The sequence below is a fragment of the Lissotriton vulgaris genome, chromosome 5, assembly GCF_964263255.1.
Source record: "Lissotriton vulgaris chromosome 5, aLisVul1.2, whole genome shotgun sequence".
Classification (NCBI taxonomy): Eukaryota; Metazoa; Chordata; class Amphibia; order Caudata; family Salamandridae; genus Lissotriton; species Lissotriton vulgaris.
The window spans coordinates 1,946,992,999-1,947,137,177 of record NC_141693.1 but is presented as its reverse complement, the minus strand read 5'-3'; the positions used below and the strand labels follow the sequence as shown (position 1 = coordinate 1,947,137,177).

Sequence of the window (144,179 nt, the reverse complement as noted above, 5' to 3'; positions counted from 1 at the left end):
GGTCCCACCCAGAGGAGGGACCTAGTCGTAGTACAGCCCTTTTTAGCTGGATAAAGGTAGGAGCTGGTCCCATTCCAAATTAGATTATCCTGAACAACTTTACAAGAAGAAACTCTGGACTTCGACGTTCTGTTCCACAGAAGACTGAAGAAATCTCCCTTGTGGGCAAAGAGTGTCAACCCTGCACAAGCAGGCACCAGCAGCGTCCAGCGGCTTCCCTTTGTCATCTTCCCTCGAGGATCCAGACTTCAGAGCTCAACGAGACCCAGATTCCCAGACCTCTCCGACCTCTACCTACATCTGCAGCACAGCTGAGATCCGTGGGTGCGACGAGACACATGGGACCGGTCATCTTGAAAGAAGCAGCACTTCGCTCCAGCACGACTTCTGAGGTAACCTCGTCCAAGTGCTTTGGGGATTGAGAAGCCCCGACCCCGAGCAGCTCCTGCACCGAAGACCAGCCCAACAGCACCACGAGATCTGCGTGGGGCCCTTCTGCCTGTTTGCTGCTCGATGCGTTGTCTGGTCACTTGCCGGCTGGCTAGTGACCTCCTAGACGACGAACTGCAAAATCTTCACTGCTGGTCTGGTTGCTCCAGACTGGCCCTTGCTCCCTTCCAAAAGAGGAGCACCCCGGACCCTCCTGGTCCACTCCAAACGCCGTTTCCACTCACCGCGTGGGTTGCCTTTGCCAAGGCCTGTTGACTCCGAATCCGAAGCCGACACCGCCAACAGCGAGAGCCTGCGGGGGACAGCTCGTGCCTCCACCCTGGTCGTCGAAGACACCGCCTGGTCCACGTGGCTGCAGAGACAAGCGCCCACCCTCACCTGATCGCGACAACGACATCTGGTTCCACTCCTGGTTCCACTCCAGTCACTGGCTAGTGACTTTGAACATTGTCCCCTCTGCTTTCAGGTTCTTCTCTTCACTGATCCACCCTTGGATCACAACGGACATCTTTCTCCTGATCGCCTGCAGCATCTTTTCTTCCAGTCTCCATAGACTTCAACGCCGGAACCCGACACGACTTGGCACCTATGCAACCGCAGCCTGTGGGTGAGGTAACACGAGCATTTTGGTGCTCAAGGGTAGCTTGACTCTCCTAGTGTCCAGTTCCACAGTCATTTTAGTTCTACCTAGTCAGGATTGTCTGTACTCACCTTTTTCTTGTACTGTACTGTCCATAGACACTGTTACGCATCTCGCGTGTGAGTTCACACTCTGCACACGCGTTCCGTGGGCCTCCTATTATCTACCTAGAGTTAGTATAGCGTGGTCGCATCGATCCTACAGCCTCTGGACAGCTCCATTCCTTTTATCGACTTTCACATTTCACTTACTTAGTATATGGTTTGTCGTGCCCCTAGGGCACCATTGTAATTTGTGCAACTTAAACGTATTTTTCCTAAGAGATTGTCATGTGCTTAGCCCTCTGATCTCATAAAGAGTTCAGAGGTGTATGTTAGTTAATAAACATCTTGTTTATTTTCATAACAACCAGTGTGGTGTCCCTTCACTTGGTATTCAAGGGGTTATATGTGGTAAAACAGCTGGCTTCACATGCCAAAAGAGTTTAACCTAAGACTGCTTTGTCCATGCTACCATTAGGATAGCTGGTCTATAAGGTTGACTTACAACCAATCACCATAAGGGTTGTTTGGACTGATACAAGGTGATCACTAGAACTAGTGAGCATCATATATCAGGCCAACTTCTCACATTGGTGTGCAGAGGTTGGGATTTGAGCTTGCTGTTGTTTTTACCAAATATAATCTTGAGATATCATTTGAAAGATCACATAAGGTACCATAGGTACATATAACAAGCTTAGAAATACTCTGAGTTCTACTGAACCAGCTGTTGTAGTAGAAAGAGAGTAGCACACCCTGACTACAACTCTTAGCAAGGAATCAGTAGGTAAACCTATAGTGTAGGTAAGTGCACCACTTACACCTCACTAGAAAAGCATGTCTATCACAGGAGAGAACACAGTGGCTCCCCTTGGTGATATTGACCCTCCACAGGTCATGTCAAGATATGCAGCCCTTAGCTTCCAGGAGATAAGACAATTGTGTACCTCCAGGAAACTAAAACAGGGTTCTAACCCTACAATTCCTTTTCTGATAGGTCTCTTAGAGACATTTGATGCCAGAAGGGCTTCTAATACAGGCCCATCTGACCCTACAGAGGGAACCATACCCCCAGTAGAGGAGGACTCTAATCTCTCTGAAACTGATGAAGTGGAGGAAGACGGAGACTCATCTGATGGAGAGGTAAACCATGGTCAGGGAGGAGTCAGCAGACATACCAGGGCCAACTTAAGCATACATGAGAATGGAACTGGGGGAGCCCCAGGCCCATCCTCAGGCAGGCTTAACCTTGGGAATAGACGAGTTAGGTCTCACTCCAGAGGCTCTAACAGATCTATTCACACCCATGTCTCTCAGGCATCTTCTCAGAGAGGAATGACATCCCCTCAGAGAAGGGAGCATGAAGCTAAGATGAGGGAAGTCAATCTGAGGATTGAGAGGGAAGAACTTGCCCTTGCCAAAGAAAGACTTGCCTTTGCCAGAGAGCAGAAATTGAGTGGGGCAGACCCCACTGGTGGCAGCATTATCCCTAGAGATAAAGACAGGAGTTTTGATACTAGACACCTGAGTAAAATAGTGCCCCCTTTAAGCAAGGGGATGACATCCACAAATGGATGACTGCTCTGGAGAGGGCCTGCATTGTCCAGTGCATCCCCCAGAGTCAGTGGGCAGCTATATTGTGGCTCTCCTTTGGAGGTAAAGGTAGAGATAAGCTCCTCACTACTAGAGCTGAGGATGCTAACAATTACCAAGTCCTGAAGAATACACTGATTGATGGGTTTGGCTTAACAACTGAGCAGTACAGGTTGCTGTTCAGAGACACCCAGAAAATTCAGTCTCAGGATTGGGCTGACTTTGTTGATTGTGCCACTAAGGCTTTTGAAGGCTGGTTACTGGGAAGTAAAGTTACTGATTACACAGGATTGTATAATCTAATTATGAGAGAGCAAATCTTAAATAATTGTCAGAATCAGTTGTTGCATCAGCAGCACCTTATTGACTCAGATCTGACATCTCCCCAAGAATTGGGAAAGAAGGCAGACAGATGGGTCAGGACAAGGGTCAAGCAGCAGAACCAGAACCAGGGTGGTGGCCAGAAGAAAGCAGACCAGAAGGGTAATGATAATAAGCAAAATGACCAGAAGTCTTCAACAGGGCCCCAACAATCTAAAGAGGGTGGGTCCCAGAATTCCCAAAAGAAGAAGAATGATGGTCAGAGGAAACCATGGTGCCAATACTGTAAAAGTAAAACTCACTGGTTTAGTGAGTGCACCAAGAAAGGCCCAGCTCCTATCACTACTGCCCCTAAGGCAACTGCACCCCCTAGTACAGTTAGTAGTGGTAGTGCTCCTCCCAAGGCTATAGTGGGGTTAACCCTGGGAACTGAGGTGGGCTCTGACTTAGTCAGAGTACCTACTCAGGCTGTTCTTGTTTGTACTGGGGACATGGATATGACCCCTACAATAAGTCCCAGTACTCTGGGCAAGTGCAGGCAAACACCTTTAATCAATGGAAAAATGTCTCAGGCCTACAGGGACACCTGTGCCTGTGTCACTATAGTGACACCAGCATGTGTGGACCCTAGACAGGTAATACTAGGTACAGACTACCAGGTGACCAATGCTAGCAATGTCACTACCAACTATAGTATGGCACTTGTTAATTTCTCCTGGGGAGGGGTAACTGGCCTCAAAAGGTTTGTGGTTAGTTCAGACCTCCCAGTGGACTGTCTTTTGGGAAATGATTTGGAATCCTCCTTATGGTCAGATGTGGAGTATAGGACTCATGTGGAAATGTTAGGTTTGTCAGCACATGTCCTTGCTGTGACTAGGTCACAGGCCAAAAAATGCCCAGCTGAACCAGTGCTGGATCCTGGAACAATGGACCAGACACTTCCCAAGAGCAAGAGCAGTAGGGTTAAGGCAGTGCCTTCCCCCCCTGCCTCAAGGTGAGGATCAGCCCACTCAGGAGGCTGACCCAAAGACCCCAGAAGGAACTGGCCTAGAAGAGCTTGAACCTGAACAGGTTGAGTTTCTTGGGAAAGGGGGACCTTCCAGGGCAGACTTGAGGCAGGCACAGTTAGACTGTTCTTCTCTTGAACCCCTCAGACAGCAGGCAGCTGCTGAGGCTGCAGGGAATGCCACAGGTACCCACAAGGTGTACTGGGATGATGGACTCCTTTACTCTGAGGCAAGAGACCCCAAGCCTGGTGCTACCAGGAGGCTGGTCATCCCCTTGTCTCTGAGAGGTTTCTTTCTTACCTTGGCCCATGAGATTCCCCTTGCAGGTCACTTAGGCCAGAACAAGACTTGGGACAGGCTTGTCCCTCACTTTCACTGGCCTCATATGTCTGAAGACAAAAAAGAGTTTTGTCGCTCATGTGTCACCTGCCAAGTCAGCTGCAAATCAGGTGGCACCACAAAGGCCCCCCTTATACCACTTCCTGGGGGTACCCTTTGAAAGAGTGGGGATTGACATTGTTGGACCAATGGACCCCCCAACAGCATCTGGGCACAGATTTATACTGGTAGTGGATCATGCCACCAGGTACCCAGCAGCTATTCCCCTTAGGACCACTACAGCTCCTGTTGTGGCCAGGGCCCTACTTGGAGTTTTCTCCAGAGTGGGGTTTCCTAAGGAGGTTGTCTCTGACAGAGGTGCAAACTTTATGTCAGGATACTTGACTGCAATGTGGAAGGAGTGTGGTGTCAATTACAAATTCACCACCCCCTATCACCCACAGTGCAATGGGCTTGTGGAGAGATTCAACAAGACCCTCAAAGGGATGATAAAAGGGTTACCAGAAAAGCTTAGGTAAAGATGGGACATCCTTTTACCCTGCCTTCTGTTTGCTTAATGAGAGGTCCCACAGAAGGGGGTTGGCTACAGCCCTTTTGAGCTTCTATTTGGGCATCCTGTAAGAGGACCCCTGTGTCTTGTGAAGGATGGATGGGAGTTACCTCTCAAAAAGCCTAAGCAAGACATAGTGGACTATGTACTTGGTCTCCGCTCCAGGATGGCAGAGTACATGGAGAAGGCATGTAAAAACCTTGAGGCCAGCCAAGAACTACAAAAAGCTTGGCATGACCAAAAGGCTGTCCTTACTGTTTACCAGCCTGGACAGAAGGTGTGGGTGTTGGAGCCAGTGGCCCCAGCAGCTCTCCAAGACAAATGGTCTGGACCCCATACTATCATTGAACAGAAGGGAGAGGTCACCTATCTGGTAGAACTTGGAACTCCCAGGAGCCCTCACAGAGTACTTCATATGAACAGGCTCAAGGCATTTGTCAACAGGGAAGACATGGGCTTGCTCATGGCTACAGATGAGGGACAGGAGGAAGAGAGTGACCCTCTTCCAGACCTGCTCACTCAGAACCCTGATGATGGGTCAGTAGATGGTGTAGTCTTTTCTGACAGCCTCTCTGAACCTGAACATCAGCAAAAGGATTGTAAACAAGTTCTTCAATCCTTTAGACAAATGTTCTCTCTGACACCCAGTCAGACAAACTGGTGCACCCATGAGGTGGACACTGGTGACAGTCTGCCTATAAAGAGTAAAATCTACAGGCAACCTGACCACGTCAGGGACTGCATAAAACAAGAAGTACAAAAGATGTTGGAATTGGGAGTCATTGAACCCTCAGAGAGCCCTTGGGCTAGTCCTGTAGTTCTAGTACCTAAACCTCACACCCAGGATGGTAAGAGAGAGATGAGGTTTTGTGTAGACTACAGGGGTCTCAATGCTGTCACTAAGACAGATGCCCATCCAATACCAAGAGCAGATGAACTCATAGATAAATTGGCTTCTGCCAAATTCTTGAGTACATATGACCTGACAGCTGGTTATTGGCAAATCAGGTTAGCTGAGGATGCCAAGGCCAAAACAGCATTTTCTACCCCAGGAGGTCATTACCAATTTGTGGTGATGCCCTTTGGTTTGAAAAATGCACCTGCCACTTTTCAAAGGTTGGTGAACCAAGTTCTCACTGGGCTGAATGACTTCTGTGCAGCATATCTAGATGATATTGCTGTCTTTAGCTCCACCTGGGAGGATCACCTGATCCACCTGAGGAATGTTTTGGAGGCCCTGCAAAAGGCAGGCCTCACTATCAAGGCTACTAAGTGCCAGATAGGGCAGAGTCAGGTTGTGTACCTGGGCCACCTTGTAGTTGGGGGTCAGGTTCAACCATTGGAGAGCAAGATACAGGCCATAAAGGACTGGGCTCCTCCAACCACCCATACACAGGTCCGAGCTTTCCTGGGCCTGTCTGGTTACTATAGGAAATTTGTCAGAAATTATGGAACCATTGTGACTCCACTTAATGACCTGACAAGTAAGAAAATGCCAAAGAATTTTCAGTGGACAGTTAGCTGTCAAAAGGCATTTGATGAACTAAAGCAGGCCATGTGCACTGCACCTATTCTCAAGAGTCCAGACTACTTCAAACCTTTCATTGTCCAAACAGATGCTTCTGAGGTGGGTGTGGGAGCTGTTTTATCTCAACTGAATATTGATGGTCATGACCAGCCCATTGCTTTTATAAGTAGAAGGCTGACCCCTAGAGAAACGTTGGTCAGCTATTGAGAGGGAGGCCTTTGCTGTGGTTTGGGCCCTGAAGAAGTTGAGGCCATACTTGTTTGGAACTCACTTCAAGATTCAGACCGACCATAAGCCCCTCTTATGGCTAAATCAATTGAAGGGTGAAAACCCTAAACTTCTTAGGTGGTCCGTTTCCCTACAGGGGATGGATTTTACAGTGGAGCACAGATCAGGGACTAACCATGGCAATGCAGATGGTCTCTCCAGGTACTTCCACTTAGAACAAGAAGACTTACCTGGTCAAGGTTAGTTTAATGTCATTAAGTTTGGGGGGGGGTTATGTAGGAGAGTGGGGTCTGCAATCCTATGGTCACCCCCGATTTTTGCTTTTTGCTTTACTGGTTTACGACTTTCCCTGGCTGTGGGCCTGCTAATCAGACCCACAGCCTAGCTGTCTCTCTCTAAATTGACAACCATGTACCTTAGGTGCATATCTAATTGGATACTGAGTCACCTTATCAGTCCCTGTACAGTGTACCCTAGGTACCCAGGGCATAGGTGCACTCAGGGCCTACCAAGGGCTGCAGCATGTATTATGCCACCCCTGGCTGGCCATCCAAATCTGACACAACTGGCTGATCGATCAGCTGGGGCAAGGTGGTGTAATCACCCTTTGCTTTAGATATAGTATCCCTATATCTAACCCTAAAAAGGACACATATCCTCCTATCAGTCACTCCTATGGCAGGCCTTATCAATCCTGAAGGCAGAGTGCTTGGAATTATGTGAGATGGTGCTCGAGCATGAGCTGAGCCTGTCTGCAGCTTTCGGAACCAAGTCCTTTAGCTGTTTCCATGATATCGCTATACCATATACTCTTAAGTGCATTATAATCCTCGCGGTCATTGCCAACTTTGGTATAGCATTATCAAAACATGTCGAGTAAGGTGTCATACGAATTGGAATACTACCCCCCCGCCAATTCTGGCAACGGGGGTAGCATTCCACCCTTCTAGAGGGACACGACATGTATGTAACTGTGAACCCTGGTTAAAGTTAACTCGAGTCTCAGCATCACAAAATGGATGCTGCAACCACAGACACAAGTCTGACCTCCTGCTGCTGGGAGTCCGTCCAGCGAGGGAGGCTTGGACAAAGGGTTTCCTGCCTTGGGAGGTGCTAGCACCACCCCAGACAGGATTTTGTGTATTAGGTAGGACAGGGCTGAGAGGAATGAGACATGCCTGGGGCACACAAGGTGTCCCTGTGCATACACCGGTCTAAACCAGTTCCTGGGGCACTCCAGCCCCAGAGCTGGCGCAAGACCGGACAAAGGATAGGGGGTGTAACCACCCCCCTTCCTGGTCCCACCCAGAGGAGGGACCTAGTCGTAGTACAGCCCCCTTTAGCTGGATAAAGGTAGGGGCTGGTCCCATTCCAAATTAGATTATCCTGAACATCTTTACAAGAAGAAACTCTGGACTTCGACGTTCTGCTCCACAGAAGACTGAAGAAATCTCCCTTGTGGGCAAGGAGTGTCCACCCTGCACAAGCAGGCACCATCAGCGTCCAGCGGCTTCCCTTTATCGGCTTCCCTCGAGGATCCAGACTTCAGAGCCCGACGAGACCCGGATTCCCAGACCTCTCCGACCTCTACCTACATCTGCAGCACAGCTGAGATCCGTGGGTGCGACGAGACACGTGGGACCGGCCATCTTGAAAGCAGCAGCACTTCGCTTCAGCACGACTTCTGAGGTACCTCGTCCAAGTGCTTTGGGGATTGAGAAGCCCCGACCCCGAGCAGCTCCTGCACCAAAGATCAGCTCTCCAGCATCCACGAGATCTGCGTGGCGCCCTTCTGCCTGTTTGCTGCACGACGCGTTGTCTGGTCACTTGCCGGCTGGCTAGTGACCTCCTAGACGACGAACTGCAAAATCTTCACTGCTGGTCTGGTTGCTCCAGACTGGCCCTTGCTCCCTTCCAAAAGAGGAGCACCCCGGACCCTCCTGGTCCACTCCAGACGCTGTTTCCACTCACCGTGTGGGTTGCCTTTGCCAAGGCCTGTTGACTCCGAATCCGAAGCCGACACCGCCGACAGCGAGAGCTTGCGGGGGACAGCTCGTGCCTCCACCCTGGTCGTCGAAGACACCGCCTGGTCCACGTGGCTGCAGAGACAAGCGTCCGCCCTCACCTGATCGCGACGACGACATCTGGTTCCACTCCTGGTTCCTCTCCAGTCACTGGCTAGTGACTTTGAACATTGTCCCCTCTGCTTTCAGGTTCTTCTCTTTACTGATCCACCCTTGGATCACATCGGACATCTTCCTCCTGATCGCCTGCAGCATCTTTTTCTTCCAGGCTCCATAGACGGAACCCAACACGACTTGGCACCTATGCACCCGCAGCCTGTGGGTGAGGTAACACAAGCATTTCGGTGCTCAAGGGTAGCTTGACTCTCCTAGTGTCCAGTTCCACAGTCGTTTTAGTTCTACTTAGTAAGGATTGTCCGTACTCACCTTTTTCTTGAACTGTACTGTCCATAGACACTGTTACACATCTCGCGTGTGAGTTCACACTCTGCACACGCGTTCCGTGGGCCTCCTATTACCTACCTAGAGTTAGTATAGCGTGGTCCCAGCGATCCTACAGCCTCTGGACAGCTCCATTTCTTTTATCGACTTTCACATTCCACTTACTTAGTATATGGTTTGTCCTGCCCCTAGGGCACCATTGTAATTTGTGCAACTTAAACGTATTTTTCCTAAGAGATTGTCATGTGCTTAGCCCTCTGATCTCATAAAGAGTTCAGAGGTGTATGTTAGTTAATAAATATCTTGTTTATTTTCATAACAACCTGTGTGGTGTCCCTTCACTTGGTATTCAAGGGGTTATATGTGGTAAAACAGCTGGATTCACATGCCAAAAGAGTTTAACCTAAGAGCTTTGTCCATGCTATCATTAGGATAGCTGGGCTATAAGGTTGACTTACAACCAATCACCATAAGGGTTGTTTGGACTGATACAAGGTGATCACTAGAACTAGTGAGCATCATATATCAAGCCAAGTTCTCACAATGATCTCCCCTGATAATCTTGTAAATGTTTCCTTGCCTCTGGTCTAGTTTAAAAATCTGATTGGAGAAAAGGGTATACTTTTTCTAGGTTGAAATTATTGTATAATCTTTAAACTCTTCAATCTCCTTTTGGACTTTTTCCAATAAACCCTTGGTGTCAGTGATCAATTGATTTGTAGAAATTGCCCTTTCTAAAGCCTTAATTTCTTCCAACTGTGATTTGGATAGTCTCTGAGCAGTTTTGATTGTTAATACCATTAGATCACGGCTGCATTTCATCTCTATATAGCTATATCCTTTCTTGTATAGTGGGTCTTCCGTAAAAATCACTGGGACATTTTTAATCTGTAAACCACTTGGAATTGTCCCACCTCTCAGGTGTTGAAGCAAAAAATGACCATGTAGATCAGTGCGAATCTGTTTTTTCTTTAACCTAGTTAGTTTGTCTATTTCATTCTGATTTTGAGCATAGGTACTTAAAGATGCGGAGGTGAATGATGGAGGGGCAGCAAGCAGGTTTTTTATATGTTCCTCGCTATACGCAAATGTTTCGTTATCAGACATGCTCTTACGAACTTCACTTCAATCTTAACACATGGTCACCATACACGCTAAGAAATCACGGGCGCAGAACCTTAATTCCTGCTACAATGGAAGGTATGCAAAGAATCCTTACTCAGCTGTTTGGCTGGGAAAAAGGACCACACTAGCATCAGCCTGCGAATACAACAAATAAACTACCACTGGGTCTGGGCTCCCAACGGCACAGCTTGCCGGCAAGCTGTGCCGTTGGGAGCCCAGACCCAGTGGTGGTTTATTTACAATTAAAATGATGCTAACTCCGATAGTCTTGTATATCCTTTCCAACATTCCATTACCCATTCCGTCTAAATTCTTTCAGAAGGTTAATTCCATTTGACCTCCTTTTTATGGAATGCTAAAAAATCAAGAATTGTGTAACAGAAATTAGTAAGACCAAAATCGGAAGGCGCTGTCAACCTCCGCCATTTCTCCAATTATCACAAAGCCTTTCAGCTGCGATAATTAACAAAGCGGATTACCAACCAAACCGAGGATAAACCTCTCTGGGTAGATCTTGAGACCTCATTTTTAGCTCCCTTTTCATTCCATGAATATCTCTCCTTCACCCGTAAACCACAAAAGCTCTCTACTCCCATAATTAAGCAATTAAGTAAATTATTATCTATTACACCCCATTTAGCTGTACATAATTTAGACACTTTTCTTAACTCTACCATCTGGCAAAATAAACAAGTCCTTCTGAACATGAAAGCGATATATTGGAAGAGCTGGAGGAACAAGGGTTTGCTCTGGGTTCATCCATTTTTGAATCAACACAAATCTTAACACTTGCTGGACATGCTCCCAGGTCGATGCTGATCTTCATCATATGTTATTCACCTCTTCACATGTCTCTATATTTTGGAAACAGGTCTGGCATCAAATCAACACTATTTTTCACACCACACTTCCCCTCTCCCCACAATCATTTTCCTAGGCAGTTTAAGACCGGCCTGGGACAGGGGTCAATCACACTCCCAACTACTACTTATTAATTTATTAAAAGCTGTAGCCTTTCAGCAGATATAAAAAACTGGAAAGATCCTCTAAAGTGTCTTATTTGGCTTGGTGGTATGCTGTATGTCACAAGCATCGCCTTGATAAAGCACTTGTTCATCCTATCTCTCTGGCTACAAAACAATTAAACCTCTGGGGCCCTTTCTCAAAATTTCTAAGGGAAACCAGGAAGAAAATAACTTTACCAGATCTCTCACAACAAGAAGTCTCCAAGCTTCCTTGAATTCCTATTGCTTGTTTACAGTTACGCTTAATTTATAATTTCCTATATTGCCTTTTGAGATTATGTATTTTTGACATGTACTGCTACATACATTTCTTGTGTACTTGCCACCATATTCATATCCTCTTCTATAATACCTTTTTAGGTTTCGGCTACCGTCCCACTGCTAAGCAGTGGGCGGAGCCGAAATCTTTTGTTAGTAGTATAGGGGCCTGAACACGCCCCTCTTCTTCATTGGCTGGCCTCGTAAATGCTGGCCAGCCATTGGAGGAGAGGAGCGTCACTGAGTTCAGGGCCCGCCTTGACGCGATTCGGGGGCGTTTCTGGGTCTTTTTTAAGCCCCGCCCCCTTTTGCCTTGTGTCCCGGGCCGCGCTGTGATTGGCAGCCGGCCCAGGACCTGACTTGTCCTATATTCAATAAATTTGTGCTGCGAAGGCTTGTTATTTCTGTTTGTTTCATCTTTGTAACGCATGTAATCCTAAATCCTTATGTTTTTCAACTGGTTCTTATGTAAAGCGGTTTGACACCATCGGGTAAAGTTCGCGCTATATAAAATCGCATAAATAAATACGTGACAGCTGTGCCCAGGATGCCTGTACCTCTTCCCCGATCCCCACAAACACCTCCACTCCCCACAGTGGCCGGTATGGCATTGCTGCTGCTGACTTTGGCTACCTACAAGGGCATGCATTTTCCACACGTCCCAGGCAGCTTCACCAGCAGTGTTTACATTGAACGCGCACTTCCGCACGCCCCCGAGAGCCCCTCCTATCTATAGTCCCTTGTAGTCTCCGCCCCACATCACCATCCAATAATGTCAGCACACTTTACCATCACTCACAGCCAGGCGCGCGGAGGGTGCCGATGCAATCTCTTTACGTTTATTAAATAAATGCATATTATGGAAGTCGCTATCCCCGTTCCTAGTCCCGCCCTAGTCCGCGAGTCACCTCCCCTTACCCCTCAGCCTCGCACCCTGCCCTCTCCCACCCGATCCTGTCCCTTTCTTTCTTTCCTATTTTCTGCCACTTCTTTCGCACACCGGGGCTCCCCGTCTCTCCTCCCCCCCCCCACGCCCTCACTCCCATAGCTGCCTGCTTTAAGGAGCCTGCATGCATGCCACGGCCGGCCCACGGGGTGTGGCCGACCTGCCCCCGCCTCGGCCCTGGAAGTGCTCTGCAGACTGCGCCCGGGTCAGAGCTCAGCTTTAACTAAAGCTCCCTAAAAGTTTCTTTTTTGTGTGTGCACCCCCAGGCTCGGCGCGGGGGAGGCAGCAACAGGGCAGCCCTGGCTTCCGGCACAGGGCGGAGGGCGCTGCTCGCCCCGTCTGTTGCACGCTGTGTTTAGGGGGGCCCCGTGCCCCGTGCCCCTAGGAGCTCTCCAGGATGTGGTGGATACCACGGCTCAGCAGCCCTGCCTCCCGCATGCTACTGGTAAGGCAGCCTCCGGTACACAGATGCCTCCTCCATGGGCAGTGGGGTGCATGGGGGGGAGGGTACAGCAGCTGCTATAGGCAAACTTGTTTCCCAAGCAATGTTGGCCAGCTGGAACACGTGGCCTTTTAATGTTGTTTGTTGTGCACATTGGGCTCTGTCAATTCCTCCACGTGCCAATGTGTGCGATTCAGTGACAGGACACTTTCCCCTCTTCTTGTCCGTCAGTTTCTCTGCTTGTCTTATCACTTTTCGTTATGCATTTCCAGTTTTCTCTCAGCGTGGAAGTTTTGTTTTCTTTTGGTCTGCGTGCCATTTTTCGCTTTTCTGTTTGCATGCCATTTCCCCTCTCCTGCCTGTCAGTTTCGCCGTGGTTGCTTGTCCATATTTCTCTTAGTATGTCACCTCTTTATTTAATTCTTTTATTTACGCCACAACTTACCTTTTGGTCGCTGGGTGTCCTATTCTGTTTAAGCAAATTGGAGCAATCACAGTAACCTTGAAAGGTCGTTTAACTTTGCATGTTTAGCTATTAGAAATCTGACTCTGCTCTATACTTATCTGGCGGTCTTTTGCACCTCTGTGTGTCTTTATGTTGCCCTTATCTGTGGAGGCCTCAAGTGCCAAGGGTTTGCCTCTGCTGCCCTTATATCTGGGGGACTCTGTTACTTCGGGTGTGTTTGTTTGTTTGATTTATTTATTTTATTTTAAAAGTTTATATAGCGCTAACTTGACCCATAGGTATCAGAGCGCTTTACATACATACAGTAAAAAGACAATTATATTACATAGTAGGCCGGCAGTAAGGAAGGAAACCACAGAGAAACAATATAGCATGGGAAATACATATGCAGTGCAGCGGAGGGGGAGAGAACAATAAAAAGAGAAAGGAGGGAATGACCTATTCCAGTCACCCACTGACCTTGCATGTCCAGAGAGAGAGGAGACAACTCGGATATAGATGACTAGGTAAGTTGACGTTGGTCAGGAAAGTATTTGTTAAGGGCGCTGCTTCCCTGCCTGCGTTCAGTCTGCCCACGGTGCTGCACCAGACGGGGGCTGCTCTCGCTCTGCAGCCCTCCTCCTACCCCGCACTCCTCGCGAGGCGCCAGCGCAGGCAGGCAGGCATGCTGCTGCCTCGCTCCCTTTCTGCTGACAAGGAACCCATAAATAATGCACGGGGTCTCTGTCCCTTTTGTCAGCTCAGGTACTGTGCGCCTCTCCACCTGTCTGCAGGAATCTAGCGCCTCGTCACCTGTCACCTCCGATATTCGGGGTGCCCGCTAGTGGACAGAAATCGATTATGGAACCCCCACCTTTTTAACACTACAGCACGCTTCAAAGAACACTCAAACTCAGCAACAGAAAGAAGTGAATTAAAAGCAGCTGGTCAAGAACAGTGGCGTAACGAAACATGAGGGGGCCCCCCTGCAAACTACATGGAGGGGGCCCCCCTCCCATCCTCCATGCCTGTCTAGAGCTCTCAAGCCAGCGACCCGCCATACTGCAGGGGATGCGGGCGATTGTTACGCCACTGTCACCAATGCAGCCGTTAATAGTAACACTGGATGGTGGAGTTAAAGGTTGGGCTTAGTCTGCCAGCAGGCTGTCATAGGTGGTGGTCCATTCATTACAGGGTCCCTGCCATCAGTAGGCCGGGGAAGTTTGCCCAATTTTAGGTGGGTTTCCTGATGCAGACTCCTGTCATGATATACAACATCGGGCCCACTCATCGTTCAGTTTTGACAAAAGTGCATTCACTGCTCCTTCCCGTTTCCGTTTTAAAACATTGGACAATGCGTCAATGCAGTATTTCAAAAGCAGATATAACTACAAAGAGCACATTTTGATAATACATTTTTATTTTTATTAGACAATAGCAATCTTAAGAGGCATTGCATAGCTTCATACACACTTTGACCCCAATTCCATCACAGTCTCTCTCTCTCTGTCAGTCAGTATCTCTCTTTCAGTCAGTCAGTCTATCTCTCTCTGTCATTCAGTCTCTCTTAGTCAGTCACTCTCAGTCAGTCAGTCTCTCTCTCTCTCTCTCTCTCTCTGTCTCTCTCTGTCAGTCTGTCAGTCAGTCCTTCTCTGTCATTCAGTCTCTCCCAGTCAGTCTCTCTCAGTCAGTCAGTCAGTCTCTCGCTCTCTATCTGTCTGTCAGTCAGTCTCTCTCTGTCAGTCTCTCTCAGTCAGTCTCTCTCAGTCAGTCTCTCTCAGTCAGTCTCTCTTAGTCAGTCTCTCTCTCTGTCAGTCAGTCTCTCTCTCTCTGTCAGTCTCAGTCTCTCTCTCTGTCAGTCAGTCTCTCTCTCTCTGTCAGTCTCAGTTTCTCTCTCTTAGTCAGTCTCTCTGTCAGTCAGTCTCTCTCTCTCTCTCTGTTAGTCAGTCTCTCTTTCTCTGTCAGTCTCTCGTCTCTTTCTCTCTCTGTCAGTCTTTGTCAGTCAGTCTCCCTCTCTGTCAGTCAATCTCTCTCTCAGTCAGCCAGTCTCTCTCTCTCCCAGTCAGTCTCTCTCTCCCAGTCAGTCAGTCTCTCTCAGTCAGTCATTCTCTCTTTACCCCAGTCAGTCAGTCTCTCTCTCGCTCTGTCAGTCAGTCTCTGTCAGTCAGACTCTCTCACTCAGTCAGTCTCTCTCTCAGTCAGTCTCTCTCTCAGTTAGTCTCTCTCCAAGTCAGTCTCTCTCTGTCAGTCTCTCTGTCAGTCAGTCTCTCTCACAGTCAATCAGTCTATCTCTCTGTCAGTCAGTCTCTCTCACTCAGTCAGTCTCTCTCTCAGTCAGTCTCTGCCTCTCTCTCTCAGTCTCTCTTTCTCAGTCAGTTTCTCTCTACCTTAGTCAGTCTCTATCAGTCAGCCAGTCTCACTCTCAATCAGTCATTCTCTCTTTACCCCAGTCAGTCAGTCTCTCTCTCGCTCTGTCAGTCAGTCTCTGCCAGTCAGACTCTCTCACTCAGTCAGTTTCTCAGTCAGTCAGTCTCTACTCTCTCTCCATTCTCTCTCTCAACTCTGTCCACTCTATCTCTACTGTCTCTCTCTCCACGGTCTCTCCTCTGTCTCTCTCTCCACTTTCTCTCTCCACTCTCTCACTATCTCCCTCTCCACTGTCTCCCTCCACTGTCTCCCTCCACTGTCTCCTTCCACTGTCTCCCTCTACTCCCTCTCTCTCCACCCTCTCCCCCTTCTCTCTCTCTACTTTCTCTCCACTCTCTCTCCACTCTCTCTCTCCACTCACTCTCTCCACTCACTCTCTCCACTGTCCGTAGAAATGTTTCCAGGGGGGGCACATTTTTAACTTCATCACCATCCCCCTTGCACCCTTCTCTCCTCTGCCTTGCACCCTTCTTGCCCTCCCTCTTGCACCTTTTCCCCCTCCCCCTTGTATCCTTCTCCCCCTCCCCTTGTACCCTAGTCCACCTCCACCTTGAACCATTTTCTACCTTGCACCATTCTCCCTCTGCCTTGCACCCTTCTCCCCTCTGCCTTTCACCCTTCTCCCCCTCCACCTTGCACCCTTCTCCCCCTCCGCCTTGCACCCTTCTCTACCTTGCATCCTTTTCCTCTCTGCCTTGCACCCTTCTCCCCCTCCGCCTTGCACCCTTCTCCTCTCTGCCTTGCACCCTTCTCCCCTCTGTCTTGCACCCTTCTCCCCTTTGCCTTGCACCCTTCTCCCCTTTGCCTTGCACCCTTCTCCCCTTTGCCTTGCACCCTTCTCCCCTTTGCCTTGCACCCTTCTCCCCTCTGCCTTGCACCCGTCTCCCCTCTGCCTTGCACCCGTCTCCCCCTCCGCCTTGCACCCTTCTCTACCTTGCACCTTTCTCCTCTCTTCCTTGCACCCTTCTCCCCTCTGCCTTGCACCATTCTCCCCTCTGCCATGCACTCTTCTCCCCCTCCGCCTTGCACCCTTCTCTACCTTGCACCCTTCTCCTCTCTTCCTTGCACCCTTCTCCCCTCTGCCTTGCACCCTTCTCCCCTCTGCCATGCACTCTTCTCCCCCTCCGCCTTGCACCCTTCTCTACCTTGCACCCTTCTCCTCTCTTCCTTGCACCCTTCTCCTCTCTGCCTTGCACCCTTCTCCCCTCTGCCTTGCACCCTTCTCCCCCTCCACCTTGCACCCTTCTCCCCCTCCGCCTCTACCTTGCATCCTTTTCCTCTCTGCCTTGCACCCTTCTCCCCCTCCGCCTTGCACCCTTCTCCTCTCTGCCTTGCACCCTTCTCCCCTCTGTCTTGCACCCTTCTCCCCTTTGCCTTGCACCCTTCTCCCCTTTGCCTTGCACCTCTTCCCTCTGCCTTGCACCCTTCTCCCCTTTGCCTTGCACCCTTCTCCCCTCTGCCTTGCACCCTTCTCCCCCTCCGCCTTGCACCCTTCTCTATCTTGCACCCTTCTCCTCTCTTCCTTGCACCCTTCTCCTCTCTGCCTTGCACCCTTCTCCCCTCTGCCTTGCACCCTTCTCCCCTCCGCCTTGCACCCTTCTCTTCTCTGCCTTGCACCCTTCTCCCCTCTACCCTGCACCCTTCTCCCCCTCCGCCTTGCACCCTTCTCTACCTTGCACCCTTCTCCTCTCTTCCTTGCACCCTTCTCCTCTTTGCCTTGCACCCTTCTCTTCTCTGCCTTGCACACTTCACCCCTCTGCCTTGCACCCTTCTCCCCTCCACCTTGCACCCTTCTCCCCTCTGCCTTGCACCCTTCTCCCCTCTGCCTTACACCCTTCTCCCCACCGCCTTGCACCCTTCTCTACCTTGCATCCCTCTCCCCCTCTGCCTTGCACCCTTTTCCCCCTCTGCCTTACACCCTTCTCGGCCCCCCTCCTCCCCTCCTGCGGATGCCCATGGTGTGTTCTAACAAGAGGGCTTACCTGAGGGCACCATTTTGCTGCCTCGTCCCTTCTCATGTGAGCTTTGCCCTGGAGAATGCTCTCTCTAGGGGCCCCCACTCCCACCCTTGTCAGAGTCCAGAGCACTGCTCTGTGCTGTCTCCTGCTCTTGCTCTCTGAGGCCCCCACCCCATCCTTGTCCCTGTCTCTTCTCTTCTCTTGTGGGGTGGGGCCCCCACCCCATCCTTGTCCCTGTCTCTTCTCTTCTCTTGTGGGGTGGGCTATGCTTATGGAGGGGAGAGCGTTGGGGCCGGGCTCTGAGCTGCCTCAGAGGGGAAGTGGAGAGTGCTGTCTCTGGGGCCCCCACCCCACCCCATCCTTGTCCCTGTCTCTTCTCTTCTCTTGTGGGATGGGGCCCCCAGCCCATCCTTGTCCCGGTCTCTTCTCGGGTGGGGCCTGTCCCTGTCTCTTCTCTTGTGGGATGGGGCCCCCACCCAATCCTTGTCCCTGTCTCTTCTCGGTGTGGCCTGTCCCTGTCTCGTCTCTTGTGGGATGGGGCCCCCACCCAATCCTTGTCCCTGTCTCTTCTCGGTGGGGGCCTGTCCTTGTCTCTTCTCTTTTGGGATGGGGCCCCCACCCCATCCTTGTCCCTGTCTCGTCTCTTCTCTTGTGGGATGGGGCCCCCACCCAATCCTTGTCCCTGTCTCTTCTCGGGTGGGGCCTGTCCCTGTCTCTTCTCTTGTGGGTTGGGGCACCCACCCCATCCTTGTCCCTGTCTCTTCTCTTCTCTTGTGGGGTGGGGCCCCCACCCAATCCTTGTCCCTGTCTCTTCTCGGTGGGGGCCTGTCCCTGTCTCTTCTCTTGTGGGATGGGGCCCCCACCCCATCCTTGTCCCTGTCTCTTCTCTTCTCTTGTGGGGTGGGCCGGGCCCCCACCCAATCTCTGTCCTTGTCTCTTCTCTTGTGGGGTGGGGCCCCCACCCCCTCTGTGTCCCTGTCTCTTCTCTTTTCTTGTGGGTGGGCTTTGCTTATCGAGAGGAGAGAGTGGGGGGCTGGGCTCTGTGCTGCCTCAGAGGAGCAGTGGACTGCTGTCTCTGGGGCCCGTCCTTGTCCCGGGCCTGCCTCCGGTGTTCTATAATCCGCTGCTCCCATGATTGAGCGCCCCCCCTGTCATTGTGCGCATGCGCACCAATGGTGCGCATGCGCACATTAATTTTTATGACGTTTCAATACCCCGCCCATCAGGGACTGCACCCCCGGTTTGTGCGCACATGCGCATGCGCACATTAAGGTTTGTGCGCACATGCGCATGCGCACATTCATTTTCTACGTTGCCAGGAGGTGGACGCTCCTCCGTGAATGCGGCAGCCTAGGTAAGGATGGTCTCCCCTCCAGGCCTTGTACTTATGCGGCCCGTTTCCCTAGGCAGTGCCGCGGCCTCTCGTGGGTGGCAGATCCAACAGGCTCGCAGGTCGCGCTCCGTGGGAAGACGCCACAGTGGCGTCACTAGGGTGGTGCGGGGGTGCCTCTCGTGGGTGGCAGATCCGACAGGCTCGCAGGTCGCGCTCCGTGGGAAGACGCCACAGGGCGTCACTAGGGTGGTGCGGGGGTGCGGAGCTAGTTACTTAGATGTCCTACATTTATTTATGCATTTTTACATAGCGCGGACTTTACCCGGAGGCGTCAGAGCGCTTCACATTGGGAACAGAAATGAAACATAATGAGAAACATTACAGAAGAGCAGATTACTAAAACATACGTTACTTACATAAGGTAATAGTGACAATTGTGAGCAAACAAAAAACACGAGGCAACCGAAAAAGCATGCGTTGTAATTGCATTTGTTGTAACGTCATATGTTCCTCTTGGCTGGGCTATTCATGACATTTCCAAGCGCCAGTCAAATTTGTGAACAGATAATATGCCACAGATTTGGGCGTTCAGGTTATTAAGGACGAGCAATCTAAATCCGGCCATTCTGTGGGTGTCGAGTGGCTCTGTGATTTTGTCAGGTCCCGCCACACGCTTACTACTTACTGCTCCTGTTGCTATGATAATCCTGGATGTTCATACACAAAGTATTTCACTTAAATTGATTGAGGCCTGTGTACTTTTTCAGGAGAAAATCATATTTAGGAAAGTTTTGCAGGTGTGCACCTGGAAGTCTCTGACAGCCAGATGTTTTAAGGCATAATCTCGAAAACGTTCGTTAATTTGAAACACCGAAAATCTACACCCAAGTGACGTGGAACCCAGTGGATGAACATTTCTGGATTTTCTGTGAATGAGGTCCTTGAATATCCACATAGATACATTTACATATCAAACAATCTAAATGCAGCTCGCGAACATAGCCTGTGGTTGTTCTCCTGCCCTTGAACACCTTATGTACATTCCTCGGCTCTGACTGAAGAGAAACAATGTTGATACTTTGTTTCTCTTTAGTCAGAGGGAGGGGGTGAGGGGAACGGAGCAGGCTGCACCTGCTTCAGACACAGAGGGAGAGAGGCTTGCTTCAGCGCAGACCTCTCTCACAGCCCTCAGAAGAGCTGAGGGAGCCCGGCCCCCTGGGGGCCCCCTTCATTAACTGTAGAGAGTGAGGCCCCCCGCACTGCGGGGTCTGCGGGGGCGTTTGTTACGCCCCTGGTCAAGAAGTCACAGTGACGGTCTAGAGAAATGTGAGAAATGTGACCGGAGTCGGCTTCCGTTCTTAAACAATCTTAAAAGTACCTCTGTAGCGCTCCGATGCACTCTAGCTGCTGCGAGGCGCCCTGAGTGTGAAATGGCCCTGTCAGAAGGCACGTTGGACCTCTCACGTAGCCAGGCTAACATTATGCTCTGCTAAATTGAAGGATAAATGAGACTTCCATTGATCGGCTAACGAAATAGTTCCTGGAACCAAGACAAGCAACACATATCGAATCCTGCTTGTCCAAAATTGTGTGATCTTGTGCAATTCACTTTACTCCACTGGAAGGGAACTCAGGACGCTAGGAGACAGGTTAACTGTATATAATTGTATGTATGGCCCATTTCGCCCCTAAGTTGTATGAATTTCCATAGCAGGCCCCAATAAGTGGTCAATATGTTGTCATGTCTCACTCCCACTCAGCTGAGAGTTCACCACAGTGGCTCCCTGTGTACAGGAGCAATCGGGCGGAAGTGATCAGCTCCATAAGGACAGAAGTTGCTTCCGCCCTCTGTGCGTCATTTCCTGTCTGACCCTAGTGTACCCCAGCCAGTGGATTCATCTACTAGCGTAACAAAACTTGAGGACCCCCCTGCATACTCCATGGAGGTGCACCCTCCGGACTCCGTCAGGAGCTGTCACACCAGGGAACTGTTTATTTATTTTTATTTCATTTAATGTGATTTTATATAGCGCGAACTTTACCCGAAGGTGTCGGAGCGCTTTACATAAGAACTAGTTGCAAAACATAAGCATTTAGGATTGCATGCGTTACATAAAAGATACAAACAGAAAGAATTGCAAATGCACAAGATGTAAAGTCACACAAGGAAGAGATACAAACAGAAAGAAAAATTGCAAATGTACAAGATGCGAAGTCACACAAGGAAGAGATACAAACAGAAAGAAAAATTGCAAATGTACAAGATGCAGGGCTTTAAGTGGGCCGGGTCTCAAGGGGTCTGAGCACCGGCAGTTTTTTTTAGGGGACCTCGAAACGGGTCTCTGTCGGGCTCTGTTTTGAGCCCTGACACAGGCGGTCCGTTTTTTTCGGACTGCAGTGACACGGTTTGCTGTCACTGCAGTCCGGAATAAAGTGCCAGGGCGCAGCCTGATAGGGACCCGTTTGGAGACAGCAGGCACTTCGATGTGCGCAGCTCACACTGCTCACTTCTCACTACTGGAGAAGTTACATCATGACGTCATGCCAGGTGAGTTGTAGGGTAAGGGAAATCCTTTAAAGAGTCATTTTCTCTCTGGATTTCCCTTCTCTTTTTGAAACTCGGGAGCAGCAACATTGTGGTAGGGTCACCTGGGCTTTAATTGGAAATTTTGTCAATATTATATATAAGCCATAGTTCCAGCTTATTTATCTTCTGCAACTAATACCCATTGACAACGCCAATAGTCCTTACTTGTTGTAGGTATGATGTTACTTGTTGCATCACATATCTGGAAGCAATGACAGAAACAGCAAAAAACAAGTCGGGCGACACACTATGCTAAGCACAGATTTTTAACATAAGTGTTTTAAAAACACGCCCCTAATTACACTGGCCACGCCCCTTTGAGAGACCCCCCAGTTTTTTCATCCCACTTAAAGCCCTGACAAGATGTGAAGTCACACAAGGAAGAGATACAAACAGAAAGAAAAATTGCAAATGTACAAATAGTAAAGTCACTCAAGGAAGAGATACAAATAGATATATTCTAAGAGTCACATAGGAATGGTAGAGAGTACAAAGGTCTACTGCATATACTAGTAATTAGAGTTATCTATATATATATATATATATATATATATATATATATATATATATATATACACATAGTAGATGTTCTCAGGTCAAGATCCAACCCCCCCCCCCCAAAAAAAAACCCAGAAGAGTAGAGTTCCATTAAGTGGGGTCGGAGGCACCAAGGGAGGGTGGGAGGGATACAAGGGTATCGAGAAAAGGCAAATCAGAAAAGGGAAGAAACATTTGAGGATCGTAAAGGGGGAAACAAGGGAAAAGGGTAAAGGACAAGGGAATGGACAAGATGGCGGGTCGGGGTCCAGATAAGAGAGGCCGAGAACAGCAGCAAAATGGCGGCCAGGACAAAAGAAAAAGTAAAGAGGTCCATGAGAGTCTGTGGCGGGACAGGCTGCTCCGATGAAGAGTGTTTTCTGGGAGCCTAGGTTGAGTATGTTCCGGAAGGTTCGGCCAACTAGTTGCCGCTGTCGTCCGGAACCTGGCCGACCTGCTGAGGTGCCCCACGCGCGGTACCTGCTATGTGCTGGGTCCTCTTGCCTTAATTGCCTCATCACTGCCGCAGCCCCAGGGACCTGAACCGAGGAGCACTGGCCGCCAATCACCGCTGCAGCCCCGGTACCTTAAGGAGGCTGCCTCACCACCTTCTCCTCTGCGGCTCTGCCTTTTGCTCCGCCACGGCGCCTTAAACAATCATGCAGATAGTTTGTCAATATCTAAATGGCAGTCCCAATGCATGTGTCCCCTTAACCCCACCCACTGATGTAGACCAGGCCCATTTGCAAATCCTCTCCTGCAGCCTTCACCAGGGGTTCCAGAGGGGTGGCTATTATCATGAGAAAGAACCCTCATTTCAGTTGACATGGAAATGGGAGGATCCGGCGGGCTGCTACGTAGTCGTCCAATGCTCTTGGTGTCGTCAATCTGTATTGATTCTGAATGTCTATGCCCCTCCACCAGATTGCTGCACAAGATACATGAGGCGATAGGCCCCATCTCCTGCAAACTACTGCCACAAGGCACATCATAGCGGAAAACTTCAATGTCATCTTGGATGGGGACCGGGACAGGTCTGTACAACCTCACCCCCAAAACAGCTGCCAGACCGGCCACGGAATTGGCCCAATTCGCCCACGCCCTGAGGTTGATGGACCAGTGGAGACTGAAGCACCCCATAGATAGGCAATACTCTTATTTCACAGGGCCCACAAGTCCTTTTCCCAACTAGATTATGTGTTTGTACCTGCAACCAAAACAAAGGCAGTGCAGGAGGCAGAATACCTAGCCAGGGGAATATCGGATCATTCTCCGCTTAAGCGTACCCTGGGAGGTGGAGGGAGGGGGCGTGGAGGTGGTGGGAGATGGTGAGTTGCTGTACGCAGCATTAGTAGGGGAACTGAGGGCAAAGTCCCAGCTGCATTTTGCAGAGAACTTTGGGGTGGCCACATCCCCAGTTATACTCTGGGTGGCATTTAACACCGTCCTGAGAGACAGGACCCAACGCCGAATAGCCCAAGGAGGGCCCAGAAGGTAGAAGATTTGGAGAAGATTCCAGACAAGGTGGCTTGATATTTAACGACCAGAAGGGAGGAGGATTTGAGGCTCCTAGAATTATGGAAAGAGGAATACAGGGTGGTGACTAAAGAGGCTGCTAGAAATCACTACGTAATGCAGCAGGAAAGACTGTATGAGGTGGGGAATAAGTCGGGCTGCTTATTGGTATGGCTCAACTAGAGATAGCAAGACTCGAGATGGGTAGGTGAAATCTAGACACCAGGGCACCGGGCACGTGCAAATTCAGACACACGTGTTACATATGCGGCCACCCTTCCCACCCAGAAACGACATGCCGGTCAAAGGGTAGCTCTTCAGGTAACAGGGGGAGAAGGAAACCAGAATAGCGGGGAACACCCCCAGGTCGCACACTCCCCCATTGAAGTGTCGGCAATGATTCCTTGGCTCAATAGATACCCAGATCAAACCTCTGCAAGGATGCTGCAAGAGGGTTTCACACACGGTTTCCGGATTCCAGCTGGGGGTTTTACCGGGACACCGCAGTGTAGAAACTAGTTATCAGTCAAACACAATACCGGGGTGGTAGCAAAGAAAATCGAAAAAGAACTGCGCTTAGGTAGAGTAGGGGGTCCTTTCCTTGACATCCCAGTACCATATTTTGTCTGTTCACCTTTGGGGGTGGTTCCAAAGAAAGAGAAAGGCGAATTTAGACTCATACACAATCTGTCAGCACCTAGGGGCTCATCACTGAATGATGCTATTGACGAGAGCATTTGTAGTGTGAAAAATGCGTCAATTGACCAGGCAGTAGAGATGTTGAGAGCACTGGGCCCCTGGGCATTGATGGCGAAATCATGCCCAACTCATAGACTATTCTTCGGAAGAGTAACAAGACTTCAGTTCAGTAAGTCAAAACACATCCCCTTCCCTCACTATGAAACTATGCAGTTTAGATCTATTATACACCCACTATACTACCCTGACCGGGAGACAACCATTACAACGCGGCATTTACACCGCAATAGGTTTACAACGCGGTCATTACAACGCAAGTCGTTACAAAGCAGCGCTGGATGGCGCTATATACCAAGGAATAGTATGATTTACTATTCCAACACCTTCCCTACTGTTACGTAGGCTGGAGTTGGAATAGTAAATCATACTATTCCTAAGTCCAGCGCTTCTAGCACAAGTCGTTGTAATGACTTGCGTTGTAATGACCGCGTTGTAAATGTATCGCGGTGTAAAGACCGCGCTGTAACGTCATACATCCCCTCGACCAGTCACCATTCCGAAAAACTCTTACCACCATTCAGACTTAACAGTACTACGACACAATCCACAAACCAAGCTCCATCCAACTCCTGTTGACCTACTTAAATATACGATCCCTGGTTAAACACCAGACAGAAATATTTTACTTACAATATACTGAAGCACCAGATTTGCGACCTGGCTCACAGATGATCTCATCTGCCTTTTCGTCCGGCTATTACCTCTTACAAACCAACAGAGTAGCAGGGAATGTGGGTGATGGCGTTGCAGCAATAATCAAGAATAAACTGACTTCACTAAATTTAAAGAACTTGGTAATCAACTTGAATCTCCCACCTCGTCCTTGAAATGTGTTCTCTTGTATAGACCTCCTAACTATATGCATAACTTCCCTCACAACCTGGCATAGTCAATCTCACCCTTAATAATCGACCATGCCAATGTGCTGTTAATCAGTGATTTAAACTATTGGGCCAATGAGGAAAAAGGAGGAAAGCGAGCTGCTGACCTTACGGACACCCTCAGATATTTGAACTTAGAACAGCAGGTACACCGACCCATGCATATTAAAGGCCATACTCTCGATCAAATTTGGACTACCAAATTTCCTTTGAAAAATTTAAGGGTTGTTCCCTGTGTATGGTTTGTTCATTTTCTGATCTCATTTTCATTATCAGATCTCTCTTCTCACCAATCCATGACCTGATGTCCTTCTTTAACCATTTGGAAACATCTTTGCCATTACACCAGGTAGATATTGTTGAGTAAGACCGAAGAATATAGTCTTTTCTCTGTGTCCATTGCCAACAACACATAGTCCCATATTTGTGTCCCTCCTTCCTCTTTCTTCCCTGCTTCGCAACCAGTTAAGTCGACTTTTCTCTTCTGACTTGTTTATTTTGACCTCCTCTGACTTGTTTATTTTAGTGAAATTGTACTGTCACCTCTGTTTTAGGGCAAGTGTTAATTGGCAAGTATTTGACTGCTTTTCCCCCGTTGTTTCTGCATTGTTGCTGCCTTCTTTTAGAGATTCCTCGGCCGGCCGCAGGAAGGTTTTCCGCTACTTACGAGTCCTGCACCCTGCTGGTTGCGGTGCTGCTGTCAGCCCGCCAGGGGGACTCGCTCATCTTGTTGGTCTCGCATGCACCGAGGCTCCTCAGAAGAGGAGCTGCGCTGCGAGAGGAGACTTCACTGAGCCTTGTCCCCCACTGCCTTCTCCTTGACGCCCGTGGTAATCTGGTTGTATTCTCCGCATTTTATTCTTTATTAGGTCTCGCACCTGCGACGCATCGCGAAGCGATGTCGCAGCGAGACCTATAGTCGGCGAGTCTGCTTTCAAGGAGACAGGAGATTGGGCACGCGCAGCATGCCGGAATCGGATCAGTTCGCGCGCGCGTTCACCATCTCCTGTTTCCCTAGAAAGTCTCATGCACTTCTCGCATACACACACAGCCACACCCCCCTGCATTCGTTTCGCACACGCACACACACACGAGCACACACACAGAGAGACACACCCACACACACACGAGCGCACACACACACACACGAGCGCACATACACGCATGCACACACACACACAAGCGCACACATACAGAGACACACACCACCCCCCCCCCCGCTGCCGCCACCGCCAGTACAACTAAGCCCCACTCACCGCATCAGCACCACTCTAGACTTCTGCAGCCTCCACAGGGTTCTCCCTCGGGCAAGGGAGCCCTGCGTCACCTCTGCTCCTCTGGGCCAGCCACTCCGTGGGTGCGGGCTTCTCGCAGAAGACGGAAGTCCCGCCCCACGACAGGTTTCGGTAGTGCACGCTCACGTCTTTTTTTCTTCCTTACAGCACCTGCGCACCATTCGCGGGACTTTCTTTCTTTATGTAAGGCGCGTTTCGGATTTTCTCCACGGTGTCGGTTTAGCCCCACCCTTCCCTTTTCATGCCCTGCAGTTCATTTGTATTTATTAAGGCGCCGCAGCGAGTTTGGGCTTGAGGGTGACTGTGTACGTGCTGCTTTAGCCCCACCCTTCCCTTCTCATGTTGTGCAATTCATTAGCATTTACTAACAATGCGAATATTGATTTCTTTATGCAGAGCGCACTTTCATGTTCCTACTAGCTGCTACATGCTCTACGCCTTCCAGCGCTGCTGCTCCCCCGGACTCCTATGACACTCCAAATCTCCATCCCCACTCCTGAGCAGCAGAAGCCAGGAGCAGCGATGCCACCCGGTCTCAAATGTATCTTGCAGGAAGAAAGCAGGCGGCAATGCAAGGTAATTTGCACAAGATCAGCTTTTGTCAGTGTGTCCCCTTGAAGTGGATGTGTGGACATTGCAAGCAGGAGTTACCCTCGGAAGTATGAACGTTTGCAGGTCATTCTGAACATAAACTTGCAAATATTCGCTTCCTTCGAGGCCTTCAATTTCACGGCACTAACCGCGTGTGCCATTATGCCGTCATGAATACATGCCCCGACCAGTTAGGGACGCGAACTTTGGGTCTGTTTTTGTTGGTGAATTAAATATACACTGTATAACAAGATTCTAGGGTAAATGCCTGATGTGAACATTGCATTACAGATGTCAGAAAGTGATGGTGCAATTAGGTCAGCTAGTGGTTTGATTACTGAAGGAGGGCAAGGGCCAGTAGCCGAGCCGGACTTAATGGTGGCAATTAAGTGTGAAATTTGGCCGGGACTAGTGTCCTCAAAAAATGCAAGGGTGGGAGAGTGATTATTGGGGTCCAGCTTGGACGGCTCACCATTCGTATGGGCGTATGAAGAGAAGTTGGTGTAAATATCATTCACTTTTTCAAAAAAATTGTTAGCCAGGGAGTCGCAAAGGGGAAGAGCTTTCTACTACATCGCGGCCAAGACCTGGAACAAGCTCCCGATCAACATCAGACGTGTCCCCTCGCTTAACAACTTCAGAAAGGCCCTCAAGACATGGCTGTTCAACTGAACGTAACTGCTGACCCCCTCCCCAGCGCCTTGAGACCCTCACGGGTGAGTAGTGCGCTAACAATTACCTGATTGATTGATTGTAACTTGGCATTTTGAACACCACAGATATGCCGCCTCTCAGTGGGGTGTTTCAATTTTGTTCTGTGCTAGATGCTGAAAGTCCTGAATTCCTGATTTATACTGGTGTGCAAAACCCCCCAAACTCCTGAAAAAAGTGAGATACAAAATGCTATCCCTATACATAACACTCCGGCAGAATATCTTCTCAAGTCAGGGCATACCCATCATAGATGCTGAAACACAGCTATGTTCTTGTAGTTTCCTGTCTCCGGTTTGCTCAAAGAAGTTATAACTAAGTGGGCAGATTTGAATTTAACGAAGATAGGGGAATTTTTCGTGGGTCCCAATTTCAGGTCTTCAGAGATGTTGTTTTAGGGCAAATTCAGAGTAGGGAGTGGCTACAAGGGATTTCGTTTGTATACTCCTTAAGTTTATTTACTAGCATAAGTCTTCAAAATTAGTTATCGACAATCCAACCCAAATGTATCCGTAGGATAACAAAACAAATTATTGATATTGATCACATTAAATGATAAAATAAGAAGCACACGGTAAAGTGTATTTATATGAAAAAGTTTTGTATTTCGTAAAAAAATAATCAATTCACTGGGATATAATAAACAAATCAATGTAAGCAAAAAAGTCACAAACAGATGTGTGTGCAAATCAGTTCTTAACAGATCATCAACTCCTTTAAATAACAGTGAATAACTAAGTCCATTCATGTACAAAGGTTACTCTTAGAAACATTGATTGCTTTGGAGATGATGACATGGTCGACGTTTCGGTCTTTGTTGCAGATGTCTATAAGACCATCATCGGGACTATTGTATTTTGCAGAGGAAGCCCCTTAGCAACACTGGGGAAGGTGTTAAAGGCAATTGAATGATAGGTGGATGTATTTCACTGCAGAAATCTGTTGGATTTCTTGCAATCGGAAATATTTGATTTAAGTTGGCAATCCAGCAAAAATGGAGGAGAGCTCATGGAGTCACAATACGACTTCTATCAATTCTTCTCGTGTTGAGGCGGCACTTCAACGTAAATCTTGCTGTCATCTGCTCCCAATGAGAGCTATAGCTTCTAAGAGCTCCCTGAGACATTGTTGAGCTAACACTGACTTCTAGGTGTCAGGGTGTCCCGATGATGAAGCATGACACCACTAGGGTGTGTGAGGAAATATAAAACAAAACAAAAGGAGTTGCCTCCTTCCTCACCTACTGGTGATGCACTATTCTGAGCTTAACGTAGTGACATTCCACCAGTGTCAACTCAGGATTTAGTCGTTACAGCTATCCGGCTGTGCCGGTTCAGCAATTAGGGGAGTACTTTTTGTGCAACAGTGTTAATACATGGGAGGGTGCACTCCCCTCTCGAGTTCCTCTCTTTACAAGTGTTAGTAATGTTCCTCCCTCACCAGGAGTAGCTCTCTTGGCTCTGGTGGACTTGCACTTTCGAAAAATCCTGCTCGGTCACTAATTACTACCCATTGGAAGTCCCCTGTTGGGCCCAGTTTTAACACCTTGTGTGCTGCCCCGATTTTCCCCCGGTGCTGGACATTCCATAACTGGATGTGGTCGTGACGGAACCATTCCGTCATCAGCACAGCTCAACCGTGACTGATGACGGAATGGTTCCCTCACAAGCATCGAAGGGGTTAAGGAATGGGTAACAGAAGTGAGGAAAGTCAGTCGACGGGAAGCCTGGTTTCAGGCCAGGATGAATCGATGTGTCACATATTATAGAAACTGGAGAAGTGGACTAGTAAAGTATAAAAGGGAGAGGGCAGGCACAGGCACTTTATTTGTAGAAGGAAATAGGGTATGCACAAGCACTTTTTGCAGGAGTCATGAAGGTGCTTGCCGGGTTAAGGGCCTCCTCTGAGAGGCAGTATGATATTGCTGCACAGTCACTTTAGGGGGGAGGTCAGGAGGAGGGAGGTGGGGTTTTTAAGATCTCGCATAGACTGGGCATGAGATGGGACAAGGGGTGGTTGAAGTAGAAGATTTCTCTGACTGTATTTTACAATCTATGTATGAATGTTTCTTGGAGGGTAATCTAATTGATAAGTGTCTTCTCCGATATTGTCAGAAAGTGTGGTTTATACTGTAATCACCTTTTCTAATAAAAAAGGAAGCTTAACTGAGATCAGTGTACTGTGGTGGCTGCACAGCCAGGCCAGTATTCATTGGATCAAGGTGGACATTGCATATCAGGTCCACTCTCTCTCTGTTTCCCATTAGAAAGAACTTCAGATTTTTGTACTGAAGATCACAAAGAACAAAAGAAGCAATCAGAAACCCCTAGTTGGATGGTGTGACCAAGGTATCTTCCACAGCATGGTATTTTCAATGCTTTGGGGTCTACGGGCTTTCATGCTTTTTTCCAGCTGGTGGCCTCTGCAGCCCAGCCTGTAATGATCATTTGGAACAATGGGGTTGACCCAATAAGTCAAAGGACCTGGGTATTAATTGATATAAAGAAACACAGTGGTCCTGGACATTTCTTAAAGCTCAAATCAATTCACAAATTATTGTTTAACGCTTCAAGGACCAAATCCTGTAAAAGATGGAGATGTAAACAAAATAATACTAAGCCAGATGAAATATCAATAATTCTTGGTACCCAACACACTTTTGTTAAAGAATGAATCTTTACATTGATCACGATACTTCGATTTATTTACAGCATCTCTAAAAATGTATGTACACATATTCAATTTGAAAAAAAAGAAGAGAAGAACTGCCAAGTGCAGTAAGTGTGTGAGAAGAGTGCTCAAGTGATTTTAAAGAAAGAAAAAAGTATGCGAAGAATCCAAAAAGGGAAAAATTCAGGTAATTTAAATTCAACTTAAGTGTAATTCTTCTAGTCGAACTACAAAGAAGCCTACCCCTACAGCATTCAATAACAATTGGTTAGAAATAGATTCTGAGGAGGGATAAATGTTAACCGCTCACTATCCTACTGTCTTCTCCCAGTGCATCTATTTTAGGAGTTATCTTCAGCGCCAGGATACCTGTAAGGTGATAGCTGCGCTATATAAATGTTTTAAATAAATAAATACATAAATAAATAAATAAGGAAAGGAGGGCATAAAAACAAGGTGTAGGCCTCAAAATAACGGGGAAAGGACCGTCGACGGTTCGACCCTAGTGTGTCAATTTAAAGGGGTAAATTGACACCTCTGCTGTGGGTCTTCTTCAGGACTGGATAGTGGGAGGGAGGGACCGGGGTATACCAAAATTGCGGTGTGCAAGAGTGGTCCAAGCAATCAATGATGCCGTGTTGATGCGCCCGTCTTGTCACTAGGAGTCACCCTTGGCCTCCCCCAGTGGACGAACAACAATAAACTTAAGCTTAATGCAGAGAAGACAGAAGTGTTGTTCTTCAGCAAGGGTCTTCGGCCGGCGGTTGATATTTGGTGGCCGGCTGAAATGGGCCTGCCACCCACCACAGCAAATGCGGAAAAAGACTTGGGCGTGAAATGGGAAGTAGATCGCTCTTTCACAGCTCAAATTCGGCAGGTGACAGCCTCATGCTTAAGCAAATTAAGAGCCCTGAGGACATTTTTACATATACTGCCGGAAGACTGTTGCAGAGTCATTGTCCACGCCACAGTGACATCTAGGCTGGACTATGCTAACTGCCTATACCTGGGTCTGTCCGCTTACCTAGTCCGAAGACTGCAGATGGTACAGAATTTGGCTGCGAGATCGATTAGATGTGTACCATTTCGTCATCACATCTCTCCGCATATAAGAAGCTAAAAGGATTTAGTTTAAGGCTTTAATTTCGGATTTTCGGGCAATACTCGGCAAATGTCCAAGTTACCTTAAACACCGGCTGTGCCGCTACCAACAAAACCGTTCACTGAAGTCCAACTCTCAGAACCTGCTATGCACACCTCGCTTTGGTGAAGCTCGCGTAGAGGGCAGATCCTTTACAGTGGTGGTAACTAAGCTTTGTAATTCCCTGCCGAACAATATCCATCAAATCCAATCAGAGCCGATGTTCAGAAAGTCCTTAAAGACCTGGCTCTTCAGCTTAGGTTAGATCTTTTTGGTCTTCTCTTCTCATCTTGCATGCCGCCTACTGCTATAACACTGGGACACATCTGTTTGAGGTAGCTGTTTGCGCTTTATACATTTATGTATTATTATCAACTAGGTAGATTTTTGCCCGCTGATCCCCGATATTTGATAGGATGAATTGTTTGGTTGGCTTGGCCCATATAAACCTGTGTACTGTAGAGTCTTTTTCTGATTTTTCTTTGGCGATAGTCGGAGGTTTTGAATTGAGAGGTGTGATCATCATTTTTGCTAACTCTAATGTTCTTTGGCTTTTTCTTGAATTTTTGAGTCTTGATAAAATATTCTTAAAGATGAACAAGGAAAGAGAAAATCATTGCACTTATTGATACAATGTTGTGTGTGGTGAATGGATAATAACCGATTCAAGGTGACAGGAGGTCATCCGGACTAAAAGAAGAAATATCAAAGAATAAAAAGGTAACCACATTAAATTTATTATTTTTAAACAATTATAACAATTTTGGACAACTTCTATTAACAACCAGCATAAAAATATTACTAATAAATCGTAAGAGCACCAAAAAGTGATGAGATGTCAACTCTGTGCATTGATAGTTCAGGGTAATAAGAAAGTCTATAAAATCAAAATAATTTGCTGTGCAAAAATGTTCACCTTATTTCATGTAGGTGTAGTTCTGTTTTTATGCTCCTTCACCATTCATGGTTGTCCACAGTCTTTGCCCTGCTAGTGAACCGGCATGTGAGTTGATATAGAAAGCTGAACTTCAGTGTGCGGTCCATTAGCCATTCCCAGAGGTGGTGGCTGAGTCAGGCATGTGGGCTAAATCTCCACTGGGAGAACAATAGGTGATTATACCCTCTCCAGTTCGAGTGGTGATCCCAGGCCTCTGGCACTTTCCTGTAGAACCAAAGAAAACTATGCAGCTTTGAAGTAAACATGAAAACAATACAAAGTGATGGGTGGATTGCTTGCTAAAGTATGTCCCATTAACAATCGCTTAGGATGTACTCCAAACCATTTATGTTTTGTCCTATAGCCTTCAAAAAGAAACCGGACATTTGAGGTTCATCAGTGAGCCGAAGATGCAACCCTACGGCATAGTTGGCGCTAAACAATTGCTAGTGAATTACTATTGGAAGCATTCCACCCATCATCTTTTGCTGCTGTTTTTGAAGAAACACACCCCTGATCCAAGTTGACTTGATATGCCTTGTACCTTTTAACATGCACTGACCCACATTGGGGCAATCTTTATTGAGATAGGCTTAAACAGTCAGGAGCTTCTGGGTTCAGGATAGGGTTCCGATGCAGGAGGCTGATGGATTCCTACGGGAGATCTGAGATGACCTTTTTGGGTGGTGGACCAACAGGTTTCTCAGCTTGCTCTCGTGCTTTCTCTTCGTACATGAGGATGCTGAGAAAGGAATAGTAAAGTAAGTGGGAGATTGAGGAAGTAATAGACAGACGGAGAAAGAAATCAACAAGTTCATTTTTCAAAGGACTCTAATACAGAGACAACACCAACTCTCGCACAATAAATCATGTTTCCATACTATGCATAGCTTTATCATGGAAGAATAATGTAACATTCTTGTAGGCACAAATATTATTGTGGTCACAACATACCTTCTTTTGCTCTGCACTAAGAATCAGGAATTCCATCCCAACACAGATATGACGGACACTTTCAATCATCAATGAAGCTCCAAGGTGTTTCCTTAAGGGAACACCTTGTCTAGAACTAACTGGTTCTAATGCATAATCCCACGCGGTTTCAAATGAAGAGAACCCTCCCCTTTACAGGCAAGTCATAATTGCCTTCACTTTGTTTTTCCAACACCCTATTGTACAGCGCTCATGTGCTTTTTGGCTAGGTTTGGGATATAGAAATACTCATGAATACATGCATATAATGGTGTTGGAAATGCAGGGATTTGTTTGAGATGAGGGTTGGTGCCAACAAAAGGTAAGGAAGGGATAATGAGAGTGAAAGTAAGAAAGACAGGAATTCTGTGCAAAAGTTTTATTCAATAGGGGAAAAAGGGAGCAGGAGAATGGGATGCCTTAGCGAGAGGGTTTGAAGAAAAAGAAAGGAACAGAGCACATTGGTTAGACAAAAAGAAAAAAGAGAGAAAAGCTATGACATGATGTTGGGAATTAAAAGGAGAAAAAAGAATAGAGATCGTGAGGAGAGAAGTGTTGCATAGAAATAGAGAGGAATGTCAAAGTACAAAATCACGTCGACATAGGAAGGTGTCAGGGCTACAGTATTCCCTAGTCCACAATGGAACAATGAACTACGAATGTTTACCTCTGAAAGTAAACCTGAAATTCAACACCAGATTCCTAATTTCTGAAATTCATTTTACTTCATGATTTCAGAATACTGGGATAGATAAGCTATTATTACTTCAGGGCGGGAAACAACCGTTACAACACTGTCATTATATCGCACTACTTTTACATAGCGGTCATTACAATGCAGCCATTACAAGGCATGTCACTACAATGAAGGCATTACATTGCAAGCCATTACAACGCATACCATTACAACGCGTAGTACCCTTACACTATCCGACACTTACCCTACTGTTGCACTCATTGGAGTTAGAATAGTAATTTTTGCCCCTACACTATCCAATACTTACCCTACTGTTGCACTGACTGGAGTTAGAATAGTAATGTTTACCCCTACACTATCCAACACTTACCCTACTGTTGCACTCACTGGAAATAGAATAGAGATGATTACCCCTATACTATCCAACACTTAAATGCAATGTAATGGTATGCATTGTAATGGGATGCGTTGTAAAGGTAGTTTCTGAAAATGCAATGTAATGGCATGCTATGTAAAAGAATGCGTTGTAAAGGATGTTGCGATGTAAAAACTGTGTTGTAAAGGCATGCATTGTAAATTTATGCGTTCTAACGTCATACATTCCTTAAGGGCAAAACAGAAACTGTAAGCAGAAATCCAAGTTAGTAATTTGCAGCTCAATTTCTTGTCTGTAAAGAATCTTCCTTTTTTAATGGTTTTAAGCAGCATTGTAGACCTTATAGTCATATGTATAGAGGGAAAATAATACATGTGCACTAGGTGTATATTTTTACAAAGTGAAATAGATAAGAACTATGTACACAAAAGTGTGAAGGCTAGAGGAAAAGTGGATATTCCTTCTCATCATGAAGTATAATGTCTTAAATTAAGGGGCTTTTTAGAAAACCTCTTTCCAGGTATTCTAGAAGCCATCTTGTTTTACCACTGGTATTTTCCCACCATATCACACCATTCTCAGCCTCAACAGCATTATTGAAGAGCTTCATGACATTGAGCGGTCTGGTGAATTTTGATAAATTGGTACGTCAACCCATACTTTTGTCCGCACTCACTTACCCAAATGTTCCACATGGTCTGTAACAGCTTTCCTTTTATCATATTATTTCCTTTTCTCCTGCAACACTAACTCTCTTCAGCCATGCTCCAATGACACATCCACACTAGCCTTCCTGGAACTCGGTTTACATTCTCTGAATTGCTCAAACAGTGTTTTACTTGTGGTTAAATGAGGAGATATTCTAAAAGCTACTCGCCTGTTCTGTATCTTTCTTTTCCAGTCCAACGCATTGAACTTAGCCAACTCAATTGCTTCCTTGATCGTTTAGTTGAATCTTTGAATAATATCTATTTTTTCATGGATGGTACTGGGTATAGTTCTTATAGCTGATACCACATTAACTCATCAACCTCTCCACTACTCTTGAGAAACATTTTACCCGCTATCAGTCAATATCAACCTGGGGTAAACCTCTCTATAGAACAATCTTCGCAAGGATGTAATCACACTCACAAACTTATCCCCCCACACATGAAACGTCTAGCTACCTTGAAAGTAAGTCTACCTAATCAACGAATACAGTGCAATATCCAGTGCTACGTCTTTCCAGGGCCTGCAAGGCAACCTTTAATTGTTTAAATATGTATGTTGAGCACTTTATCGCTAATATGACATTCACTGCATTCCTAATGGCTTTCTTCACCTCCAAGTTATTTTTATCACATCCAAATACCCTCATGAGCCATGCCAATTAATCCCTCTCTAAAAGCAATCAAGGGAAGTAGCTTAATTTGTCTTAAAACAATCCTTATTTCTAACCACCTCTTCTCAAAGTATCCAAAGGTCTTCAGTTCAGTTCACAAACTTTTCTTGTCCAACCACGCTACTGTCAACGGTTTGAAAATTTCAGCAAAAATAATGTTTACACAACATTTCTGTCCTCCATTCTTCCTGTTGTTGTCCCACATGTCAATCCACAAATATGCTCCATAATCCTTTCATGCTCCTTCTCACATTCCACATCTGTCGTCCTAGAAACCTTGTACTGATGAATTTTAGATCATGACTAATTAATTGTTGATGCATTGTTTGTGGTTCACTTCTAAGACCGTCTTTTATCAGGGGAGCATCTGTATTTGCCCATCCTGGGCAGAATTATAATTGCAATGCAAAGGAACGTGAGTTGATTCCACTACAGGCCCATGTGTGGGCAGTATAGCTTTTTATGTCGACAATGAATTACGACATTCAAGTTGGACACGAAATGCGCTAATCCGATGTATTTCAAGATGGCGCATAAGTTCCTTGACTAACTTCCATAATATACAAGGGAGATGTCCTTTGTTTGTTTTTAGAGCAACCTGTATTTAATGACAGCCTGGATGACGCTTCGGTAAACATAGAAGGTTACGACCGAAACGCGTCTGTTTGTTTCCGAATAAATTGATACAAACGGCCCCTGTGAGTGCTTTTTCCTGTGGATGGCTATCTACATGAGGGAAGTGGAGCGGTAATGGATATGCGAGTGCTCCCTCGCATTGTCAGCACCCGCCTGGGAGTGCCTTGCACTGGTGTTTATTGAGGGGCAAATATATATATATATATATAGAGAGAGAGATTATATCTTATATAATTTATTAGTACTTAACATATTGTTCGAGCAAGTTCTCCCCATGAAAACATAGGGCCAGATTTAGAGTTTGACGGATGGTACACCAGTGTTGATCTCTGTACTTTGACAACAACCAATGTCATTGTGGCCCCTGTCAAGGTCCAAAATGTTTAGTGGACAGTCGGCATTGATTTTGATGGGTATCCACCAAACTTTAACAGACGTTTTCAAAAGCAAACCCTCAATCGGAGATTTTTATTGAAAAACAAAAAACGAAGGATGTCTTTTTTTTGGATATCCATCCTAAATAGGGCAGGAGGTGTAATACCCTTCATCCAATGACCCCTGTTCCGTTGATAGAAGCCACTGGCTCGGTCGATGGAAAGCTGATGGTCCTGTCGACCTTAAATAGGGCGGGTGGGCCATTACTTTGCCAGATCGGTAGTCTGTCAGGTTTGCGACGGAGTACCCTGTCTGCCAAACTATTAATAACCCCTGCGGGCCCGTTAGATCCATGTTATGACTGTCTGTTACTACCCACCAAGAGTAGCGAGCAGATATTCTTTGTCTGCATCCAGTGGTGTAGTCATTGTGTTCTGGACCGTAGTGCAAATAAGAAAATCGACACCCTAGCCACTGTTTGAACTATGTCATATAGCATATAGTAATAATCAGGGCACAGAAGGCCCCTCAGGCCTCTGGGCCCTGATGCCATTGCACCTGCTGGAAGCTACACCCCTGCTTGAATCAGGGCTCATGGCAACCTTATTACAGAGATCAGTCTGGCATCTCGCATTTCTGAGCATCTATGCAGAATACTAAATCCTAGAACCGTGGAGTTAACCCCTAAAGAGGATTTTTCACTGCCTTTGCAACCTGCCATGCTAGACTATACTGTATCCTAAGCCCTCAGGATCTCCTAACCTCATCTGCCTCACGGCGTGGTGGAAGTAGCCTGGCAGTGCAGGCATCGACCCTCTGGAATACGTTTCCAGAGCTACTAATTCCAACTGGCCATTTCTTAAACCCGTTGCATTTAAATGTTGCACCCTTTGCCATCCTATTACTCCATAACTAAAGATCTCCTAAATTCCATCTTCAACATGGACTCTGAAATGATCCCTGCGAAAACAAAATGTAAGAGACATACACCCCTGGCATATGCATGCACACATAGGTAATCCTCTACCCATCCCCGAGCTCATTCTCACTTCCCTCCACCAAAGCACGTACATCTTGAATATGGCCGAGCGCTTGCCCAACATCATCCGGACAAAGTCCTGGTACGATATGGTGTCACTGGCTCCGCCGGTGACCTCCGTGATCATCTTCTTCAGCTCCAAGTGTGTCTTGGGGGCACCCAGTTTCTCCAACATCCTCTTCAGCCCCATCATGTCTAAGAGGGAAGATGAGATCAGGGGAGGAGAGAAAAGATGGCAGACTTCACAGATGTGGTCTCGTCAGAGGAAAAGTAACACATTTAGTATCTGATTTGGGCTGACTACATAGAAATCACATGACTACACATTTAGTCATCTCACAATACTAACCATGGGGAAAACACAGTCATACATATTACCCTATATGCGCTGAGTACCAATAGAACACAGAAAGTAGTCAAAAGACTTCTAGGATCTGCAAGTGTACAGGTTTAGCTGAAGCCCTAGGAAAAGGAGTGATTCACCATCATTCACTGATGGAGGATATGAGTGAGGGCGGTGCATTAGGTGTATAGGTCTAGGTGGCAATGATCTGAAAAGGAACAGGCCTCCAAACTGTTGTCCACTCGAAGGCTATCTTGCTAAACAGCTCGCCCCCTGACCAGCAGCAGCAGGGCAAGCTGAAGAGGTGGGCCTCTACAGTGGCACCAATGGCATGAAGTTCACAGCCATATCATTTTCTCACACAGCCTAGTAGCCGGGCCATGTACGTCAGGAGGAGGCGAAGCATGCTGGGGGGAGGAATGCTCCAGACATTTTCAATAATCTCCAACCTACAAAAGAAGAGTGATGCACTCGGTGGAGCAGAGACATGCCCAAGCTCTGTCCCTCCACATATCCATAAGTAGCCACCTCTTTGTTAGTGCCAACGATTGAATGAAGGCTTGTAGAGGTAAAAGGGTTAATATCTCTTGTTTTCAGTGGTATCAATCAGCATTTTCACTTGGTGCAACACTGAGGCAGCGACTGCACAGTGCATGTGGTTTTAAAGACTTTTCAAAGAGGTTGGCACCTTTGTGCCGGTCAAGTGAATAGGCTGCGGCTGTGCTCTTCCAAATACCAATCGTCTAGCAGGTGATGGGTCCTCCTTAATATGTGGATAACCAAAACAGTAACAGAAATAGCATGTCTTTAAGGGGCAGCAACAGGACATTCAGGATGCTGGGTTAGAATGTCACATAAATGAGAATGGTGTTAGGAGCCACATATTGACTCACTCATCCCTCTATACGTTCCTCTCAGTGTCTGTAGCCCACATGCCACTCATAAATTAAGTGTGCATATATTGTGAGCAATGAAAGATTTGTACTAATCTGCCCTGCTGGACCTGGTCTGTTGGGAATTGGAGATTACACTTGAGGCCTTCTGTGAGAGAGGGACGCTTGCTTTGCTATGGTCATGCTGTACTCATTCTGTCAAGAAGCTAAACTTGCACTCCTGCTGCCCAATAAAAGTATAACATTAACTCTGGTAAATTATTAATGTACCTGCTGGAGAGAGATGGAAGTTGGTCTAGTGGCCTTTTTCACTTATCTAAGATGGCCCAGGGGGTTAATATACCTGCTGCAAAGAACGTGTACCATGCGTATCAAAGAACAATATTTTATGTGGATAGATCAGTGGGTTACTGCTTTTGTCACATAGATTCTGTTGTTACTGTGCAGTTCATAAGTTGCATTCGTAATCTAGCACAGTGAGCCATGTACTACCATCTAAGAGCTGCGTTGAAGATGCAGGGTACAGTTTAGAAAGTTATATTTTTTCTTAGTCTTTCTATCCTGATGTTGCTAATTAAGGTTACTTAAGAAATACATTCTTATTAAAGTCAACCCTGAACACTGTGTTATGTTCTGAATCCTGTGTTCGTGCTTCTCCAGACCAAGCACTCTTAAAAAGAGCCTACCAGTATGGATGACATGTGACTCCTACACCTTGTAGTCTTCTTTGCCCTATGTAACATTTTTTATACACTGATTACGTACATATGATTCAATGTCTCTGTATGTGTGTGTGGTAGATTTTGAAAATGTGGAAAGCTCTGATTTAGGAGCAGTGATTAATGGAGTCATTTTTAAATGTAGACTGTAACATGTGAATTTGTAAGTCAAGCATTCATGCCTTTGGGCATTCTGGCTGTTAGATAAGATGTTTGTTGCTGGTAAGGTATGCTAATGTAGAAGTATCTTATTATTGATCAACACAAGTACTGTACCAGGGACAGTGTGCATGTTTTCTGTAGAAGAAATTAATGATAGTAAACCTGGAAAGGTTCAATGGCTCTACAGGTTTAGAAGTATGTATACCATGCAATGGAAAGGAAGGCTGCTCGGAGAACTTGACCTGCATTAAATAGCACTGTTATCTAGGTTCCAAGACTGAGATTTAATGAAACGGTTCTCTTAGGTTTCTAAAACAAATGGTAAAACTTGTTTTGAACATTATAGGCCCATCAATGATAATGGCTGATTTAGACTTGACTAGCATATTTTCCATTGTTACTACCTGAAACAATGTATGTAGCTGCATTTTCAATACGATTTGAAGTATGTCTGTTTATAGGGTGCTTCTTTTATATCTGTAGAGATTTTCCAGCATCTGCGTGATAATGGGGAATGTGTGGGGTTCTTCTTACCTATCTGTACCTATCCTCGGAAGGATTAACTGTTGTTCTGAGGAATGGTTGTTTACACTATTGTATCTCCATTTAATGAAAAAAATAAAGGATATATTGAATGCACTTGCATGACATGCCCAATGGACCAGGAACTATTTCACAGTATTTGAGGTGAGATACAGAGACCTACAGACCTGAGGAAGGTGTACAAACCATGGGGGCAATATTGAAGCTCTGAAACATGAATGAAAAGAGATGCAGGGTCTGCTATGAGCCTCCTGTTTTAATCCTGTGGTAGGGAGACACTGGGCACACAGAATTGTAATATATATTTGACAGTTTAATTAAGGGAGATCATGGATATGAAGTTATATCAATTAGGGAACCCATAACAACGTGACTTTACAGCCAGCCAACATTTGTAGGCTTGGAGGGTTCCCAGTGCTATATGTGGAACCCACTGATGAAGCACATCGTTCTACGTAGGGGAGGGATCAGCATTCTATGCGAGTACCCGAATGAATGGTAATTCCGTAAGAGGTTTGGCTGTTTCGGCCATTAGTGTTGTGCTTTTCTCTGTTTATGCCTTTTAAAGGAGGGTGTACAACAGTCTTTCAACTGCTTTCACTCCCACTTTAGTGTTAGCTGTTGTATCTGTGAGAGCCGTGTGATGTTCCTCTTGTTACTGTCACCCATCTGTCGCCCTTGTTGTACATTTATTGTGTTGTTAAGCTCGGTATAAAACTTTTCACTGCACAAGACATTACAGTTTCAATTGTTAATGTTTGTTTTAATGCATTATACGTGAAAGAAGCAGTTTTTGAAATGGACTAAGCTACTTTAAAAAACTTTTTGAAACATAACTGACCAGTGACTCCATGTCATGTATAACACCTTCGGCCTTTTCTGGAATATTAGCCAAAAACACTTTGCATGCTGGGGATTTGAGCACATAATGACAGGGGTAAAACAAAATTAGAAACTCCACAATGCAACATGCTGTTGGCTGTAAAGCCAGGCATGACATGTTTCAATACCACTTAGATGGCCTGTAATTTAAGACAAAATTTAGTTCCATGACTTTCTGCCTTTTGTATGTAGGCAATGAAGGAATAACAGCCCTGTGGCTGAGAGGGCAGAGAGAGTATTTCAAATGCAGATGCAAACATCTCTAGAGAGTAGTGTTATTTAGATGGTACACCCGCAACACCATTGTGATGCACCCTGCCTTGTATAGGTGCAACACGAGTCGCAAGTGTTGGTGCACGAGGACAACAGAATGTGGAGTTCCGTGCTGGTAGCCCACAGTGCTCACCTACCTCCTTCTTTGAGCTTTGGGCAGCAGAACTGGAGTGCAGGAAGAGCATCCCTTTATTGAGTGGTCGCTGACAGTTAAATTGGTATATTATGTTAAATTAACTTATAATGCGCATGAATCCCACCAAAAGGGGTAACTCAGTGCAGCAGAGACCAACAAGCAGACAGCCATAGTATTAGAATAGTTGCCACCAGTCTCCTACTTTCTGCCCATCTGTAGAAGGTACATAAAAGGCAGAGGCCTGAGTGAATGATAGAGCACCCACCAGACATACCTCATAATGCTTGTCACTCCATGAAAGGATGTAGGGGAGATACCACATAAAGGTAAACGCAGTGAGAAGTTCTTCTGCTGCAGTGCTAGGATTCACTAAAAGATTGGGGGGGAAACCCTATGAGGCGATCCTGGCAATTTATAAAGCCAAGACCATATCAATCGCAAGGTATGGGGCAGCAATATGGGGGTTTACCAAACCCGACCTCATTCAAACAGAAGAAAACAAATGTTTACGGTCCCTTTTAGGCCTCCCACAATCCACAGCTACCCACTCTGTCCATCTTGAGTTGGGGATAGATAGGATATATAACAGATATAATTAAAATAGCCCCTATCCTGCTATGGATCAAAATTTGGTTGAATTCAAACCTTTCCCTAAACCACAAGATTCTAAAGGACTATCAATTTAGATAACATGAAGGAAATCCAGTGGTTGTCCTATATAAAAACGTCAGCTGTGTATATGGGGCGCCCTGAGATTTTTTCAATCCAGAATCTTTATGTAAGGCTGACTTAGCATGGGTAAAAACTAATTTTACTAAGCTAAGTGAGGCAGAGTGGGAAGCAGTAGAATTATGTAAACCATCGGTCAGGGGCCATGTTCTGGTTACTTTGTCATTAGCGATGTCTCCTTATTTGTCCATTGTGACTAACTCTTTTCATAGATGGCTATTGACAAAATTCCGGTTCAACCAAATACATATGGTATTATGGGATTTGCAGGGCTGGAGTAGGCTTCGGGACGCTGCTCCGTGCAAATGTGATGATTTTTCTCCCCAAGACACCTTGCATTTTATGATTTTTTGTCCTTTGTACCATGAGGCTAGGAAAAGGTTTATTCTTCCATTACTGAAAAAGATGAATTTTATTCAGTGTAAACCTGCTTTACTGTTTTTACAACTGTTGGAATCCCCTGAAATCATGTTTTGTGTCGCCGGCTTCCTTGCTGCTTCTGTTAGAAGCAGGAGGGTTAGACAGGAAGCTGCACAAGAAATGTAATCCTCTTAATATAATGTCTATGTATACTGATCACTGGCTTTGATCATGGAATTGATTGTTAACGATTTTTAAATGCCTTTTGTACTGTGTTTTTACCTTGTATAACATATTTTTAAAAATATTTTTAAAGTTTTGTATATGTATAGCATACTTTTATGATTTTAACTAATCAAATAAAGTGGTTTGACTTGACTTGACTTGATACCACATTGTGAGCTTGCTCCGCCCATCCCCAGCTCATGGCATTGTGAGGTGCTCAGGAGGTAGCTGTCATCGACGGAGAGATCTTAGCCTCCACGGTGCCCTTCAATCCAGAGTCAAGTAGAAGAGCAGATCTAGAGGCAAATAAGCTGCAAGGTTGCTCCTCTCCTTGCTTTCCTTCTTGTGGCAGGAAAGTACAGGAGAAGAGAGGAACTGTTTGGTGCTGTTAGGTGGATGTGTCTATGCGTATGAGTGGGACCCTTTCAATCAATGGAAGGATCTAGGCATATCTTACAACTCCCAGCACATGAAGGCAGCTGTTGGAATATGGAATGTGGCTTAGGTACATGGAATATGTTGGTAGCACATGGCATATGACAGATTGACGTGTAAGGGCAGATGAGTCTGCTGTACCTGGGCCTACGATGACAGTAACTGGGCGTGTGAGTCTGCTGTACTTAGGCCTAAGATAACTTAACTTGGCATGATTCTGCTGTACCTGGGGCTACGATAACTGTAACTGGCCGAGGGAGTCAGCTGCACCGGGGCATATGAAGGCTGTGTAAGTAAGTCAGCTGTACTTGAAACATATGATGTCTGTAGGTTGACTGGCAAATCTGATGTATTTGGGAGTCTTATGGCTGTATCTAGCATGCGAGTCTGCTGTACCGGGCCATGTGATGTATGCAGCTTGGCTGGTGAGTCTGCTGTACTTGGTAATATTATGGATGTCTCTGCGCACATGAGACTGGTGTACCAGCACATATGATGTATGTAGCTTGGCTGGTGAGTGGCTGTACTTGGTATTATTATGGCTGTATCTGTGCATGTGAGTTTGCTGTACTGGGGCATATGATGTCTGTAGTAGAGCGAGTCTTCTGTACCTGTGATTATTATTGTTTTATTTGTGCATGTCTGAAGCTGGGGATATTGTGGCCATCTCCACCTAAATATATGATGCCTGATTCACAAAGGTAAAGTTAGACCAAAAGTCTAGCTGAGGCCAAAGGTCTAACTTTACAACTTTTCAGGTATTCACAAAGGTCAAGTTCGACCAAAGGTCAAATTTAGATCTAAAGTCTAACTATTCACAGGGGAAAGTTACTACGAGCAAAGTTAGACTTTTGGTCTAACTTAGCCTTTGAGAATCAGGCCCATGATGCTGTGCTTGAGCGTCGCATGTAGGTATGCAGTTCAGGCTCCACCTGTCAAGGATGAGTTGGCAATGCCTAGGCATCTGGGCTGCACCTAACATATGATCACTGTCCTATTAAAAAACTCTTCGAGTTAAGCACTTGCTGCTGAGATTTCTACATAGTCTTAAATTCACAGCGTAGGCTCCTGGCAGGTCCTACTCTGTCTTCATCTTTCCAATTTCGATACACTTTGAATCATTACGTTCGGTAATGCTAACGAGTGTTATTGACAGAGCTACAAAGTATCACAACGAGTAACTAGCATTATATAAAGACTAGTAATTGTTACTTTAATGCGAGGCCTTCTGGTGTTTGATGGCAGCACCCTATGAATGTGAGACTGTATCCGGCATATGAGCAGAAACTGTTCATATGTAGCTTGGTGCATCAAGTGTAGCTTGGCATATGAGACTGTTCCTGGCAGATAAGAGTATTAAGGATCATATCAGTTTGTGATAAACAGACTCACATGATCCTCCTGCCTAACATGTGATTACAGTTTCCAAATATGTGAGTCTGTACATAGCATTTGGTGTCTGCCCCATGGTATATGATGCTGTAGTTAGCAATCAATGTACCCTGGTGTGTGATGTTTGTATATGTACATAGGAGGCTGTGAATGGCATTTGGTGGCGGTACCCTGGTCTTTAATGCTGTACCGGGACCAAAATCTGGGCACATGACTCTGTACCAGAAATGATGATGCACATTAGGCTCTATCGGAAACGATGATGGCTCTAGCATAGTATTCGAAACTGCAAGTGGCACAAGATTAAGGGCGAGATGCATCAACTGGTTTTGCCCATTCTTTGTCTATGGGAAAATGTGTTCATGCATATGGCCCTAAGTCCCTCCAATCTGGCTTGATAGTTTGAAACACAAGTACAGATGCTTAGTAAATGTTTCCGCACCCCATGAGTCTATCGTAGCAGTGCATAGGCTAAAAGGCTATGCCTCAAGGAGCTAAGTAGACAGATATGTTAAGTCTCTACAAGTAAGTCTGACCTTCTTGCTAACTCAGTGAGGTTTCATCCGATAGGCTACATTTAGCCAGTGTAAGTGTTGAAAAAACAAACCCAGGAGAAAGATGAGACAGGAGCTGTATGTTAAAGTCCGCCTCCTATCCCGTCCCGGAGCATCCCCCGCTTGCTCTGGAGTGCGGTGTGCAGTAGAGCGTTTCATTCTGTAAGTTTGTAAGAGGAGAAGACTGGGTAGACCTGGTTCTTTGACCATTTATGTATGTACCCCACAGAGGTTGACACTCATTCTCCAGTTTACAACTTACCAATGTCGCCATGATCGTTCAAGTCAAAATCCATGAATTTCTCTGGAAAAGAAAAACTAAGATGTGGTTAACAGCCTAAAAACAGGGTTGGGGATGAGGAAGACATGACGAGAGAGAAACTAAAGTGAATGCATGGTCTTTGAAAAATGGAAGGCAAAGATAAGTGACACAGGAGGAAGGATGAGGGTATACAGCAGTGGCATGAAACATTTGAAGATCATGCATGATTCTGGGGTAATTCATAGAATTTAGAATTGTTGCCAAAATTGATGAAAAATCATTTGTGGAAAAACGATTTTTAATCATAAAAGTGGGACATTTATTGTGAAGCAAAACTGATTAAAGTACATCAGTCCATCACTTGTTTTCTGTGAGGTGGAAATAACACAATTGTGATACTTGCCATTTTACTTTTATATATCAAAAGTTGGAAAACATTTAAACCAAACAGACCTGTGGCAAATTAGCTGTGAAATGAAGTGCAGGAATTTTAGGTTGTAAAGAATTGTGACACATTCACGATAAGCTGATTCACAGGCATCACTACAGCAAGATCAGAGAAAGTAGGCAGAATATTGAAACTTACTCACACTTGAGCCTTCTGGCACCCTTGCCTTGCCTACCTCCTTGGTACTCCTTCCCTCCATGCTTTCTGCCTTCATTCTCCACTACCTCATCCTTCTACACATGCTATCCGTCTCCCAATACAAGCCCACCCTCAACACCTACCTCCATTTACATTCCAAGATGCCTAAGAACTTCCCACATCATCAGTGCTGGTGCCCCTGTGCCATCTCCCTCATCTGCTCTTCCCTCTTCCCTCTCTTCTCCATGTGAACCTACAGGGTACATCATTGAATGACGTCCTACCCTTTCTGTCTTCTTTGCAGTGGCAGTAAATCTACTCTGATTTTCTATTGCATGTTTACCATTGAGAGCCTTTTCTTTTTTAAGTGAATCAATTTAGCCTGCAAAGCATTCAATCAAGGAATTTAAGGGATCCAAGATGGTCTTCTGTATCTGAGCCTAGGATGGGCAGATAGGTGGGGTGGCTGGCAATGTGAGAGGCAGGCAGCAGCGACTCATACTTACTTTTGAACAGCTGGAGTTTATCCTCAAGATCCTCATCCGTGTTGTATTTGGGATCATCCATGAACACCTGCAGGGTAGAAGAGGTACCATGTTGGTTGATGTTGGTGCTTGGGAAACAAGCAATGATGGTACAGTACATTAAAGAGTGAGAGGCTCAACATGTCCTTAGAAGATAAACTACTTATGATCACACATATTCGTATACTTGCAGATAGACAGAAAATTGTACACACTATCTTCAGGTCATAACCAAGTGCAGGCAACTTAGCTAGCACATCTCCAGTGTGCTACTCTAATTTTAGCCCTGCATGTCCTGTTAATACTGGGTTAAAAAGCAAGGAACATATGAGGATGCAAAACTCTCACATCTTCTAGTTTTTAAATGCAGACATTGGGGTCGAAGGCCCTTGGCACTGTATCTATGTAGTCCATTTTCTAGTGTTGGAGAACAAGGGGTGGGCGGAATTTGCGTAGTCTCGCTACGCAAAGCTCTGCGAAACTGTAAAAAATCTGTGAGCACGCAAAAGTTCTGCGAACATGCGGAATTGCTTGTTCCACCCGTCCGCAATGCATTTTTCCTGTTCGCGAATGCTGTTTGCGTGATCGGGGAAAAATATCTTGCGAACACGCATTTACAAAGCGCGAACAAGCAAAAAACTCTGCGATGCTGCGGATCGCAGGATTTTGGGCAATTCCGCGTTCTCCGCGGAACGCAAAATTACCCAAATTCCGCGAGAGGAACAGAATTTACCGCCCAGGCCTATTGAAAACCTGTGTCAAGAGTCTCCTGCATGATTATATATTTTGCTAATGTACTAAGTACTATACTCTGTTAGATGATGGTGAGCATTCAAAGTCCACCACCATGAGCAGGCCACAACACTTATAACAGCTAGTGGAAGCTGATTATGGTAGTGGGGTACAGGCCTGTTTTCTACCTAAACCCTGGTGGAGTAATTGTCTACTACCTTTAACTAGTAAAATACTATGCTGTGCCTGAGCTCACCAGATCCCTGATTGCATATTGTGTGCATGGGAGTACTTGGGCACATGAGAGGTGTGATACCCGTGAGGGGAGGCTTTCCTGGAAGTATGTAGCCACTAAAGATGAAGGATGCTACAAAGGGTTGTGACACCACCTCCATGCAAATACCCTTGCACTGATCCTCTGATCATCCAAGAAAAAAGTAGTTGGAGCAATCCTTTGTCGCACTGGGTCTGGAACACACGAGTTCCACCAGGTCAATTGTGCCCTGATAAAAGCAACCCCGAAGAATAACTGATCAGAGAATAGTCCAAGGATGTAGAGAAAATGGAATGAGGCATCTCCCAAGACACTTACCATGTGGTCTGTGCTGCTGGAGAGAAGACTATTAGTATAAGACAACTGTGGTCCCAGACATATCATCAAAAATCAATGATTGTATTATTCTTAATTCATGTTTTGGGAAAATTAATCCATAACAACAAACTTGGAGATATAATTCTTTTCAAAGCCAGAATTCCATAAATTGTGTCGTACCCAACATCTATTAGTCAAAAAGACAAACAATTTTCTTAATCAATCAGTATATTCCAAATTTATTTTCAAAATTTTTATAAAAACAACTCAATAACGAAAAAGAAAGACTGCAGGTTGCAGTGAAGAAAAAATGGGGTGCTCAAGTGAATTGAAAAGGAAAAGGTAATTTCAAAGAACAAGGTTCAAATTCTATGTACAACTAAAATGACAATTATTCTAGTTGAACAAAACACAGAAGCCTACCCACACAGTTTTTCATTACTGGGTTGTACAAGGGAAGGGGGAGGGAGAAAAATTGTAAAGGTCTAGGCCTCAAAACATGGGGGTATGATCGTCAACGTTTCGACCCTGGCGCAATAAGGGGAATTTGGCACCTCTGTTGCGGGTCTTCTTCAGGACTGGACGGGGGGAGGGAAGGGACCAAGGATGATAGAAGGAGGTCGCGTTCCGACAGTAAAGGAGTAAAAGCAACCCGTTAATGGTTTGTTCAGTGTTCGTCCAATAGTTTTCTCATGATGAATATTCCATTTTAAAAGAGGAAAATAATTCCAATGTTACTCCACGCTATTAGCCCAAACTGGAGCAGGAGTCACAAGGACGCGGTGCTGTAATATGAGTCCCAAGGTCCTGTTGAGGGGTTAATGATTCCTAAATCAAAGTAGCGGAACCGCAATTGAATTGACCGGCCCCGGGGAAAGCAGCGTCTTCCAGGAAGTATCGGGCTGGAGAGAAGACGGCACCAACACTTCCTGATAGACCAGTGACTTAACTAAAAGTCGGCACATAAATTAGGAGTGCCATTTCCATTCTGGCTTGTTGCCATGGAATTGTGGTATACCTGAAAAAAAAATTAAATGCCACTTGCCCGGGATTACGCCCCTATTAAAGCTTTCAGCTAACTTTGAGTTTGAAGGGAACACTGGATTTGGGTCAACTGCCCCAGGACCGGGGAAAAGGTAGCCAGTGCAGCACATCCACTACTCACATTCACTTGAAGAAACCTCTGCCGAGCTGTGTTGAGGGCAGGGAGTACCAGGGCATATTCATTAGCTGTCTCCATTTGAGGGATAAGGGCTTGTGGCCATATGCACGAAATGTCTAGTTTGCATTTCCTAACTAGCGAATCCTAAGAAATCCCTATTTAGGAAATGCAAAATAAAATGTACAAAAACTACGATTTTCAAATAGCGGTGCTTACAGAGTCTCACTCACTATTAGGAAATCCCTGTTTAGGACATGCTAAACCATTAGTTCCTATGTAAGTACGCACAGTTACTTTCTAAATTTCAATTTCCTAAACCAAGGGTGCCTATGGGCCTAAGGCCTCCCTTGATGCACCCCCAAAAAACAAGTGGTGCAAATGTAAAGATCACAAAATACCCTAGGGGCGAGTGTGTGCTTTACGGCATTACCAAAACTGCAGTTTTGATGGCCTTTTCCTAATTAGCAGATGGTTACCATCTACTTGTATTCAATGGTAATAGCGTTTCTTAAATGCCCATTTTGCAGTTAGGAAATGCATTGTACATGTGCTTAAAATCGTAAATATTTCGCTTTCCTATCTAGAGAATCGCAAAATACAATTTCTACTGGATCGAACTCGCATTTTGTGACCACGTTTTGTCCTTTGTACACATTTAAAGGCAGTGTTGCATTTCTTAATGGACCGAAATTGCAATATGGTCTGTTAAGTTTCGGGCGTTAAGAAATGCAATTTCCATTTGTACATATGGCCCTATATCTCAAAGTCTGATAAACAGGTCTATTCTGCTACGCACTGCTGAAAAAGGTTGAAGACTGCCTAGAGTACAGAGAACCTGCCTAAGCACCGTCAGAGGCTAGGATCCATTGCGTCCTATACTGCTATCATACTTAACGTCACTAAATCAGACCAAGAGTGGAGAATTAGCATCACTGTCCAGAGGGTGGAAACAGCGAATGAGGAAATGGGTACCACGCAGAAAAAGCAAGAGGCGCTTACACTCACTTGATGTTCAGTCGGGTGGAAAGATTGCTCAGGACAAGACGCTTTACCAGTTCGAAAGCTGAATAGTTAAGAAAAGATATAAGGTGCATCAGGTTTAAGCTATCCTGGTGATGCCCTTAAAAGACAAGGTGGTGAGCAACGTGAGGTCCTCAAGGCTCTCACTTGCCATCGAGAGGGCAGAAAACAGATGGCTAGGATGTGCTGATGAAAATGGAGACTTGGGTGAGTTCTGTCTCAGTTGATTGAATCTCTAGAATCCTAGGTGGAAGAGTTAGAGTAGGTGATCATTCCAGTGGTAGTGGTTGAGTCAGGGGAGCTTTTATCATTTATAATTCTAGACTTTTAAAGGAGGGATAATAAGAGGCAGGTGCAGACATGGTCTTCTGTGGGCTTCTTCAATAGGAGAAATGTAAAGGATGTTTGAAAGCAGTGATTGTAAGTGTGGTTCAGGATTTAATGGCTCATTGATTGATTGCAGCACTGGGTGAGATGAGAGAGCAAGAGACTGAATGATGATCATGGCCAAGTAAGAAGGATCTTGTTTTTAACATTTGCCATGAATGTCTCCTGGGTTATGTACAAGACGCTCCGGACGGATACTGATGCCTCACTGCGATGCAGCTTCTGTTGGCCAAGCGCAGAGTGAGATACACTTGGGGAGAAGGACGGTTCTGACCAAACAGACCTGGTTGGCAGACGTTTCCTACTGCCAGGAGCAACTGACAGCTTACTGGGACCTTGCGCCCCTAACAACCCATCCCAAGGACATTCGGGAACCCTTTGTCACTTACCTTCAACAGGCTATTTCTGACAGGACACACACCCGGACTTCTAACACATCTAGTACATAGTTGCCTTTCTGTGTCAATTCCCAGCAAGATTGGGACATCTCTGCCACCGATGTTGGTGTGTGCTGGGCCCCTGGGCGGCCTGGTGGGTTGATAAAATGCTGGATTACCATTGTCACTGCCTGTGCTTTATGTATGACGCGTACGCTACACATCGTACTCTGTACCATGGTGAATTGAGAAATAGAGGAACTGTACCATGAATGACAGTGTTGAGGACTTTTTCTTGCTTTGTGATTTATCTTTGAAAACTAAATAAAATTAAAATAAAACATTTGCCATAAATGAGACATTGGGAAGATGGGGCCCAGTCAAGATGAAGTACCAGCCTGTAAGAGATCATCTATTCCACAGCTATACCAGAATGTGCTTTCTTTTGGCCCTTGGCTCCACGCTTGGGCCTGACTTGGATACAAAAAAAAGCAGCTTCCTGCAGAAACCTCATTTGAGACTGTGAATATAAAAAAACCCTTTCAAATGTAGTTCATCTTAACTCACAACACGCACCTATCCTCATGCACAGTGGCATTTGCTCTACTTCCTGCCCCTACGGTAGCTATTCATTTAGCGTTCTCCGTCGTGGATGACAGTGATGACCCTGGTTGGCGTAGCTGGGGAGGGGAACATCCTTTACAACGCAACTTTGACCACGCAGAGCCTTTACGACACAACTATTACAACGCATGCCATTACAACGCATTGCGCTGGGGAGCGCTCTAGGATAGGGAATAGATTTAATTTACTATCCATCACCTTCCCTACTGTCCACGGGGACTGGAGTTGGAATAGTAAATTAAACTATTCACTATCCAGCACACCTCAACACTATGAGTTGTAAAAGCATACGTTGTAAAACTTGCGATGTAAAGGCAGGCGTGGTAAAAGCATGCGCTGTAATGTCATACATCCAGCTGGGGACAGTGTTTCACTCTGGCATTCGCCACCTCTCTCTACTTAAGGACTCGCAAATGTACATGGATTTTGAATTCTTACCTGGAAGTTCAGTCACAGCTGTTTCAAGTACTTTTAGGAGTTCACATCAGAGTTTTTGGTAACAGTAGATTTTGACTCTCTTCAGGGAAACTTCCAGCACACATACAGGCCTCAGCCACCAATACATCCAACGAGCGGAGCACTCATAAAGTAATCAAAGGCACAAATCAATTCATGACTGCAATATAACAGCTATTATATCCAACGTCTAAATATATGGTCCTTCCACATTCAGTCAATTGATTCAAAGAGACTGGTATATGATATATTCAACTATATTCTTGCATCTTCAAAAATAATTCCTCAGCCCCAACCAACGCGTTTCGTCCTTACAACAGGACTTCAGCCACCCTTCGGAAGGCTGCTGATTAACTACTCATGGTCTAAAATGGAGGCTTTGGCCCTATGAAGATCAGTGTCTTCTTATACTATCAATGTCAAGGTATCAATACCCCACCATGTGCTTTCATGGGTCTTACCTTCCACCACGGCACCAATGACACCTAGATGTACTCTAATGGTTGTATTCCCCAAACACAGACCACTTACTCTACTGAGGATCCACCACCCTGCCTCCTACTCCACCATCCTAGAGACCTAAGATTGCCTTCCCAGGTCGGTTGCCGGGGATATGGCTTATAGCTTGGATATACAGGGGCGACTGGGTGCGAGATTGATCAGGACATCAGTGGTCGAGGAGTCCTCAGTCGATCCAGCCCAGAAGGCACACTGAAGGGGCCCAACACATTTGTTCTGTAAGCACATACATGACTTGTTGCTGGCTTGAAACAACTGTTTCTCTTCACAATTATTTCAACCCTTATCGCTTTTTTAGCCGATTAATTTGGGAAAGAGTACACAGAAAATTAAGTTGTTGACTTGTTTCTTTCTATTTTCTGGAAAGAGAGTTCCCCCTGTCACTTGCATTAAAGAAATCTCATACAGCGGCTCAGACTTACTCGCTTGAAACAGTATGGGGCAGGCGCCACAACAATTTTCTGGGTTGATTTAGCTGCCAGCCAAGCCCTTGTCTCTAACTGCACTGGTTTTTTGTAAACTAAAAAAACATGAAAATACTGAGCTGTACTGTGGTTCAAGAAGGCATAATGCCCACCTCGTTCCTTTGCAGCACTATCTCCACCAACATTAAGCTCCCAACATATCTCTGTGACCAGCTAATCTCCTTGCCGCCTCACCTATTTCCTTATGTGTGGGCAAGGATGGCAGCCATTTTGTTGTGCAAGCCTGCAGACTCTGGAATGGCCTTCTGAAAAGAAAGCCCCAAAACATCTGTTTTGCCCCTCCTCCCCCCACAAACAACCACCTCTTCAAAGAGTTGCAAGGCTAGATGAATATGCAAGGTGGGGTGGGGGAGATTTAGGGGGAAGATTTTAACATCAAATATTATGACCCTTTTGTGGCCAAGCTACTAGTGCAACTGCACCTTGAAATGATTTGAGTGTGTAGTACAAGGGGTCGAGCAATACTCAAGCAAGATGCCTGCTCAGTTCTTGGGCCCATTGGGCCCTTGAGCCTCAAACGAGCCAAGCTTTCAAATGGCTTCTGCCTGCTGCCTCTAACCTAATGTGCCAAGAATTAAATAAAAAATAATTAACCTCAGATGTAAAACCTGAGAGGGAAAGGTACCATATAGTGGCTGAATGTGAAATCCGAAAACCCTGGATTTTCTCCTGCTTCCCCCCCCCTAACCAAATTGTGTGCTCCTAGGCAAATATTTTATTTCAACATGATTCCTTTTTAGGTCTTGCCTAGGCAGCGCTCGTGCTGTCTCTTCAACCCGCTGTATTTAGGATATGCAACAGCAGTTGCGGCCCGTGGAGGTAGTTCTGTGGGGCGGAAAGGTGGGCGGGGGAGGGTAGTAAACACCAAAATACAGATCATTGGAGGTAAGTAAACAATTAAATAAATAAAACGAATTTCGTAGCGCGTGCGGCATTGCATTTTGCGATGCAGGGCGCACAACAAAATTAATTTTGTTTATTTAATTGTTTACTTACCTCCAATCATCCATATTCTGGTGTTTACTATCCCCCACCCTGCCCCTCCCCAGCCCCGTCTTTCCGCCCCACGGATCTCCCTCCACGGGCCGCAACTCTGCAACAGGGAAAAACGATTCCTGTGGGCTATGTATAAAATATTTGATAGTTATAAAGCTCAATGGCATATACTCATGGGAACAGATTGTCAGAGGGAGAATCAAAATCATACACACAATGGGTTGCAGGGTTTTTTTACTTCATTTTGCACTTTGTGAAGTAAAGTCTAACAAACAATGTGCTCAGTGTCCCAAGTGAACTAGAACCTAAAAAAGGTGACAGTTTTGTGACATACAATAAGGTTCAGTTTGTACAATGACCACAGGCACGTATAAACAAGATATTGACAGCCTTCTAACACAATAGTAGGGGGTGAAATACGTGTCAACGGCGTTTCGACCCCAAGGGCAAATAAGGGGTCTCATCAGACCCTAATAATGCGGGACACCTGAAGCAAAATAACAAGAATAGTAACGTAGGGCCAGATGTAGGTAAATTCAGTTTCGCAAGTCCTTAATAGCGATTTTTACCGCATCGCTATGAAGGACTCGCTAAATTGAATGGTGGTAGGCATCGCAAAAATATTTGTGATTCTTTACTATTCCTTAATTCCGAATCGCAAATTCAGATTTGCAATCAAGTAATACCATCCCATTCATTCCTATAGGCCAGGAGGCCCGTAGGAATGAATAGGATTTGCGCCCGCAATTTGCGAATGACCAAGAGGTACTCGCAAATTGCGGGCGCAATTTCAACGGTGCAAGGGTTCCAAAAGGGCACCCTGTTGCACCCCATAAATGTGCATGTGTGCACATGTGGCGCACATTCATGCCCTAAGGGCAATAAATGTGTACCACATGGCACTGTTAAAAAAGCAAATAAGTGCTTTTTTATAGGAAATTGCTAATTACCACCAACTTGAAGTTGGTGGTAATAAGCATTTCCTTAAGGCTAAAGTGCACTTTCTTTTATGCTACTTACATTGCATTTAAGGAATCGCAATTTGCGATTTCTTAAATGCAATCGCAAAATAGGGAATCGCAATTTTTGCGATTCCTTATTCTGCGAGTAGCTTTAATCTTACCTACATTGCTCAAAGCCAAATTGCGATCGCAAAGGTTGAAATTCTGTGAATTTCGGCGTTTTTCGGTCGCTATTTGGCTTCCTACATCTGGCCTTAAGTCTGCCAAATCATGGAGAAAACTCCGTATTGGGATATACCTGATACATTTAAAATTATAATTGACTGTCAGTGTGAAAAGTGCACACCAGTAAAAATATGGCTCAAGACAAGGTGTAGGATAAAACTGTATACTCACAAGGGACCCAGCCGAGCGCTAACAGCAGAAGAAAAAGGAAATGAAAAATCAGGCTATGATGCCATTTGAATTGTGTCATAAAAAGGCTTATGTAACCATACTGGCTACTCACCCCAATGTGAGAGGAAAGGGGACTGACAGTCTTTTGGCATATGAGTAGCAGCGTCTAAATCGAACCACTTACTCAACCCCTACAATTCTGTTAGAAGGCTATCATTATCTTGTCTAAACGTACTTGTGGTCTTTTGTACAAATTGAAGCCTATAGTATGTCACAAACTGTTATTTTTTTAGGTTCTAGTTCACTTGGGACACTGAGCACATTGTTTGTTCGACTTTATTACACAAAGAGAAGTGTGGCTCAATGGTTAGAGCGGCAAACCCTGATGCAGAGGTCTAGCCCAGGACCAGGGTTCAATTCCCCGCCTCGGCGGGTCTTGGGCTCAAAATTCCACAGACCTGATAATTCTTGCCTCGGTGCCTGTTCCAATCATGGAGTCCCACTCTGCAACTCTGGGCAATAACTTGCTTAATCTCCACAACGGCCCCCACAACGCTAAGGATGCCTGGCCTCCACCTTGGGGGTGCCCAGGAGTGGATGCCTCACAGGGAAAGCCAGGATGGGTTCCACAGCGGCATTCATACAAGCGCCTTGAGACCCGTGCGGGTGAGTAGTGCGCTATACAAGTACATTTAAAGTGCAAAATTAAGTAAAAACCCTGAACCCCATGGTGTGTATGATTTTTGATTCTCCCTCTGACAATCCGTTCCCATGAGTATATGCCATTGAGCTTTATAATTATCAAATATTTTACACATAGCCCACAGGAACCGTTGTTCCCTGTTGCATAATTGATACCCTGGTTCCTTGTGAGTTGGGTGACCCTTGTCCCTTTGTACACGTATTTAGGATATGGGCATAAAGCTCCTCTCACTTTCCGTCCATCTTTTTCATTGGCTCCTGCCCTTTGTAAATGGTGGTTTTTCATTGGTCAATAGGCTTAAGTCTCCCTCCTTAGTACCACCTTGTCTCTTCTTGTAACCTCCCATGAGGACACTCCCTTTGACATGTGTTGTCACTCCTTAGGCCCTAGCCTCAGAGCACTGTTTTCTTAAAGGGCTTCAGGCAGGACATACACTTGTTCCTAAGCAAGTCTGGCAGTGGTTACTCACTTGTGCATCTAACATTTATATGAGACCTATACATTGCCCTTCAACAGCTCCACTCAGAGCACAACCTAATCCAGAATTAATATAGTAATTATTGTGTCACATTTCAAAGCTACTAATTGTATAGATGGACAGTTATTTGAATGTACTCATGGTACTGTCTTGCATGTACTGCATTATGGGTAGGGTGTATTTACCATATCTTCTGCAGGGTGGAGTATCATGGGACCTCTTTTGGCCACATATGGTACTGCACCCTGAAACATGGATAGGTAAAAAACACTGGCATTAAATGCCAATAGCGCCAACTCCAACAAATGCAAGACCAATTGCATTTCCAATGCAATAGCTCTCACATTTGTTTAAGTTAGAGCTGTTGGCATTGAAAATTAAACATTTTTTACTTTTGCTTTTTTATACCATTGGCAATAGTGAAATGCTATTATAATACCTCCACTACTAATAAAAAAACAAAAGTAAAAAACATTGTTATTTTTAACGCCAACAGCTCTAACTTTAATAAATGCGAGACCTATTGCATTGCAAATGCTTGTTCTTTATTGTATTTGAGAGCGCTTTGAAAAACGTGAATTTAAGATGTATGCTTTACAAGCACCTCTCTTGTGTCTGATTTAAACACGCTTTAATGTTGCTTTATGGCAAAATGTAGACGACATATGGGTGGGGTGCACATGACAACTGACTTGCCTCAACCGCGGCGCAAATTCCGCCGCAGTGCGCATGTGCAGAACGGACAGCCCCCGGCCTTCCACGCAGGCGCCCACTCTTGCGTCATCGAAGAGTTAGTTCACTAATGTCATCGTTGTCAAAGGAGTGGGGCCTGAATATTTTCAAGTTCACGTTTTAAAACTGTCACTTCTAATTATCTCTCACAGCAGTGATATAAGCTAATGGTCAAAGGTGAAACGCTTCTGTATGTTGAATAAATATACCTTTTTGTATTTTAGAGAACCTTTTAGATAGCTTTGTTGCCAAACATGTTCAGGGCTCGGTTCTCCCTGGTAATTTGTTGGCTCGCCCAACTCAAGTTTGTTGAATCAAACAGAAGTACTTAAACAGTAAATCCTCTGGTAAGGGAGTTAGACCGACTATCACCAGAGTTAGACCGACTATCACCAGAGTCAGGACCGTGACGTTGAAATTGACAGAAAATGAACCAGACAACGGATGTCCTCAAACAACCAGGAACGCAGCTGGTCTTGCGCGTGTGTTTCACACCGCCCAAGGAAGCGGGCAAGGGATGGATGCTTCGTGAAACTTCTGGGAAGGTTCTGCAGGTCATTCGTGGAGACTTTGTTGTCCAGAGGGAACCTTTTTAAAGTGAAATTCTGTCCACCAACTCTCAGAGCTATGTAACCGGCTTAAATTTGGGTTATATTTTTCCCACAACCAAAGAAAGAGAAAGAAACACATTTTTGAGCTATAGACCTAAACCACTCAAAGAACCGTTCTGTTAGTAGTATAGATTTGCAACGCCAGTCATTCTTCCCAGTGAACCCACTGTGTCTTTCCCCGCCACAACCAAGAACCCTTTCAAGCTGCTGATTCTCCCCACCGCCTGACCACCAAGCAAAGAATCCAATCTGCTGACCAACCTTCTTCTGAAGGGCACCTCACAGGCAGCCCATGGTAAACATAAAAAACAGTCGGACACAGGGGAAGTAGGGCGTTTCATGTTTTAAAGAAGAAGCTCATGCTAAAATATACCACTGGCAAGCTTCTTTCCTGGCTTTCTAAAAATGTGCGCATTTTTGACTTCTCTAAACCTCGCAGAAAGCCGCGTCAGCAGTGTGAGGCACCAAGAGGCTCCCTGCTCAAAATACCAGTCTTGTATCGTTTCAGGAAGTTAACAGCAACGGAAATGTGTGGACTGGAGGGGAGCATATTTTTGGAAATACGGAGAGCAGGAAGTGAAACTAGTCTCTTTGCAGAAAAAAGCAGAACAAGCAATGGCAAAGCCAAACGGTAAGGCGTAAGTGGACCTTTTGGCTTTGCTGATGCTTATTGTCTGTGCTGAATTGAGAAATGACAAAATGCTTGTAGTATGCACATGCAAGACACATTGTGACGCAATAGGCTTGTGGATGGGTGGAGGACCCAACAGAAGAACATAGAGGGGAGCAACATGGAGAATGCATGGGGATATTTAAATGGGAAGAGCTGTACACGTGAGAGAGTACACATGACTCATGCACTCCCATGGGGTGCTGAAAGAAAGAGAAAAATGTAAACTTGGAAAGATACAAGTCATCCAATCAAAAATATGCTCTAGGGGAGGGAGAAACAGAAGCAGAAGAAGAAAAGCAATTGAATAAGACGTAAACGAATGAGACTGGTAATAAAGCCGATCAATCATACGCAATATGCCGAAAAGCCCATTTGATGTATTGGCACAATAGACAATAGGCATGCGACACCGAACAACTAAAAGCTGTCTGTAGGCAACAAAAAGAAAAAAAACCATAAGAAAACCTACACATTTTGTCTCTCGCTTTCAGACCGATTACAAAATTGTGTGACAGGAAGTTATAACACCAACGGTCTCAAACCCCGCACACTGAAAACAGAATGCAACTGATTGCATGGGACTTCCATTTTGTCTTATGTAGCAGGTGAGCTGCATGACCTGAGAAGGGTTGTGCTTGTGTCACCCGAGTGTACGAGTAATTGTGTACCATGCTACAGCCTTCCCTAAACATAGACGGTACCTAACCATGCACACGCCTTTTGTATCTCTGAATTCCGATATATGAGGGACGAGGTGATCATGCTGTCCGCGATTGCCGCAGAAAATTCAGAAACTCCAGATGGCATGTGTGCAGCTAAAAATCCTGGGGGTGACCTTAGACACAGACAATACTATCACACTCTATGCTACCCCTATACGCAAGTGATATGCCCTATAAGATATCTGTTTCCAAAACAGGCATGAGCAATGGTTTCTCACTGTGAATGGGTCACTCTCAGATTGGCCCCGTAAAAGTGAGGGAAGTCTACTAATGTGTTCATTAACATCTGAGGAAGCTGATAATCAATGTTACCAGATCAAACATCACTAAGGAAGAGCATTATGGTACTAATGTTGAGAACTCAATGGGTCGTCAAGAAGGTATAGCACCAATTGATATTTACTACCTAGCAATATATCTTCCAGTCCAAATTTTTTCCCACAACATAATGTAAGTGCGCCATCACTTGATTTTGACTATGACTGGCAATTGTTTCCCTGCTTCAAACTTTTCTTTTCTTATCCAGTTGATTAATGCAGTGGGTTCGGCTTGAATGTAACAACATTACACTTGTGTGTCTCTAGAGAAGAAGCATATACATTATTGTTATTTAGAGCTGACTGCCCATTCCATCGTTAAATTCAAAGATGTGTAAAAGTTGGTCCTTGTGCTTTGATATGTTAAGATTGACCACATTTCAAAAAGAATGCTCCATTCCCTCCTGGTTGCTGAACTTCTCAATTCCATTCAAAACTCTTTATATAGTACCCCATGCCTTCTAAGGGTCTGGCTTCAAATCCCAGATGAACACACATTCTTTTTATGCTCCATCCTCCTCGCTCTCAGTAGCATTTGTGTGTTCTGTTGCAGGTCTTAATACTGGGAAAGAGACGCTAATGCTCAACTGGACAAGATAAGCTTAAGACTTACAACGTCCTTTGCAAAAGATATACGGGAAATCTTTCTTCAAAGGTTACTTCTAAAGCTGACATTTTAGCACCCGAATTGATTGATAAGATTTTATCAATCGTGAAAGTGAACTTACAAGCTCTCCTCCTTTTAAATAGGTGGTGGCATTGCCCATCTTTAGGGAAGAAACCTTCTCAAGAATGACTGTTACGAGATAACAAGCAAGAGTACCTTGAAGATACTCAACGATAAATCACATCATCTAGTGCCAACGATGGGTGTAACTCAAAAGGTATAGTAGCACTGACCATGGATCACTTAGAACATTTTTGAAAGTATAAACTTGTTTAGGGAGAGTAGACCCCACATTCCTCATAAAACGCAAGCCCTCACAGGCTGTACCGATAAGTGGATTTGGACCAAACGTCTGCAAAGTGCGGAGCAGGGCACACAGAGGCCTCTCGTACTCTTAGGCAGCAGAGTGGTTGTTGGAGATGAAGTTGGAACAGTTTATGCTAAAAATGCTATTGTTGACAAATCAAATGATAGAACTCTAGGAACTTGATCTGGCTTGGTGGTGTCTTGAAAGCAAGGATTAGGTGGCGTGTACCTGCTGAGTTTTAAAACAGAATGTTTCTCTGGTCCCTGGAATTGATGCAGGTATGGACACAAAGAAACAGCTTCATCGTATAAAATGTCACCAGCAAAGGTGACTTACAATGATTCAAGTAAGTTCTCTAGATTACACAGAATTGTATAACTTAAAATCAGGGAAACTGAAGAGGGTAGTTAGCTAGCTGCTGAGTCAGCCATTGCATTTTCTAGGCTTTTTCGATTTTATTTTTCCCACCACATCAGAACAAAAGTACAGGTGACTGGTGTAATATATACCAAGAGCTATTATTCACTCTTTTAATTCAGAATGAGAAAATAGCTATCATCTTGCCATTAATGCCAAGCAACACCATATCAATCCATTCTGAAACTGGGAGAGGAAACAGACGAGGCATAAAACTTTCCACTTTTAATTCTAGTTGTTATAAGGTTAACCATGCGTTAACCTTTAATGAACAAAGTGCTAGCACAGTTTAGTAGATTTACATTTTTCTAGTAGATTTTTAGTTTCTCGCTAAATGGCATATATATATATATATATATATATATATATATATATATATATATATATATATATATATATATATATATATATATATATATATATATATATATATATATAAAAATCGCTAGCCTTCTCAGCTAGGCAGAAATTGATCTGATTGTAAATTCAAAACAATAGCTCGCATTGCCTTGGGCAATGCCTTATAATGAGCAGGCGTGCCAGCTTCTCGCCCCTCCCCCCACCATGGATCATCAGGCAGGAGCACCTCTCATTCAAACTACGTACCAGAAGGTGCCCTGTGTCATTACATTTCAAATGATGAATCCACTTCTGTGAGCCAGAATGAAATGCCACTTTAGGGTAAAATGATGCCACTGGCTTATAGATTATTTATTTTCCATACATCGAAAGACAAACAGGATTATTGATTTACAGCATTCAACTGCACCTGGATGTGACTTTCTAGTAGCAATTTTACTCAAGTCCCTAAGGCCTTCATTGGACTAAGGTTTTGTTTTAGCTTTTTAGAAAGTTAACTTTCCAAATTACAGACGGAGACAAAATAGAAATTTGGTAGATCTTTAGGATTTATCATCTAAGGTGGTTGCAAAGATGGGACAGAGAAGGGTAAAGGTCTCTGTTCATAGATGATATTTCGTACGGGTACCTCAAGCTTAAGAAAGTTCACGTGTTGGGCTCAGCAGACGTTCTTTTCACAGGTGTCCAAACTGTGCGGTTCTTTTTCCAGACGAAAGAATTAGGCAAGGACATTATTTTAAACAAATCGCAGAAAGATCAGTGAGGAAAGCGTTAGGTGTTGATGTTAGGTACTCAATGCACTTCAAGCAGGATTTGGTGTTATTGTGCCACTGAATCATCTAAACGCTTTACTGCAGACTCTAAGTTTCTGTATAACAGGGTTACAAGTTTGGGATATTTTCAGCAGGGGTACATATGTTTATAAATTTGCAAAACAAGTAGGTACACCAGATATTTGAATATATTATCAAAACAATAATTCTAGAAGCATATTTCTGGACTTTTTGTAATCTATTTGTATTTTTACTATTTTAGAGAAATAAAGGGTTTAGACTTTTCTTTTTAGCTGCTGAATAAATGTTGATAAAACACTCCATTGAATTATCCCAGATGTTGTTGGACAGATCCCTAGTTGACCCCTTATTCAGTCTAACACCGCCATGACTTACCTTGTTCAAGCCATCAAGCTCTTCCTCCTGTTTGGCCTTCAGCTGCCCAAAGACTTTGCCACCTGAAAAAGAAAGACAGCAGATGATTTGCTGCCACATTGTGAGGGATGACGATCACCACGAAGCACCGACTCATAAATTTACCTGCGATGTGGATGGTTCCACCAGTAGAATGTCACAACCAAACATCCCCAAAGTTAGAAATAACAAGGAGAAACAAAAATGGGTTGCCTTCATCTCCAACTGGAAAGTGTGTCGCCTGACTGCTGTCATTCAAAGGGGACATTGTGACTGGTTCCTTGGTTTCAATAATAAGATCCAAGAATTGCTGCTCTAAAAGTCCAACGTCTTACATGATCTTTGAGAGTACATTTTGCCCTAGGTTTGGAGCCAGAAAACTAATGATAGTGGAAAATGCAGCCCTATAAACACAGCCATCATACACTTGATGAACGTCTGCCTGTAAAGGGAGTGGTTTTTCTGATTTTGTACACTACAAACTCTGAAATCGCAGTGAATGACAACATAAGACTTTCAAATGGGCTTGGAATGCAAAGTCCCAAAGTCACATCTGGCCTGTGACTGCCTTCCCAGCACTAGCCAGTAAAAGCCAGCACACACAAAGGCCAAGGCCATGCCTTCCAGGATGCCAGGCACAATGGTGTCCTGTAGAAAGAGGGATCTTTGAGCTCTAACAAGGACTACCGGGGCAGAACAAAGCATGCATGAGCGTTTGGGCTCTTCAGACAGAGGTGGAAGAAAGATCTGTCTCATGGAGACCAATACAGCCCATAGGGGATATGCATCTTTTACGGTGGAAAACATAGTGGACATCAGCCTAAGAAGGCTGCCTTAGTCAAAGAAATAATGTTGTCCGGCTGTCTGTCTTCGCAAAAGGCTCCATGTCAAAACATCAACTGAAAAAACACACTCAAATGTACACTGGAAGGGTAATGACCTTTTCATAAATACCGGGTATTGCCCTTACATAAATACTCCCTTGAACTGATTTGTGTTCCTAACTCTATTCAAACTCACTTCCACCTTTTGTAGGTCTGGGTCAATTTACAATTCGAACGCCAGGTCTCGGGAGTTTAAGGGCAAGTGCTTGATAGTGGGTTTGGGCGTCTCCCGACACTCTTCTATAAATATCTTTAGTATTCCATGTTTTCAGCATATTGTTTGCAGTGTCTTTTCACATGATACCCACCAAAATGGCAGCCTGGGAGAACATTTCCCTCTGAACTCAATGGACAACTATTGCGTCCACAATGTCAAGTTACCTTGTCATTAAGGGTAGGACTGTAGCCTCCTCTGCACAACACAGTACTCTTGCTGACCCAAGCCGATTAAAATTGGGCTTTCTGAGGTCCAGAGAGGAGCTCAAGACTCAACTGTTTAAAGTGCACAACATCATGATGCAGTAACAGCAGGGACTAAGTAAGTAAACTTTTATTGTTTTGGGTTAATTAAAACCATTACAAAAATACATTAAAAGCACGTATCCTCAGGTAAAAGTTAAAAGAAGAAGTTAAAAACAGAGAGCTTTAGTTATAAAAGTAGTAGTGCATTAAATCAGTGTGCTAGGGCAGGTGAGCGTTGTTCATTGCATCTTATCTTGGCCATAGTTCCTTATTTTATCCTAATTTGTGGCTTATTAGTTTCAGCTCCACTAGTTTCAGGAATTTCACCAACTTCCCATTTAGTTGTGGAAGTCCTGGATCAAAACAAGCGAGAACTGCTTGTCTGCATGTGCGAATTCTTTGTTCATTAAAAACAGTTTTAGCAGGGCTACTCTTTCCTCTTTTAGCCCCGGGCAGGTGCATAGCAGATGTTCAAGATTTTCGTTCCCTGCACCGCACAGCCTACATTTTGACCCACAGTTCCTTCTCAGCCATGGTTGTAGATGTGGTATGGCAGGTTTGATTCCAAGCCTATGTTTTTAAAAGGCTTCTTTGGTTTTCCTGCCGTACCCCAGACCAAAGTAAGCTTGTGATTTATATGTGCACAGTGTCATCGAGGCGTGACTCCTGTGGGAAAAGGTGGCTTTATCTTCCACATGCAAGTGTCTTTTTATGCTCTTGTTTACTACATGCTTAAATTGCGCGTAGGGTAGTGAAGTTTCCCATAATTCTTTCCGACCTTTGACAGTCAGGGACTCCTCTAAGTATACTTTCGCCTGCAATTTGGAAAAGCTTCTCAAGTCTTGCCAAAGCTGATGGTTCAATGTGTTTTCTGGTGAATTCTTTATTTTATGCCAACACTTTAAATATGCCCCTCTTCTTGCAAGCGTTTGGCAGATCAGTCCGAATTCTAGCCGGATCTGGGCTTGTGAGGTGTAGGTTGGCAGGTTAAAGAGAAGTCTGTAGGCCTTTGCAATGATTATGTCCAACAGTTTCGCATCTGTACCTCTTAGAGCCTCACTGCCGTACGCGATAGATGACTCTATTTTGACTTGAGCCACGCGGAGCAGTGGCAGAAGAGTAGGAACATTCAAGTTTGACTTTAGCTGTTTAAGTGTCGTAGCTATCAGCATACCTTTCCTCTTGAAGGCCTCTAGTTGGTTTGAGTAGCGACCTCCTTTGTCGACTAGGATTCCAAGATATTTGTATTCAGAGCAGTTAGCGACAACCTTCGTTCCAAGGACCCTCGTGTGCGGCTTTTTATTCCCAGTTATAGACAAAACTTTGGTCTTGTCGACGTTTACTTCTAGAAGGTTTGCTTTGGCATATCCGTGCAGCGTGTTGATGAGATTCTGGAGACCTACTTCCGTGTGGCTAGCCAGGACCACGTCGTCTGCATAGGATATGCTGGGTAGCGCTTTGCCCCCCAGACAGGGTGCGTGCGCATTGCAAGCCTCTAGAGCAGGTGGCAGGTCGGCTGTAAATAGATAAAAAAGGGTGGGCTCTAAAACCCACCCTTGCTTTAAACCTTTTGTAGTCGGAATACGCCTAGAGAGGTGTGTGCCATTCCCGAGCTTTACCTGGACCCACGTGTTGGTATGCAATTCGATCAAGAGGTTTAGTAGAGGCGCGGGGATCCCCCAAGAGGCCAGTTTGGTCAGTAAGAATGAGGAGGGGAATGAGCTTTGGAATTTCCAACAATCAAGCCGGCATATAATGTTTAAATGTGTTATGCAACAAGCAGGGTGCATTAGAGGGGCTTAAGGCACAGTGGCAAGGGGGAGGAGTGTAGATTGGTAGGAGAACTAAGTGAGAGAGAATTTTGTAAAATAACAAAAAAAATTAGGGGGCCCATTAGGATGGCGGGCGGATTGCCCCCGCCAGGCCAGCGGTGGTCACCGCCAGCCTGGCGGGGGCAATCCACCCGCCATCAGGTCAGGAATGACCCCCCGCCATATTAGTATGGCTGGGGGGGGGGGGGGGGGGCCGCGGTGGACTGAAAGACCATCTGCCGCTTTTCCCGTCCAGGTCGCTTTGCGACCGGGGCGAGAAAGGTTTTATATGGTGGTGGTGTCTATCAGACACTGCCAGCCAAATTAAGATGGGTATTTTACAATGCCTTTCCGTGGCAGCAATGCTGCCACGAAAAAGGCATGCGGAGTCTGCTTTGGGGGCCCGTTGCGGGCCCCCAAGGACTCCAGGGGGGTGGAGGGTGCACATGGGGGGTGCCTATGGTACCCCCCCTGCATTACAAAGGACGACGTGGCAGGCACCGCGCGGTGCCTGTCATGTTGTGTTTTGCAATGCACAATGTATTTTTAGCATTGCTTTCAGCACCGCCCACCGCAATGCTAAAAATACGGGATGCGCCCGCCACTGTGGCAGGCGCATCCTAATACCTACAACGGGACCCCCGCCCTTATGGCAGGCGGTCCCTATCACCGGTAGGATGACGGGCGGACAAAGTCTGCCCGTCATCCTAATGGGGGCCTAGGACTTTCAAAACAGAGAGAGGAAGAGTGTGTGTTCGTTCTTAACTGTGTGTATGTAACAATTCCTGGCGGAATCCGACAGACAGCATACCATACCTGTCTGAAAGCTCCGGCACCCAACTATTTATTTGAAAATACATTTATAACACCCCAAACATCCCTCTGAAATTACAGCCCTGAGTAACAGTCCCTCTCATCACGTTGGATGTCTTTGTACAGTGCTCCGCTGTGATTAGCTAACTTTGTGTTCTATAAAAAACATACACCTCCATACACCCAAATACTAGGTCTGTCAGGTTCATGGGCAGGCAGTTTTTATTTATTTAAAACATTTGTATAGCACAGCTGTCACCTTGCAGGTATCCTGGCGCTGTAAAAAATAACTCCTAAGGTGGAAGGCATTGGGGGCAACCGAGCGAGGTACCAGACTTAAAGTTTGGGGAAAAGCCAGGTTTTGATCCGCTTTCTGAAAGGAAGAAGTTCGGTTGTTTGGCGAATGTCGAGGGGCAGGCTGTTCCACAGTTTTGCGGCTGCAACTCTGAAGGATCTTCCTCCGGTCCTGGCTTTGTTGAATCTTGGTACTGTGACAAGGCGAGCTGTGGATGAACAGAGGGCTCTGGTTGGGAAGTACCAGGTGAACATAGATTGCAGGGAGCTGGGCCCGACTCCGTGCAATGCTTTAAAAACGAGACAGAGTGATTTAAAAGCCACTCGCTGTTTCATAGGGAGCCAGTGCAGCTCGGCCAATGCCGCTGTGGCCGAGGATCTCCTTTTCCAGCTGAGGGCCAGTTTGGCAGCGGCTGTTTGAACTCTCTGGAGACGGTCTAGTAGTACAGCTGGGGCCTCGAGCAGCATCGCATTGCAATTGTCAAGGCGACTGAGAATGGTGCACCTGACTATTAATGTCCGTGCCTGAGAGGGGAGAAGTGGCATGATCTTGCGTAAGGAGCGCAGAAGGGCCGAGCAGGTGGACACTGTTTTCGCGACCTGCGTCTCAATGCTAAGTTTGTTGTCCATCATGACACCGAGGTTGCGGACGGAGGTGACCGGTTGTGGCTTATCCGGGGTTTCCGGGGGCCAAAATTCGTCTGGGAACAGGCGGGGGAATCCGACTTCCGGCACAGAACAAGACCTCGGTTTTGGAGGAGTTAAATTGCAGGGAGTTATCGTGCAGCCAACCCGCTGTATCTCTCAGACAATCGTGAAACGATTCCAGAGGGATCGATTCTTCACCCTCCCACGAGAGGATGAGCTGAGTGTCATCAGCGTAGTTTATGGCTTTTAGCCGATGGGATTTTATTAACGTAATCAAAGGTGTGAGGTAAACGTTAAATAAAATAGGGCTGATGGACGAGCCTTTGGGCACCCCATGGGAAACCGGGGAGAAGGCAGATTGAAACGGGGGAAGGGAGACGGCCTGCCTCCTGTCCCGTAGGAAGGAGTGAAACCAGAGCAGTGCAGTGCCGTCCACCCCCGCCTCCCTTAGTCTCCTCATCAGAATCACGTGATTGACCGTATCGAATGCGGCAGACAGGTCCAGCAGGATCAGGGCTACTGCCTGGCCCCTGTCTGCACGCATACGGAGATCCTCCATGGCAGTGAGAACCGCTGTTTCAGTGCCATGGGCCGGACGAAAACCAAATTGTATTTCGTCCAGGATGTGATTCTGCTCCAGGTGTTTGGAGAGACAGGAGCTCACCCAGCGTTCGGCGATTTTCGCCGGGAAAGGCAACAGGGAGATTGGCCAATAGTTCTGTAGGCACTCGGGGTTCAAGGAGGCTTTCTTCAGTAGTGGGGAAATGAAAGCCTGTTTCCAGGGAGCCGGAACAAGTCCGCAGCGCAGGGATTGATTGCAGATCCTGCAAAGGGTGCAGAAGAGTTCCTCTCCGAAAGCCTTCCATGTTTTTGGGGGTAAAGGGTCGAGAGGGGAACCCGAGGAGATTCCGCGAGCCAAGCTGTCAAAATCCACCTCAGAAATGGGGGGGGAATACCCGCAAGCGATTCATGGGATGGCACCCTGGGCTGACCGTGTCATAGTTGGTAGTATCAGACCTGGGGCCGTTGAGACGGCCCAGTGAGGGGGAGGTGCTCAAGTTTTGGATAATGGCCTCAATTTTGTCCTTAAAAAACTGTGCGAGATTGTCGCAGAGTGCTTGTGTGGGGGGGATAGTTTTTTTGGCACAGTCAGGGTGGGTGAGGTTGTTAAGGATCTGGAAAATACTTCTGGAGCTGTTGGCGGCTGAAACTATAGTAGAGCAGAAGTAGGTGGATTTGCATTTAATAATTGCTGATTTATATTCCAGGAGTTTGTTTTTCCAAATTAGTTTGTTGGTATTGGAGTACCCTTGCCTCCATTTCCTCTCAGCCTGTTTGCAGGCTAGTTTAAGGGCCTTCAGGGAATCGTCATACCAAGGGGCTGATGCTCTACCCTTAGGCTTGCAACTTTTTAAGGGAGCACGGGAGTTCGTAGTTGAGGATATCCTAGTGCAGAGGGCCTCATAGTTGTCCTCTACTGGATTATAGGGAGAGGAGCTGTCCTCCACTTGGAAAACGGCACCAGTAGTTCTCAGTTTATCCAGAGCTTTCCAATCTCTGTACATGAATTCCGAGGGGGTGCTGTGAGCCTGCCTTCTGTCCCCCTTACTAGTGATATAGAATTTAAGAAGGGAGTGATCAGTCCAGCCCATAGGCAGGATATCACTCAGGTGTACTAGCTGAGGGGTAGAGAAGATGAGGTCGAGTCGATGCCCTGCTTTATGAGTGGGTTCCTTGACTAGTTGTTAGAGGCCCACACTCTCACAAGAGAGCAGTAAATTGTTCAGTCCGGTGTCTAGAATGCCATTCGGCCAGAGGTTAAAGTCACCCCCAATAATCAGCTTGTTGTGGGAGGTCGCCATATTGGTGATGGAGGTAAGAAGCGATTGTTGTTGTTGGGAGTTAAAGGTCCCCGGAGGGCGGTAACAGATAATTACCGTGAAGGTAGCTCCAGTGTGACTTTTTATGGAGAGGCCGAGGAGCTCGGTCCCAACGACCGGATCCATGTCTAGGCTGGTGATGAGCCATGAGGCTCTATAGATAATACCTACTCCACCACCGCGGCCTTTGGGTCTAGGGAGATGTAGGATTTTGAAATCCGGTGGACAAGCCCAGTCTAGTTCGATTTCACAATCGGCGTGGGTCCACGTCTCAGTTAGAAAAAGAACATCTAAGTGATGGGTGTCAATCAATAGTTGAATTTCGTCGGCATGCTTTGGTAGTGATCTGACGTTTAGAAGTCCTCCCAAGAGCAGACCCCTAATAGCGAAGTCATGTAGTGGGAATGCGGTTTCAGTGAAAGTGAGAAGACCTTCGTGCGCATACTCTCTCAGGTTGAGCAGGGTCTCACGAGTGTAAAGTGGGGCGGGGGCACAGGGCCTTGTGGGAGCTGGAGCAGAGTGGCCCGCGCCCGTCGCATCCCGGTGGCGGACGGGCTTTCCTTAGGCGCGCAGACGGCGCGCCCGCTGCGCTCGTCCGCTGCGCTTCCGAGTGGGGAGCATTTTTATAGGAAGAGGGGAGGAAGGGGGCGTGGCTTGTAGCGAGGGGCGTGGCCAATCGTCTCGTGGGCGATGGGGGCGCTGCGATGGTAAACACACACAAACGCACAAGTTTTAAAATCACAGGTGATGTCAGCAAGGTGTAAAATATGGCAGCAAAGTGGCTCCCGGCTTCCGCCTCAGGAGAAAGGATGAAGACGCCTGCTCGTGGTTCAGCACGGCGCTTTATAGTGCAAAAGGGGCGTGGCTTGTAGCGAGGGGCGTGGCCAATCGTCTCGTGGGCGATAGCGGCGCTGCGATGGTAAACACACACAAACACACAAGTTTTAAAATCACAGGTGATGTCAGCAAGGTTTAAAATATGGCAGCAAAGTGGCTCCCGGCTTCCGCCTCAGGAGAAATGATAAAGACGCCTGCTCGTGGTTCAGCACGGCGCTTTATAGTGCAAAAGGGGCGTGGCTTGTAGCGAGGGGCGTGGCCAATCGTCTCGTGGGCGATGGCGGCGCTGCGATGGTAAACACACACAAACACACAAGTTTTAACCCGTTAAGCGCGCTGAAAACATTCCGCCCCAGTGCGGACGTTCGATTGCGCTAACGGGATTCGGATGTCCAACTGTCGTGCGCAGCACTAGCGAGGTAGTGCACGCGACGACGGTTGGACGTTCGCAGCACTAACGGGGTTAAAATCACAGGTGATGTCAGCAAGGTTTAAAATATGGCAGCAAAGTGGCTCCCGGCTTCCGCCTCAGGAGAAATGATAAAGACACCTGTTCGTGGTTCAGCACGGCGCTTTATAGTGCAAAAGGGGCGTGGCTTGTAGCGAGGGGCGTGGCCAATCGTCTCGTGGGCGATGGCGGCGCTGCGATGGTAAACACACACAAACACACAAGTTTTAAAATCACAGGTGATGTCTGCAAGGTTTAAAATATGGCAGCAAAGTGGCTCCCGGCTTCCGCCTCAGGTGAAATGATAAATATATTATATATTATATTATAAAAAATATTATCACCACATAGCTATCACCAAGCTTGAGCAGTACTTTTAAGGACTTAACTCAGGTGGTCTGCATTTTTATCAGTGCAGGTCAAGGTCAAGATACAAGTCTACGAATGCAACTTGTAAATGTACGACTGACACACAATGTCTGATAACAAGGAACACTGCAGAAGCAAAGACAGAAAGTTCTTGAATGGTATGATACACTGAGGACCTTTGAAAGATCCCAAAAACGCAAAATAAATGCCGCAGGTGTAGAACTAGTTAACGGTTATTATAGATGACACACACATAATATATATATATAATATATATATATATATATATATATATATATATATATATATATATACACACACACACACACACTAACATACATATGTATTGGTAAGGTTATGTACTTAAAACTGTAATAGTAATTTCGAGTAATAAAAAGTAATTCATTAAAAACAAAAATCACATTCAACTAGATTTATTTAATTTAAAACATTTATGGGTAGTAATGACTTTTTTAGGACTCAGGGGTGGGTAGTGAATGGGGCTGTAGGGGTTTTTATGGCTCAGAGATGGATAGTGTTTAGGGGTAGTGAGGACATTTTATGGTTCTGGGACTGATAGGGGCTGTAAATAATGTAAGGGCTTAGGGATGGTATTGTACAGGCGTATACAAATTTTTTATGGCTAAGGGATGGGTAGTCTGTAGAGGTATTAATGAGTTTTTTGGGCCTAAGTGTCGATAGTGGATAGGGGTACCAAGGAATTTTTAGAGTTCTGGGATGTATTGGGTGTATATGGGTAGTAAAGATCTTTAGGGCTAAAGTATAGGTAGTGTATCGGAGTAGTAAGGAGTTTTATGGTTCAGGGTTGAATAAAATGCTGATTTAGTATAGCACACCTATTAAAAAATATAATAATTCATGAGCCCAAAATCACTTTAAATCTCAGAAATAACTAAGACCTCACTAATGATATGGGAAAAAGTGGCAATAAAACATGGTCTAAGCACAACCGTGGCCATGTCCACTCTAATCCATTGTAGCGTGGCTTTTCCCCAGGGATGGACGCAGCAAGATTTGAGAACGGCAAAGGTGGGACCGCCTAACAATCCGACATGCTTGAGAAGAGACTGATAAAGTCCTTTATGGACTGCCAGAAATCCTTTCAAGGGTCCATACACAGAACCCATCCTTAGGAGTTGTTGAACATGAAAGAAGAGCAGGGTAAGTGGGGAAGGTATACCACCAAATTCTTCCAAAACAACTTACCTGGGGTGGCTACGTGTCTGATCACACTGTATTGGAAGAAACAAGAAACCTCACTGAGGGTCTGCGTGCCCAGAATCTATGTCATACAACTGTGATGGAGAAGTTAACGCATACTCCTAAAATCTGAAAAAGAATCTGATCTAATTTGGTCTCCAGTAGTGGAATACCTAAGACGACTGACTCCCTCGCCAAAAGCTTGTAGTATCTAACATTCCAGCCCTGGATGTGACAGAAATTGAAGTAAACTCTATATCATAGACAATGGACTGTAATCGTACAGGAGGGGATGTAGAGTAACCCTGGAAGGTTTTTAGCGATGTGAGGTGCCGGCGAAGGAAATGGCGAATACGGGGATCTATGACGTTACAACGCAGGCTATTACAACGCCTGCTGTTACAACGCGGTTTTTACATCGCATACCATTACAACGCATAGTGCTTTTAGGCGCTGGATAGTGAATTATTTAATTTACTATTCCAACTCCAGTCCCCGTGGATAGTAGGGAAGGTGTTGGATAGTAAATTAAATATATTCCCTATCCTAGAGCGCCCCCCAGCGCAATGCGTTGTAATGGTTTGCGTTGTAATGGTTGCGATGTAATGGTAGTGCGTTGTAATGCTTGCGTTGTAAGTGATGTTTACCCGAATACGGTTTTGTCATTATGTTCTTTGTGGTTTACTAACCTTAAGTCAGACAGACAGCAATATCCATACACAAACTACTACAGTGAGATTATATACACGATATGGGATTTACAGGAGATGTAGCACAATGATTTGAACGTCTCTGGTCACATGTAGGGCAGTGTGACTGAAATAATCTAGCATGCGTATTTATATGTGATGTCATGGTCACATGACGTATAACTTGCGTTATGAAACTAAATAAAATATGTTATAGAAAAAATATATAATTAAATATAAATTAAAGAATACATCAAGCCCTCGATTTTAAATGGAAGTAAAACTTTACATATTATATAAATGGAAGTAACAAATGACATTCGTGCCAGGGTGAAGAATGTCCCCGAGTCTTCTAGCACCTCTCGGTACCAGGTATTTATGGTGGCTGGCTCAGTCATACACAGTGTTACTAGATGACTCCATGTCGCTAGAACACAACTTTTTCAGTCCTGGAACTTTTGTTGCTTTAGGAAGTAAGCTCCATCCCTAATTGTTCAATTTCCTCACCCAGAATGCACTGATTTGTGAAATGATAGCAAGGAACTGAAAACAAGGAATCGTGTTGATATGGAGCAATCAGGTAACCCTAGGCATACAGTAACCGATAGAAAGCAGCCTATGTAAGGGCTGCTTTCTGTGCTGCTAGTGCAATGCCTTGTCCCCTGCAGTCAATGGACTGAATGCTCCAGCAATGCAAGTGACCTTGCTGATGGCAATTCCAAATTACATGGGCAGCTTAGCAGCATGTGCAGAATCTAGAGGTTCCAGTGGCTGACCCTATCAAGAGATGGGATCCCCTTGGGAAGCCTGTAACATGCGGTAGAAAGGGGGGAGACTGCATTGGCCCACGTTGGAGCTAAGATGGGACACTTAGGAAACGTCTTCTGTACCTTGAGACACTTGTGGTTTTGGGAAGTGTCCATATGGCACATTCTAGTTAGCGGTCTAGTGTAGCTGATGACTCTGCGTGCTAAAGGTTGAGGTTCCGTTCTCCTGTAATGGGGTTCTGGGATTACTAGGACTTGCGGAAAGGTAGATGCAGGGTGGTGCTTTACTCCTACAATTATGTTTCCTTTTGTTCTATTAAAATGATTACTGAATCCCAAGAATGCGGAGCAAGAATCGGTTTCTAGAACTTTTAAACCTCCATTTCCTTGCATCTGGGACAGTTCCTCTTTCCTCCATTCTGTCATTTGCAAATGATTTTCCCATTATTTGTGCATCAGGTATTTTAGGTCTGTGCATAAATTGTATAATTTCCACTCCTTGTAATCTCACGAAAATTCAGCACAATTAGTTGAGGTGAGTAAAAAGCTTTAGGCCGGTATCTCACGTGACTGCTAGATGACAGCATAGAAACAAATATTCAAGATACTAGTGGAAACTAGCGCCTTCCTATTACAACTTCTCCCCCGTGGGCAAAAACTGCATGTGATTATACGCTATGTTTGCAAATTTCGCTTAAGTCAAATCAGAAATTAGGCAAGGCTATGTGTGCGTAATGGAGATTATGCATATGCCTCTTTTTATGCTGAATATCAGCTCTCCAGACCAGCACACTATTTAAAACAATGAGTGTCATTACCCTTTTGAGGGAAAGACCCCTTTTTCTACCACCCGCGTTTCCAGGTATCAGTGAACTGGGGTGGCGAGAACAAAAACGTACTCAGATACTTTGGAAAAGACATGGGTGTAGGTTGAGAACTATGAGAGGTCTTAGTTGCACCACAACATAGTATCTTGAGAGCACTACTTGGTGGGTGTCCCTACTGGGAAAGGGTATGTATGTGAGTTCATGCGGTTGGTTAAGCCTGGGGTTGGACAGATAGATGTACGATGTCACGCTCAACTTGTATCTGCCTGGGCTACATTGATGATTGTGCATCTTGGGTATCTTAAAGTAGTTAACAGGGAGAAGCAGAAGAACTTCAAAAGTTTGGCTGGACAAAGGGTACCAACTCCCAGAAACATTATAAGTACACCCTTTAACTACTGATCAATGATTTAGAGATTAATGTTGGGCAGGATAAGTCCTTCCTTGTCTTTATTTTTGCAGGGAGAGATCCTGGGAAAATCTAGACACAAACCATAGTGGAGGAAACCACACGGTGAGTGTGAGTATTCTGTTGCAGGGCTTCCACCCATGTTGTGGGCACACTCAGGTTGTGTGTTCTCGAGCCCTGGCATGATGCCTATTCACATCTGCCAATGTACCGCCAAAACCCCCAGGTAGTAGGTCTCAAGGGTTTAACCATCGCAAAGCAACAGGACGCACTTTAAAACCTGGTATGTTGGCATAGGATTGGGCTGATGAAATGAGACTGCAGGCTTTGCCAGTGAGTGAACCTCTCTGGGCACACTGGGGGTGATCAGCAGGCTTCCTACAGGAAAGTGAACGTCAAGCTTTTACTGAGGCGTGATGAGTTGAAGTTGAATTTTAAAACCCCAAGCGCCTGGAATGTGGGGTTTTGGTTCAAGTTTTGACATCTCTCCAGCACAACTGCACAGCACTGCAATCACTGGAAGGTACAGTGGACACATGGAGGTCTGTCTGGCCTGCTGTCACAAGCACCCCTAGGAAATCATCTCATGTGCATTGATCACGTGAACAGAGGCGTTTTAGGGCCAACATAGAGCAGGGTGAATTCAACCAAAGCAATCTATCACGAGAACAGCAGGATTTAGATTTCTTGACCAAGGACCTAGAAGATAAGATGACCCAGTTAGCTGAAGGCCAAGCAGGTGCTGTCCTGTCTCCCTGCTGCTTATGCTATGTGCAAATGGAAAATGCAAAGTAAGGAATCAGACTACTCCAGAGTAGGCGAGGATGGATGCTAATCAGGCCCTACTGCTGTCAAAGCTTTTACATTATCCCTTTAGGGTGCTGACAAGTCCAGAAAATGTCTGCCACTTGAAAGAACTATTGATTACCACTTCTAAGATCTACGGTCTTGATCCTACCAGCTGGAATGGAGAAAGGTCCTCTGCGTGGCTCTGGAGAGTGCGGGGAAGACGCAAATGAATCATACTTAGATACCAATTCACGTCATCATGATGCTGTATTGTTCAAATATGACTCTTATGAATCCCTTCATGTACCTTTTGTAAACGTTATCACATAAGATGCAAGGCGCTCAGATACCTTCGGGTCTAGCTAGCGCTATATAAAACTCCAAATAATAATAATGATAGGGCGCTCATCCTGCACACGGCCCTTACAGCCCAATGGGGAGCACCGGACACCTCTCCCCGTCACATGTAGCATCCATCTACGCCAGTGGGGGAAGGGAACAGGATATGGTTTGCTTCCTCTTGTTATGTGGTAGGACCAGCGAATTAAGTCACAAAACTGTGGCACCCTAGTTTTACTTCCCTTCCAGAAATCCAACTCTCTAAATTACCAAACTGATAACGATGACCCCAAAAATATATGAGAAACATGATTAATAAATTGAGAAATAATGCAGCTGTGAGGGTCCAGTCTAAGTTCATAATTTTTGTAAAGCACTTATTTCATAACTATTGCTACTAGATATTTTAAGAACCAGAAGATGTACGTTGAGAAGGTACAGAGTGTATATTTTCATGTGATGGGTGGGTGGAAGTTGGGTGTTCTGGGTATGATTTTTTGTTCACTTCTGGTCCCAGGTGTGACCGAGATTCCGTATTCATTTGCATTGGGTGAGCAATGCTGATTTGCACCCTGTGCCGCTGGTAATGTAGGGTTGGTGCTGCCTTGTTGCCCCCCTATTTAGCCAGTAAATGGGTATCTATTTGTCCTACCGCATGGTAAGGCTTTTTATTTTACCTCTTTGTGCATTTTTCAATTAGCACAAACTGGACCCAAAGATACTGGGGAGCTTTATATGAGCACCTGTTACATTACACAACGTCATATTAATTGTTTATAGACATGGGGAGATTAAATGATTTCTCTCAGAATAACAGGGCGTTTAGCCGACACAGACTTGAACCTGGTTTCTCCGTTTCAAAGTTGGCAGCTCTGGCCACAACGCCACATCTTGGATAGGAGAAGGGTGGGGAGAAGTCACGTGAAAAATTAACTCATCATGGGCTCAAGGTGCAAACAGGACGAAAAGCCGAGCCAGAGCCCGGATATAGGCTCAAGCTTTCAGTGGCTCGCCTACCTCTAGTCATTTATTATTCAAGAAATTGTTTAACTCTGTATCTACCTTAATAATTCTCAGCACCTGAGAGGCCATTCTACCATAGTTCAATCACTGCAAATAAATAATTTACAAAAGAAACACATTTTGAAACCATGCATCAATTTAGCATGTTATACAAGAAAACCTTTAACATGAATATGTCAACTCACCTTCTCTTGTAGGAATCAGGCCTGTACGAAAAACTGTAGTCAAGGTGCCTCCTACCCTTTTCTTGCCTGTATTACCCCTTGTTATCCATGAAAACCCAAGCATCCGTTCTCCAAGTCTTCCTTTCATCTCAACAGCAGTTTGCTCTTTCTGTACATAAAAGCTGAAGTCCCAGCACCTATTTATGTCTAAGTATGCATGTATGTATGTATTTACAGGGTCAAAGCCAAGCATACAGTCAACATGTGACTTACGAGGTAGCTGGGTCAACTGCTAAAGAATTTAGATATATTGTTCTTGAAGAGGTATGCCCTCAACCCTTTCCTAAATTGGAGCGTCGCTGGGCAATGTATTGAAATACTAAACTGAGAATTGCTCCCTGTGGTGATACTAATCGTAAACTCACTTAGAGCTCTGCTGATGAAACCAAGATCTACTCACCGCTCTGTTCCTAAAAGCAAGCGTCACTCACAGCTCTGCCACTAACCCCAAATTAACTTTGAGCTCTGATCATGACACACAAATTCACTCAGAGCTCGGTTCCTGCAGTTCAAGGTTCTGGCAAGAAGCAGGAGCAGGTTCAAGAGCTCTGCTCCTAGGGCGGCCAGTGACCACCCATGTGTAATGTACACAAACTGTCCCTAAATTAGGCATGATGCATTTGTCAGTAATTTTAGCCTTTGTGCTAAAAGACAAAGGAAAATTGCAACAGTTGAGATGGCCAAGCTAAAGTGGAAGGGAGGGAGTCTCCTTAGGTGTCGAGCCGGGGAAGGGGCAGACAGCTAAAATGAAAACAAGCCTTCCTACCAAGGTGCCTGTTGATTGAAAGAAATGTAAATGTGTGCAACGGATTAATCTGCAAATGTAAATGCTGCTTGGAAGCCGCTTGATGATGTACCAGTGTTCCAAGCTGAGCTCTGGAGGTTGCATTTTATGGATCCTCATAAAATGTTTTTGCACAAGCTACAATCTTGTACTGCTAAAATCTATACTTTCAAGCACTTAAAAAAAATCTTAAACCTAATTTATTTGCACATTTCTTGGCAGCCTATCTTACACTGTGTGTAATGCAAGTTTAAAATAATAATAATGTACATATTTCGAGTACTTTCTTTGACAGGCAGGGACCTCCTAGCACTAAAAAACACATATCAGTCTTACATGGTTCATCAAACAAGATTCCATTTTAAGGGCCTCTGGTTTCACATGCAGACAATTGCAGTGATCACATTAACGAACAGACTTTCCACTGACTAGTTTAACTTTATTTATTTTTCATTTAAGGTATGTTTTTTTATATGCCGTTACCTTGTGGTAAAAGGCCAACAAAATAGTTATAGAATATTTTTTTCTATTTAGCCACGCCTTTGATTCCGCCTCTACTGTCACTGACCCCCATCTCTATTGCACTCAGCATCTCAGTATCCACACTTCTTTTATTGCACTTTGACCGCTGTGTTGAATAACTGTGTAAAGCCAGTGATATTAGCATATGGTATCCTGCCTTCCCTTACCTTCACTATGTACCTTTTCTTTTAAGATACTGTGTCAGATGTACCTGTCATCTGTTTTTATTTAACATAGTGTACTATTCATCGAACAGAATTGTACATAACACTGCCCTATGGTGTTAAAGTGGACTCAAAAAAGAAATTAATGTAGTCAGTGGCTTGACTGCACTACATGTGACTAGTAAACCTGGGTTCAAATCCCAGCTTCCACTCGATACATTTTGTAAACTAAGTCAAATCATTTCACTTCATGTGTCTAATTTATTTGATAGTCACATTTGTGAGTACAGTCAAGTAATTCAGCTCAAGATGGATCTTGTGAAAAACCTCACTTGTATATCCTTTAATGGCCTGTAATGTGTAATGTGTAAGAAACAATAGATTCACTTTGTTCACTCATGGCGTTGTCAGGGGGGGCGGTTGATAAATGTTCTAAAGTTAATGTGTAGAAACTTTCAGTTCACATAAATGTCAGTGCAATGTTGTGATCTAATGTACTAAATTGAAAGACTTTCCACCTTTTAAAATCTTTATCATGTTCTTCCATCTTGTTTGTAGTGTTATTGACAGCTCAAATATTTTGAAGATTCTGCATGTTCTTTGACACATGGGGGGGGTGCGCTTGACCACTGGTTCAGCCTTGGCTCGACTGCAGATCTATTCTAAGACATTGTCAAGTGGGCAACTGCACAGGTCCCAACCTTCCAAAGGAACTGACCCATGCCCGCCCTCCACAAGTAGGACCAACAAACCATTGTGTAGTAATGATGACACGCTGATATGTTGTAATGCAAGTAGGTTTATTCACAGGTACTATCAGTAAGTCTTTATCTACAGGTAGGTCATCATTAACAGGTATATAAGTCCTCTAGGGCAGCCTGTAAGCAGATGTCAACAGCCCCACCAGGAGCAGCCTGCTAGCTGCTCAGCCCCATCCACCAACTGTCACGCTTCATCCAGTCACCCAGGCATTCTACTCAAAGTCCACTCACCAACATTCCATACAGAAGACACACACACAGGCTGAGCAGTTAGGACAGGGAAACATAGGGAATAAAACATCATGCAAGAATATTACATATCTCTTCCCTATTGAACAGAAGAATTAACAAAACCAATTGATTAAACTATAAACATAAAAATACAGCAATAATAAATAGTTAACAACCCAAAGATGAAGGAAACAAAGCCGACATCATAAAGTGGAAATGAACTATTTGAAACAGAGTCAAAAGCCTAGATCCAGGGATGACGGGAACACCGCATCACGAGAGGGAATACAATAGCCATCCCCTTCCTCAAATACAGAAAATAAATATACAATAAAATGTAATGAGGACTAGAGGGACTGAAACCCAATATCGTGCCCCCAATCATAACCAAGGGACAACAAATATGGTCACCTATCCAACGGCAGAGTTTGCTAAGGTGGATGGGTGCTGCTTCTAAAGCCACTTGACAGTGCCTCTTCTGTTTCTGGCCTCTCTGCTGAGACTACTCACCAGTTACACAATACTTTGCGATACTCATGGCAGACCCACCTTGTCTCATTTTAGGAATGGTCCCACGTTGTCTTCTCTTCTTTATTTGTCTGTTTTTTTTAGCAAACTATTTTGAGGGAAACAGCCTTTACAACGCGGACTGAGACATGCATGCTGGTTCCCCCCAAGCGTAACCACACTTGCCTGAACCACGCATCTGTCTTAACCACACATATGCGTGGTTAAGGCAGATAGCGGTTTAGTGTTCAGGATAGGCAGGGAGAAGAAGAGGAAGTGCCGGAATATGAAGCTCCAGTCAGCGAAGTATTTGGGGGTTGCTTTTAGGGCGGAAAGGGTCGGGGTACTTTTTGGAAGGGGGGCTGGGTTTTGGGGCTTACGGCGGTGTTGTTTTAAGGGCTGGGGAGATTTTAGTAGTAGTGCGCTTTTAGGGCTCATGGTGGGGCGGGGTTGGGCAGATTTTTTAAATTAGGGGCAGGGTTTTAGATCTCAGAGCAGTGGAAAGGATTGGAGTAGTTGAATGGACATTGCGGGGGTAAGTTTTAGGGCTCGGTGGGCGGCCTAGGGTCAGGGTACTTTATGGTAGGGGTGTAAGGCCTCAGGTCAGGGGGAGGGGAAAGGGTAGTTTTAAGGGTAGAGAGGGTTTTAGGCCTCAGGGTGGGGGCGAGGGATAAGATTTTGGGGCTTAGGATGGGGGCGTCGTGGTAGTGGTAATCTTTACCACGCATATCCCTTTAATAATCATGCCTTTACCACAAAATTGTGTGGTAAAAGCATGAGTGGTAAAGGCATGGTTTAGACGCATTTGTGGTTAGGGGCGAGGAGTAGAAGCAAGCATAATTTAGCCATTTGTGCCTCTGTCATACAACCACATTTTAAATCAGTTACTGTGATTCTCCTGTATGATCTTGACTTCATCCTGCTCTTTAATTGTTTTTGTCTCTGAGACAAATGTAGAGCCCCGACTCACACTTCAATGCATCAGTTGGACCCTTTTTGCTGTGAGATTACAGGGAAGTTGAGGCTCATCCTGACATTTGGTGTGGAACTGTTGCCCACATCATTTGCTCTGCCTCATTACTTCTTTTAGGATTGAAGCCTAGTGTTGAGCCAGATGTTTTTGTTCAACTTGGCTGTACTAGCAAAAGATGAACACGTAATTTGCCTTAATGTTTCCAAAACTGTATGCCATGGGTTTTAAAATGTTTAGAAACTTAATTTTGCTGTTGCTTTCTCTCCAAGAAAGATTAGGTCAGGCTAATGCCAATGATGCCCAATTCAAGGACATCAATCTACTACTGAACAAGGGCATTATGCGCCACATGAATGTAGCATACCTAGAGGCAATCACACCAACAGCACAGTGAATCAATAGTGCACTATAATAACTGTAAATAAATCCACTGGTAATGTGGTGGGTTGTGACCTCTCCTCGGACATTTTCGTAAAATTGACCCTTTTTCCTACATTTTGACCCTTTGTCCCGAATTTCTAGCGTCCTGTCCAGAATTTACCGCTGTACTAGGTCGTCACCCTACTAAAACACAGACTTATTAAGAACTCAGCATCAAAAATGCAGATTTTTTCAGAGTTCTGTATCAAAGAGATACTCAACTCCTATAATTCAGATTCACTCCGAGTTCAGTTACTAAAACCCAGAACCATGCTAGTTATTATCCACTCTGTAAATGTGTTCTATTCTGTTCTAGATATTTATTTGTACTTAGGTTTATTATATGTTCTAGATGTGTACTTTTCTTATCTGTCTGTACAGCGCTCTGATACGCCTGGGTCCAGTAGCGCTATATAACACCTTTTAAATAAAAAAAAAAAATAAAGCTCTGATTTTTAAGCAGAAATACGCATAACTTTGTTTTTAAACCGCTACTTAGTTCTCATTTAAACTAACTTAGGAGAAATACCGCTAGAATTGATACTTTTGGGATGCAGGAATACCATGGTAATCTGGGTTGCCATGAGAAATTGAGAATTACAACAAAAAATGAGATTACTACACTTGATTCCTATGGAAATTCCCCATTTTGAGACATTTAAAAACCTAGTTTTTTTTTTACAAGCCCCTTGCGCCGCCCATACGTCACTTTTCCCATGTTAAAAATGACGCAAAAGTGGCATAAGGGGGTTGTAAATAAGCCACCAAGACATTTCACAAGTTTATACTGGCAAAGCGTTGTTAGCTACAAAGTAAGGAGTGCAGCCCTGCCAACCTCACACAGTGTCACAGCGTGTCACACGATATCGGCTCCCTTCACATGGTGAAAAATGAGTCCAAGCTGGCAGTGGCTGAAGGCTCCAGGCATGACCTTGGTCCACTTAGCATCTGTCCATGACATTGGAAGGATTCCCAGGTGGCTCCATGTCACTAGAGCTGGGTGTTGCCTTACAGGTATGTAGTCTGAGTCATTGGAACCAAACTAAACACTACAACTACCAGAATGCACCGGTTTCTTAAATGAAAGCCCAGGATTTGGTAACGTGCTGCTGTGCCTATGACATGGTGTGTCAGTAACTCTAGACACGGCATACATAGTAGCCAGGTGGCACATAGGGATATATTAGCATCTTCTGCACTTAACCAAAAATGAAGAAAGAGCTTTAAGCACATTTGAGACTTCATGTCGAGTTTATAAAATTTAGGGTTTACGGTAAATGTAAACGTTTGCCCTCTGACTGTTCCTAGAAATGTGCTCCACACCCCTAGGAATAACCCTGCAAATGTCCTTCTCACTGTGGGCTGGTTTCTGCACAAAGGCTTTTGTAACTGAAGAACTGTGCCCCTCCCCCTCCTCCTCTCCAGTTCCCCAACCACCTGTCTCTTTGAATCCGCCACACCCTCCTGAACATGCCTGCCGAGGTTAATGTTTAATGTAACCTCTGCCCTCTCCTGGTTCTTTGCTTGTTGTCTTTGCTGTTGTGTTTAACAAGTTTTTTTGGTCAACTTTGCTTTTATTGATCATACAAATGACGCGTGCTGCTGCATTTATCTTCACTTCAGAATACTTTATTTCCATCATAATACCATAAAAGTAGCAGACAAAAACATTACAAAATTCATTTGATTTTTAAAAGCAACAACACAGTCACAAAAAATTAGCAGACAGATCAAAGACATAGTTCAATTCAATTGAAAGCTTTTATTCGGTTAAATAAATCAACCATATAAGCAGTACAGTCAGAAAATGATCTACAATAAAAATCAAAAATAAATATAAAACAGGGGGATTGAAAATGCAAATACATCAAAGTTTGTAAACATAATGATCCAATTACATAAATGCAAGTGCATAATTCACATAAGAACCCGAGCGTTTTACATAAACATATATGATCCTGATTCGAAAGTGCATAAAAATACATGATACCCTTAAAAATCATACAGTCAAATGTCAATGATCATAGATTTCCTAGTACTAATAGATTTCAAAAGAAATGTAGCTAGATAAAAACACAATCGTGGGTCATCCAATCTAAAGATCAAATTCATGACATCTTTAGTAGATCTTATATTATGGTATAAAAATAATGGTTTTAAGTAACATTTCCTAAGGCGAGAATAAAATGTACAAAATAATAACATATGGCAGCAGCTTTGTCGAGAGACTCCATCACATGGGCAAGGGTGAGCAGAACACAGTTTCATAATTGGAAAATTAACAAAATGATGTATAATAACCAATCTTAAACGTGTCAGCACAAATCGGTGTAGGCTCTTGTCACGTCTGACAGGTAAGTTTGGAAACCCCGATTCATCAATACTGGGTCAACCTCGTCCCCTAAACAGACTTGGATTTTGTTTTAGCATTGTGTAATAACACCATGCTGGATTTTAGATGGGTCCAGACCGGCCCATTTAATCCTGACACCATTCGGTCTAATGGGGGCAATACATGGGCTATAAGAAACACCGGTGACATTTTTAAAATCCCAACATAATAAATGCTATACTTTTTTTTTTGTAAATCTGTTTATTATTTTCCACCACAATCAACTTACATAATGATCAAGAATAACAATACGGGCTATTTCCGATCTCTCTTAGGCAGTAGTGATAAGATAATACATACAATAAAATAAATGGCAGAGTAGGTTCAAATAAGGATTGTCCAACAGTTGAATAACAACCATGTAGTTCCAATATTCTCATGCCGCAACAGGAGTATGCAATTGCAATGTAAGTATGTATATGTTGCAGAGCCATACAATAATAAATCAAACTATCCCACCCTCCCTCACCCCGCCCTCAACCCACCCACTCCCACCGGCATGTCATTTTCTACAGCTCTTCCTATTGCGGCAGTATACTGGAACAGCACTAAATAAACGGGGCCCCGTGTTGATGTCGGTGTCCGAGAACATAACTATTTCAGGGGGGGTTACACTTACACACTCCTATATCTGTCTATTAGTGCAATCACTCATGAAGCTCCATCCACTGCATGCACACTGGAATCCGAGTCGGAATCCACATCTGAAGCCTTCAAGACCAGTGCGCTCTGTAATAGTACAGAGTAGCTCCACTACATCTTCCCAGTACGTACCCAAATGAGGACAATCCCATAGCATATGCAGAAGGCCCACATCCACTAGTTTACAGAGGGGGCACTGGGCTGTGTCTACGTGAAAATATTGATTTATCTTCGCTGGGGTGAGATATGCCCTATGCAGTATGAAGAAATGAACTAGTTGGAATCTGGCATTTCTAGTGCTCTTCCATGCCCTCTTGACTATATGTGACCGGGCCGTGTCTGGAATTTCTTTATTAATGTTTGTCTCCCATTGGTCAAGTATCTTCTGTAAGGGCGGTAAGCCCTCCCCAAGCATGCTTCGGTATAAGCAGGTGATGGCTATATAGGTGCCCGCTGTCATTGCCACGTATTGGCATGCTAAGCTCATTGGTGATTCCGACAGGCCCCTCCCCCAGTATTTTTGGATGGCAGCTACCAGGGTTGTGTGAATTAAATAGTGCCCCCGTGGGAGCCCAAATCGCTCCTGCAGCACACTATAGGGCAGTAAAGCGCCATCTTCGTATAGGTCTCCTTCCACATGCATTCCATGTGATTCCCACTCTGCAAGCGCTGACCAGTCCCCACCATGTGGGAGGGCAGTGCACATACCCGAGGGTATCTCCATGGCATATGGGTGCTGGACCTTGGCTCTACAATGGTATCGTCTCCAGCAAAGCTTCAGAGTAAGTTCCTCAGAGGATAATGAGTCCATATATAATTTTTGCTGGAGCACAACAAACGGCAGCACGTGCCGAGGTATGTCGGGCTCAATTTCACGCTCGGGACCTCTAAATTTCAGGGCTACAGCCTGGGTGAGCCCCTGGAACAGTGCAGCCAAATAATATAACTCAAAGTCTGGCACCGCAAGGGAAAGGTCAGGAATGCACATTATTTCATAAATACAGTGCGTTCCTGTCCTTTCACATTAGCGTAGAGCAGCGCAGCAAGAAGACTCGGGTCACTGCCCTACACTAATTTCTCGTAAATGAGGCCCTTTGTTTTTAGCTACACCTTTGACCACGCCCCCAGGCTCACTTACCTATTTTTTTTGCTAAACACTGTTTAAAATATTATTTCCCACAGTAAAAATGATTTGCTGTAGGAATTAGGGGTGTTTGTGGTTGTTGATAGTTGTTGATGAAGAGAAGCACCTGGTTCTAAAAATATTAGCCAGGAGGAGGTCCTTACACCTAAGAAAGTTTGACAAGGGGGCCTTGGCATCAAAAAGTTTGAAGACCTCTGCCTTAAAACATTGTAAAATAGGCCCACACCGGCTTGGCACATTTAATTTATTTATAATTCCCTACTCTATGATACTATATCTACCCTTTGGGCTGTAAATAAAATGCTAAAAGTGGGCCTGCGGTACTGATTGTGCAACCCACTACAGTAGCCCTTTAGAACAAGCCTCACTGCTGCCTTTGAAGCCTATCATGCAGGTTAAAATTCCCATTTCAACTTGGCCAAATAATCCTATTGCCAGGCCCAACCCTTTCTTTTTAATGCATATAAGTCACCCCTAAGGGAGGCTCTAAAGGCCCATAGGGCACGGTGCATTGTATTTCAAAAATAGGACATGTGTTTTCAAGTGTTACATGCCCTGGCAGTAAGAAAAGCCTACATTTGTTTTTAAGTACTGTAAGGCTTATTTGTCCCTTTTGATCACATTGAGTTACCTTATTATATTTAATAAGTGCTAACTTTTGAATGGGATCAGGTAGACATCTCATGTTTGGACTCAAATGAATTGTAATTTAAATTCATACTTAATGGTAAAATCCGATTTTCTAATACAATTTTGAAAATGCCACTTTCAGAAAGTTTATATTTTTCTGCCTAAAATCTTCTAAGGCCTTCCAAGAGGTTTCAACTGTCTGGGCCTGTTAATGGCTCCCCCATTAAGAATTCATATTGCGCCTAGACAGCGATAAATAGGGGACTAGGTGTGGGCAGTAAGGGTTATCCTGCCAGGATGGGTGGGGCGCAGCTGTTCCCTGCCCCACTTTCAAGCTTTCTCCCTCGTGTAAATCTCTCCCCCTGCACTCTGTGTTGTTCTGTTGCCCAACTGCTTCTCCCGCCCCTCTTTCTAGTGCTCACCCGCATGCTTCTCCCCATTTCTTCCACCACCTGCAACCTCGATGTTGCCTCCCCACCAACCCCTGTGTTGTTTTCGCTCCTGCCCTCACCCTATTACTTTCACATCCCCTCCAGCCTTCCTTCATGGTGCTTTTGCATCCCCTCTTGTGTTGCTTCTTCGTACCCTGCACCTCCCCCATGTTGCTTCACCCTCTGCCCTCTGCCCTCTACCCTCAGCTGTGTTGCATTGCTATTCGCCCTCATGTTTCTTCGCCATGCCCCAGCCAAGCACCATGTTTCCTCTCTCCCACCTGCATACTACAAAAACAAGCATTGAAAATACATTAGGTCTCGCCTTTGATTAAGTTAAAGCCATTTGCTTTGCTAATGGTATTGTATAGCAAAGCAAATGGCTTTAACTTAATGAAAGGTGAGGTTTCCCTTTGCTCACTCACGGGAATCCAGAAAACAATACATTGACATTTTTCAGCAGTTGTAGAGGGCAGACAGTACTAAAGTAAGTGCTTTTTATTCTCCACTTTGTTTTAATATAATCAAACATGGGGTGACGTACGAAGACAGTTGAGAAAATTAAGAAAAATAACCCCATGTTATGCTGTAAGTAGTGGTTTGGGATTCAAAAAGTGAAAGCAGCTGCAGAGTCCCCCGAGTGGTGCGCACGCGCTCGTGTGAAATCTGACACAACAGATGACACACTGCGCGCCACACCGCTGCCCGTAAACGTAAGCTGTCCGCATTCACATGCACGAGCGTGTGTCCAGAGCGATTCCAAACAGTTGTTTTCTTAGGGCAGCACATGCGCGCTGCGCTAGGCTCGACCTAAAAACGTATGCATAATTTGATTTGTTTTTATAGTTACCAATCACACTCAGATCAGTAGCTACAAGGGAAAAAAAACACCCACATAATTTTGTAGGAGTGTGCATACATTGTGCTCCCACCTACAAAATCATGAGGGCATCCACATTAAAGACATTTGTTCTATATATTTTTTTTAACTTTAGCCATGATGCTGTGTTGCTTAGCTTAAAACTATAGGCAAGCCAATAGGTCACAAAGGCAGACATGTTGGCTCTGCCAATGCTTATTTCCTACCTGGGTCTATCCTGCATGGCATGGCAGTTTAGAACAGTAAAAATGCAGACAATTCTCCCACTCTCCTCTCTGACTGCTGGTATTGAATATTTTTCACCAAAGTTACTCCCGCCGCGCCCGTGGAAAGATTATCAGTGAAAATCCGATGCCCATATGACAGGGACCTTTAGATATGAATGCTGGGTCACTAAAGGACTGGCCGAGGTGGGCTTTAGCGAATGAAGTGTAATAGCTGCCCGCATACCAGCCTCTACATCAGCCCCCATGTCCATGGCAAGCATAGTGCTTGCGGCATGTATTAGGCCTAGGGTTCAGGGATTTGATATTGAGAGCCAGGCTAAGGTGCTGGAAGTTGAAGACTTCAAGACACTCACCAAAATGACGACTGGAAAACTGGTACAAATAGTGGCAACTTTCTCAACGTAGCATGTGGCAACCAGTTATATTAAATTTTGACTTGGGCATCAAGTTGGGCTTACTGTAACATATTGTGTGAAGCACCAACTTTAGTAGTCCAATTCAGGAGGTAGCACAGCTGATGGGGTCAGTGTGTAACACTGTACGTGCCAAGGGGAGCTAGCAGTCTCTCTCCTAGTAAAAACAAGACAACACTTGTACATTTTTACTGCTAGAACATGTTAAACACATATTCTGCTTTACTATTATGATGCACCCTGCCTTAGAACTCACTGGGTCTACTGTAGGGGTAACTTACACACATTAGAAAGGGTGTTAGCAGATTCCAGGGCATTTCAGAGTCATTACACCAGTGCCTAGTAGTCAAAAATGGTAAACAAAGTGGCAGTGAAACCTGCAAAAAGTTTCTTTCGCCACACACTCCAGCTATTAAAGGGGAACATAACTTGTTCCTTTTGGATTCACAAACTAACTTTAAAACTTTCATCACCTGAAAGAAATCACCTTTCATCACTCAGTTTTTTTACTTAAGCACGGGTTAGCCTATTCCCCTCTTGTCCACTTCTCGCTCTTCCTCAGACTCTGTCAGCGCCAGGATGCCTGCAATGGTGACAGCTTGCGCTTTATAAATTCTTAAAATAAATAAATAATAATAATAACTATGGAGGTTACCACAAATGCTTCTTTTGTTTCCGTTGCTAGTTTAAAAGAGTATTCACATGGTGATTTTGTTTTGTCCATGCTGTTTTTTTTTAACTTGTCTAATGCTCCAAATACCAAAAGGATTAATGTGCAATGCAAACTCTATAAGATAAAAGTCAAGCGGCTGTGGAAAAAACAGTCATGTTAAGAATTGCACTGTTTAAAGGACAGGCTCAGAGGCACGTTATAGGTAACATACACACAATACACTGTGAAAAGATAAGCTCATTGTGCACTAGAAAAACATTTTAGGAGATATACTCCATGTGACACACAATGCTACTTCATGCGACACACAATGCTACTTCATGCGACACACAATGCCACTCAACGCATCTCCCAATGCCACTCTACTCCACACAAAACCTATCCTTGACAATCAAGACCCTGACAGCTATGGACTCAAAGCTAACGAGTCATTCCTGGACTAACTTATAGAAAGAGCAGCGTTTGCCCAGACGTCACAATTCATTGAAAACTATTTCATTATTTCTGACGACCAAACTGGATTCCGTCCAGAAAAAGGCACTGAATGATAACTTTTTCCTTTGACACGTAGTGTGAGGATATGGGGTGTATTGTATGGTTTTGAAACATCACCATGTAATACACTACAAACCCATAGGTTTCATTTGTCAAACCTTAGCGCAACCCTGGGTAGCTGAGGCTTCGAGTAGTCAGGCTTCAATAAAGTGTAAAGCATTTAAGCAGTACCAAACCAATTGAAGGAGGGACAAACACGACGTTCGGAAAATCTGACACAATTTATAAAAATAGACTGTATTTTTATGTATGTATGGACTGCAAAATGGATAATATCCAGAAAGAGATATAGATCACTAAATAAACAGTACATCATAACGGGTTGTGTTGGGTAGTGCGGAGAGTGTGGCGAGCAGTTCAACTATTCAGCTCAGCGAAGGAATGAGACATCCGAGCTGATATCTGAGATCCGACATCTGAGCTGGGCCGAGCCGAATACTGGTTACGAGGTTTTGGGCGGCCGCCGCTTCCAGCAGAGCGGTCGTGGCATTGTCAAAGTCGGAGACGACTGCGCCTGCCCCAGCGTTAGCTGAAGCCCTGCAGAGGACCCGCTCCGCTTTGCGGTGAGTGCGGCCACAGCTGGCCGGAGTCCGCGATGCGGCCAATGTGAGACGGGCGGTGCATGGTACTGGTGCCGGTTCCTTGGAGCGTTGCCACTACTACCTTTTGCTTTTGCTGGGGAAATCTGCTGAACTGGACACGTACTGCTGCAGCTATTTGCGGAGTGGTTGCCTTGGGTTGGACTGTAGGGGCGGCTGGATTGCAGTCTGCTTCCACGCCAAGAGTGCTCAAACGACCCCCCCCCCTCACCCCCCCCCTCCCAGGTCACTTGCTCGCTCGTGTTTCGTATGTTGTTATGTTATGTTATTTTTATTTGTACCGCACACAGCAGCCCCAGCAAAGGGGCATCCTGGCGCTTTGAGAAGGTAAACACAACACAGCATTAAAAGCGGGCAGAAAGGAGAAGAGACACAACAGATGAGCTAAACAAATAAAAAGGTCTTGATAGCCCGTCTAAACTGAAGGAGCTCATCGGTGGCCTGGATTTGTGGAGGAAGAGAATTCCACCAGCTCGCTGCCAGGACTCGAAAGGAGCGGCCACCAATTCTGCTCAACTTAAAACGCGCGACCACTGCTAAGTTCTGGCCTAGCGATCTAAGAGTGCGAGAGGGGACATAGGGGATCAGCAGTTTCTCCAAGATTTGTGGGGAAGTACCCTTGAGGATTTTAAATGCAAGGCAGAGAACCTTGAATCATGTTCTTGCCACGTGCCACCGGCTATCTGCCTGCCTGCCTTTTGCCACCGGTAGCAACAGTCTGTGGTGTATTTATTTCCTCACTTCCCCCATGATGCACCATTTGCCACTCAATCAACCATAAAAAGACATATGAGGACGAGGCATTGGTGCTGGAGATTGGTGTTGGTGATCTAGATATATGGCAAAGTTGTCTGCCAATTGGGAGTTAGACTTGAGTTCACTGGAGGAACAAATCTCGGTCCCTCGCTCAATCCTGGTGTGTGCCTCGCTTTGTTGTGCTGCCTGAACAGTCCCAGGGGGATTGCACCGTCAACGGCCGGAAGAGGCTGGGCTGGGCCACTTCCCCCCCAACATCAATAGAATGCTGAAACGCTCGCCCCACTTGCTTGGACTTTTCCCAACATCAAGAGGTGGAGTGGAGGTCAAGGCGTACCTTAACTACTTGTTCCGGCGCCATTATGAATTTTGCACGTAGGTTGGGTAGACGGTCCCCAGGACAAATTTTGAGACTTTACAATTCGATGTGCTGCGCCAAAATATTGTATGGTAGTGAAGTTTGGGGCTTCATTAATGCGCAAGTCCTCCACACTGAAGAGAATAAATACCTGCGGAGACTGTTGAAAGTCCCGCAGAGTATCCCGTCCTCTATAGCTCATGAGGAATTGGGTGTTAGCTACATCAGAGATAGGATAGCATTGAAACCTGTCATCCGTTGGATTAAGATCTGGACGAACCCAGAAGCCGCATTAACTAAGGGGATTCTCATGGACTGTATTGCACAGGACCAGGGGAGGAATATCCCATGGCTGAAGTATTTCAGGGAAACCCTGTCAGCCTTGAGTTGCGCAGATTTTTTCGATCACCCTACAATTTGTGCCCTCTGGATAAGGCTTATGTGAAGGTAAAATTTCTGAAATCTGTGGCGTCCCGTAAAGAGGACAGCGAACTGAACAAATCCTCTTTTAGAGCGTATATTTTAACCAAATCCTGCTTGGGTATTCAACCCTATCTGTCTCTTATTCACAAACCCCAAGACAGATTTTGAATGACTCGCTTCAGGCTAAATCTATTACATCATAGCCTAGCGGTGCCGGCAGGTTACACTAAAAGCATAGAGGTGAAGGGCCTGTGAGGCTGCGACCAACGGTCTCTGCAGGATACCCTCCACTTTGTTTTATTGTGTCCCTACTATGTGTCCCCAGGAAGCTATTTTTAAAAGGTATTTTAGGTTTAAAGCATTTTTATTAAAACGAAAAAACATGGGGAAGGGGGGTAGGAGGTCAAGGTTACATACAGAACAATGAAAAGAAAAGGAGACATGTTGCAGCAGTTCTGGTCGAAAGGGGGAAGGTCGGTGGTCCAGGAGGGGAAGAAAAGGCATCAGCTGTAAGGCAGTAAGGTAGTGCACACAACCCTCCTATATTCCCCGACCTCCCAACCAAAGCTAAGAGCGAGTAGCTTCCTGCAACACAGCAAAACACAACGCAGTCCCTCCAAGCCCCCCGCCCCCAGAAGAAGAAAAGGAAAAGAGAAGAAAACAATACCCCAACATCCCCGTCCAATAGCCCGCAATAGAAGCATCCGCCCCAAACAGCCTACCCCCAACCCCTAATCCCCCCAGCCCCATCCCTCCTAATCCGCCGGGGCCGCCGGTGGCGTCAGCCTAAGAAGGCGCAGGTACCTCGGACATGTGAGCTCCCGGAATTCTGTGGACAGCAGTGCCAGGAAGGGGTGCCAGAGCTCCTCGAACTGATCTACATTTCCAGCCACTGTAAGCGACATCTTCTCCATACCCAGTACCTGCCAGAGTCTATGTAGCCAACCAGTGATGGAGGGGGCAGTGGAGGTGCGCCAGTGGACAAGGATATTTTGGACCGCTGAGCCTAGCGCGATAGCAATCTGCCTACCCCTGCGGGACTTCAGCGGGTACATTAAATCGTTGGGAAGGCCTAGCAAGACATACGCCGGGAAGCGCGGCAGCTCAATCTCAAAGTGTCTATCCACCTCGTCCAGAACCTCTTTCCAGTAAGCAGTCAGTACCGGGCAATCCCAAAGAATGTGCGATAGAGTACCCTCCTGTCCACAGCCCCGCCAACATCCCTTGTCGGTGAGTTTGTGCATCTCATAGAGCCTCTCCGGGGTGTAATACCAGTAGGTGGACACCTTAGTAAAGGTCTCCGTCAGCCCAGTGTGGTATGCAGAGTGCCTCGCCCGATATGCGATCTTGTCCCACTCCTTGTGGCTCAGGGTCCTGCCCAACTCTCTGTGCCAGCGCTCCCTCCCCGGATTATGGAAATGAAACGTCGGGGGTTGGAGAAATTTATATAAATCGGAAATAAGCTTGGCATCCGAGGTCCGGGTCACTAGCCACCGCTCGTAAGGAGTGATTTGACGGGCTGCGACGTCACGCACCTGGGGTTGGAGAGCCCAGTGGCGGACCTGCATGTAGCGCAATCTGTCTACCTCCGGCAGACCAAATTCCTGTCGAAGTTGCTGAAAAGGAAGCACGCCCTCCGGCCCATAAATCTGAAAAAGTGCCCTGCAACCCGCACTCACCCAGTGGGAAAAAGCTCCCGGCTCTAAGCCCGGAGTAAAGTCCGGGTTACCAACTATGGGCGTAAACGGTGATGGGAAGGTAGTTAGCTCGCGGAGCTCGCAAACCGCATCCCACACCCGCAGGGGAACCCGGGTGACAAAGGAGGCGTAGAGGTTAGCCGGGCGATGTGCACGCCGCAGGAATGGAACCTCCTGAAGGGTACGTCCCGCTACCGCCTGATCCTGAAAGAGCCAGTGCTTGTCAGATTCCCACCTGCTCCATTCCACCAAGTATCGGAGTTGCGCCTCCTGAAAATACTTCCGGAGATCCGGGATACCAAGACCCCCCGCCTCCGGAGCAAGCGTGGAGAGAACTCTCTTCCTCCGAGGCCTGCGGCCTTGCCACACGAAACGGGAGATGTCAGCCTGCACTTGCTGTATCCAACCCACAGGGGGCTGGAGAGGTAGAGCGCGAAAAAGGTACAAGATCTGAGGCAGCACTGTCATCTTCACCGCTGCGATACGGCCCAGCCACGAGAGCAGGCCCTTGTTCCATCGGCCGAGTTCCTCCTTAATTTTCTTGCTAAGGGAAGAGTAATTTGCTTTAACCATTTCAGGCAGCGAAGGCGCCAGCAGGATCCCCAGGTACGGCACCGTGGATGAGGACCACTGCATGGGGAAGAGACGCTGAAGGTCTCTCCTGGTGTCCGCGGCGAGCGACATGTCCAGGGCAGCCGATTTAGCCATATTCATTTTAAAGCCGGCCACGCGTGCAAAGGCGTTCAGTTCCTGGACGCAAGCAGGGAGGGACCTCCTGGGGTCATCCAGGGTCAACAGGACATCGTCCGCATAAAGGCTAACAGTATGGGTATACTGACCCATCGCAACCCCAATAGCGTCCGGATTATCGCGTATCCTCTGGGCAAACGGCTCCATGTAGAGGGCGAACAAAAGCGGCGAGAGGGGGCAGCCCTGTCTCGTACCGCGCTCAATGACAAAACTACTAGAGCTGTGCCCATTGACCCGTACCGATGCTGATGGTCTTTTATAGCAATTGAAGACCATGGTGCGGAACTTCTCGCCGATTCCCAGTTTCCCGAGAACCAGCTCAAGGTACGGCCAATGAACTCTATCAAAGGCCTTCTCCGCATCGACCGACAGTAACATCCGCTCCCCCGGGACGCGCGAGGCCTTTTCTAGTATGTGCGTCACCCTCTTGGTGTTGTCAACTGTCTGTCTACCGGGTACAAAGCCAGCCTGGTCCACCTCCGCCAGGCCCGGTAGGTGCAGTCCAAGTCTGGCCGCTAGGATCCCCGTGTAGAGCTTAAGATCAACATTCAGAAGCGAAATAGGCCTATAAGAACCACACAGGGTCCGGTCCTTCCCGGGTTTCGGAATAACCGACACAGTCGCGGAAAGAAGGTCCGGCGGGATAGCCCCCGGTTCGGAGAAGGAGTTGAACAGGCGAGCCAGGATAGGCGCCACTGTGGAACAGAAGGTCTTGTAGAACAAGGCCGTGTAGCCATCCGGGCCCGGGGCTTTACCGTGTTTCAATCGTGCTATAGCGGAGATGACTTCCTCCACATGGATGTCCCTCTCTAGGTGGTCCGCTTGGGCGGGCTCGAGCACCGGGAGGGTCACAGACTCCAGATAATCCACAGCGTCCCTCGGCGAGGAGGGTTCCGCGGCATATAACGCCTCGTAGAAGCTACGAAAGGAGTCCGCCACCTCCGCGTCACCGGAAACAGAAACCCCGTCTGCACCCACTAGCTCCTTCACCACATTGCGTTGCTGCGCAGCCCTGAGCCGATGGGCCAGGAGCTTACCGCACCTGTCCCCGCCCGTGTAAAAGGCATGCTTCAGACGCAACGCCGCATATTCCGCTCGATCTAGGTCCAGTGCAGAAAGGAGTTTCCTCGCCGCTTTCAACTGCCTCCAAACTCGAGGAGCCCCTGTTCGGCGGTGAACCTGCTCAAGTTCCCTGACCTGCGCAGTCAGTTCGTCCCTCTTACATTGCCGCTCCCTGTTCTCGGCCGAGGAGATGGAGATAAATTCCCCCCTGAGGACCGCCTTCAAGGCCGCCCACTGCGTCGCATGAGACGTGTCGGAGTTGCCATTGTGGACCAGATAGTCCTGAATGACCTCCTCCACTCGCTTCACGACCGACTTCTTATGCAGAAGAGTATCCCGAAGCCGCCACAACCCTCTGGAGGGGGAGGCCGCCGGCCATGCAAAGACGCCGGAAACCGGTGCATGATCGGACAGGGACAGAACCCCGATGTCCGCCGCCGTGGCGGCCGTGCGTAGGGGTCCACTCACCAGGAGGTAGTCCAACCGCGAATAAGTGCGGTGCGCGTGGGAGAAATAGGAATAGTCCCTATCGGTGGGGTGCATAGCGCGCCAGAGGTCATGCAGATCCATCTCTGCAATCCGGTCTTGCACCACGCGGGAAAGCTCCCCCATCTGTGGGGAGCGCTGGGCAGACCTATCCATAGCCGAGTCGAAGACAATGTTCAGGTCTCCCCCCAAGACAACATGGCGATCGGGCGAGGCGGTGACGTCCACCAACACTGATTCCAGGAAACGATCCTGGTGATCATTCGGGCTGTAAACGGAGCCAACCGTGAAGGCAATACCCCCAAGCCGCATGCGATACGCTAGGAGCCTCCCCTTTTGCTCGGCATATTTGTACAATACCTCGCCCCTGAAAGAGCTGGCTAAAAGAATTGCTACGCCTGCAGTCTTGGTCGCTGCCGAAGAGAAGAATTGGGTGGGGAACTTGGCAGAGCGCAGCCTATGACAATCTTTGGGTAGCAGATGAGTTTCCTGCAAAAGGCATATGTCCGCTTGCGTCCCTTCTAGTAAGGATAGGATCGCTCTGCGCTTCACGGGATTGTTCAGACCCTTAACATTAAGGGTCACCACTTTCAAGGATGGCATCTCTCCCAGGGACTCGAAGCGCTGTGCAGCAAGCGAGGGATCAGCGGAGGGGGCGCGCGGGGCAGGCGCGCAGGGAAGGCCAAGACCGGCCTCACGCGTGCTTGGGCAATATCGGACGGGACCCCACCAACAACAAAACAACTCTTAAGCCCTCCCAGAACCAACCCATGGCAACTAGCCAAAACCACAAACAAATAAAAACACCCCATTGTCTCAGTCCAGCCCAAACGGGCAAGTCTGTAGAAACCAATCAAGTGGACGTTCAGCCACTCACCTCCAACCGTTCCCTCCCAACCCCCAGCCCCAACCCAGCATCGTAGAGGCTAAGCATCTCTCCCCCCGGAGTGAAGTTAGGCCGCCAAGGCCACGCCGTTGGATTCAGGCAAGGTCCTGGCCGCCGTTCTCAGGGCTTCCTCCATATCTGCCCTGATGGTAGGGGAATCAGGGCGACTCGCAGTCGCCGACGATTGCCTCCTCGTCGATCTCCGCCGGCTCCGTCTCTCCGAGCGCCTCCATGTGGGCGTCGCTCCGTCTTCCTCCGTGGCCGTGAGTCCCAACACCCCGCAGATGTCTTGGAGGGAGCGCAGCTGGTGTAACACTCCGTTCCATCTAAAGATGAGGCGGAAGGGGTGACCCCAGGAGTAGGGCGTCTCGTGCTCCCGCAGAAAGTCTGTAGCAATCCGGAAGGACCTGCGCTTCTGCAGCGTGATGGCGGACAGGTCCTGGTAGAGCGCCACAGGCCGCTCTCTAAAAGTTAAAGGCTGCTTCCTGCGGGCCTCTGCCATGATGCGCTCCTTCAAGGGGAAATCAGGCAGGAACGCCAGAATGTCCGGTGGGGGTGCTGATGACTGGCGCTGTCGGCCCACTCTATGCGCTCTATCTATGCGGATCGGGAATTCTGCATCTTCTCCCAAAATCTCCCGGAACAAGTCCTGTAGATAGGCCACTAGATCCGTCCCCTCGTCCGCGGATGGGACACCCCGCACCCGGATGTTGTTCCGTCTGGACCTGTTCTCGAGGTCCTCAGAGTGGGCCTGGAGCTCGACACACTGCTCTCGGAGACGGAGAACGTCCTGCTGGAGATGGGCTATCTCTTCATCACGGCGCTGGGCTGCCGTTTCCACTGTGTCAACACGCTCGCCAAGGCCCTCCACCTCCCTGCGCACTTCTCGGACCTCGCTGGCTACTTCCTTCTTTAGTGTCTGGAAGTCGTCCTTGAGGGAGCTAAATAAGTCCTCCATAAATGTCCTCGTGACCGGCGGTTCGCCTCCAGTTGCTTCTGCCGAGGCCCGGGAGGACCCCGGCGACGGCTGCGTCCTGTCCCTCAGCTGCTGGGCCCTGCTGAGCATGTCCGGCAGAGTGCGGTCACCCCTTTTCGAGCCTCCTCTCCCAGTCATCGTGGCCGCTGCAGTGGGCAAGGTTCAGGGCCGGCCGCCGTAGGTGCGTCCAGTCGCTCGTGGGCACCAGATGTAAGACCCTGCCGAAGACAAAGGTGCTGCGTCACAAGCGACAAAATGGCGGCCCAGGCCGGGGCGAGACAGTCGTTGTACCGACCAGGGTGGCAATCGGGGGCCAGAGTCAGGGTCTCTCAGCAGCGCACCCCTGGGGAAATTAGGTCAGGAGCCAAGGCGAAAGTGGGCACCCGCCCGTCAAAGGCACGGGTGGAGGTCGCCAGCTCCAGCTCCTCAGGGAGAAGATGGCGGCAGGGCTGGGCCCGGGAGAGCGGCCCGGGCTGGCAAGATCGCCGGCGACCCCCGGGGCACAATAAGCAAGGAAAGTCCACAGCCAGTGGCTCACTGTTTCGCCAGCGGGTCCGCCCAGGTCGGCTGCCGCGTAGATGCCTCCGTCCCTCGCCACCAGGACCGGGGCCCACGCCACACCATGCACCGTCGTCGGTAGCGAGGGGCCAAAGCACCAGCTAAGGTCCAGGGTCCGCTGCGTGTCGGTGGCACCAGTCACGTAGGCTTCGGCCGGGGGGCGCTGTTATTCTCCGAAGCACGTCGGGGCCGAACACTCGGGATCACCAGCTTTCAGCACCAGGCCCAGCCGAGGCGCCTGGACAGCACTGCAATACGCTCCGCCTCCCAGGCTCTCCTCCGTGCTCCGGACTTTGAGCAAACTTTCGGACTACTTCCCCCGGGGCGATAGGAGTCAAAGTAGTATCAATAGGTGCACCAGGAACTCCGGCACAGCCCCCTCACTCGCAAAGCAGCTGCGGGGGGAGAGAAGCGCAGAAATCGGGGCTCGAGCTGAGCCGGGCCGGAGGAGCTACGGGAGGAAGCGTCCGCTCACCCCGCCATCTTGGCCACGCCCCCTTAAAAGGTATTTTAAGAAAAGCAGGGTTTGAACAGGCAAAGGTGGCTCTACTGTTCTTGAAGCTGTCCACTGAGGTTTTAACTCTTCTCTGTACCATAAGCTTTTTAAGGTCGGCTATGCGAATTAGAACCAGTAGAGGTGATGCGTAATTGATTAACTTTACTGTTGGGAGCCTTAAGACACAGCAATGAATTGGGGGGTTGTGTTCACCTGTAATTACCGAATGAGTATTTATTGTATTCCCTGTTATGAGGTGGTTTTTGTGTACGTGTCTTTAGGTTATCCGGTCATGTCACCTCTCTCCTACCTTAGATCGTGTTTTAAACGTTGGTATAGGAAAACTAGATGAGAAGGTTTTTTTTTTAGGAACCATGTTGTATATGTATGTATGGGCTGGTTTTACTGTGACAATTTTAATTTTCGATTGGGATATGTGAATGTTTTTATCAAATGTACTTTTATGGTATTGTTTTGATGCCGAATAAAGTATTAATTGATTGATTACATCATAACTTTTTTACTCTAAATCGTGATCAAGCACGGACACCCTCAACGAATTTGATACTTAGAAACGTTCTCAAGAAAACTCTGGTGAAAGTAGAATGCGGTTACTTGTAAATACTTTGGGCAATCAACTCCAGCAGAGAGCCAGTCAAGGGGACCAGCAAGGTAAGAGGAAACAGTTACCTCAGCAAGAAAAGCAGTCTTCAGTCCAGTTCCAGTGGCCCCTTGCCATTGATTTCTATGGAGAGCTCCTGACGCAAGGGATACTTACATGTTATTGCAGTTGAGTTAGCAGGTTTTCTTTTTACATAACATTTTTATTGGTTTTAATTAGAGACTTGTAAACAGTTTAAATTAATAATCTGCACCATCGCGGTAGAGATATCAGATGACCTATACTACTCCCATCATCCACCATCCTACCCAGTGGTACATGGCAGTCATTGGCTTCAGTATGACTGTTCCATAGATCCACATTTCATTTGCCAGTGTTTCAGACTAGGGTCCGTGGCCAGAATAAAAACGGAACATTAAGTTCCTCTGATCGGCCCTCTGTGTTAGTGGTTGTCCATTTTACCTAGGTCTCTGTGCCCCCTCCCCCCCAAAACATTTTGTGATATCCCATGATACACCGTGTTCTCCCTTATTCTGCAAATTTTCATGCCCACCATCCACTCCCATAGGTGAAAGCTGAGGTTGGTGCCCCATTTTTGAGCAATTTCCCTCTTTGCCACTATGTACCCCAAGTTAAACAGTACTTTGCTATAAATCATTGTATCCAATTCCATCCATTTACCGAACAGTGAAAGGGGAACTCCTAGGTCTATTGTGGCACCTATGACATCCATTTGTCTGCGTGTCACCCCATTTGAAGCGTATGACATTACCACAAGATATGTACAAAGGTGCCTCGCTGTCCACAGTGTCTAAGGCATATGTTCGGGTATAATAAATCCTATGCAGGATTTTATACTGGATAAGGCGGAAGCTTGCCTTTATTGCCACTTTCCTTGGAACTGTAAGGCATCCCTCCACTTATCATCAGTCAGCTCCATCACATCTTTTTGCCAATCGTCTGGTAGTCTGGACAGTTGGCCCTGCCTAGTCCTCATTAGCAGATGGCTTTAGGTGTCATATGTCCATTTCAGGTTTCCATGGGCTATGAGGAGGTGGGAGGGGGTTGTCTCCTTTTCTTTCCCTCTAGGGATTCTTGATTGCAAAGCATGTTTTAGTTGCCAATATTTGAAAAACCATGTTGAGTATAATGCATATTCTGTCCGTAAGTGTTCAAACTGTACCATTTCATTTGCATCCCACATGTCATCTAATGTGGAGAGGCCAGTTATGTCCCATTGTTTAAAGCCCTGCAGCTCTGTCACCGGACGCAACCTTGTTTCCATCCACAGGGGAGTTCTAGGAGGGAGTCTCTTTCCCCATCCCAATGCACAAGTTACTACTTGTGTAACGATATATCTGTAAGAGACATTAGTTAGTGATAGATTCCTTACCTTAGAATATCCCCAGGCGTCATACTGGATCCGGAAACTTTTTGCGTAGCAATACCCCTGCGCGTCGGTAGGCGTCGTCTGTGGCTCCGCGTCCGTCGTCGGCGTCGTGAGCGCCGGAATGACGTCGCTGGAGTACTTAGACGCCGCCCATGCGCGCTGACGTCAGTTCTGATACACAGCTTTTCCGCGCCAGATACGCAGAGCCATGATAGAACCAACACTGGTGAAATGCACCAGTGTATGTAGTGACATCAAATACATATATCCTCAGGGGTGAGGATATATGTATTTGATGTCACTACATTTAACTTGAGTATCTTTGGAAAAGTTACATAAAATGAAAAAATCATCTTCAGTTCCTACTATACGTGGAATATTTTGAACATTATCATGAAGATATCTATACAATTGAAAAAGTGAATAAAACTTTTTTGCATTTCACCTTTGGATTATTTTGTGCTTAGTATAGCAAACAGGTGTGCTCAGGTTCACCACCTTGTGCCTACAAGGTTCATCTTGCAATTTTCACGTCAGCCCTTCCCGGACAGTAAGGGCTTTACCCTGAGCACCCTAAAAGACTTGACTTTCTTTCTTCTAAAACTCTGAATAAAACTTTGATTAACCAGGAGTGCAGCGGAATTCTCACCTTCTTTCAATTAGAACCAACACTGGTGCCATGAAACTAGGGCCCTGAAAGGGGGTGACCTTAACCCTCGATATCGGTTCGCAGAACGGGGAGGATGGGTGGGTCGGTAAGGAATCTATCACTAACTAATGTCTCTTACAGATATATCGTTACACAAGTAGTAACTTGTGCATCTGAAAGAGACACGTTAGAGATAGATTCCTTACCTTAGAATAGATACCCCAGCAATACCAACCCCGGTGGTGGGTCTGCGAACCAATATCACACCAGAAAGTCCTGGAGGACGGAACGGCCAAAGAAGCCATCCCTCCGGACTTGACTGTCCAGGCAGTAGTGTCTTGCGAACGTGTGCAGCGAGGCCCACGTAGCTGCCTGGCAAATGTCCTGTAAAGGGACTCCCCGGCCCAGGGCAGTTGTTGTCGCCGTGGCCCGAGTAGAATGAGCCCACAATCCAGCAGGGGGCTCCTTTTTGGCCATGGAGTAACATGCTTGAATACACAAGATGATCCACCTTGAAATGGTCCTCTTGTGTACAGCCTTTCCCTTCTTCGCGCCCACGTAACCAACAAAAATGAGAGATCAAAAGATCAAAAAAGTTCAGTCAAAAATTGACTGGGGGTAGAGCTTCTTCCGGATCTGCGCTAGCTGGCACGGAAAAAAGAAGAACTGACGTCAGCGCGCATGGGCGGCGTCTAAGTACTCCGGCGACGTCATTCCGGCGCTCACGACGCCGACGACGGACGCGGAGCCGCAGACGACGTCTACCGACGCGCAGGGGTATTGCTACGCAAAAAGTTTCCGGATCCAGTCTGACGCCTGGGGATATTCTAAGGTAAGGAATCTATCACTAACGTGTCTCTTTCAGATTCTCTATTTAGCTTATGCCAGATGGATACCACTGCTGCGGTGGCTTGTGGAGCAGTCGCAGGAAGTCTCCCCCCATAGGACACATTTAAGTAGCCCTTGGCCCAATTTCCTCTTTGTACATATGGCCCAATTTCCTCTCTGTACATCCAGATCGTCCAGCGGGGCAAATGCCCATTCATTCACTATCTGCCCCACATCATAGTACTTCCATATATCAGGTACAGTTATTCCACCCTCAAATATGAAACTTTGGGTAGAGCGATACATGAAAGGCTATTGCTCCAAAGCAGGGATGGTAGTAGTCTATTTACCGCTTGGAAAAATGCATCTGTGCAAGATGTAGGTAAATCTGGGGCGAGCAATAATTTTAAAAATTGCTGCTCTCACAAGAATAGATAGTGGTAGAAGCCTCCAGTGCTGTCTAAACTTTTCCAACTCCCTGAGGAGTGGGGCTTGGCTATCCTCATAATGCGTTCACTCCTGCTAGGACACCCAAGAGGTTCAAGTATTTAAAATAGTGCGTAGCCACCTGCAGAGGTAATGATCGGGATTCTTCATCCCTCCAGGTCCCTATCGGGAAGATCAGTGATTTGTGCCAATTTATTACCAGGTTCAAGAAGTGACTCAAACTCATAAGATGTCTCTAAGTCTTTCGAGGGATGATTTGGGTTCTGCAATAGATAGTAGGATATCATCCACATAAAGTGATATCTGGTCTTCCCAAAAGTCACCCCATACCTGAGCATTTGCCCGGATCCACTTAGCATGGGCTCTTTATCGCCATGGCGAAAAACATCAGAGACAGCAGACAGCCCTGCCTTGGGGCTTTCTGTATGGGGAATTCTTTGGATAGGGCCCCATTGACTCAGAGCATGGCCCTGGATTTGGTGTAGAGAAGTCGGGTCCATTTCAGGAATTTGGGTCTGAAACCCATTTTGCGCAACAGGAATGGCCACTCAATTAAGTTGGAGACTTTCTTTGCATCGAATGATGCCATAGCTAGGGGAATTCCCAGTGTATCGGCAGCTACTTGGTTGTTATAGAGACAGTGCAAATTCAGTCTAGTAGAATGGTGAGCCATGTACCCACTCTGGTCCGGATAGACCAGGTCAGAGATTATGCTTTACACTCTATTGGCTATCACTTTTGCCAACACTTCGGTGTCCGCCTTAAGTAGGGAGATTGGTCTGTATGAATACTACCGGTCTGGGGGTTTTCCATGGTTTAAAGAGAAGTGTAATTGTTGAAGTGCATAGATCTTTGGGTGCTCGCCCCTGAGAAATGCCTCTGTGTACATATCATACACTGGATTTACTACCTTGTTGGTCATTCGCTTGAAGTATTCCGTTGGTAGTCCGTTTGGACCTTATGTTATAACTTGGCTGAAGCTACATAAGTGACAAGCATATTTCTTCTGCTGTCAGGGCCCCCTCCAGCCCCAGTATGTCCGATTTGTTCAGCTGCCTGTGCAGGCAGTCCAGGATAAAGTTTAGTAGTTATGGCCCTGGTGTGTTCCTATGGGGTGCATAAAGGTCACTCATATATGCCACCATAACATTTGTTATCTCCTCACTACCCGTAATGATTGACCCATCCGGGGCTACGATTTCCCCAATATGATGCTTGTCTCTGTTACTGAGCTAAGCCAGGAGTTTCCTAGCTTTGTCTCCCGCTTCATACAGACGCCTCTGTTTAGCAATAAAGGCTAATCAGACTTGATCCGTCACTAAAGTAGCATATTCCTCTTTCTTGAGGTGAATACGTTGTCGTACAGTATCTGACAGTGTCCATATATGGTCAGCCTCAAGTTTGAGGAGTTCCTCTTCTAATTCTCGACAGTGAGAGGTTCTTTCTTTTTTCCACCTATTTTGCCTGCTATGATCACTCCCTGTATGGTGGACTTATAGGCCTCCAATCTAGTTATTGTGTTGTGAGCTTCTGCTGTGTTTACTTTAAAGTACTGGGTGGTCCCTTTGTCAATGCCCCCTAGAGTTAGCAGTTTAAACAGCTCTACCAATCTGCAGTGGCAGGATGGGAGGCATGTTTCTACCTTGTCCCTTCTAGGGTGGCACAACAAGTGCTGCAGTCCCTGAAGAACACATTAACTTACAGGTCCTGGGTATCCCTGCTACCATATATTAGGGACACATAAGCAAGTTACCTTATGCAGAAAGAACAATTGATGTACAGAATGCTGATCAATATCAAACATTCAACCCAGTTCAGAGATTTGGACCTAAATCCATCGTATTTTTGCTCCCCATGCCATTCCAGTCTAAACCCAGGCATATACAAATCAGTCTTGACCCTTTTCCCCATGGGAACAGTCCAGCCGAACTGCCAGGCCAAGTCCTCCCTGGACCAGAAACAAGCATCCTAGGACAAATTGATGAACAGAATGTTGATAAATGTCAAACATTGACCCCAGTGCAGAGATCTGGACCCAATTCTCTCGTTTTTTTTGCTCACCATACCATTACAGTTTAAACCCATTCATATGCAAATCAGTCTTGACCCTGGTCCCCATGAGAACAGTCCAGCCCAAACTGCCAGGCCAGGTACTCCCTGGACCGGAAGCAGGCATCCTGGGACTGGTTTCGGGGCATAACCCCCACGTCAGCTAGGCTAGCTTGACTCCAGTGGCATAGAGAGCACGGAACCCATGACTGGGCATAACCGTCTCATTCGGGGTAAAAAATGCAAAAAGAACAATTGATGGACAGGATGCTGATCAATGTCAAACATTCACCCCAGTACAGAGATCTGGGCCTAAATCCAGACGTGGGTCCCTTGCTCCCTTTGCCAATGGATTCCAGCTAGCCTGGCTGAAGAGGGGTGTTACCCCGTAGTCGGTCCCAGGATGTCTGTTTCCGGTCCAGGGAAAACCTGGCTTGGCAGTTCGGGCTGGACTGTTCCCATGAGGCACATGGGTCAAGACCGTGAACGATGATGGATTCAACTCAGATCTGTGACTGAGGGTGAATGTCTGAAAAGTTTCAGCGCTCCGTCCATCATCTGCTTGTGCAAGTTACCTTATGTCAATAGGGCATAGGCCAATCAAACATACACATTCAAGGATCAGGGCACTGGTACTGAGACCTGTTTAGAAGGTAAAAAAAAATAGCATCAGTTCAAAAGCTTTGGAGGAGGCCGTACAAAAAGAGGCATTTCATTACACACAGTAGACCCGCATGGAGTTTCTGCCCTTCTTTTCTTGGCCCTTTCGGCAGCCTTTGACACAGTAGATCCTAACACACTAATCCAAAATCTTGAGTGTAGATAAGTAGGATCTGCTTCTATGGTTTTCCCTGCTTTTTGCTGGTATGAGTAGTAGAACTGGGATCCTGCTAATCAGGACCCCAGTCACTGTGCTTCCTCCATAAACGTGACTTTGTATTTACTTCTGCACCTCTACAATAGGCTACTAGTGTACCCCTGTAAGTCCCTAGTATATGATAGATACACCAGGGGTGTCCCATGGGCTGCAGCATGTATTATGCCACCCATGAGAGACCACTCAAACTGTGACTACAGGCTTGCCATTGCAGCCTGTGTAAGCTGGTGCTAGTATCACTTACGACAGATATATGTTTTCTTATATCTGAGGTCACTACACTTAAAACCTATGTCTCCCCTAAGGCAGGCCTTTTAATTCAGAAGGCAGGGTGCTGGGTTAGAAGTATGAGGGTGCCCCTGCATGAGCACCCCCTACAAAGCCTAGAGCCGATTCTTCATGCTCAATGCAGTCAGCCATTTTGATACAAATGGAGGTTCAGAAGAGCTCGGATGGGCGGACGCTCCTTCCGAGTACAAGCTGCCCAACACTGGAATAAACTCCCACATGAAATGAGATTAGAGACATCGGAACGTATCTTCCGGAAACAACTTAAAACCTACCTCTTTCCTCTGGCTAGAGAATGAGGAGGTTAGTAGGAGAGAACTGGGTGGGGATGATTCGTCTGTTGGTTAGGGCCAGCCACACTCAGCACGGGGACACACTGCTCCCAGTGTAACCATGCACTCTATAAAATTTATTATTATTATTATTAGGAGGTCATGCATCATTACGCGATGGATATCTTTTAGTGGCTGTGCTAAACCTGGGCATGTTTGGTATCAAACATGTTGGAATCATACCTCCAACACTGTTACCAGTGGAATGCCAGAAACCGGTCCTCGGAAGCTTGTTTCCGGTCCAGGGAAGGCATGGCTTGGCAGTTCGGGCTGGACTGTTCCCATGAGGCACAGGGTCAGACTAATTTGCATATGGCCATGTCTGAACTGGGGTGGCAGAGTGGCCTCAAGAACGGTGATGGATTAAACCCAGATCAGTTGACTGGGGGTGAGTGCTTGTATTATCAACGCTCCGTCCATCATTTCCTTTGGTTTTTCTTTGTTCGCCATAAGTTGGCAGGGTATGCTCAGACGTGAGTCCCTTGCTCACTTTGCCACTGGATTCAAGCAAGCCGGGCTGAAGAAGGCTGAAATGCCAGAAACCGTTTCTCAGTAGCTTGTTTCCGGTCCAGGGAAGGTATGGCTTGGCAGTTCGGGCTGGACTGTTCCCATGAGGCACAGGGTCAGGCTGATTTGCATATGGCCATGTCTGAACTGGGGTGGCAGAGTGGGCTAAAGAACGGTGATGGATTAAACCCAGATCAGTTGACGGGGGGCGAGTGCTTTTATTGTCAACGCTCCGTCCCTCATTTCCTTTGGTTTTTCTTTGTTCGCCATAAGTTGGCAGGGTATGCTCAGACGTGAGTCCCTTGCTCACTTTGCCACTGGATTCAAGCAAGCCGGGCTGAAGAAGGCTGAAATGCCAGAAGCTGGTCCTCGGAAGCTTGTTTCCGGTCCAGGGAAGGCATGGCTTGGCAGTTCGGGCTGGACGGTTTCCATGAGGCACAGGGTCAGACTGATTTGCATATGGCCATGTCTGAACTGGGGTGGTGTGGAGTGCAACAAAACGATGGTTTTAGGCCCAGATCTCTGTACTGGGGTGAATGTATGACATTGTTCTGCATTCTGTCCATCAACTGTGGTTTTTGCATTTGTCACCCCGAGTGGGATGGGTATGCTCAGACGGGAGTCCCATGCTCTCCACACCACTGGATTCAAGAAAGCCGGGCTGAAGACGGCTGGAATGCCAGAAACCGGTCCTCGGAAGCTTGTTTCGGGTCCAGGGAAGGCATGGCTTGACAGTTCAGGCTGGACTGTTCCCATGAGGCACAGGGTCAGACTGATTTGCATATGGCCATGTCTGAACTGGAGTGGTGTGGAGTGCAAAAAAACGATGGATTTAGGCCCAGATCTCTGTACTGGGGTGAATGTATGACATTGTTCTGCATTTTGTCCATCAACTGTGATTTTTGCATTTGTCACCCCGAGTGGGATGGGTATGCTCAGACGTGAGTCCCATGCTCTCCACACCACTGGATTCAAGCAAGCCGGGCTGAAGACGGCTGGAATGCCAGAAACCGGTCCTCGGAAGCTTGTTTCCGGTCCAGGGAAGGCATGGGCTGGCAGTTCGGGCTGGTCTGTTCCCATGAGGCACAGGGTCAGACTGATTTGCATATGGCCATGTCTGAACTGGGGTGGGGTGGAGTGCAAAAGAACAATGGATTTAGGCCCAGATCTCTGTACTGGGGCATTCTGTCCATCAACTGTGGTTTTTGCAAGTGGTTATACATGTGTCATTCCACATTGAAGTATGCATCCTGTTATAAGCAGATTGATGCATTAGAGACAAAAGTATAGTACACCATTGGATACATGTGTATATATATATATATATATATATCACACAATATCATAATTGCTGCTTCTGTGTACATATAGGTGCATATATATAAAGGGTATATGCCTGCTACTAAAACCTTAAGAAATGCCATGAAATGTTTGCATACATCACAACAAATTAAATGTGTGTACATCAGACCATGTACATATTACTACTGCTTCTGTGCACATGGGTATTTTTATATAGAGGGATTTGTCCAGCTATTACAACTTCACCAAGTGTCATGTGCATAAGTATATGTATACATTAATCTCAGTTTTCTTATATTAAAAAAACCTCCTCTCAGCCTTCTCCCATCCCTCCTTTCTTTGACTCATCTAAAACCTTTCTGACTACTATGTACCCTCAAACATCCTCCACAAATGTTCCCCTCGATGTTTAGCCATGTCACCCAACTAACAGGCACACACGTTAACTACTTAGAAAGAAAACTTACTACTCCCCCTTTCAAATCCATTACCCTTGTTCTATCCCTACTTAAACTTTAATAAACAAACAAAAGAATCAAGAGCACAAACCTAACACAACTAATGCACAAAGAAAATAAAAAAAAGTACTACTAATCTTGGGTTCCAGTGTAGTGCACTAATCATCTCAAAGGGATTCAACGCCTCGCCAGGAGTAGTAAGCACTATAGAAATACTATTTACAATTACACATCCAAGCTATGGTATGTTTACCTCATTCAGATCACCCCAAAGTCATAGTCAGTTTATCTCAGTATCTAGAAACCTGATGTCAGACTGTGACAACCCCACAGGAAACTGATGCCAGACAGTGACATCAACCCAGGAACTCAGAAACATACTGAAACATCACCCAATAAACTGATGGCACACAGTTACATCACTCAGGAAACTAAAGTCAGACTGTGACACAACTTCAAGTAGTTAACACCCAATTGCGACATCCCCCACAAACCAGAACATCAAAGTGTGAGATCTTGCCACAAACCTGACATCAGACTGTGACATCACCCCACAAACCTGACACCATATCAATATCACCAAAGAAAAATGTCATCAGTAGAACCCCTGGTGGCTGGAGTCCCACTCATTACTTTTTGAGAGGGGACGCTGTTCCCATGTCCTGTGGCAGAGGGAGGTGGAGAGATGTTGGTGATGCCACCTTGTGGTGCAGGGTTGTGTCTGTTGGAAGCTGCAGACATTATATGATTATATGCCACAGAACTGTGTTGTAAGGTACCCTAAGTGTGTTTTAACACTCCCCCACTCAGCATTCTCTATATATTTGAGAATCACTGAGGAGGGACCAGGTGGGACCTCTTCACTGTACATGACAGAGAGATCTACAATGGAATGAGAATGGAAGAAACTGTAATCCTTTGAAGCTGGTAACATCAGGAAACAAACCATAAAAGCAAAACAGTAACCCTGAAAGGAAATGTGCTGCTATATATGTATGTCTTAGTGAAAGCAGTTTAAAAATCTTATTCCCGAGAGCCACACACCTGTTTAAACAGGATGTCACTTTGAGTGATCTGGAGTTAAATTATATACGAAGATGTGGAAAATATTCATGCTAGTTAAACAAAGTAAAGAAGGAAATCAAAACTGTTCTGTTAACAATTCTGGTTGACTAATTTTTCATGTTTTTATAAAGTGCACAAGCAGCCAGAAGGCCGCTGATTACCCGTATACATGGTAATTGACATCATGCACCATATCAAATTTTAATGAAACATAAATATTTGCCGTTCACACAATATGTCCTTCGTAATATCAGTTTCATGTATTTCAAATATAAATACATATTTGAAGAGCGCATGTCTTCTATATCAAAAAATGCATCCCTTTACTTGAATATGTATTTATATATAAATATATTACTTGCATGTAATGTAGGTGTACTGCAATTTATGCGCAATAATATACCCTGCATATTAGGTACGTATATTGCCTCATTATTTCATACTACAAATATGATGACGTGTTTATTAATGAACTGCTTATTCTTTAATATTTATTCATGTCTAAAATATTCACTGCTTTGCATTCACAGACTATATGTATGTATGTATATATATATATATATATATATATATATATATATATATATATATATATATATATATATATATATATATATATATTCTTCAAACCCTCTTTTCCAAGAAGAAATCACACCACACGGGTCATCGCTTCAATCAACGCGTTTCAGTGTCATCTGACATCTTGATCAACCGTGATCAAGGTTTCGGATGACACTAAAACGCGTTGGTTGAAGCGATGACCCTTGTGATTTACAAATAAAAAGAACTGCGAAAGTGCCCGTGAGTGCTTCTCCATTCTCCTTGGAAAAGAGGGTTTGAAGAATATTGTACGGCTTGGCTCCGCCGTGGAGAACTGCACCGCATACGAAGCGCCAAAGCTCCGGCGCCATTGAGCCATAACGAGAGTATATATATATATATATATGCAACAGCAATTCCAACCACTTCCGTCTCGCGGCGAAGCAGGAACTCAGACCGACCACAGCATTTCAGGCAAGGTATACATTTATTTTGTTCTTACATCACAGCCAGCAACGACGCGTTTCGGGCTTCAAGAGCCCTTGATCACATATATGGTAGCGGAATTTACGACCAAGTTGCAAATACTCCCTCTTTCGGTGGACAATTTAGACACTGTCCACCTAAACTCAAAAAATAACATCCACTCAGAGCTTACTGGCAAAATGGCTACCTTCTTTTATTCCAGTGCCACAAAGAAGGATCAGTCTCACTGTCTAAATAATGGTACAGCTCAACGTGCAGACGGGCGAAATCTCTGTTACTAAGGGAGGTTAAAAGAGGTTCAACTGAATCAATAAGACTAGCCAGATCCCACTACCAGAACATTATCGGAAAGGCCAAACTAGACTGGGAGGAAGACAAATGGGTTGACATCAAAATAGCATTGGATAATCGTGACTACAGGGCCTTTTGGAACTTGGTGAAATCTGGCAAGGCCGCGGACCTTCAGCTATAGCCCCGAATGTAAGTGAAGAGGCTTGGATTCTGCATTATAAAAACCTGTACTCCCAAACTAACGGTTCTCCTATTGAGGCTCTCACTCACGTCAGAGAGTATAGATCCCAAAAACCCGGTTTTGGGGGTCCCTACATGCACCATGCTTGAAGTCCGAGCTTCCCTGAGGTCCTTACTGCCAGGAAAAGCGCTGGGCCTTGACAGGATCCCGGGCGATCTGTTCCTTAGCGAGCAGAATTTTGGGCCCCATACATTTGGGTGTTGTTCAATGCCATCTTCCAGGGTATGGACGTCCCGCTTACCTGGCTCGGAGCCGAAATCATTCCCATCTTCAAAAATGGCTCCCCCCTTGATCCGGTGAATTACCGACCGATTAGCCTTATTGACATCTTGCAAAAACTGTTTGCCCGAATACTACTCTGCAGACCTCAGCTATGGACAGAAGATCACAAGATTCTTACCCCCCTGGTTTAGGGCTAAGTCTCTACCACGGACCAACTTTTTAGACTATAGCTAATCCACTGGAAGGTGGTCATCAAGGGAGGAGGTAGTTTGTACCCGATCTTCGTAGATCTTCGATCGGCGTTTGATCTCGTGCAAAGAGATAAGCTCTGTGCCATTCTGCATGAAATGGGCATTCCTTACTATCTATGCCAAATGATTCAATGTCTGCACCAAGGCAATTATGCCAGGGTCCGCTGTGGAACAAATGGGAGAGCTTTCGGCTCCTTTTAGAGTCGAAAAGGTGGTCAGGCAGGGGTGCGTGCTGGCCCCCACACTTTTCTCCTTTTTTCTTAACGGCCTGGTTGACCATCTTTTAGGATCAAAAGACCTAGGGGTAGATGTATCATCCGTTTTTATGTCGCAAACGCTGCGAATCGCAAAAAAGCAGCGTTTGCGACAAAAAAAATCGGCAAATGCGATGTATCAAAAAATCGCACCGCAAAATTAAGGAATCGCAAAATTTGTCATTCCTTAATTTTGCGCAAGCATATAAGGAATCGCAAATTGCGATTCCTTAAATGCTATGTATGTAGCATTTAAGCTTCGCAAATTTAGGCTAAGAAATCGCAAATTACCACCAACTTGTAGTCGGTGGTAATTTGCGAGTTCTTTTAAAAAAAGCACTTTTTGAAATTTCTAAAGGTGCCATGTGACGCTCATACATGCCCTTAGGGCATGTATGTGCGCCATATGCGCACACATGATATTTCAGGGGGGGGTCCAGCAGGGTGTCCTTAAGGCACCCTTGAAATTATTCTCAATTTGCGATTAGCAAATTGCGAATCGCAAATTGAGAATGACTGTCCATTCATTCCTATGCGCCTCCTGGCCCATAGAAATGAATGGGAAATTATTACTTAATTGCGATTAGCAATTTGCTAATCGCAATTAAGGAATTTTAAGAAATCGCTAAAAAATAGCGAATTTCTAGATACATACCATTTAGCAATTCTCAAATAGCGACTGCTTAAAAATCGCTATTTGAGAATCGCTAAAGGGTATCTTGATACATCTGGGCCCTAGACTCTCCGCGCCTGGCAAACCGTCTTGTACCAGCTCTAATGTACGCTGACGATGCGCTACTTATATCCATGTCATCTATGGGTATACAGCGTACACTGGAAGCTTTTTGTAACTTCTGCTCACTCAGGAACTTGGAGATTTATCTCGACTAAACAAAATACATGGTTTACTGTCCCCATCCCCAACTGAAGGGTCTGGCCCTGGGTAGAACATCAACATTTGACTATCTGGGGATCACCCTGAATGACCGAATGGACTGGCGGTCTCACGTGGCCAAAGCTAACCTTAAACTTGCTCAGGTATCAGGGTGTATCCTAAAGGTACATAATGATTGCCCTCAAAAACTGTTAGCACCCCACTAGAAATATACAAGGTCCAAGCAAGGGGAGGAGCGCTGTATGGAGTAGAACTCTGGGGCCACACTAATGTAACCATCTGGAAGCGACCGAGAACAGCTTCTTGAGACGATTACTACGTCTCCCCCAGAGTACTCCCCTACTCCCATTACGTTTAGATGTTGGCCTGACCCCAATCCTGGACACAATAACTGACCGCCCCTTACTCTATTGGAGACTTCTCTGGAGTATTCCTGAGCTTAACCATTACAGGGAGGAACTGAAGGACTTCCTACTTTCCCAGGGCACAGGGAAGATCCCTTGGCTTATGCACATTAAACATCTATGCCACTCCCTGGGAAGAGTTGATTTATGGCTTACCCCAGAACAGACATGTCCCCGTATCTCCAATAAATCTCTTGCATTAGCATTCAAGGATTCCCATCTGGCCAATTTACTATGGAACAGTAACATAGGGGTGCTAAGCTCTAGATTTTTGGAGGTCAAGTGCACATATCGATTTGAACAATTTTTGGACACCATCCATCCCCCTCTTGCAAAAAAAACGTTATGTGCAATTTAGACATGGAACATTACCGGTAAGGGATTTTACTAACAAGTGGGCAGGTGCAAACTCTAAACTTAAGGGCTGCCCAGGCTGTTCTGCTAGTGTAGAATCCGACTTACATGTTTTACTCTTCTGCCCTTCCTATGCCAACGCAAGAGCCAAATGGATCATCCAACTATGCAAAAACCTAGGCATTAGAAATTACCAGGAAGTGTATCGTATTTTAAGATACCACTCCTCCCCATTGACGGTATTTGTGACTTCCAGATTCCTATTTTATATGTGGTGCCAAAGAAGGGCGATGCTCAAGGTGCTTGATCCGGTTCACAACACCTAGGTGGCTTATTTTTACAATAAATGGAGGGGGCTGGCAAGTGAACAGATACATAAATCTAGCTTTCCATGCTCGCACTTAATGCTATCCCCAAATAACTCGAACTGTTTGTGACCAATTTTTTATTTTTTTTTTTACATTTTAACAACTACCTTACAGGATTTTATTGTTACTATTCAGTCACACCTCAATATGTTATTTTATAATGCTTTTTTTAGCTTTCTATATCAGACAATTTTACTGTTGTTTTATCTGTGTGCTGCTTTTATGGCCTACGGCCGAAATAAAGTTCATTGACTGGCTATTAGCTATTTGATGTATCATTACACCTTCCAGGAAGTACTTCCTGTGGCATGCATGAAGGACTATTTTACATGTGAAAAGTACACTCAATCATCACCCTTTTTGTCACATTCAAATCTATACATGCTATATACGTTCTATACAAAAAACATCGACAAAGCCAACTTCATTTGTGCATGCAACACATATCAATAGTATTTGTGCATGCCTGTGCTGAAACATTAGCACATTAAAACCAGACCTATTGTCTTTGCCAATCTTTATTTTGAACATTAGTAGGAGAGGGTGTGGCGTAACGGCCATAGCTGCCGACTTTGGAACTAAGGAACCAGGTTGAAGTCTCAGCATCGGCTCAACATCCTGTAATTCTGGACAAATCACTTAATCTCCCTGTGCCTACCAAAAATGAATGTGTCCTTGTGTAAAGTAACTGGTGCTCTAATACCTTCGGGTCGAATTTGGGCTGTATAAAACTACAAAAATAAAAAGCAGCGGCCTAGAGGTTGTTCGGAATAAAATAATGATTTGTTTTATACAGCTCTTAATAATGCTCGGAGGTACCGTAACGCAGCTACTATTATAAACTGTACTTTAAATGAAAATATAGAAATGATAGTACTCACTATCCACTGTACTTGTTTGCTCATGGGAAGTGCTGGTACTACCCGATTGAATGTACTGCATCAGTGCTGAGAAGTGCATGTACTCCCCCATTAAATGTACTGCATTAGTGCAAAGAAGTGCAGGTACTCGCACATTAAATGTACTGCATCAGTGCTAAGAAGTGCATGTACTCCCCCATTAAATGTACTGCATTAGTGCAAAGAAGTGCAGGTACTCGCACATTAAATGTACTGCATCAGTGCTAAGAAGTGCATGTACTCCCCCATTAAATGTACTGCATTAGTGCAAAGAAGTGCAGGTACTCGCACATTAAATGTAATGCATCAGTGCTGTGAAGTGCAGGTACTCTCACAATAATGTATGGCTATAGTGATGAGACTTGCAAGTACCCTCCTATTAAAAGTATTGCAGTACTGCTGAGAAGTCAGGTATTACCCCAATAAATGTACTGCATCAGTGCTAAGAAGTGCATGTACTCCCCCATTAAATGTACTGCATTAGTGCAAAGAAGTGCAGGTACTCGCACATTAAATGTAATGCATCAGTGCTGTGAAGTGCAGGTACTCTCACAATAAATGTATGGCTACAGTGTTGAGACGTGCAAGTACCCTCCTATTAAAAGTATTGCAGTACTGCTGAGAAGTCAGGTACTCCCCCAATAAATGTACTGTATCAGTGCTGAGAAGTGCAGGTACTCTGCTATTAAATGTTTTGTAGTAGTGCTGAGAAATTAGGTACTCTAACATTAAATGTACTGTATCAATGCTAAGAAGTGCAGGTACTCCCCCATTAAATGTACTGTTTCAATGCTAAGAAGTGCAGGTACTCCCCATTAAATGGACTGCATTAGTGCTAAGAAGTGCAGGTACTCCCCCATTAAATGTATTGCAACAATGCTGAGACGTGAAGGTACTCTCCCTTTAAGAGAGAAATGCAGGCAGTACTCAGTACCAGAGAGGGCTACGTTAGTAAGATTCGAAACTTGCGACGGGCGGGAGCTCACCATATCTGCTGCAGGCTGCATAGCGTGTCGAACCATGCCACCAGGATTCAGATCAGGTCTGTGAGTGCAGTAGACACACAGACGGATGCAGCAGGTGCATGGACACACTACGCTATCCTTCCAAGACTGAGCCCTGTACCTAACATCAGACTTCTGTGCAGGTGTGCAGGTGCAACAGCGCTGCTATGAGCTATCTTTTCAGGATTGCAACCCACGCCGCTGCCTGAAGTACCTGCTGCTCCGTGTTTTATTCTTTATAAATATATATATATGTATAGTTTTTTTCCCCATGCCTCTGGGGTCGGGTGCAGGGAATCCGTGGGGGTGGGGCGGGATGCATTAATTTCCGACAGCGACCTTCCCAGCAGGGCAGCATCACAGGGTCCCTAGAGAGAGGGAGGGAGCGTCCTACCTCGCGCCTTCTCCTTGCTTTCCATGGCTCTCCGCTCCTCCGCGCGCGTCCCTCGCCGTCTGCGCCCTTATCTGCTCCCAGCACGAGGCCAAAGTGGACTTCCCCATGCAGATGGGGAAGTCCTCGCCTGAGCCGCCCCCTCCCGCGCCGCCGCCCCTTCCTCCTCCTCTGCCCTCGCGGCTCTGGTGGGGGCAGGGCCGGGTGCGTGCGGATGAGGCGGGAAGGCAGGGGCTGGCTGGAGCCCACGTCGGCTCTGCTCATCCGCCTGAGGACGCGGGGGGCGCGTGTGGGATCGGAAATCCCATGAAGGGAGCCTGGGAACGACACGTCTCCTCTCGGGAGGATGCGAGTGCATTAACCCTCTGAGGTATCGCACCGGTACAGTTTCAATCTGTGACATGCACGTTAGACGAGGATCTTCATTGTAAGTGACTGCGGTGACCCAATAAAAAACTGTCTCTACAGGATTGACATCGGCAATGTGCTAGGGGGAGGGTGACCAACTGACATAGGTTAAAATTCAGTACAGTGAGCGTAAAAATCCAGGACAAAGGGTCAAAATTCAGGACAAAAATTCAGGACAGGAGGTCAAAATTTAGGACAAAAGGTAAGTTTTACAGACACATCAGAGAAGGTTGCGCAATAGTATATAAGTAAGTAAATAGACAACAACTAAAGTGCAAGTGAAAATTAGTTTATATTAGGTTGAGACAATTGTGCACTTCATGGTTTGTCAGTATGTGCACAGCTTTAAGCAAATGTGCAGGTCTTTTTGTGGTAACAAAACCGCCCCCACCTTTCCAGCTCCCACAGAAAACGCCTGATGCCCGGGCCGGCCAGTCTCGGCTTAATACCACCCTCCAATGGCGCCCCATATCTTCACATAGACACTCTCTCGTGTGCATTTAATTTTCTCTATAGTGCTACTCATTTCAAGTACTTGGGGCAGAGTGTTGGAGTGCGGTACATCACACACATATTATATAGAGACAATCACTCATATAAATGTGAAAGTCAATGTATCGGAAATGTTGCTTAAGATAATGGGGATTACAATGTGTAATCATTCTTTCATCCATCATTCAGTCTTTCACCATTCATTCTGTCCTTCCATCTGTGTGGCCGTCCATATTCATCCATTTACAAACCTATCCATCACGTATCCTTCCATCCATCATTTCACTCATCCATCCCTCAATCCACACTTTTACTCATCCACTATCCATCCATCCACTCTTTCACCCTATCCATCCATACACTCATCCATCCACTCTTCCACCCATCCATCCATTCACTCATCCATCCAGCCATTTGCTATCCTGCCATCCTTTCACTTACTCATTCATCCATCTAGTCACTCATCCTTCCACCCATTCAGTCACCCATTTACCCATCCCCCTTTCTCTTTCAATTCCCCTTTCAATTAGCCATCCATCCTTCCATCCACCCACCCATCCTTCTACTCATCCACTCATGAATCCATCCATTGAACCTATCATTCATCCATCCTTTCACTCATCCATCCTTTCTCTCATACATCCTCTCATTCACTCCTTTACTCATCTATCCACCCTTTTTTCCATCTACCCGCCCTTTCACTTACTCATCCAGCTTTATAGCCACCCTTTCACTCATCCGTCCATCCATTCACCCTTTCACCTATCAATTCATCAATCCACCCTTTCACTTATCAATTCATCAATCCATCCATCATTTCATTCATCCATCCACCCATTCTCTCGCCCATCATCCACCATTTCACTCATCTATCCAGCCATCAATCCACCCATCCCTTCACTTACTTACTCAATCACCTTTTCACATTAATTATGAGACCTATCAAGAACTCCACCCTCGCTTTAGTTCCTATAGCAAGTGGTCGGGTGGGGCAGGGTTGTAGTGTAGTTCCTATATTCCCAATAGGCTCTGCGCATTGTAATAATATATCCTATAGATGTGACTTAGGACTTATGTCTACTAGGTCTCTATGAAATATATTAGATTTAATTGTGAGTGCCAGCTAGCTCAAAGGTCACTAGAAACTTTCTCGAATTCACAAGAAGGGATTTAGTTTCTGACAACCGCATAAACATGACAACTTTGTTTCCCAAGATAAAACTGATCTTCAGAGTCGTGGAAACAATAGATAGATATTTTACTCAGTCAATCGTGAATGCTTCGTTTCACCAGAGGTGCAGAGAAATAGATAGACGGGCGTTTTCAATAAAAGGTTTTATTGACCAGTCTTCTTTCTCAAGCATAAGAAATGAACTGCTACAATCGGAAAACTGGTTGCAAAATATAATGCATACAGTAAAAAGAGTAGAATAAAATAATACTGTAAGAGCATTGTATGGTTCCTAAACCATAGATAAATATATACATATACAACAAAGGCTAAAAATTACTCAACTGATGCTTCTATAATACGCCTACCCCCGATGTACCTAACCTAAGCTTAGTAAGAGGGAAGAAGTTTATTTATTTATTTATTTATGCATTTTTATATAGCGCAGACTTTACCCGAAGGCGTCAGAGCGCTTCACAATAGGAACAGAACTGATACATGAGGAGAACATTACACGTGAACAGATTACAAAAGCAGATGTTAAGTTACATGAGGTAAAGGTGACAATTGTGAGCAAACAAAATACATGAGGTAGCAAAAAGTGCACAGGAGGAGAAAGTGACAAGTGTGCAGGATACAAGAGAAAACAAAGTACAATTAGAGGTATAATACTGCAATATGGTTGGTTGGTTGGCTGATTGCTTTATTTCGATATGCAAATATCATAAAAGCATTACAAAAAAGTATAAAAAAAACAGCACATCGTAAAAGACTGTACATTTAAAAACAAGACAAATAAAAACTGGCAATTTGATCGGAAATAAATTAATTAAAAAGTGAATTAAATTGATATAGACAGTCTTTTTGAGCGGATCAACCATGCCCATTTAAAAAATTTGGATACAGCACAAACAATGGGAGAGGATGTATCTGTTAATAAAATCTGTAGGGCCACCATATGCTGGCGAGTACCCAATTGTCTACAAAGTGGTTTAAGCCAGTGGGATCTTGGGCGGGCGTAGTCAGGACATTCAAAAAGGAAATGGGCCACGGTTTCGGGCCTAGTTGTACATAAGGCGCAGTGGCGTGATGCCTGCGCGGACATATTCCATCTTGAGAGGAGGTCAGCTAGAGGTAAAGTGCCTAGTCTAAATTTGATATAAAGTTCCCGGTCCACAGAGATTGTGATTATGTCCAGGTAAGGCTCAAAAGCAACAACGTCTTTTATTTTCGGGTAAGCTGCGGTGGAATTGCAGTTGCGCGGGTTGCTGATGAGCTTGGCAGAGACCCATTCCCAGTATAGTTTTTTTAGGGTCGCCTTCGGCGGGGCAGAGTGGGTGGGCCAGCAAGACCCCAGACCTAGGTCCCCCAGGAGACTTTTAATGTCCCTAAGCCATTTAATCTTGTGCCAGCCATCCAAACCCATCACCTCTGACAACCCGTCTGCAATATATGCTAGACACTCAGGCACAAGAACAAACGTTACGTAGGTAATGGTGGCACTTGTGCAAGTATCAAAGGCAAACAGAATGTGAGAGGTAGCAAACCGTGTGTTACAAGGGAAACGTGGTGTGTGCATGTTACAAAAGAGTACCAAACACAAGTAAGTGAGGTGTAGCATAAATTTAGTATTCCTTTGCCAAGAATCTATCCAAGATTTCTCATAGGGTCTAATCAGCTCCGTACCTTGGTTTAGAAGGAAGAAGGTCAATCTCAGGACTCGATTTCCCAACAACCCTCAAGGGTAGCTTGGAAACACTGGAGCTGGATTACTCGGCAGGAGAAAAGACAGCGTCTCTCAGTGCGTCTGCTGGAGGGTCGGCTTCCTTCGGCACTTGCTGTAGCAGGATGTGTCGGGCAAGTAGATAGTCGAACTGCTCCAACCCAACCTGTGTTTGCTATGGCAAGTGTGGGCATATTTATACCTTGAAGGTGCCGAGTTTGACGTAAAGGTGGACATAATAACGTCATCAAAGAGTCTCAGGGCCAGATGTAGTTATCCAAATACCGGTTGGTAACGGCCGCAAACACCGATTTTCGGCCGTTACCAACCGGTATTTGGATACTGAGATGTAGTGCATCTTAAAATACAGATTCGGTAATTTTACAGAATCAGTAATTTTACCGAATCGGTAAATTTACAGATTCGGTAAAATTACCGAAACTGTATTTTGAGATGTAGGTGGCACTGTAAACAGTGCCACAGGGCTTTAAGGATTCGTTATTTACCACCAACTATTAGTTGGTGGTAAATAACGAATACCTGTGTATATGCAAATCTATGCATGTACACCTGTGCCATGTGGCACACATACATGAACTTAGGTATGGCACACAAGCCCTAATCAGGGGTGCAACAGGGTGTCAAAGTGACACCCTACCACCCTTGAATTATTCGGTATTTACCGAATCGGTAACTACCGATTCGGTAATTGACATTCATTCCTATATGGCAATTACCGAATCGGTAAATACCGATTCGGTAATTACCGAATCTTACCAATTCGGTAAAAAATCCAGAATATTTACCTACATCAGATTTACCGATTTTAAAATACTGAATCAGTAAAATTCGGTATTTTAGAATTGGTAAAAATGATTTACCTACATCTAGCCCTCAGTTCTTTGAAAACTCCATGAGTTCTTGGACAAGTCAGTATTCGAGCAAGGGGAAGTCCCTAGCTGCTGAAGCCGAGTTTTCCAAGAAATCGTTGTGGATTTTCGGAACTAGTGGAAGTAGCCCTGCTGTATTTGGACTGTATGAGCTATGGCTAAATATGGTTATGATTTCTATGCCTATATAAGGATATGGTGATGTATACCTATATAAGGGCATGAATCGGGAAAATTACAACAGGGTCCTAAAATACTATACAACAGGCTTCACAATGCCCCTGTACGTAGGCAATCTGAAAAAGTGGACAGCATGAGTAATGCATGATGCACAGTGCCTGGACATGGGGCGACTGTGACATGGTGTTGTTTCCAGAGCTGTAACTGAGATGTAAAAACTAGGGGGGTCTCTCCAAAAGGGTGTTTAATGTAATAAAATGTGTGACTTAAAACACATAAGCTAAAAATCTGTGTTTAATATAATGTGCCGCCCAACTGGTATTTTTGTTGCTTCTGTCATTGCACCAGATATATAATACAACAAGTAACGTTACATTTGGAATAAGTAACGTTACACCTACAACAAGCCAGAACTATTGGCTTTGTCAATGGTTGTTTGTTGCAAAAAAAAAAACCTGCAACCATGGCTGCTATACTATAACTATAATCCTTTCCTTTGAACTTCTTTCACCGCCTTTCTTTGGTTAACTACATTCTCACCTAGCAGCAGCATGGGCATTTTTGCACTTCCATGTGACCGAATGCCCTGCCCTGGGCCGAGGCTGGAGGAATCCACTGCATGCTGTGCCAGCCCAGACTGACCCATTGCCATTCTGTATGTGGCATTCACCCCTACACAGAATGACAATCGGCGGGGTGGGCCTGCTCTTGTGCTCAGAGGAGTGCGAGACGGCCCCATCAGGGAGCTGAGGCCTTTTGCAAGGGAACAGCTCTGTTCCCTGCAATGCCTAAAATTACGGACAAAAGGCGTCCGTAAAAAGGATTCTCATGGACAACGGACGTGAGGTCCAATTTACGGACTGTCCGTGAAATTTACGGATGGTGGGTCACCCTAGCCAGAGCCAGGGTTGGATTGGGATTAAAAATCAGCCCGGACACGCAAAAAAAAGTGGCCCACATTTGCATATTGCCTTTCTGCAAAGCACTGCTTCGGCAAAGTTTTTTTTTTTTAAGAAAGGGGGGGGCTCTGACAGAGGCATGTTTTCTAAACTTCACTTGGATAAAATAAAATGGATAGATTTGTTCACACTTGTGAAACACACCTGAATACAAGTGAGGGCACTTCTGCTCAGGCCCCCTGCCCCCACGCAATATGCATACATTAATGGGCCGGCCCAGAGAGAGCAAGGGAGTGACACCACTGCCTACTGATAAAATGGAGGTAATGAATGCCCACCTACCCCCAGAAAGTCCACTCAAGCACTCACTGGGCCGCTCCCAGCATCCATCTCCACATGGACACCACCCAAGCAACAATGACAATTCTTGTCAGGGTGAACCTGAACAGGGTCATTCAATTAACCTGTGATTAACCCCCTGGTAGCTTGGCACAAAAGCAGTCAGGCTATACTTAGAGGCAATGTGTTAAGTATTTATGCAGCACTCAAACTTTAATAAAGTTTAAACACAACACAATTAAAATCCCACACCAATTTAGAGAAAGTTTAATAAACAAAATGACACCAAAATGAATTATACCCAATCAATAAACTAGAGTAATGAGTCAAATCTTTTTTGTGTGCAAACTAGCGCCTAAAACACGAGAGAGACAATTGCAGAAGTCTAGTCGCGCGAGACCAGTGCAAAGTGGAACGTTTTGGCCCACTGAGATGGTTCCAGGTCTCTGCTTACCTCCGGACTTTGAAGAAATGTCAAAGGAAAATGTCTGAGAAGGTAAACTTCAGCAGGGGAAGGCAGTTGGCAGTGTCCAAGGTGACTGTGCTGTTGTTGATGAGTCGCTGGACAAAGTCGCGTTGACGAGTTCTACATTCAGACTTAGTCACTTTTTTGGAAAGTTAAATTTCTCCAGCGGGACTAAACTGCAGGCTGTAGCTGACGAGGGCCCCACAAGGCTGGATACTCTTCTGAAGAAGAGCCACTGAACAGGATGTGCTGCTGCGGAGAAGAGTGTAGCTAGAGCTACAGCAAAGACATACTGACCAGCAATGCACCAATGTTCAGATCCACAAGCTGATAGGTCCCAGTCACCTGTCAGTTTTCACACCACTTTTTGTTGGATTTTTTTTAAATCCCAGGTTTTTGTTTTTGGCTGTTTGAGCACCTTTAGCACCACTTCCAAAGGTCCAGGACTGGGTCTTTACTACTTGGAGTATAGGAGTCATTTCAGGCAGGGTTCAAGTTGAAACTTTTTGTGTTCTTGTAGCTCAAAACAGGAAGCCAGCCAAATAGCCATTGAAGTAAAAAAAATGTAAATGTATTTGAGCTTATATAGTGCACAGCTACCCGCAGTGGGTTTCCCGGCGCTTGCTTAGGGAACCCGTCAGTAGTCCCGGGATCAAGCCGCAAGGCAGGCCTCAAGCAGCAGGACAGTCTTTTTAGGGTACAAGGCAAGCTTCAAGCAGCAGGGCAGTCCTCTGGTAGCAGTGAACTGAAGAGTTGGTCTAAGGGTCCAATATTCATGCCTGTTGCCAGCCGATGTAATGGGACAAACTTCTAGACTCCCTCCCCCCACCCCCCCCCCCACCCGCCACACATCTGGTTCTAGAATTTCCTTCCACTCTTGCTCAGGTCCAAGAGGTCTTGGGTGAAAGTACTTTGTCAGTATTTTGAGGCAACCTCATTGAAATGCATGTGGGACAGGGACGAGCTCTGCCTCTCCCATTCTACCAACACCTAATCCCCCTTCGTCTCATTGTCTGGGAAGAATACACAAAGCCCAACTTCCACTCAATTTATAGTCACATGGACCAAGATGCAGTCACCAAATGGTTGGGACATGAAAATGCCAACATTCTAAAAGTGGCATATTTAGAATTTCGACTTCAAATCCAACTTTACCAATAAAGAAGATATTAAATTAGAATTATTTTGAGACCAAACAACTTTTCTACGTGTTCCCAATCAAAGGTTAGCAGTTATTAAATGAAATAAGGTAACACAACGTTATTCTATGGGAGAGGTAGGCCTCAGAGTAGTGAAAAACAAATGTGGGAGTTTTTGAATTCCAGGACATGTAAAACCTAAAAGTATATATCCCACTTTTTAAATACTGTTAGAAACGGGATTTTTGGTAGGCTAGGGCGTGGGCCAAAGCCAGGCAAAAACCACCACTCTAATCAGGATAAGGGAGTTACACTTCTAAAATAACCCCTGCTCACCCCTTGGTAGCTTGGTGCGAGCAGCCAGGCTTATCTTAGAGGCAGTGTGTAAGGCATTTGCACATAAAGAACAGTAATACAGTGTACGCACTACAAAAAGACACCACTCCAGTTTAGAAAAATATCCAATATTTTTATATAATTAAGATAAGACCAAAAACGATAAAAATCCACAATACTATACTTAAAAGTTCACAGTTCCAAAAATACGCTGATTTAAAAGGGTTCCTTGTGGGGATAGCTCCGTCCGGGCTACCACAGCGTCGTGAACAACAAAATCCAACAGTTCTGGCTGGTCGCGGGGTCACGGGCCAGCTACGGTGTCGGGAAGACCAGAAAAACAGTACCTGTGAGAAATGCAGGGCATCGAGCCCTTGAAGTCACTCGCATTGCGGGTCGGGCTTCTCTCTGGTGGAATCAGGAGCGCTGGCGCCGGCAGGCATCGGGTGCTGCAGTGCGAGATGCAGCTCTGCGTTGTGCCGTGCCCCCAGGTCGCGGTGCGAGCAGCGGCTCGGTTACAGCGTCAGATGACGTCGTCGGTGAGACCAGGGTCGCGGTGCAAGATGAAGGCAGTGCTCATCAAGGTGCTAGCAGGTCACGGTGCAAGCAGCGGCGTCGTCGTTGCTGGAGCGCTGTTGTCGGCTGATGAACTGGAGTCTATGGCACTGGCGTCGGTAGGCCAAGACTGTGGTGTGGGATGTGGGCGGTGCGTCGTGTGACTCACGAGCGGGGCCCTCGAACCAAGGTGCAAGCAGCAGCATCGGTTTCAGTGGGAAGAGGCAGCGTCAGGCCGGCCAGGGCGACCTTGTGAAGCCAGGCAGGGTGGAGTGTGGTGCCCAAAGGTCGCGGTGCCAACAGCGTCTCGGTGGCGGAGTCAACAGGCGTTGTCGCTGAGACCAGGTTCGCAGTGCGGTGGTGCCCTCTGTGGTGCCAAAGCTTCGGGAATGAAGCGAGGAGATGGGGAGTGTGGTGCCCACAGGTCGCGGTGCAAGCAGTGACTCAGTGGCGGTGTCAACAGGCGTCGGTGGTGAAACAAGAGTTGCGGTGCAGCAGTGCTCTCTGCGGTGCCTTCAGGACACGGAGCGGGCAGTGGAGTCATAGATGTGGAGAAGTGTGGCTCACGGTGTAGAGCAGGCAGACCCGGAAGCTGAGGTCAGACCCGGGACCAGGGTTCAATTCCCGACGCGGCAGGGTCTTGAGCTCAAATGTCCACGGACTCGATAATTCTCGCTTCGGTGCCTGCTCTAATCATGGGTTCTCACTCTGCAACTCTGGGCATTAAGCTTGCTTAATCTCCACAATGGCCCCCCTGCGGCGGGATGCCTGGCTTTCACCTTGGGGATGCCCTGTAGGGGCTATCTCACAGGGAAAAGCCAGGACGGGTTCCCAAGGCAAGCGCCGGGAAACCTCCGGGTAGCTGTGCGCTCAACAAATGCAATAATAATAATAATAATAATAGATGTCATCGAGTTGGTGTTCTTCGGGTTGTTGCACAAAACACACAGTCCCCAGTGCTGCGGTTCGAAGAACTTGAAGTCTTTGCTGTTCCTGAGACTTCGTGAACAGGGGGCAAGCTCTACCTCAAGCCCTTGGAGAGACTCACAAGTTAGGTTGCAGAAAATCCAGTCCAGGCCTTTCACTGTCCAAGACAGAAGCAGCCACTGCAGGTCAGCTCAGCAAAGCACCCAGCAAAGCAGTCATTCCTTTTCGCAGCTTCTCCGTCTCTTCTTCGTGGCAGTCTTCTTGATCCAGATGAGTTCTAAAGTTCAGGGGTCTGGAATCCAGTATTTATGTCCAAAAATCCTTTGATCTTTCAGGCAGAGGGTGTCTGTGCCCAGCTAGAAGCAGTTGGGCCTTCTCTGGTGTGAATTCCTGGCAGAAGATGGAGACGGCATTTGCCAGAGGCAGACCAGGCCCTTTGAGGTGCAAGGAAATTTCCTCCCCCTCCCCCATAGCAGCTGAGGTCTATTACGCCCTTTCCTGACCTACCTAGGCTATCTGGAGCCCCTCGAGCACCCCAGCCTTCTGTTATCCAAAACCCAGACAGGCAATCCACATTCCAGCAGAGGCACATGGGAGGACTGAGCAAGAAAATACCCACTTTCTAAAAGTTGTATTTTCAAACGCAGAATGGAAAAATCACCTTCACTAAAAGATGCATCTTTAGATTCGGAGTTCAGGCATACTAAATGGTATTTCCTTACCAAATTCCCTGGGCCAGTTATGTTTATAAGATGGTATAAACAAACCTCCCAGTCTGTCCTATGGGGAACCGGTAGCCTTGCAATAGTAAAAAACGAAATTGGCTGTAATTTACTATAAGGACATGCCACACACATACCAGGGCATGTCCTTTCACATACACTGCACCCTGCCCACGGGAGTACCTTGGCCTACCTTAGGGGTGCCTGACATGTAAGAAAAGGTAAGGTTGGGGACTGCCAAGTGTGGGCAGTGGCCAAGTCGACATGGCAGTAACAAAAGGCGTGCAGACTCTGCAACGGCAGGTCGGAGGTACCTTTTCAGGGCTACTCACGTGGGTGGCAAAATCAGTGCTGCAGGCCCACGAGTAGCATTTGATTTACAGGCCCTGGCACACTCAGTGTACTTTACTAGGGACTAACAAATAAATAAATATACAATCATGGAAACACTAATACATTGCACAATTTACACAGAGCACCTGGACTTTACCACTGATCAGCAGTGCGAAAAGTGCGCAGAAATGTTACGCCAGCAAAAACAGAGTCAAAACCGGGAGGTCAGAAAGCAAAATAGTCAGGGGAAACACGCCAAAAGATGCTAAGTCTGACAAATACACTGCACTCTGCCCTATGTGCTGTTCAGCACCTACCTTAGGGGTGACATATATGTATTAAAAAAGGGGTTACGGCCTTGCAAAAGATTTATTTTTTCCAGGTTGAATTGTCAGCTTAAAACTGCACACAGGCTGCAATGTCAGGCCCGAGACAAGTTTAAAAGGGCTACTTAAGTGTATGTATGTATGTGTATTCTTCTATGGCGCTCGATGTACCCTTGGGCATCTCGGCGCTTGCCTTGGGAACCCGTCCTGGTTTTTCCCTGTGAGATCACCCGTGCTGGGCATCCCCAAGGTGAAAGCCAGGCATCCCGCCGCGGGGGGGCGTTGTGGAGATTAAGCAAGCTTGTTGCTCAGAGCTGCATAGTGTGAACTCGTGCTTAGCGTGGGCACCGAAGCGAGAATTATCGAGTCCGTGGACAATTGGGTTCAGGACCCTGCCGCGTCGGGAATCGAACCCTGGTCCCGGGTCTGACCTCAGCTTCAGGGTATGCCTCCTCTAACCAGTGAGCCACACATCTCCACTAGTGGGTGTCCTAAAGCCAACAAAGGCGAATTTCATCAACAGGAGGTGAGTAGGCTAACCGTTCGGGGGAAGACGACCCTAAAGGCTGTCAGGTCTAGCATTATTGGTTATTTCAGAGTTATACAGCAGTCAAGAAAAAACTATAACTCCTCTTCCTTGAGAGAACGCATAGTGTCAAGGCTTGTGGTTGTACTAGTGCACATGTATGTTTTGAGATACTTATTTTTCTTATGTTTAGTTTTAGGAGCTACCAGTCTCATATTGAAGTACAGAGAGTTGGTTACACAGAGGTAGTGCTCAGGTACATCCAATCACAATCACAGTTATGCTTAGCGCTCTGAATGACAAGTTTATTTTCCCCGTGTAGAGATGCATTTGAACCAGCAGACTTCATTGACCAGCAGAGTGAGGGTGGAACCCTATGTATCTGCTTTCTCTCCTACCCATTTCCCTTTTCACTCTTCTACCACTGTCTCTCATATACCTGTGCATTTGGTCACTGGTGGAGTGGTGAAGATGGAAAAGAGCATTGCTCCCGTTGGATGCTGCACTCAAGGCTTGTGTCATCTGACCGATAGAAGCCTTGGTCGCCCTCCTGGAGGAGGTTAGACCACTCTCTAGGTCTGAGAAACCAGAACCTACTGTTGTTTGCAGCTGAGGAGGAGCAGATAGATTCCACACAAGCGGAGAACCTTCCAAGACACGTATGATGAACTACAAGGAGCAGCTGCTATTAAGTGCAGTTTGACCAAAGAAGGGGCACATGATTGAGTTATCGCCCCTGCCTCACTCACTGTGTGTGTATGTGTTAGAGAGAGACAGACTCCTTCCACATGGACTGCAAGGGAGGAGCTCAAGAATCAGGGTGTACTAGCTTGCAGTGCTTTTCCACCATTGTGACTGGTGTCAAGATGTGACATACTGCAGACAATTCCATTGTTACCCATTCTGCACTGTCTGCTGCCACCCTCACAACAAAGGTTGCATCATCTGGTGCCCAAAGAAGAGAAGGTACTTCCCCTTTTTGTCTAGTTGTTTCCTGTTGCTGCTCTCTTTTACCTTTGGACTGTGTTGCATGTTTGTCTTTGGTCTGGAGCAGTCTCCGTTACCAGTGTGCCTATCTTTGTTTCCAAGCCGGACTCTGCAGACTCACACTCTTCCAGCATCTACAGGTAAAGCAACATGTAAGACTTCATGCGAACACTCGAAGACCGCCCTTAACTTTTGACTTATACCTCACATGCAGCCCATAGGCCATGGTAAATGTTAGAACACAAAGATGTCTAGTCCTCACCTCCCATGCTGAGTTGCAAGATGGTTCAATGAGTTAAACGCTTGCTGCTGACAAATTGACACAAATTCAAACCCCAGATTTGGCCTTCCACCCTTCTTAGGTGGATAAAGTGAGTACCTTAAGTTGGCTAACAGTAACATCTGTCATTAGCTGAGCTTTGAAATAGCAAAGGTGAAATGTGAATCACTGTGTAAAATACAAGTTAGTGTGCACAAATTACTATTTATACTATAAGGGAAGTCAGATATGTCCATGTTTGGGAAGAAATCCTGTAACCATCAGCTACTACTTTAATACTAAACTATTGAACTTAACTTGAAAAAGATCTTTTTTATTTTCATAACATGTAACATTTATTTGACAAAACCAATATTGGGTGCTTTACTGTATTATCTGAACCTCGTCTTTCTCAACCTTCATCATCCTTCCAGCGGTTGGATACCCTCACAGGTGACAAGAAGCGCTCTACAAATCTACTGGCTAATTGAAATGTAGAAAGACCACAGTTGATGGACAGAATGCAGAACAATGTCATACATTCACCCCAGTACAGAGATCTGGGCCCAAATCCATCGTTTTTTTGCACTCCACACCACCCCAGTTCAGACATGGCCATATGCAAATCAGTCTGACCCTGTGCCTCATGGGAACAGTCCAGCCGAACTGCCAAGCCATGCCTTCCCTGGACCGGAAACAAGCTTCCGAGGACCGGTTTCTGGCATTACAGCCGTTTTCAGCCCCGCTTGCTTGACTCCAGTGATGTGGAGAGCCTGGGACTCACGCCTGAGCATACCCATCCCACTCGGGGTGACAAATACAAAAACCACAGTTGATGGACAGAATGCAGAACAATGTCATATATGAAATGTAGACCTTGCCTGTTGAACCCCCGTGAAAGTCAAAGCCTAGACTGGAAGTACTAGACAATTAGTGAGTTAAGACCAATATCTGGCCACAGTCATGCGGAATTACAGGTAATACTTCTAACATGGCTTGCCTCGCTCCCTACTGTCTAGAGACCACTCTCAGGTGAAGCTGGTTTTGACAATTACACCCGCTCATTGGGAAATCAGTGCTGCATATATTATTCTAGTGTCCACAAATAAAAGAACAGTAGGCTCTTTTAATTGCTCCAGTTCACACTGATATCATGCAATCTGATAATAGGAATATAATTGAATTGTTACATTTCAAAACTGTTTACAAGTGTATTTCTGTAACTTTGTTTTAGATTGTAGGAAGGTGGCTACCTGACTATGGTTACCCCAGATTTTTTGCCTTGTGTTTAGCTGGTTTTCGACTTAGTTGGCCTGGTTCCATGCTAATCAGGGCCCCAGGCTATCTGCTCTCTCTGTAAAATGGATTCCATGTACCCTAGGTGCATAACTAGATTGGCTTGGGTCACCTTATCAGCCCCTGTACAGAGCACTATAGGTGCCCAGGGCATAGGTGCATCCAAGGCCTACCAGGGGCTGCAGCATATCTTTTTCCACCCCTGGCTGGCTATCTAAAATTGACACAACTGGCTGATCACTCAGCTGGGGCAAGTGGGTGTAATCACCCCTTGCTTAGATATAGTATACCTATATCTAAACCTATATCTGGACACATATATAGCCTGTAAGCCACTCCTATGGAAGGCCTCATCAATCCTGGAGGCAGAGTGCGTGGTTTTATGTGAGATGGTGCTCTGGCATGAGCTGAGCCTGTCTGCAGCTGTCGGGAACAACTCCCTAAGCTGATCCGGGATAATGCCATACCATATACTCTTAAGCGCATTATAATCCTCGCGGTTATATAGCAACTTTGGTTTGGCTTTATCAAAACATGTCGTGTAAGGTGTCATACGAATTGGAATACTATCCCCTCGCCAGTTCTGGCGACGGGGATAGCATTCCACCCTTCTAGAGGGAGAAGACATGTTACTTTACTGAAACGCGGTTGATTTAAAATGAGCCTCAGATCCACAAAATGGATGCCCCTGCCACAGACACGGGTCTGACCTCCTGCTGCTGACCGAAACCCGGCAGAGGAGGCCTGGACAAAGAGTTTCCTGTCACAGGGCGGTGTCAAACCACCCCAGACAGGAGATAGTGGATTGGAGTAGGGAGGTTTCAATGAAACCAGACACTGCCTGGGGAGCACAAGGCTGCCCCTTGCAGGATCCGGCCAAACCGGTTCTGGGGCCTCCCAGCCCCTGTCCCAGCGCGGCCAGGATCAAAGGAGAGGGGTGTAACCACCCCCTTCCTGGGTCCCACCCATAGGAGGGGACCTAGCAGGATGTCCAACCCCCTAGATTCGAATAAGAGGGGGAGCAGTCCCAACGGACCTCAGATCATCCTGAAGAAACATAAGAAACGAAATCTGGACCCTTCGACTTTCTACACGACGTGAGAAGACTGAAGAATCTCCCTTGTGGTCAAGGAGTGACCACCCTGTGCAAACAGGCACCATCCAGCCCTCGACCCTTGCTTTGTTGCAGTTCCCGCCGGAACTCGAGCGACAGAGATCGACGAGATCAAGCTTGCCTGCCTTCTACCTGCCCGATCCACAGTCCCTGCAGAGCTGAGACCCGTGGAGGCGACCGGAAGCGTGGGGCACGCCATCTTGAAAAGGCCACGAGACGCTGACCGTGCGGCCCACGAGTAACCCTCGAAGCTGTACACCGGGGTTTGAGAAGCCCCAGCCCCGAGCTCCACTTGCACCAAAGCTCACCCCTCCACACTCGCTGAGTGCTGCGTGGGGCCCTTCTGCTTGTGTGCGCTCGACGCGTTGGCCCGGTCACTTGCCAGCTGGCTTGTGGCCCCTGTGCCGACGAACTTTGAAATCCGACTTGCTTTTCTGGTTGCTCCAGATCTGCACCAGCTCCTGTGAAAAGGAGCACCCACTCTGACCCTCCTGGTTCGAGTGATAAGCAATCTCCCGGTTCCGCGTGGATTGCTTTTGCCAAGTGCTGTTTGCTACAATCTTCAAGCCGACGGTGCTGACGGCGAGATCCTACGTGGGACAGATCGTGACCTGCTCCTGGACGTCGCAGATGCCCCAGAGCCCACGTGACAGCGGAGAGAAGCCTATCGACAACCGCCTGATTGCGCCCGACATTGCCTGGTTCCGTCCTGGTTCCACCCTGGTCACTGCTGAGTGACCCAGACTCTGTCCCCTCTGCTTTCAGGTACTTTTCTACATCGATCCACCCTTGGATCGCACCGGACACTTCTGCTTCACAGCGCCTGCAGCTGCAACAGCTCCAAGCACCCAGAACCTGCGTGACAGAACCCGACGACACTTCGACCCTGTGCACCCACGGCCTGTGGGTGAGGTAACATTGCAACGCCGGTGTCCATACACTGGTACACACCTCTAGGGTCTGTGTCTAAAGTTTTGTGTTCCTAGGTTCAGCGGAAGTATCTTTTTATTCACTTTAATTGACTTTTACGCACCATTGACAGTGCATTGGTGCGCGCCGCACTTTCCGTGCTGCACCCGTCTCCTGTGGGCTACTCCCGACTTCTTCATTGCTTGTCCTGACTGCTCCCAGCGAATCTCTAGGCCCTAGGCCTAACCATTGTTCGTAAAGTGTTACTTATACCACTTTTTTGATATATGGTCTGAGTGGCCACCCGCCCTCATCCATAAACGTGCAACTTTATATGTGTAACAGTGCTTTTGATTTAACGCTTGTGCCCCTTTCCTCATAAAGAGTACTGGGGAGTAATTTAGAAATAAATACATATATTTTTATAATATATACTTGTGTGGTGTCCTTTCATTTGATTACAGGATTGTATGTGGTAAAACAAGCTCGCTTAACACGACCTCTTAAGTTAAGCCTTTAAGGCTGCTTAGTCCATGCTACCATTAGGATAGCTTGTCTACAAGGTTGACTTACAACCTGACATCTTTGGGGTTTGTTTGGACTGATAACCAGTGGTTCCAGAATTGGAAACACTACCTATCAGGCCAACTTCTCACATAGATTTATAGTATTTTAAATGTGTAGTAAACGTATAGTCTGACTAGTTTATAAGGAATTTGGCTACCAATTAATAAACTACAAAACAATTTAAAAGAAGAGCATTGCAGGATGCGTGCCCTCAGAGTTGACTGCAATTCTTTATATCGTCATTCAATCAAATAAACTTTATTCGGTTTTTGTTTGTAAAACCATAAAAGTTACACAAATACAGATACAATAAAAACAGTTACAAAAAAGTAATACATGATTTAAAACAATTATTCTGTGCCGCTAGTGAGTCAACTGGATTAATAAACATGCCAGATTACACAGACTTTACGCATCCATACAGGTCCTGGTATTCACAGAAGCTTTTGAAAACCCTACTATAAAAAAGATACAGTCTTCTTTCAGGAGTTGAAGATACAGAAGGGCCGGGCAAGCCTGTCTAAAATTCATTCTTTTTAAAATGGGAACCAGAAAGTGCTTATGGGGAATTTCATACAGTTTGTGTAAAAACAAGAAGTGCAGCAAATCCTGTGGAGAATGACCGTCGCAGCTGCAGGGAGCTAGCACTTCACCTCTGCTAAAACCCATAGGTCTGGCTAACAGAAAGTGGAAGAGGTTCATCCCCAAAAGATAAGGTTTCGTCGTCGGGGTTGTTTTCAACATTAAATACATCCGGACCCTAGCTTTCAGCATCTCCTTAGCTTCCCTGTCCGCTTTCCTTAGAGTCAGAAAAGCTATCTTGGTTGATTCCACATCCTTCTTGACGATAGCGTCAGGGTTGGTGAATAAATCACCCGCCCTATCCCTTCAAAACTTCTTTTGATATACATAAGCCAGGGAATAAGGGCCGAGTTATCAAGAGACATACACTCTCTTAGTATAGATGGTTGAGAGTTAAGTCTTTATTCAGCCAACACTTAAGCCAAAAAATCAGGGATCACAAGGCAAGAGCATCACTTAAGTAGGAGACCCCTAGTTCCTCATAGACCGCTAAGTTAGAGGTTCCTCGCGGAACACATAGTAAGCGTTTCAAGAAGTCATTCTGCACTACCTGCAGGGAATCTACGGCAGTGAATCCCCAAATTTCAGTACCATAGGTGGCTATGGCCAGGCTTTTAGCTTGATAAACTTGCAGCATAGCTCCTATAGGTTTCTTCCCTATTTTAGAGGCAAAGTTAAAAATAGCAGTGTTTACGCAAGCCAGACCCCCTTTATTCCTCAAAATTAGGGGGCCCCATTTAAGTTGGTCATCAAATATGACCCCTAAGTAGGAAAATACATTTGAACAAGGGATCTTGGCGGGGCCAACACTAAAATGAAAGCTCTTTTTCAATTGTTGCCCCACTTTCTTGACGTAGAACTTGGAGTTGTTGATTGCCAAGTCTTGATCAGACATGAATCTGGAGAATGTGGTTAAAAGGGATTGCAAGCCCATTTCGGTCCTGGATATGAGGACGGCGTCTTCCGCATAAAGCAGGACGGGGATGCCACGCCATCCTACATAGGCGTAGTTCCCTCCAGTTACGCGTAATGCACTATCCAGTTAGTTTATATACAAATTGAATAAAAAAGGCGCCAAAATGCATCCTTACCAGACCCCCCTCTAAATCCCAAAATCCTTGGCTACCAATTAATAAGCTACAAAACAATTTAAAAGAAGAGCATTGCAGGATGCGTGCCCACAGAGTTGACTGCAATTTTGTATATTGTCCTTGTTCTTCTTTCTTTGCATACATTGGCCTGGAGAGATCAGAAGTTACCCTAAGGTGTCATGTTCTTTCACATGCAAGCTAAGAACCCAATCTGCACTTCGAAAAACCTATCACTCACTGGCCTAGACAAAATATTGACCTCCAACAGCTTGCAACAGATTGAATTGCTTGCCCAAGATCTGTATACCAACTGTGAATTTATGTTTCTCGGCCGTCTTGGAATCCATAGTCCAATTTAAGGCGGGACATATAATTTCCAAAACCTGCGCTCCAAAGTGATGCAAAAAGGACCTGGCCACAGTCAGTTCTACCCATCGGTCTCTGAAAGACGTTGGAGGAATAATAAGACCATCAAACAGATGAGATACTCTACTTACAACATTTCAAGATGTATAAACTAGGGATTAGGAACATTTACTGAAAGTTACTACTTACCATATAACCATTGGTTAAGTTGGGACACTCTCATAAACGCGGTATTATTCGTGCGGTGTATATCTTTCTTCCGCCCCTCACTCGCGTTGTGGCATTTATCATTGAGTGTTCCAATAACGTGCTATATGCCAAGCCTCAACCAGAGGCAACCTCTGGCGTAAGTAGCAGTGTCCAGAGATAAAAATGCATGAAAAGGGCACCCAGAAAAAGTTTATAAAAAACATATACTGCACCCGTAGTGAGTTTTAATGAAAAAAGGGTGAAGTATTTGTGAGAAGTTGGCCCGATATGCAGCGTTCGCTATTCTAGCGACCGCTATGTATCGTTCCAAACGACCCTTATGGTGATTGGTTGTAAGTCAACCTAAAGACCAGCTATCCTAGCAGCGTGGATACGAGCAGTCTAAGGCTAAAGACTCGAGAGGGCGTGTTAAGCCAGCTGTTTACCACACATGTACCCCTTGAACACCAAGTGAAAGGACACCACACAAGTGTTATGAAAATAAACAGGATATTTATTAAGATTCACAACAGCCCTGCACTCTTTATGAGGACAGGGTACTAAGCACAAACCAAATCTCTTAGGAAAATACTTCAAGTGCACAATTAAAACAAGTGTCCGAGGACACGGAAAGTTTAAGGTCTCGGGCGGACCCGATAAGGCAAGTCGGAAGCGAGGGACTCAGGACCCTAGAGTAAAGAGGCTATGCAGGCACCGAAATGCCGAGTTACCTAGCCACGAGGGCTGCGGCTGCACAAGTCTTACAGGCGTCGGGGTCTTCGCTGACGAGCCAGGGGCCGGAAGAAAAGGAGTTGCTGGCCGGCGACCAGTGATGAATAGTTCGTAGAGATCCAAGCCTGGATCAGAGATTGATGATACCTGAAAGCAGAGGGGACCAAGTTCGTACTACTAGCCAGTAGTCAGAGGGTACCAGGAAGGCACCGGTTGGCCGTCACCTCGACCAGGTGAGTGGGCGACGCTAGGCTCTGCAGTCTCACGGACCAGGAGGCGTTGTCGGCGACCACGGTGGAGGTGCGAGCTGTCCCACGAAGGATGATGCTGTCGGCGTCGCTGGGCCCAGGATGGGGCAACAAGCCTTGGCAGATCTCAGGGCCACGTGGTGGGCCTAAGATGGCGTCTTGAGTGGACCAGGAGGGTCCGGGGTGCTTCTCGCAAAGATGGAAGCAAGGGCCAGTCTGGAGCAACCAGACCAGCAGTGTTGATTGTCGGATGTCGTCACAGAAGGGCACAAGCCAGCGGCTAGTGACCAGACAACGTGCTGAGCAGCGAGCAGAAGGGCCCCACGCAGATCGTGGAGATGCTGGGAGACTGCACTTCGGTGCTGGAGCGGCTCAGGGTCGGGGCTTCTCGGACCCCAGAGCACTCACCAGAGAATTGCTTCGATGGTCGTGCTGGTTAAGAGCGTGCAGGTTCTGATGATGGCCGGTCCCTCGAGGTCTCGTCGCACCCACAGATCACAGCTGAGCTGATGACGTGGGTAGAGGTCAGAGGTGCCAGGGAAGCCGGTTCTCGTCGAGCTGGGCCGTCGGATCCTTGAGGAAGGACTTGCAGCAAACCGCAGAGTTCTTAGATGGTGCCCGCTGATGCAGGGTGACTACTCCTTAGTCACAAGGGAGAAATCTTGAGAAGAGTCTCGAATGTCCTTTCGTAGAAAGTAGTTCTTGATTCAAAGATGATCTAATTTGGAAGGGTCCCCGCTCCGGCCTTTATTCTAAAGAAAGGGGTGGGTACATGACTAGGTCCTGCCCTAAGGGTGGGACCAGGAAGGGGGGTAGTTACACCCCTCTCCCCTGCCGGACTTTCCCCAGGCCAGGGCTGGTGCCCCTGGAACTGGTTCTAACCGGCAGATGCGTAGTGAGCACCGGGGTGCCACTCCGCAGTCACCTTCTCGCAAAAGCCCTACCTACCCAGAATACACAAACCCTGTCTGGGACGGTGCGAACACCGCCCTCGACAGGAAACCCTTTGTCCAAGCGCTCCTCGCTGGAAGGACTCCCAGCAGCAGGAGGTCAGACTCGTGTCTGTGGTGGCAGCATCCATTTTGTGGAGCTGAGGCTTTAGTTAACTTTAACCGGGGTTCACAGTTACGTACATGTCGTGTCCCTCTAGAAGGGCGGAATGCTAACCTCGTCGCCAGAGTTGGTGAGAGGGCAGAATCCCGATTCGTATGACACCTTACTCGACATGCCTTGATAACGCGACACCGGAGTTACCGATATGGTACGCGTTATCATGGAACAGCCATTGGGTCTTGATTCCGCAAGCTGCAACCGGGCTCGGCTCGGGCCAGAACACAGTTCACACGAGCCCACGCACTCTGCCTTCAGGATTGTCAAGGCCTGCCATAGGAGTGACTGATAGGAACTCGGGTGTCCATTGTATGGTTAGATATAGAGCTACTATACCTAAAGCAAAGGGTGATTACACGACTTTGCCCCAGCTGTCATGCAGCCAGTTGTGTCAAATTTAGGAGGCCAGCCAGGGGTGGCATAATACATGCTGCAGCCCCTGGCGGCCCTGGGTACACCTATGCCCTGCGTTACGGGGTCTGATAAGGTGGCCCAGTACCAATTGGTAAATGCACCTAGGGTACATATCGTAATTTAGAAAGAGAACAGCCAGGCTGTGGGTCTGATTGGCAGGCCCACAGCCAGAGAAAGTCGTAAACCAGTGAAACAAAAGCAAAAAATCTGGGTGATCATAGGATTGCAGACCCTACTCTCCTACATGACCCCCCCCCAAACGTCGGAACAATAAGCTAACCTTGACCAGGTGAGTCTTCTTGTTCTAAGTGGAAATATCTGGAGAGCCCATCGGCATTGCCATGATCAGTACCAGGTCTATGTTCCACTGTAAAGTCCATCCCCTGTAGGGAAATGGACCACCTAAGCAGTTTGGGGTTTTCACCCTTCATCTGATTTAGCCACAAGAGGGGCTTATGGTCGGTCTGAATCTTGAAGTGAGTGCCAAACAAGTATGGCCTCAGCTTCTTCAGGGCCCAAACCACAGCAAAGGCCTCCCTCTCAATAGCTGACCAATTCTTCTCTCTAGGGGTCAGCCTTCTGCTTATAAAAGCAATGGGCTGGTCTTGACCATCAAAATTCAGTTGAGAAAGAACAGCTCCCACACCCAACTCAGAAGCATCCGTTTGGACAATGAATGGTTTGGAGTAGTCCGGACTCTTGAGGATAGGCGCCGTGCACATGGCCTGCTTTAGGTCATCGAATGCTTTTTGACAGCTCGCTGTCCACTGAACCTTTTTTGGCATTTTCTTGCTTGTCAGTTCGTTTAATGGTGTCACGATGGAACCATAGTTCCTGACAAACTTCCGGTAGTAACCAGTCAGGCCCAAGAAAGCTCGAACCTGAGTCTGGGTGGTTGGAGGAGCCCAGTCCCTGATTGACTGTATCTTGCTCTCCAGTGGCTGAACCTGGCCTCCACCTACAAGGTGGCCCAGGTATACAACCTGTGTCTGCCCTATCTGGCACTTGGTGGCCTTGATAGTGAGGCCTGCGGCTTGCAGGGCCTCTAACACTTTCCACAGGTGGACCAGGTGATCCTCCCAGGTGGAGCTAAAGACAGCAATATCGTCAAGATACGCCGCACAGAAGTCATCCAGCCCAGTAAGGACTTGATTCACCAACCTTTGGAAGGTGGCAGGTGCATTTTTCAGACCAAAGGGCATCACCACGAACTGATAATGCCCACCAGGGGTTGAAAATGCGGTCTTAGGCTTGGCGTCCTCAGCTAACCTGATTTGCCAATACCCAGCTGTCAGGTCAAACGTACTTAAGTAGTTGGCCGAAGCCAATCTATCGATAAGCTCGTCTGCCCTTGGTATTGGGTGGGCGTCAGTCTTAGTGACTGCATTGAGACCCCTGTAGTCTACGCAGAACCTCATCTCTTTCTTACCGCCCGGGGTGTGAGGTTTCGGCACTAGAACTACTGGACTAGCCCAAGGGCTATCCGAGGGTTCAATGACTCCCAGCTCCAACATTTTCTGCACTTCACTCTTGATGCAGTCTCTAACGTGATCAGGCTGCCGGTAGATTTTACTCTTAACGGGCAGACTGTCACCAGTGTCGACCTCATGGGTGCACCAATTGGTCTGACTGGGTGTTAGAGAAAACATATGTCTGAACGACTGAAGAACCTGTTTACAGTCGGTCTGTTGATGTTCGGAGAGGCTGCCACAAAAGACAACACCATCTACCGATCCATCGTCAGGATTCTGAGTGAGCAGGTCGGGGAGAGGGTCACTCTCCTCTTCCTGTCCCTCATCTAGGGCCATGAGCAAACTCATGTCCTTCCTGTCGACATATGCCTTGAGCCTGTTGACATGAAGCACCCTGTGGGGGCTCCGGGGAGTTCCCAGGTCGACCAGGTAGGTGACCTCTCCCTTTTTCTCCAGGATGGTATAGGGCCCGGACCATTTGTCCTTGAGTGCTGCTGGGGCCACTGGCTCCAACACCCACACCTTCTGTCCGGGCTGATAAACAGTCAAGACAGCCTTTTGGTCATGCCAAGCTTTTTGGAGTTCTTGGCTGGCCTTAAGGTTTTCAGATGCCTTCTCCATGTATTCAGCCATCCGCGAGCGGAGGCCAAGCACATAGTCCACTATGTTGGCTGCAGGCTTTTTGAGAGGTCTCTCCCATCCTTCCTTCACCAAACACAGGGGTCCTCTTACAGGATGTCCGTACAAAAGTTCAAAAGGGCTGTAGCCAACCCCCTTCTGTGGGACTTCTCTGTAGGCGAACAAGAGGCAGGGGATCAGGACGTCCCATCTACGCCGAAGCTTTTCCGGTAGTCCATGAATCATCCCTTTCAGGGTCCTGTTGAATCTTTCAACAAGCCCATTGCATTGTGGATGATAGGGTGTAGTGAACTTGTAGTTGACACCACATTCCTTCCACATAGCAGTTAAGTAGCTCGACATAAAGTTTGCACCTCTGTCGGAGACGACCTCCTTAGGGAAGCCCACTCTGGAGAATACTCCAACTAGGGCTCTTGCCACAACAGGTGCTGTAGTGGTCCTAAGGGGAATAGCTTCAGGATACCTGGTGGCATGATCCACTACCACCAGTATAAACTTGTGCCCTGATGCTGTTGGTGGTTCCATGGGACCGACGATGTCGATCCCCACCCGTTCAAAGGGCACCCCCACCACAGGCATTGGTATAAGGGGGGCCTTTGTCGTGCCACCTGACTTACCACTGGCTTGGCAAGTGACACAGGAGCGGCAAAACTCCTTGGTATCTTCATTCATGTGAGGCCAGTGAAAGTGTGAGACAAGCCTGTCCCACGTCTTCGTCTGGCCTAAGTGACCTGCTAAGGGAATCTCGTGGGCCAAGGTAAGTAGGAAACCACGCTGAGACAAGGGTACAACCAGCCTCCTGGTCATGCCAGGCTTGGGGTCTCTTGACTCAGTGTACAGGAGTCCATCTTCCCAGTATACCTTGTGGGTACCTGTGGCGTTCCCAGCAGCCTCAGCAGCAGCCTGCTGTCTGAGGGGTTCAAGAGAAGGGCAGTCTAACTGGTCCTTCCCCAGGTCTTCCCTTGAGGGTCCCCCTGAACCCAAGAATTCAACTTGATCAAGTTCGAACTCCCTAGGCTCAGTTTCCCTCAATTCTTGTAGGTCAGCCTCCTCTGAGACTTGATCCACGACCTGGGGCAAGGGGGAAGGCGCAGCCTTAACCCTACTGCTCTTTTTCTTGGGAGGTGTCTGGTCCGTTGTTCCAGGATCCAGCACCTGTTCAGTGGGGCATTTCCTGACCTGTGACCTGGTCACAGCGAACACATGTGCTGGCAAACCTAACATTTCCATGTGAGTCCGGTGCTCCACTTCTGACCATTGTGATGACTCCAAATCATTGCCCAACAAACAATCCACTGGGAGGTCTGGACTAACTACAACCTTCTTTTGGCCAGTTACCCCTCCCCAGGAGAAAGCTACAATTGCCATACTGTGATTGGTAGTGACATTGCTTGCATTGGTCACCAGGAATTCTGTACCTGGCATGATCTGTCCAGGGTCCACAAAGTTAGGCGTCACCATGGTGACGCTGGCACAAGTGTCCCTATAGGCCTGAGCCATCTTTCCATTTATGAAAGGCGTCTGTCGGTATTTGCCCAAGGTATTGGGACTTATGTCAGGGGACACGTCCACGTCCCCCGTACTGACAAGGACAGCCTGAGTGAGTGTGCCAACTAAGTTGTCACGCCCCTCAGAACCCAGGGTTAACCCTACTAAACCCTTGGGAGGCGCACTACCACTGCTGACTGTACTAGGGGGCACAGGTGCCTTAGGGGCTGCAGTGGCAGGAGTCTGCCCTCCTCCTTTCTTGGTGCACTCACTAAACCAGTGAGATTTACTTTTGCAGTACTGGCACCATCTTTTGGATTGGCCTTCTTTCTTCTTTTGGGGAGCCTGACCCCCACCCTCTTTGGGTTGTTGGGGACCTGTCGAAGACTTCTGGTCATTTTGTTCCCCCTTAGAATCTTTACCCTTCTGGTCTGCTTTCTTCTGACCACCTTGATTCTGGCCCTGGTTCTGTTTAACTCTCGTACGAACCCATCTGTCTGCCTTCTTTCCCAATTCTTGGGGAGAGGTCAGATCCGAGTCGACAAGATGCTGATGCAACAACTGGTTCTGACAATTGTTTAAAATGTGTTCTCTCATCATCAAATTATACAATCCTTTGTAATCAGTAACCTTACTGCCCAGCAACCAGCCCTCAAAAGCCTTAGTGGCACAATCGACAAAGTCAGACCAATCTTGAGACTGCGTTTTCTGGGTATCCCTGAACAGCACCCTGTACTGCTCAGTGGTTAGGCCGAACCCTTCAACGAGTGTATTTTTCAAGACTTGGTAATCGTTCGCATCCTCCACCCTTGTGGTGAGGAGCTTGTCTCTTCCTTTTCCTTCAAAGGAGAGCCACAAGATAGCTGCCCACTGACTCTGGGGAACACCTTGCACAGTGCAGGCCCTCTCCAAAGCAGTAATCCATTTGTGGATGTCGTCCCCTTGTTTAAAGGGGGGCACTATCTTACCAAGGTGTTTCGTATCAAAACTCCTTTCCCTATTGCTAGGTACATTGCTGCCACCAGTGGGGACTACCCCACTTAACTGTTGCTCTCTCGCAAAGGCAAGCCTTTCTTTGGCCAGGGCAAGTTCTTCCCTTTCGATCCTCAGATTAGCTGCCCTTTCCTTAGCTTCGTACACTCTCCGCTGAGGGGACGTCATCCCTCTTTACGAAGAGTTGTGAGAGCCATTGGTTTGAAGGGATCTGCCAGAGTCTCTTGACAGAGATCTGGCTCGTCCATTCCCAATGTTAAGCTGACCTGATAGTGGCCCCAGGAGTCCCCCAGTACCACTGTCATGTTTGCTTAAGTTGGACCTGCTTAGTCTTCCGACTTCTACCTGTCCCTTATCTGCCTCATCCCCAGAGGGATCCTCATTCTCATCGTCCTCTACCTCGTCAGTTTCCGTGGAGAGGTGGATGAGGTCAGGATCGCCTCTGGTTCCCTCGAGGGGAGGCATGTCTCCTTCTGGATTAGAAGAGCTGGGAAGGGTCTCAGCTTTTCTGGCATCATAAGTCTCCAAGAGACCAATCAGAAAGGACGTTGTGGGGTTAGACCCCTGCTTGATCTTCCTGGAGTGACACACTTGTCTTAACTCCTTGAAGCTCAGCACAGTATATCTCGAAGGGATGACCTGTGGAGGGTCAACTGACACAAGGGGAGACTCAGAGTTTCCTCCTTTGTCCGACATACTGTTTCTAGTGTGGTGTAAGTGATGCACCTACCTACACTATGTGTTTACCTACTGTTCCCTTGCTAAGAGTTGCAGCCAAGGTGTGCTAAGCCTTGAGGAGCTGCAACAGCTGGTTCAGTAGAACTCAGAGTATTCTAAGCTTTAGTTATATGTACTAACAGTACTTATGTGATCTTTCAACAAGATATTCTTAGGATACGTGTGGTAAAACAACAGCAAGCTCAAATCCCAACCGCTGCTCACCAATGTGAGAAGTTGGCCCGATATGCAGCGTTCGCTATTCTAGCGACCGCTATGTATCGTTCCAAACGACCCTTATGGTGATTGGTTGTAAGTCAACCTAAAGACCAGCTATCCTAGTAGCGTGGATACGAGCAGTCTAAGGCTAAAGACTCGAGAGGGCGTGTTAAGCCAGCTGTTTACCACACATGTACCCCTTGAACACCAAGTGAAAGGACACCACACAAGTGTTATGAAAATAAACAGGATATTTATTAAGATTCACAACAGCCCTGCACTCTTTATGAGGACAGGGTACTAAGCACAAACCAAATCTCTTAGGAAAATACTTCAAGTGCACAATTAAAACAAGTGTCCGAGGACACGGAAAGTTTAAGGTCTCGGGCGGACCCGATAAGGCAAGTCGGAAGCGAGGGACTCAGGACCCTAGAGTAAAGAGGCTATGCAGGCACCGAAATGCCGAGTTACCTAGCCACGAGGGCTGCGGCTGCACAAGTCTTACAGGCGTCGGGGTCTTCGCTGACGAGCCAGGGGCCGGAAGAAAAGGAGTTGCTGGCCGGCGACCAGTGATGAATAGTTCGTAGAGATCCAAGCCTGGATCAGAGATTGATGATACCTGAAAGCAGAGGGGACCAAGTTCGTACTACTAGCCAGTAGTCAGAGGGTACCAGGAAGGCACCGGTT

At 46.2% G+C, this 144,179-nt stretch overlaps 1 protein-coding gene across 1 annotated transcript; it reads right to left on the bottom strand.

The window, feature by feature from the left end:
- Positions 1-32,523: 32,523 nt before the first annotated feature.
- Positions 32,524-116,818, bottom strand: AIF1 (allograft inflammatory factor 1). The gene is made up of 6 exons (XM_086924609.1): positions 116,672-116,818; positions 63,107-63,168; positions 47,225-47,291; positions 46,133-46,174; positions 38,257-38,419; positions 32,524-33,487 (listed from the first exon to the last, which is right to left on the bottom strand). Exons 1-6 carry the CDS (start codon positions 116,694-116,696, stop codon positions 33,400-33,402), a joined length of 447 nt encoding a protein of 148 aa, XP_086780735.1. The 5' UTR covers positions 116,697-116,818; the 3' UTR covers positions 32,524-33,399.
- Positions 116,819-144,179: the final 27,361 nt, after the last annotated feature.

Excerpts from the sequence above, each read along its gene's own strand:
- AIF1 (XM_086924609.1), bottom strand. The coding sequence starts at position 116,696 with ATGGAAAGCAAGGAGAAGGCGCGAG. Across the intron at positions 63,169-116,671 it reads AAGCAAGGAGAAGGCGCGAG|GTGGCAAAGTCTTTGGGCAG; the intron begins GTAGGACGCTCC and ends TTTCTTTTTCAG. Across the intron at positions 33,488-38,256 it reads CGCTCGGCCATATTCAAGAT|CATCCTCATGTACGAAGAGA; the intron begins GTACGTGCTTTG and ends TTCCTTTCTCAG.